Source organism: Nansenia antarctica (genome assembly GCF_963989245.1).
Source record: "Nansenia antarctica genome assembly, chromosome: 11".
Taxonomy (NCBI): Eukaryota; Metazoa; Chordata; class Actinopteri; order Argentiniformes; family Microstomatidae; genus Nansenia; species Nansenia antarctica.
Window position 1 is genome coordinate 28655666 of NC_137681.1, and position 144179 is coordinate 28799844.

A 144179-nucleotide genomic window follows, 5' to 3' on the forward strand; every position below is an offset into this window, starting at 1 on the left:
CATCCACACCCAGTGTTAATGACACTGAAGCTCTTCATCACCTTTCAGACATGATGGGTCAGCTAGGTGCTCAGATTGGCGAGTCCATTGTAACCAAGTTAATTTCAGCTGGTGTAGTTCACTCAAGTAGTATGAGCAGTGCACACCTCAACTGCACATCGCCTCCAGATCCTGTAACTGATCCTAATGTTGTTAGACAGGAGGTTCCGCGCGTTACTGTGAATGTAAAATCAGACAGGGAACCACCAATGTTCCGAGGTGATAGTTCTGATAAGTGTTCAGTCCAGGACTGGATTGACATGTCTAAAGCTTATCTGAGAAAGCAGAAATGTCCAATGCATGAACAGGCTGAGGAGATACTGGCAAGGCTGATGGGTAAGGCAAAGGATGTCGTGAGGGTTGGTTTGCGTAGCGATCAGACACTTGATGTGAAGCAGAACCCTGATCTCATCTATGATATCCTTCTCAAGTACTTCAGTGATGTGTCATCATGCCTCCCGTTGTCAGATTTCTATGCCACTCTACCCAGACCCAATGAGAACCCTGTAGACTACTGGTTGAGGATCAACAAAGCAGCTGATGTAGCTGGTGAGGGCCTTCGCAGACAAGGTAGGAGGATGGAGAACATAGGTGAAGAGGTAGCACGGATGTTTGTCAGGCATTGCCCGGACTCTGGACTATCCCGTATTCTGGAATGCAAGGCTATTGAGGAGTGGAGCTCACGAGACATACAGTTGAAGATTGATAATTACCAGAGAGAGCTGAGAGCCTCTGGCAGGACCGGTAGTTCTGTGCCATTGAAGAGCCATGCCACCGCCCTCCACACTGTGCAGTCTCATCCAGAGCCTTCGATTCAGTCTGTGTCTGAGCAGTGTTCCACCCAGTACCCCCCTGCTCCTGCCCATAGTCCAGTGTACCACACACAGTGTCTGCCTTCTACCCTCATTCCTTCCCAGGACCATGCTTTAGGCCAGCTTCCGTGCCCCTCCTCAGCGACTGCTGTGGCCCAGAACACTCAGCAATCTGAAGACAGGATTCTTGCTCGCATTATGGAGAGGCTGGAGCAGATGATGGGGAAAGTGCAGCAGCGTGACAGTGCTCCTCGTGGCGGAAGATACCAGGGTGGCGCCCGTGAGAAGGCCTGCCGAGTCTGTGATGACAGTAGACACACTACCATCTCACACTGCATGTCAGAGAGGCTGTGCTTTGTCTGTTTAGCCCCAGGTCACACAAAAGTTGAGTGTTCCACCAGGTCGTCCCGAGCACCTCAGCCTCAGGGAAACTAGGTGGCCTGTATTCAGAGGGAGAAAGTATAGGTCGCCAAGTAAACTCCCATTGTGAGGACGAATCTAGTGCTGAGACAGTGTATATAGCTCTCAAAAGCTCAAGTGATAACTCTGAAGATATTGTTTATCAGAATACGCATACAATTAGTGGTAGTGACAGCCTTTTCTACACACCTGTGACAGTTGGTAATACAGTGACTCTAAATGCTATGCTAGACAGTGGGTCTATGGCTTGTACAATGAGTAAGACGGCAGAGGGAAAGCTTAGAGAGGTTGGAGTTGCTACAGAGCATAACCAGTTCAGTTCAAATGTGGTGCTTGTTGGCTGTGGTGGTCGCCGTGTCAAGCCTGAGTCAGCTTTCAACGTGGAAATGGAGGTGTATGGCTGTAGGATTATGGTTCCCACTCTGGTAGTTGAAGGCCAGCATGATGAGTTGATACTAGGCACCAATGTTATTAAATATATCCTCCGGCAGTATAAGCAATGTGATGGCTACTGGAAGGCTGTGTCTACGCCCTGTCCTGCTGGCGATCCAGAATCTGAACAGTTTCTCTCGATGCTCGCTGGTCTGAACCGTTGGCGAGGTGACGTCATACCTGACAAGATAGGCACAGTCAGGTGCAACTCAGCCGTGTGTCTTGAGCCTGGTCGGGAGTACCTGATGTGGGGCAAGCTACCCAAGTCCACTATTGTGTCTCCTGGTAGCGCTGTGATGACAGAGCCCACATCGTGTCGCTCAGCTCCAAGAGGGGTTCTGGTGGCCAGAGTTGTTACTCCTTTGTGGGGAGACGGATGGGTTCCATTGAAGCTGATCAACTCGTCCGACAGGCCCGTCTTGGTAAGACGCAATGCTAAATTGGCCGACGTCTTCTCCTGCATTGCGCTCGAGGACATGGATGAGACCGGACCTGCTGAGGTCCCACTACTCAGTTGCTGTCAAGTAACCCCGTCCAGTGAAAATGCGGCCCGCACTGTTGATGAGGAACTGAAGTACATGGGATTGAGTGGGCTCGACATACACTCCTGTGACGTGTCTGAACAGTGTAGAAGCAAGATGGCTGACCTGGTTGTGCGCTACAAGGACATCTTCTCACGCCATCACCTGGATTGTGGAGAGGCAAAGGGCTTCATACATCGCATTCACCTCTCAGATCACAGGCCATTCCGGCTCCCATTCAGACGAGTGCCCCCCAGTCAGTATCAGAAGTTGCGCCAAGTACTGAGTGAGATGGAGGAGAAAGATATAATCAGGAAGTCAACCAGTGAATATGCATCTCCGTTGGTTCTTGTATGGAAAAAGAACGGAGATCTCCGTATCTGTACAGACTTTCGCTGGCTGAACAAGAGGACCCTGAAGGATGCTCACCCTCTCCCTCACCAGGCCGACTGCTTAGCTGCACTTGGAGGTAACTCCTTGTTTAGTACTATGGATCTAACCTCAGGGTTTTATAACATGCCACTACACGAGGATGACAGAAAGTACTCTGCCTTTACAACACCTATGGGCTTGTATGAGTATAATCGCCTCCCGCAGGGCCTCTGTAATAGTCCTGGGAGCTTCATGCGTATGATGACTAGCATTTTCGGAGACCAGAACTATCTGAGCTTACTGGTTTATCTGGATGATTTATTGGTGTACGCCCCTGATGAGAGGACAGCTCTGGAACGCTTGGAGATGGTGTTCAGTAGACTGCGTGGTCATAACCTGAAATTGGCCCCCAAGAAGTGTTTTTTTCTCCGGAAATCCATCAAATTCCTCGGCCACATAATTAATGACAACGGTGTGTTGACTGATCCCAGCAAAGTTGAGAGCATCGCAAAGATGACAAGTGCTGACCTGATGGAAGCGGACGGTGTAACCCCCTCACAGAAACGAATCAGATCTTTCTTGGGGATGATCAATTATTACCAGCACTTTGTGCCTAGCTTCTCCGCTATTGCAAAGCCTCTCTTCTCTCTGTTGACGGGCCAGAAGAGAAAAGGGAAGGTGAAACAGTCCAAACAAAGGTCACAAAGCAGGAAGTTGAAGGTTACTGACTGGACCCCCGAAACGGAGCAGGCTTTCCAGAAGCTGAAAACGGCGCTGGTTGAGACGGCTGTCCTGGCTCACCCTGATTTCAGCCGTCCCTTCATGCTGTCAACGGACGCGTCCCTTGATGGCATCGGTGCTGTCCTGTCGCAGATCCAAGAGGGTGAAGACCGAGCGAGGCCAATCGCATTCGCCAGCAAGTCCCTCTCTCAGTCTCAGAGAAACTACCCAGCCCATCGGTTGGAATTCCTAGCCTTGAAGTGGAGTGTCTGTGACAAGTTTAGCCATTGGTTGAAGGGGCATGATTTCACTGTTTGGACGGACAATAATCCATTGACTCATATCATGACGAAGCCCAAGCTGGACTGCTGCGAGCAACGATGGGTGGCTAAGTTAGCGAGCTATAACTTCGACATCAAGTACGTGCCAGGCCCACAGAATGTTGTCGCTGATGCCTTGAGTCGTGTGCCTTTCGTCAAGCAGAGAGTCAGTCACAGATTACTTGAAGAGCCCTACAAGAATCTCCTCTCCGAAGTCCAGGATGTGTCGAGTGCTTCTGTACAGGACGCCTTCCGGTCGTCCAATGATAGTGGTGACACTCCACGCCAGGCAGAGAGTTACGCTCAAAGTGTCCCATCACCTCTGCATGTCCACGCTCAGTCTATGGAGATGGATGAAGTGTCTGTTGTTCTACAGTCATATGACGATCTGTGGGAGGTCGGAGCAAGAACGCGTGCTGTAGCAGTCTTGCACCATTTGCCTCAGTTAGTCCCAGGTGGTCAGGACTCACTTCCTGCTTACAGTGAGAAGGAACTCCGGGATGAACAGCTCAGAGACAGAACTCTCTCTCGAGTCTTGTACTATGTGGAGAGACATCGGAGACCCTCCAGGAGAGAGAGAGATAAGGAATCAGTCACAGTCATGAGGTACCTGAAGCACTGGGAGAAACTTGTTGTGAGCAATGGGATACTCTACAGAGTCTCGAGGGATCAAGTCGTGAAGTCAAAACGCCGCCAGTATGTGGTTCCTGAGTCTAAGAAAGTTGAAGTTCTGAGAGGTGTTCATGACCATGCCGGCCATCAAGGTCAGTTCAGGAGTCTTGGCTTGGCCAGACAGAGGTTCTTCTGGCTCAACCTCGACAGAGACGTAAGAGACTACGTCCGTAACTGCCAGCGGTGTATTGTCAGTAAGACTGTTGAACCTGCTGCGAGGGCGCCTTTGCAGAGTATCACATCAACCAGGCCACTTCAGCTGGTTTGCATTGATTTCTGGTCAGCGGAGGACTCAAGGAACAAGTCAGTTGATGTGTTAGTTGTTACTGACCATTTTACAAGAATGGCCCAGGCATTCCCCTGCAAAGATCAGTCAGCCAAACAGGTGGCGAGAGTTCTATGGGACAAGTTCTTCTGCGTCTTTGGGTTCCCAGAACGTATCCACAGCGACCAGGGAGCTAGCTTCGAGAGTCAACTAGTGAGTGAGCTGCTCAAAGTCTCCGGTGTCAGAAAGTCGCACACAACCCCGTATCACCCGATGGGTAACGGTAGTGTGGAACGTTTCAATAGAACTCTCGGTAACATGATCCGAGCGCTTGAACCAGAGGCAAAAATCAACTGGCCGAGGCGTTTGCAAACTCTGACGTTCATGTACAATAGCACAGCGCATGAGTCAACTGGCTATGCACCTTTCTATCTGATGTTTGGGCGTACTCCTCGTCTCCCTGTCGATATACTCTTCCGGACAGTCCTGAATGATCCAGCTGTGGTCAGCTACGACAAGTATGTGATGTCTCTCACGAAGGATCTGAGAGAAGCTATGGTCATAGCCCAGGAACATGTCATAAAAGAACAGCACCGTCACACAGAGCTCTACAACAGACGAGTGAAAGGGCCCACCATTGACGTCGGAGACCGTGTGCTGTTGGCGAACAAGAGAGAGAGAGGAAAGAGAAAGGTGGCTGACCGTTGGGAGTCTACTGTATATACTGTGGTGGATAGGAACTCTGAGACTCACACATATAGGATACAAGACACTGTCACTGGACGAGAGAAGGTAGTCCACCGTAATCTATTGTTGTTGGTGAACTTTCTGCCGGTGTATGATACGAGTGTGATCTCTGACCCAGTTTCATCCCTGTCTGCTGTTCATACATCAAATGAGCCAAGTGACATGTCCGTGTCGGAAGTGGAACAGGATTCCTTGCCTGGGGAAGTGAGTAGAGGAACCGCGTTCGAGTCGGAGAGAGTGGATTCCTGTCCTGGGAGTGAGGGAGGGGAGGTTGAAGACATGGAGTATGGGGGAAGAGCTGTTCGGGAGAGGGATGTTCCCTTGACTGTTCCAGAGCCCAAGGATCCCAAGGGAAGAACCCTAGAGTGGGTCACCCAGTTACCATTCCCTGACCACTCACGGACAGAGGCTACTAACACTGTAGTGTCTTCAGTCTCGTTTGCCCCTCAGAGGGTCCCCGAGCAGATGGCTGAGGAGCAAATGGTAGATCAGTCCATTAACTCTGATTCTAGATTTGTGGTTAGCGCTGATGATTGTACTGATGTGTCTGGTAACACAAATCAGACAGATGATGCTAGTGACACACAGCGTACTGACACTCTAGCTTCTGTTACACAGTGTGAACATCCTAGTACAGTCACACAGGTCAAGTCCAAGTTTGGTCGCCTTATCAAACCAGTTGACAGATTGATTTATACTATGTCAGGACAAGACATTATCCAAGACACTAAGTCAAACATTCGAGCTGTTTGTAGGTCAGTGTTCCAGGCTTTCCACAGTTAGATAAGCCGAAGCTCAGTTCAGTGCATGTATACACTGTGCACACTGACATCCTATGACATATAGGTTTGTTCGGTATTCTGATTGTTTCATAAGAGGTTGTGGCCTCTTGAAGGCTAGTAATACACAGGGAAAAAAAAAATAGGGTCTTGTGGGGTGTAGAACGCATCCTACCGCCAGTAGTTGGTTGGAGAGGTAGTTTACCTCTCTTTCCACTTCATCCTTATAGGATACTTTTCAAGTTGGCTGTCCTGTCCTTTGGCGGCCCTATGTAATAGTGTAAAAAGTAAAAAGTAGTATTTAAATGTATAGTTGCTGCTCAAGGTTGGCGAAATTCAGGGGAGGTGGGTGTAACAGAGTTGGGAATGTATGTTTAGTTGTGGTGAATGTAGATGAGTTTCGCCGTGCTTGAGCAGCCCTGGTTGTTGTTGGAGCCCCCCATTGGAGTTTGGGTGTACTGCAGGTCTGCGCGTTCTTTTGTCCTTCTCTTGTTGCCGTACTTACGGTGGTACGAGAACATGGCCGCCATCTTCATGGATTCACAAGAGTTGCAGAACAGAGAAGAATTGTGTTTTATATGTCTTCTCTGCAGGTCAAATAAAAGAATTGATTGAAAGAAGTTTGGCTGTTTGACCATCGTTACAATAGCATGCTGTTCAATTTCCTTTTTGGAATCAGTACCATTATATTCTCCAAGTATGGAGGGAAGGGTAATTGGAAAATTGTTGATCTATGACTTACATAATTTGATTACAACAAGTGGTGACTCTTGAGAATGCAATAGAACACCGCGATGCAAATGCTGTTCTCAAGACATTCCACACTTTGTACATTAAATGACACACCAAGACTATACTTTCAGGGATCATTTCTATAGTTTTATGCTTGGGAAATGTGTTTCTAAAGTGTCTGGTCTCGCTATCCATGATGATTATGTAAGATATTATTTTCAGAGCATGAATCAGGTGAATAGAAATGACTGTTCATTTTTTTCCACCATTGATGATTGTCCATTGTTCCTCAAAGGAACATGGGTGGAAAGAATATGTTCTGAGTGGGTACTTCTGCCACAGAAATAAGTAATTTGTTAAAAAATAAAAATTAAAAGGAAGTTCAATTAATTAGGGGGAATTTGATCAAGACAGTTTTGAACAATTCTCATGATTTATGTTTAGCAGAACCGTCATAGCATGCTGTTCAATTTCCTTTTTGGAATCAGTACCATTATATTCTCCAAGTATGGAGGGAAGGGTAATTGGAAAATTGTTGATCTATGACTTACATAATTTGATTACAACAAGTGGTGACTCTTGAGAATGCAATAGAACACTGCGATGCAAATGCTGTTCTCAAGACGTTCCACACTTTGTACATTAAATGACACACCAAGACTATACTTTCAGGGATCATTTCTATAGTTTTATGCTTGGGAAATGTGTTTCTAAAGTGTCTGGTCTCGCTATCCATGATGATTATGTAAGATATTCTTTTCAGAGCATGAATCAGGTGAATAGAAATGACTGTTCATTTTTTTCCCACCATTGATGATTGTCCATTGTTCCTCAAAGGAACATGGGTGGAAAGAATATGTTCTGAGTGGGTACTTCTGCCACAGAAATAAGTAATTTGTAAAAAAAAAAAAAAAAAAAAAAAAGCAAGTTCAATTAATTAGGGGGAATTTGATCAAGACAGTTTTGAACAATTCTCATGATTTATGTTTAGCAGAACCGTCATAGCATGCTGTTCAATTTCCTTTTTGGAATCAGTACCATTATATTCTCCAAGTATGGAGGGAAGGGTAATTGGAAAATTGTTGATCTATGACTTACATAATTTGATTACAACAAGTGGTGACTCTTGAGAATGCAATAGAACACCGCTATGCAAATGCTGTTCTCAAGACGTTCCACACTTTGTACATTAAATGACACACCAAGACTATACTTTCAGGGATCATTTATATAGTTTTATGCTTGGGAAATGCTCGACTCTCCCAAGCACGCCAGAGGTGAGAGAGGGCCCAACACCCACCAGCCGACCCAGCTGAGCCAGTGGACCCCAACCAGACCAGGAGGGAGGACAACTATAACATCTAAGCTAGGAGCGAGAGGGACACAGGGGAGTGCTTTGAAGACCGTAGGTCTTTGGCCACCTGGTGTCCCCACTCGCTCTCAGGTGTCCCTCTTTTGTCCCCAGACGGGAACCCAGTTCCAGACCCAAGCCAGAGTCCAAAATCTGCCGTGAGGACCTGAGAGGAACAACACCCCTAACCTTACGGCAAGTACCCTATTCCCCCCCCCAAAAAATTATCTACAACCTCCCCCTAACCCTATTCCTCTCCCTCCTTCCTCCCTGATCCCCCACCCCCCCCACCCCACTCCAACGATGAACCCCGGAGCGATGCGGCGCTACAACGCCGTCAGGTTGACGCTCAACCCAACTGAGGAGGCTGCCATGGATGGAGCCCCCCAACAGAAGACTGCCAGACCAGTAACAACGATGACCCGCCTGGAATTCAGCAGGGCGGTTCTACAGAGAGGTATGGGCTTTGTGCCGTCTGATCTAAACTGCCTGGTGAAGCCCCCTGGGCCCAATGAATGTTTTGAAGTGAGCTTTAAAACCCCCCAACTGTTAGCGGAATTCTGGACCTTTCATAGGATTAATGAACACAAACCCCCACTTAACCGTTTTACAGCCCACCCACTAACGGATTTAGAATCAAAAGTAGTCACAATTCAGTTCCACAATGAGGTGATTCAGGAATATGATATTGAGGTGTGGCTACACCGTCATGCCACCCTTAAATCGGGGGCCCGGATGGTCCTGGATGAAGACGGAGTGTGGACGGGGGCCAAGAAATGGCTGGTGCAACTCCGTCCGGACCCGGAGGGGATAGGCGGAGTCCAACATATCCCCAGCACCATCAACCTGGGGAACAACAGGGGCTCCGTCTACTACTACGGTATGCCGAAGCTCTGCAGGAACTGCGGCCAATTGGGCCATCTGGCAGCGGCCTGCAAGGCCGTGGTATGTCAAATCTGCCAAGACCACCCGACGTCGGAGTGCACCACGACCAGACCTTGCAACCTGTGCGGGGGACAGGGGCATCTTTACCGTGACTGCCCAAGTTCCTATGCAAGTAGAGCCCGGGGCTATAAATCCAACCAACCACCACCCCAACCCCCCCCCCCCACCCCAACCCACACCCCAACCCCCACCCCAACCCACACCCCAACCCACACCCAACATGGAGGAAGAGAAGGGAGAGACGGAGGAGGACCGGCGCTCGAGCGATGGGGGGGACGATCAGAGCTCGAGCGACGGAGAAGGAGAAGGAGAGGAACCAACCGTCCCAGCACCCCCTACAGACAACCTCAACACCCCCCCCCCCTCCTAAACCCCATTACCACCTCCACCCCGTGCAAAAACACCATGAAGGGGGAGCCGGCCTCTATTGAGATAGCCACCAGCAGCACACTGCAGATCCACCTCCCCTCCCAATCAGACAGTGAAAATGACTGGAGCTTGGATCAACCAAAACGCAAAAGACCACAAAAAAAGGCAATCCGGAAAAAAACAGACAAAAAGACTACTCCAGAACCCAAACCCCAACGCCATACAGGTAAGCCGGCTCCCCCCCCCCAAACCCTCCTCCCCACCCTCTTCCTCTCTCCAGTCATCACATGCTCCTCACCCTGCACAGCCCACCAGCCACCCCCAGTCCATGCTCACCGGACCGTACGGGCCACCGAAAATCACCTCATCAACAACACAGATGAGGGGGCCACCAGGCAGTCAGTGGGGAGACAACCCCCACACCATGAGCAGCCAAGGGGAGGTGCCACACTATCTGGCCCCCAACGACCCATTGGAGGGCCTCATCCTCATTTGCAATAGCCTAGCAAAAATTGGAACAAACCAAATCCAAGAACCATGAAGATAACAATCTCATCTCTCAACACCAGAAGCCTCCGGCAACCAGACAAACGGGAGGTCGTCTACCAGTACATCACCCAACATCAGTCAGACATGTATATCCTCCAGGAGTGCGCCATCCCATTCAAGGAGATGGACGCCACCCTGGAGGAGGAATGGACACGGGGGGACTCTCTCTGGTCAGGCTCAAACATCGATAGAGCTGATGGGGTCGGCATTTTGGTGGCCAACCCTTTTCTGCAGACCAAAAAGGGGGAGGTTGTAGAGAGCGGGCGAATCCTGGTTCTGGACCTAGAGATCCAGGGTTCGCCGCTGAGGGTCATCAATGTGTACGGCCCAACCAACGTGGCCAAGAGAGTCTCCCTTTTCAAGAAACTTCGGTCTCTCCTCCTCATTCCCACACCAGTCCTAGTGGGGGGAGATTTCAACTGTGCCCTCCGGGATGAGGACCGCAGCAGGCCCAGGAGAGACCGATCCACTACAGAACTTCAGTCCATCATAGACGACTTCCAACTGGTAGACGCCGGTGGCACCTCCCCGCCGACACACACAAGATTGAGTTCCTCCGGGAATTCTTCCTCCAGGATAGACATGTTCTTGCTCTCGCCAGGTCTGAGGATGGGAACCCTGACCAGCCAGGCGGCCCACTTCTCGGACCACAGGATGTTGACAGTGTCCCTGGAATGGGACGGCCAAACAAGAGCGGGTAGGGGAACCTGGAGGATGAATACATCGATCCTTCAGGACCCAACAGTGGTGCATTCCTTCTCCAGGCGCTACCTGGAGTGGAGGACCCTAAAAGAACTGTTCGACTCCCCGATAGAGTGGTGGGAGATGGTTAAGGCCAGGACAAAGGGCTACTTCGGGTCAGTCGGAAGGAGGAAAGCGGCAGAACAGAGGGCCAGGTTTCAACACCACAACGCGGCCCTCCAACGCCTGAGTCTCCTACAGCTGGGTGGTCTGGATGTGGCCCGAGAACTGGCCGAGACCAAACAACACCTTGCCACCCTCTACCGGGAGCAACAACAAAAGAAACAGTTCAGGGAAAAACTCCAGGGCCTGGAGGAGGAGGAGAAATGCACACGCCACTTCTTCCGCAAGGCACGGTCAAAACACAAGCCTATCCTGTCCCTATACGACACCAATGGGGACACCGTGTCAGACAGAGGCAACATCCCGGGGGTGGCAAGAGAGTTCTACGAGAGTCTCTACAACATCAAGACAACCGACGAGACTCTCATGGCCACCTTCCTGGATGGTCTGGACCGGGTCCCCGAGGGTGGTGAGAGTGAGAACCCAGAGCTGACCACGGAGGAGCTCACCCGGGCCGTGCACTCCTTGAATACACACAAGGCCCCTGGACCGGATGGGATCCCAGCAGAGTTCTACAAGACTCTCTGGGATCTCCTCAAGGAGGACTTGGCGGAGGTCTTCAAAGCCGTCTACAGGGAAGGGAGGCTTGGAGAGTCAATGAGACAGAGTACGGTCACACTGATCCCCAAGAAAGGGGACCTCAAGGACCTCCGGAACTGGCGCCCCATCAATCTCCTCCCAGTGGACTATAAAATCATGACAAAAGCCCTCACCCAACGGTTTCAAACCCTCCTCCCCTCAGTTATAGCCCCTGACCAAACCTGCAGCGTCCCCGGTAGGTCCATCAACGACAACCTGCTCCTGGTGAGAGACCTCATTCTGCACTCCCAGGAGCGGAGGTCCCCTTTAGGCCTTCTCAGCCTGGATCAGGAGAAGGCCTTTGACAGGGTTAGCCATGGTTTCCTGCAGAGGGTGCTGAGAGGCATGAACTTCCCCCAGCACCTGCTCAACTGGACCGAACTCTGCTACAACAACATCACGAGCAGAGTTCGGATCAACAACCAGTTGACAGACCCCTTCCCCATCAAAGCTGGAGTACGGCAGGGATGCCCCTTGGCCCCTCTACTGTACGTCATCTACCTGGAGCCGTTCCTACGGAAGATCAGGAGCTCCCCCAACATCATGGGCTACCCTCTACCAGGGGCCCGGGGGGAGAGGCTCAAGGTGGTGGCGTACATGGACGACATTACCATCGTCAGCACAGATAGTCGCTCCATTTCCACAGCAACGAAAGTGGTGGAGGACTACTTTGCAGCCACTGGCGCCCTGATCAATAGGGGTAAGTGTGAGCTGTTTCTGTCGCAGCACTGGCAGGAGAACCTGGCAACCTCCTTCCCTGTAAAGACGGAAAACATTAAGCTGCTGGGGATCACCTACCAGAAAGATGGACTCAGGGACTCTCCAACCTCATCAACAACATCAACAACAAAGATAGGAAAGCCAGGTTCTTTGAAATATTCTATGCCACACCCATCCTCCGGACACTCAGGGTGACCGCATTAATAAATCACACTGTGCCCTACAGCTGGGACCCCCCTCCAGTCTACAAGATATGGAGGGACTTTGCCTTCAAGACAGGATTGTCCGCGGCTGGGCTGGCCTCATGGAAATACAAAGACATTATGACCTTCATAAGGTCGAAGGAAACCATTACTCACCCCAAGGCCAGCACAGCCGTGGACTCCAAACAGGTATGGAAGTACATTAATCATAAATGTACTAACAATAAACAAAAAGACATTGACTGGATGGCTGCTCATGGTTGTCTCCCCACTAGGGAATTCTTGCATAGGCGGCACATCGCAAAGACTGAGAAATGCCCCCACGGATGCACGGACACAGAACACATTAACCACCTGTTCTGTGAGTGCTCCGTGGCCAGGCGGGTCTGGGCCCTGTTTGTTCCCTCTGTCTCCCTAAACAGCCTGCTGACCCTGCCCCGCTTGACGGGCGAGAACATCCTGTATGGTCCTCCCGGGGGGTGCACAACCCCCCAACTACAACAACAGTGGAGGATCATCAGCGCCGTCAAGCAGGTACTCTGGGAGACGAGGAACATCAGGGTCTATCAGAAACAGAGCGTCGACCTGACAACCCTGAGGAGGAGAATCACCCTCTTCCTCAGGGACCATGCTATTGTTGACTTTAAAAATAACCCGGATCAAGCAAGAGCGGTGTGGGGGGTGGAGAGATGGAAGGACGTCATCCTCTAAACCGCCCCCCATGCCGCGCCGCATCGCCCAACCCCCCCCCCACCCCGGGCCTACCTCACTACACCACCAGTTCCTGCACTATCACCTTCACCACCGTTCCAGCACAAGCCCTGGTCAGCAGTATCACCATCACAAGGACCAGGAGAGGAGCAGCGCACAACACCAACAGGGAAGTTTACTGCACCTTCCACCACCTACACATGTACACAGCACTGACCCACTTCCTACCCTCACCAGAATATCACCACACACAACCCACAGCCGAACCAGCCGTCTCTGCCAGCACCACCAGCACCAGGATGACCAACACCACTGGGTCACAGGGAAGTACTGATCACCCGCCTGACACCAAAATGCACACTACACAAACCATGCACACCTCCCTTCTCTCACTCCTGTATCTTTTCAGGCACATGTCATATCCAGCTCTGACACCTACCCAGGCTTCCAGACCCAGGAGCAGAGACCGGCGGGAACCACCACGTCACCCCAGCACCAACCCCAGGTTCCAACTCAGCGACCCCAAACCCCCTGTTCCGGGCCCCCCCCCCCCAACTCCAGGCCCCCAGCTACAGGCCCAGTCCCCTACCCGCCAACCCCCTATCCCCAGCCCGGAACAAGCTGAGAAGAGCCAGGGAGCTTTTTCCCTGGATAAGCTGTGTACAGGTTTTTCGCCTCTGCTTGCCTGCCATGCGCCGAGCCCTCTGGGCCTCTCCTCGGGGGCCTCCGGTCGGCCTGCGTGCTCGATCTGCTCCGCCGCTGGGGCGCCTGGTCCGGCTAGCCTCGTGAAGGGCTACAGGAGTCTGAGCCTGGTGGGCTGGGCCGGATGCGCCGGTGGTGGGGCGGGTCGGGTGAGTCGGGTGTGTGGGGTCCCTCGGGGGAGGGAGGTGGGGGAGCCACGGCTTTGCACTGGTGGGCAAACTGGATAGTAGTCGCTCTACAATTAGAGGGCTGCAGGGAAATTTTTTCCCGGATGCACAGCGAACAGGTTTTTTACCCCTGCCTCCTACCGACACTGGAACCTGGACACTGAACACTGAACACTGAACATTACACTACACTGGACAATACACTGAACACTGAGCACTTTAGTTAGTTTAATGTTGGTTGTTGTTGAATGAAATGTCTTAAATGTCTGATTGTTTGATTAATTGATTGTATACACGGTGTTGCGTTTTTATAAAAACCAATAAAAAACACCTTTATGCTTGGGAAATGTGTTTCTAAAGTGTCTGGTCTCGCAATCCATGATGATTATGTAAGATATTCTTTTCAGAGCATGAATCAGGTGAATAGAAATGACTGTTCATTTTTTTTCCACCATTGATGATTGTCCATTGTTCCTCAAAGGAACATGGGTGGAAAGAATATGTTCTGAGTGGGTACTTCTGCCACAGAAATAAGTAATTTGTTAAAAAATAAAAAGCAAGTTCAATTAATTAGGGGGAATTTGATCAAGACAGTTTTGAACAATTCTCATGATTTATGTTTAGCAGAACCGTCATAGCATGCTGTTCAATTTCCTTTTTGGAATCAGTACCATTATATTCTCCAAGTATGGAGGGAAGGGTAATTGGAAAATTGTTGATCTATGACTTACATAATTTGATTACAACAAGTGGTGACTCTTGAGAATGCAATAGAACACCGTGATGCAAATGCTGTTCTCAAGACGTTCCACACTTTGTACATTAAATGACACACCAATACTATACTTTCAGGGATCATTTCTATAGTTTTATGCTTGGGAAATGTGTTTCTAACGTGTCTGGTCTCGCAATCCATGATGATTATGTAAGATATTCTTTTCAGAGCATGAATCAGGTGAATAGAAATGACTGTTCATTTTTTTTCCACCATTGATGATTGTCCATTGTTCCTCAAAGGAACATGGGTGGAAAGAATATGTTCTGAGTGGGTACTTCTGCCACAGAAATAAGTAATTTGTTAAAAAAATAAAAAATAAAAAGCAAGTTCAATGAATTAGGGGGAATTTGATCAAGACAGTTTTGAACAATTCTCATGATTTATGTTTAGCAGAACCGTCATAGCATGCTGTTCAATTTCCTTTTTGGAATCAGTACCATTATATTCTCCAAGTATGGAGGGAAGGGTAATTGGAAAATTGTTGATCTATGACTTACATAATTTGATTACAACAAGTGGTGACTCTTGAGAATGCAATAGAACACCGCGATGCTAATGCTGTTCTCAAGACGTTCCACACTTTGTACATTAAATGCCACACCAAGACTATACTTTCAGGGATCATTTCTATAGTTTTATGTTTGGGAAATGTGTTTCTAAAGTGTCTGGTCTCGCTATCCATGATGATTATGTAAGATATTCTTTTCAGAGCATGAATCAGGTGACTAGAAATGACTGTTCATTTTTTTTCCACCATTGATGATTGTCCATTGTTCCTTAAAGGAACATGGGTGGAAAGAATATGTTCTGAGTGGGTACTTCTGCCACAGAAATAAGTAATTTGTTAAAAAATAAAAAGCAAGTTCAATTAATTAGGGGGAATTTGATCAAGACAGTTTTGAACAATTCTCATGATTTATGTTTAGCAGAACCGTCATAGCATGCTGTTCAATTTCCTTTTTGGAATCAGTACCATTATATTCTCCAAGTATGGAGGGAAGGGTAATTGGAAAATTGTTGATCTATGACTTACATAATTTGATTACAACAAGTGGTGACTCTTGAGAATGCAATAGAACACCGCGATGCAAATGCTGTTCTCAAGACGTTCCACACTTTGTACATTAAATGGCACACCAAGACTATATTTTCAGGGATCATTTCTATAGTTTTATGCTTGGGAAATGTGTTTCTAAAGTGTCTGGTCTCGCAATCCATGATGATTATGTAAGATAATCTTTTCAGAGCATGAATCAGGTGAATAGAAATGACTGTTAATTTTTTTTACACCATTGATGATTGTCCATTGTTCCTCAAAGGAACATGGGTGGAAAGAATATGTTCTGAGTGGGTACTTCTGCCACAGAAATAAGTAATTTGTAAAAAAAAAAAAAAAAAAAAAAAAAAAAGCAAGTTCAATTAATTAGGGGAAATTTGATCAAGACAGTTTTGAACAATTCTCATGATTTATGTTTAGCAGAACCGTCATAGCATGCTGTTCAATTTCCTTTTTGGAATCAGTACCATTATATTCTCCAAGTATGGAGGGAAGGGTAATTGGAAAATTGTTGATCTATGACTTACATAATTTGATTACAACAAGTGGTGACTCTTGAGAATGCAATAGAACACCGCTATGCAAATGCTGTTCTCAAGACGTTCCACACTTTGTACATTAAATGACACACCAAGACTATACTTTCAGGGATCATTTCTATAGTTTTATGCTTGGGAAATGTGTTTCTAAAGTGTCTGGTCTCGCAATCCATGATGATTATGTAAGATATTCTTTTCAGAGCATGAATCAGGTGAATAGAAATGACTGTTAATTTTTTTTCCACCATTGATGATTGTCCATTGTTCCTCAAAGGAACATGGGTGGAAAGAATATGTTCTGAGTGGGTACTTCTGCCACAGAAATAAGTAATTTGTTAAAAAAAATAAAAAATAAAAAGCAAGTTCAATTAATTAGGGGGAATTTGATCAAGACAGTTTTGAACAATTCTCATGATTTATGTTTAGCAGAACCGTCATAGCATGCTGTTCAATTTCCTTTTTGGAATCAGTACCATTATATTCTCCAAGTATGGAGGGAAGGGTAATTGGAAAATTGTTGATCTATGACTTACATAATTTGATTACAACAAGTGGTGACTCTTGAGAATGCAATAGAACACCGCGATGCAAATGCTGTTCTCAAGACGTTCCACACTTTGTACATTAAATGGCACACCAAGACTATACTTTCAGAGATCATTTCTATAGTTTTATGCTTGGGAAATGTGTTTCTAAAGTGTTTGGTCTCGCAATCCATGATGATTATGTAAGATATTCTTTTCAGAGCATGAATCAGGTGAATAGAAATGACTGTTCATTTTTTTTCCACCATTGATGATTGTCCATTGTTCCTCAAAGGAACATGGGTGGAAAGAATATGTTCTGAGTGGGTACTTCTGCCACAGAAATAAGTAATTTGTTAAAAAATAAAAAGCAAGTTCAATTAATTAGGGGGAATTTGATCAAGACAGTTTTGAACAATTCTCATGATTTATGTTTAGCAGAACCGTCATAGCATGCTGTTCAATTTCCTTTTTGGAATCAGTACCATTATATTCTCCAAGTATGGAGGGAAGGGTAATTGGAAAATTGTTGATCTATGACTTACATAATTTGATTACAAGTGGTGACTCTTGAGAATGCAATAGAACACCGCTATGCAAATGCTGTTCTCAAGACGTTCCACACTTTGTACATTAAATGACACACCAAGACTATACTTTCAGGGATCATTTCTATAGTTTTATGCTTGGGAAATGTGTTTCTAAAGTGTCTGGTCTCGCAATCCATGATGATTATGTAAGATATTCTTTTCAGAGCATGAATCAGGTGAATAGAAATGACTGTTCATTTTTTTTCCAGCATTGATAATTGTCCATTGTTCCTCAAAGGAACATGGGTGGAAAGAATATGTTCTGAGTGGGTACTTCTGCCACAGAAATAAGTAATTTGTTAAAAAATAAAAAATAAAAAGCAAGTTCAATTAATTAGGGGGAATTTGATCAAGACAGTTTTGAACAATTCTCATGATTTATGTTTAGCAGAACCGTCATAGCATGCTGTTCAATTTCCTTTTTGGAATCAGTACCATTATATTCTCCAAGTATGGAGGGTAGGGTAATTGGAAAATTGTTGATCTATGACTTACATAATTTGATTACAACAAGTGGTGACTCTTGAGAATGCAATAGAACACCGCTATGCAAATGCTGTTCTCAAGACGTTCCACACTTTGTACATTAAATGACACACCAAGACTATACTTTCAGGGATCATTTCTATAGTTTTATGCTTGGGAAATGTGTTTCTAAAGTGTCTGGTCTCGCAATCCATGATGATTATGTAAGATATTCTTTTCAGAGCATGAATCAGGTGAATAGAAATGACTGTTCATTTTTTTTCCACCATTGATGATTGTCCATTGTTCCTCAAAGGAACATGGGTGGAAAGAATATGTTCTGAGTGGGTACTTCTGCCACAGAAATTAGTAATTTGTTAAAAAATAAAAAATAAAAAGCAAGTTAAATTAATTAGGGGAAATTTGATCAAGACAGTTTTGAACAATTCTCATGATTTATGTTTAGCAGAACCGTCATAGCATGCTGTTCAATTTCCTTTTTGGAATCAGTACCATTATATTCTCCAAGTATGGAGGGAAGGGTAATTGGAAAATTGTTGATCTATGACTTACATAATTTGATTACAACAAGTGGTGACTCTTGAGAATGCAATAGAACACCGCTATGCAAATGCTGTTCTCAAGACGTTCCACACTTTGTACATTAAATGACACACCAAGACTATACTTTCAGGGATCATTTCTATAGTTTTATGCTTGGGAAATGTGTTTCTAAAGTGTCTGGTCTCGCAATCCATGATGATTATGTAAGATATTCTTTTCAGAGCATGAATCAGGTGAATAGAAATGACTGTTCATTTTTTTTCCACCATTGATGATTGTCCATTGTTCCTCAAAGGAACATGGGTGGAAAGAATATGTTCTGAGTGGGTACTTCTGCCACAGAAATAAGTAATAAGTGGTGACTCTTGAGAATGCAATAGAACACCGCTATGCAAATGCTGTTCTCAAGACGTTCCACACTTTGTACATTAAATGACATACCAAGACTATACTTTCAGGGATCATTGCTATAGTTTTATGCTTGGGAAATTGCTTCTCGGCCTTTTGGCTAAGAGCAAACTCTGGTTTCTCTTCAAGAAACGCACAGGCCTTTCGCCCTTACTAGAGACTTCTATTAAAGCTAGTCTTCGGTGGGGTGTGGGTTTTTGTGTTTTTTTTGAGAAATCTAGGGTTTTTCCTTTTTCCTCACTAGGCTCTATGCCCCTCCTTTTTTTCTATTCTTGGTCGGGGAGCACGTCTTCTCAGTAGGTGGCTTGACCGCTGCTGGGAGGTGGCTCCCCCGACCCACCCCCCCTCTTTGAGCGGAACAGGCCGGGATCCGAGAGGAGCTGCCGGAGACCCGCAACTGCCCACCACTGGGGCGGTTCGGCCGCTGGGCAGCCCCCCTCCAAAGAGCGGAAAGGCCGGACCCCGAGAGGAGCTTCCAAAGACCGCGACTCTTCCAGTAGGTGACCAGTAGGTGGCCTGCCCGCCACTGGAGCCACTGGAGCACGAGTTCGGCCCCTGGGCAGCCCCCCTCCAAAGAGCGGACAGGCCGGACCCCGAGAGGAGCTTCCAAAGACCGCGACTCTTTCAGTAGGTGGCCTGCCCGCCACTGGAGCACGAGTTCGGCCCCTGGGCAGCCCCCCTCAAAAGAGCGGAAAGGCCGGACCCCGAGAGGAGCTTCCGAAGACCTCGACTCTCCCAAGCACGCCAGAGGTGAGAGAGGGCCCAACACCCACCAGCCGACCCAGCTGAGCCAGTGGACCCCAACCAGACCAGGAGGGAGGACAACTATAACATCTAAGCTAGGAGCGAGAGGGACACAGGGGAGTGCTTTGAAGACCGTAGGTCTTTGGCCACCTGGTGTCCCCACTCGCTCTCAGGTGTCCCTCTTTTGTCCCCAGACGGGAACCCAGTTCCAGACCCAAGCCAGAGTCCAAAATCTGCCGTGAGGACCTGAGAGGAACAACACCCCTAACCTAACGGCAAGTACCCTATTCCCCCCCCAAACATTTTTATCTACAACCTCCCCCTAACCCTATTCCTCTCCCTCCTTCCTCCCTGATCCCCCACCCCACTCCAACGATGAACCCCGGAGCGATGCGGCGCTACAACGCCGTCAGGTTGACGCTCAACCCAACTGAGGAGGCTGCCATGGATGGAGCCCCCCAACAGAAGACTGCCAGACCAGTAACAACGATGACCCGCCTGGAATTCAGCAGGGCGGTTCTACAGAGAGGTATGGGCTTTGTGCCGTCTGATCTAAACTGCCTGGTGAAGCCCCCTGGGCCGAAGGAATGTTTTGAAGTGAGCTTTAAAACCCCCCAACTGTTAGAGGAATTCTGGACCTTTCATAGGATTAATGAACACAAACCCCCACTTAACCGTTTTACAGCCCACCCACTATCGGATTTAGAATCAAAAGTGGTCACAATTCAATTCCACAATGAGGTGATTCAGGAATATGATATTGAGGTGTGGCTACACCGTCATGCCACCCTTAAATCGGGGGCCCGGATGGTCCTGGATGAAGACGGAGTGTGGACGGGGGCCAAGAAATGGCTGGTGCAACTCCGTCCGGACCCGGAGGGGATAGGCGGAGTCCAACATATCCCCAGCACCATCAACCTGGGGAACAACAGGGGCTCCGTCTACTACTACGGTATGCCGAAGCTCTGCAGGAACTGCGGCCAATTGGGCCATCTGGCAGCGGCCTGCAAGGCCGTGGTATGTAAAATCTGCCGCCAAGACCACCCGACGTCGGAGTGCACCACGACCAGACCTTGCAACCTGTGCGGGGGACAGGGGCATCTTTACCGTGACTGCCCAAGTTCCTATGCAAGTAGAGCCCGGGGCTATAAATCCAACCAACCCACACCCCCACCCCCACCCCAACCCACACCCCAACCCACACCCAACATGGAGGAAGAGAAGGGAGAGACGGAGGAGGACCGGCGCTCGAGCGATGGAGGGGACGATCAGAGCTCGAGCGACGGAGAAGGAGAAGGAGAGGAACCAACCGTCCCAGCACCCCCTACAGACAACCTCAACACCCACCCCCTCCTAAACCCCATTGCCACCTCCACCCCCTGCAAAAACACCATGAAGGGGGAGCCGGCCTCTATTGAGATAGCCACCAGCAGCACACCGCAGATCCACCTCCCCTCCCAATCAGACAGTGAAAATGACTGGAGCTTGGCTCAACCAAAACACAAAAGACCACAAAAAAAGGCAATCCGGAAAAAAACAGACAAAAAGACTACTCCAGAACCCAAACCCCAACGCCATACAGGTAAGCCGGCTCCCCCCCCCAAACCCTCCTCCCCACCCTCTTCCTCTCTCCAGTCATCACATGCTCCTCACCCTGCACAGCCCACCAGCCACCCCCAGTCCATGCTCACCGGACTGTACGGGCCACCGAAAATCACCTCATCAACAACACAGATGAGGGGGCCACCAGGCAGTCAGAGGGGAGACAACCCCCACACCATGAGCAGCCAAGGGGAGGTGCCACACTATCTGGCCCCCAACGACCCATTGGAGGGCCTCAACCTCATGTGCAATAGCTTAGTAAAAATTGGAACAAACCCAATCCAAGAACCATGAGGATAACAATCTCATCTCTCAACACCAGAAGCCTCCGGCAACCAGACAAACGGGAGGTCGTCTACCAGTACATCACCCAACATCAGTCAGACATGTATATCCTCCAGGAGTGCGCCATCCCATTCAAGGAGATGGACGCCACCCTGGAGGAGGAATGGACACGGGGGGACTCTCTCTGGTCAGGCTCAAACATCGATAGAGCTGATGGGGTCGGCATTTTGGTGGCCAACCCTTTTCTGCAGACCAAAAAGGGGGAGGTTGTAGAGAGCGGGCGAATCCTGGTTCTGGACCTAGAGATCCAGGGTTCGCCGCTGAGGGTCATCAATGTGTACGGCCCAACCAACGTGGCCAAGAGAGTCTCCCTCTTCAAGAAACTTCGGTCTCTCCTCCTCATCCCCACACCAGTCCTAGTGGGGGGAGATTTCAACTGTGCCCTCCGGGATGAGGACCGCAGCAGGCCCAGGAGAGACCGATCCACTACAGAACTTCAGTCCATCATAGACGACTTCCAACTGGTAGACGCCGGTGGCACCTCCCCGCCGACACACACAAGGGTGAGTTCCTCCGGGAATTCTTCCTCCAGGATAGACATGTTCTTGCTCTCGCCAGGTCTGAGGATGGGAACCCTGACCAGCCAGGCGGCCCACTTCTCGGACCACAGGATGTTGACAGTGTCCCTGGAATGGGATGGCCAAACAAGAGCGGGTAGGGGTACCTGGAGGATGAATACATCGATCCTTCAGGACCCAACAGTGGTGCATTCCTTCTCCAGGCGCTACCTGGAGTGGAGGACCCTAAAAGAACTGTTCGACTCCCCGATAGAGTGGTGGGAGATGGTTAAGGCCAGGACAAAGGGCTACTTCGGGTCAGTCGGAAGGAGGAAAGCGGCAGAACAGAGGGCCAGGTTTCAACACCACAACGCGGCCCTCCAACGCCTAAGTCTCCTACAGCTGGGTGGTCTGGATGTGGCCCGAGAACTGGCTGAGACCAAACAACACCTTGCCACCCTCTACCGGGAGCAACAACAAAAGAAACAGTTCAGGGAAAAACTCCAGGGCCTGGAGGAGGAGGAGAAATGCACACGCCACTTCTTCCGCAAGGCACGGTCAAAACACAAGCCTATCCTGTCCCTATACGACACCAATGGGGACACCGTGTCAGACAGAGGCAACATCCCGGGGGTGGCAAGAGATTTCTACGAGAGTCTCTACAACATCAAGACAACCGACGAGACTCTCATGGCCACCTTCCTGGATGGTCTGGACCGGGTCCCCGAGGGTGGTGAGAGTGAGAACCCAGAGCTGACCACGGAGGAGCTCACCCGGCCCGTGCACTCCTTGAATACACACAAGGCCCCTGGACCGGATGGGATCCCAGCAGAGTTCTACAAGACTCTCTGGGATCTCCTCAAGGAGGACTTGGCGGAGGTCTTCAAAGCCGTCTACAGGGAAGGGAGGCTTGGAGAGTCAATGAGACAGAGTACGGTCACACTGATCCCCAAGAAAGGGGACCTCAAGGACCTCCGGAACTGGCGCCCCATTAATCTCCTCCCAGTGGACTATAAAATCATGACAAAAGCCCTCACCCAACGGTTTCAAACCCTCCTCCCCTCAGTTATAGCCCCTGACCAAACCTGTAGCGTCCCCGGTAGGTCCATCAACGACAACCTGCTCCTGGTGAGAGACCTCATCCTGCACTCCCAGGAGCGGAGGTCCCCTTTAGGCCTTCTCAGCCTGGATCAGGAGAAGGCCTTTGACAGGGTTAGCCATGGTTTCCTGCAGAGGGTGCTGAGAGGCATGAACTTCCCCCAGCACCTGCTCAACTGGACCGAACTCTGCTACAACAACATCACGAGCAGAGTTCGGATCAACAACCAGTTGACAGACCCCTTCCCCATCAAAGCTGGAGTACGGCAGGGATGCCCCTTGGCCCCTCTACTGTACGTCATCTACCTGGAGCCGTTCCTACGGAAGATCAGGAGCTCCCCCAACATCATGGGCTACCCTCTACCAGGGGCCCGGGGGGAGAGGCTCAAGGTGGTGGCGTACATGGACGACATCACCATCGTCGGCACAGATAGTCGCTCCATTTCCACAGCAACGAAAGTGGTGGAGGACTACTGTGCAGCCACTGGCGCCCTGATCAATAGGGGTAAGTGTGAGCTGTTTCTGTCGCAGCACTGGCAGGAGAACCTGGCAACCTCCTTCCCTGTAAAGACGGAAAACATTAAGCTGCTGGGGATCACCTACCAGAAAGATGGAGGAGCCTCCGGCAGCTGGAAGGAGACCATCCGCCAGGTCCAAAAGAAGATCTGTGAGTGGAGTGCACGGCCTCTCACAATGACAGGCAAGATCCTGGTCCTGAAGGCTATTGTTCTTCCCATTCTCCTTTACCTGGGCAGGGTGTTTCCCCCAGACAGAGCAGTATCCAAAACCATCGAAAGGATCATGTTTACCTTTGTCTGGGGGAGCCAGATGGAAAAACTAAAACGCACCACCCTGTACAAAACAGTGGAGAATGGGGTCCCAGACATCCTAAACATCATTAGGGCACAGGGACTCTCCAACCTCATCAACAACATCAACAACAAAGATAGGAAAGCCAGGTTCTTTGAAATATACTATGCCACACCCATCCTCCGGACACTCAGGGTGACCGCATCAATAAATCACACTGTGCCCTACAGCTGGGACCCCCCTCCAGTCTACAAGATATGGAGGAACTTTGCCTTCAAGACAGGATTGTCCGCGGCTGGGCTGGCCTCATGGAAATACAAAGACATTATGACCTTCATAAGGTCGAAGGAAACCATTACTCACCCCAAGGCCAGCACAGCCGTGGACTCCAAACAGGTATGGAAAAACATTAATCATAAATGTACTAACAATAAACAAAAAGACATTGCCTGGATGGCTGCTCATGGTTGCCTCCCCACTAGGGAATTCTTGCATAGGCGGCACATCGCAAAGACTGAGAAATGCCCCCACGGATGCACGGACACAGAACACATTAACCACCTGTTCTGTGAGTGCTCCGTGGCCAGGCGGGTCTGGGCCCTGTTTGTTCCCTCTGTCTCCCTAAACAGCCTGCTGACCCTGCCCCGCTTGACGGGCGAGAACATCCTGTATGGTCCTCCCGGGGGGTGCACAACCCCCCAACTACAACAACAGTGGAGGATCATCAGCGCCGTCAAGCAGGTACTCTGGGAGACGAGGAACATCAGGGTCTATCAGAAACAGAGCGTCCACCTGACAAACCTGAGGAGGAGAATCACCCTCTTCCTCAGGGACCATGCTATTGTTGACTTTAAAAATAACCCGGATCAAGCAAGAGCGGTGTGGGGGGTGGAGAGATGGAAGGACGTCATCCTCTAAACCGCCCCCCATGCCGCGCCGCATCGCCCAACCCCCCCCCACCCCGGGCCTACCTCACTACACCACCAGTTCCTGCACTATCACCTTCACCACCGTTCCAGCACAAGCCCTGGTCAGCAGTATCACCATCACAAGGACCAGGAGAGGAGCAGCGCACAACACCAACAGGGAAGTTTACTGCACCTTCCACCACCTACACATGTACACAGCACTGACCCACTTCCTACCCTCACCAGAATATCACCACACACAACCCACAGCCGAACCAGCCGTCTCTGCCAGCACCACCAGCACCAGGATGACCAACACCACTGGGTCACAGGGAAGTACTGATCACCCGCCTGACACCAAAATGCACACTACACAAACCATGCACACCTCCCTTCTCTCACTCCTGTATCTTTTCAGGCACATGTCATATCCAGCTCTGACACCTACCCAGGCTTCCAGACCCAGGAGCAGAGACCGGCGGGAACCACCACGTCACCCCAGCACCAACCCCAGGTTCCAACTCAGCGACCCCAAACCCCCTGTTCCGGGCCCCCCCCCCCCAACTCCAGGCCCCCAGCTACAGGCCCAGTCCCCTACCCGCCAACCCCCAACCCCCAGCCCGGAACAAGCTGAGAAGAGCCAGGGAGCTTTTTCCCTGGATAAGCTGTGTACAGGTTTTTCGCCTCTGCTTGCCTGCCATGCGCCGAGCTCTCTGGGCCTCTCCTCGGGGGCTTCCGGTCGGCCTGCGTGCTCGATCTGCTCCGCCGCTGGGGCGCCTGGTCCGGCTAGCCTCGTGAAGGGCTACAGGAGTCTGAGCCTGGTGGGCTGGGCCGGATGCGCCGGTGGTGGGGCGGGTCGGGTGAGTCGGGTGTGTGGGGTCCCTCGGGGGAGGGAGGTGGGGGAGCCACGGCTTTGCACTGGTGGGCAAACTGGATAGTAGTCGCTCTACAACTAGAGGGCTGCAGGGGAATTTTTTTCCCGGATGCACAGCGAACAGGTTTTTTACCCCTGCCTCCTACCGACACTGGAACCTGGACACTGAACACTGAACACTGAACATTACACTACACTGGACAATACACTGAACACTGAGCACTTTAGTTAGTTTAATGTTGGTTGTTGTTGAATGAAATGTCTTAAATGTCTGATTGTTTGATTAATTGATTGTATACACGGTGTTGCGTTTTTATAAAAACCAATAAAAACACCTTTATACTTGGGAAATGTGTTTCTAAAGTGTCTGGTCTCGCTATCCATGATGATTATGTAAGATATTCTTTTCAGAGCATGAATCAGGTGAATAGAAATGACTGTTCTTTTTTTTTCCACCATTGATGATTGTCAATTGTTTCTTTGAGGAACATGGGTGGAAAGTATATGTTCTGAGTGGGTACTTCTAGTGATGGCGAGATGAAGCTTCATGAACTGTTGAAGCTTTCCATCCATTGCGTCACACATAGGCCGAAGCTTCGTGTTGCTTCATTTGCTCTACTGCGCCATCAAGTGGACAATAAATGTATAGCAGGCAGAGTGATAATGACACAGTGGCTTTGGTGTGTGAAGCTTTGAATTGAATAAATGTGCTTGTGTTACTAGGAACAACAATATGTTATTCATTTTATTTAAAAATAACAACTTCTCCACAGTGCTGGGCTTCAGGCGGTTTCTTTTTTGTGAGACGATTTCACCTGCTTTTGAAAAGATCCTTTCCCAGGGCACAGATGAAGCTGGGGTACATAGAAAAACAACGGCAAGTTTATACACATTTCCCGAATCGGTCACGTGGTACGGCCGGCAGGCGAAGCTTCGCTCTTACCATACGTCATCAACACATGCCTCGATACGCGCACCACAAAAATCCAAGTATATCCAGCTGCAGGCATCACGCGCATCACCCGGACGCTTGATGGACCATATTTGGTTGGAGCGCGTCATCATACCGCGCCTGCATATTTGCATATTGCGCCTGCATATTTGCATATTTGGTTCGGACTACGTCATCGCCTTACTACGGTGGCAAACATCTTAGTTACAGTCATACACAAGTTACAGTCATATAATGAATATGAATGAATGAATGAATCTTTATTTCGAACATTATTTAAAAATAAAAATAATAAATAACAAATAACTAATATGTAGAGTACAGTCCTATCAATTGTTCGAAAAGGAGTAGGAAGAAGCCTGTCCTACCCCTGTTTATACTTAACAATTATGCTTACATTATATAATCCAATTAATTAATACATATATTTCAGTATCATCCGTTCTAATACTTTTTCATTCTTAATATTGACACAAAATAAATAAATAAACATCATTTTTCCATTCTTAATACTGAAACAACACAAAATAAATAAATAACAAACATCAGTATCCACAATGTAATACAGAAGAAAAAGACACAGAAAACCACACCTTAGTTTCCAGAAGATTAACAACCTTCCCTTTCCTCATTTTGGTATTTAACAAAATAAGTTATTTGTGTGATCACGATATCCGACCTTATGTACAATCCTCATAGCTTTTTTCTGTAGTGTAATCAATGGGTTTAAAGTGCTTTTATATGCATTTCCCCATATCTCCACACAGTAACTCAAATAGGGTAAGACAAGACAACAATATAGAGAGTATACAACATCCTCTGTTCCAGAATATGTTTTGCCCTACACAATACTGCAATACTCCTTGATACTTTGGATCTAACATATCTTATATGAGATTTCCAACAGAATTTACTGGGCTTAAAGTGCAGACTCTCAGCTTTAGGTTAAGGGTATTCACATCCAAATTGAAGGAAGGGTTTATGAATTATAGCTCTTTTATATATAATAACCAAAAGTACATCCTTACATTTTACATCCTTAGGCTGTAAAAACAAAACAAAAATCCATTAGAGAGATAGTGGGAACATTAATAGTGACCAAATTAACTGTTTGGTACATTCTGAGAAAAAAAGAATGCACTGGTGAGCTCGGCACCACAAAAAGGTCTGGACGTCCATGGAAGACAAGAGTGGTGGATGATCACAGGATCCTTTACATGGTAAAGAAAAACCCCATCAAAACATCCAGCCAAGTGAAGAACAGTCTCCAGGAGGTAGGCATATCATTATCAATGTGTACCATAAAAGAAAGACTTCACACAAGCAAATACAGAGGGTTCACCACAAGGTGCAAGCCATTCATAAGCCTCAAGAATAGAAAGGCCAGATTAGACTTTGACAAAAAACATCTAAAAAAAAGCCAGCCCTGTTCTGGAACAGCATTCTTTGGACCGATGGAACTAAGATCAACCTGTACCAGAATGATGGGAAGAAAAAGCTCCAAAGTATGGAGAAGGCTTGGAACGGCTCATGATCCGACGCATACCACATCATCTGTGAAAAAACGTGGAGGCAGTGTGATGACATGGACATGCATGGCTTCCAATGGCACTGGGTCACTAGTGTTTATTGATGATGTGACAGAAGACAGAAGCAGACAGATGAATTCTGAAGTGTTTAGGGATATTCTGTCTGCTCAGATTCAGACAAATTCAGCAAAGTTGATTGGATGGTGCTTCACAATACAGATGGACAATGACCCAAAATATAGTGTGTAAGCAACCCAGGACTTTTTTAAGGCAAAGAAGTGGAATATTCTGCAATGGCCAGAGTCTATCACCTGATCTCAACCCAATCAAGCATGCTTAACAACAAAAAAGCAAAGGGTGGCTACTATATAAGACATATTTAGAGTTATTTCACACTTTATTGTTAAATACATCATTCCTATGTGTTCATTCATAGTTTTGATGCCTTCAGTGAGAATCTACAATGTACCAAATAGTCATGAAAATAAAGGAAACGCATTGAATGAGAAGGTGTGTCCAAACTTTTGGCCTGTACTGTATGATTGTTAATTTGTCCAATTACTTTTGAGACTGTGTATAAAAATGGTTGCAATTCCTAAATGTTTCATACAATATTTTTGTTCAACCCCTTGAATTAAAGCTGAAAGTATGCACTTCAATTACATCTTGATTGTTTCATTTCAAATCCTTTGTGGTGGCATACAGAGCCCAAATTATGGAAATTGTGTCACTGTCCAAATACTTCCAGACCTAACTGTATATAAATAAAAGAATGTCAATGACCCCAGGTGTGGGACTTTATTAGGTCAAACAGGTTTGAGGGGTCAGGCAAAGGACTTGGTGGAGTCAGGCAAGGGTCAGGCGATCATCGTTGTAATCCATGGAGCAGGGCAGGAACCGTGGTGCAAGGTGCTGGGCTGGAGGTGTCCATGGTGCTGAGTGCCCACTGATGAGCTAAATAAAACATTCTATTTCTGATGAGTCAACAGCACTAGGGCTCCTTCACAAAACCCTTACTGGAATCTTCATACACTCTGTGAATTAGTCTTTACTTTCTGATGAGTCAACAGCACTAACCCCATCCAGTGTGACATGTAGATAGCATATATTTAGAATATGTAAAATGCAAACACCAGAAATGCAAGAAAGTTTGAGGTATACCAAATGGAATTAATAACAAGTGTTACGACCCTTCTGTCTAGAGTAAAATAAGGGCCTAGGGTAGAGTGCACAATGTACAGGTGTGTTGCAACACAAATGCCCAAAAAAGTGTACAAGGGATCAAATCAATTCAAGTTTTATTTGTATAGCGCATTTCTTACAAGATGCGACTCAATGCGCTTCACGTAATGACAGATGTTCAGTGTCCAGTGTAGTGTAGTGTTCAGTGTTGTGTCCAACCCCCAGTGGTCAGACACGGACAGCTCCGTTGGTGGCCAGTCGTCCCTCTGCTCGGGACCACAGCTCGGCGCCTGCAAAAAGTCAGCACTCAAAAACAAGAAAAAAAGCAATAAAAATAGGGGAAATATTACTTAGAATAAGCAAAATTATCTGCCAACAGAACAGGAAAATTTCACTTGCCAAGATTGTCTTAAAACAAGTAAGAGATATCTTAAAACTGGTGCAGTCAGACAGAAAACAAGCTTATATTGCCTTGATGTAAGATATTTAAGATTTACTTTTTGCATTGTGGCGTGTATCAGGTGTTCTCTCGTTCCAACGTCGCAGGTCCCTCTGGTACTCGGCAGGTTTTCGTCTGGTGGTCGTCTAGTTGTCGCTCTCTGTCTTGTTGTCGCTCTCTGTCTCGTTGTCGCTCTCTGTCTCGTTGTACTCCCTCGTCGTAACCCTCGTTCCCAAACCACTCTCCCCTCCTACTGTTTGCTGGTGCCTTAAATAGAGAGCAAATGGGAACAGTGTCACTCCCAGTCCCCAATCACTGCTAACCAGCAGCGTGTGTATAATACATAATGACATAATTTGATTACAACAAGTGGTGACTCTTGAGAATGCAATAGAACACCGTGATGCGATGTATTTTGTGTCCACTTGAGGGCGCCACTGAACCAAGACACAGAAGTTCTGTCTTTCTGGATAGGAAGCGAGAAGAAGATGGGGGAGAGGACGCGACGAATTTAGTTTGACTTACTATCCGCTTGTTAAGTCGTGACGTATTTCCGGGGCCAACGTTGGCTGAGGCGCTGTCTTCGAAATGGCGAAATAATAATAATAATTAATTATATTTATATAGCGCTTTTCCGAGGCTCAAATACCCTGACAATATGGAGAAAACGGGAAAGTGCTGTGTCCCTTGTTGTATGAATAGATCCGAGTCTAAAAAACGATTAAACTGTCATTCTACCGCTGTAGTTCACAGTCACTGTAGTGCGGGGAATTTCTGATTTGGCCTCGGAAATGGCTAAACGTCACTTTTGACGTCAGACTTAACAAGCGGATAGCCTAGGTGCACAAGATGGCGTCGTTTGACTTCCGGCGTACGACTACTGGTGTAAGAACTTCCGGTCTGGTTTGTTGTTACAGAAAGAGATGGCTTTTTACACTCGCTGTTTACAGGATCTCCCAAAAATCACGGTCGATGACGTGGTAGCCCATTCTAGCAAAAAAGAAAAGGGATTCAAGATGTATATTTCGAGCTACCTCCACAACTATGAGGGTGAGTAACGGCATCATTAGTTAGAATACTAGCTAGCTAGCACTAACGTTAGCTTTTTAGCTGGCTGTGTTGCAACTACCTTGCTACTTTGTACTAGCCAGCTACATTCAAAACACAATATCAGTAACGTTACATTCTTGATTAACATTAACGTTATTATCTGTCTCTTTTTCAGTATCAAACAAAGATACAAGTACAGGAGAGGTCAGCGTCAGGGCGAGCTGCTATAGGTCCATGAGGAAGCATGAGAAACAGCACAATTTGAGAGTAGGGGGATGCACAGTTATCTAGCTTTTACAGCTAGCTCTAGTTCTCAATCATGTTCTGGGGAGTCAATATTGCCAGAGTTTGGATGTTAGGCAAAACACCAGTCAGTGATTTGAAATGAACGTTAGGTGCAGCATGTTTAGCTTGGCATCCCCAGAAAATGGTTAGAGAATGTCTGTTCTATTTCAGATGTTCAGATGCACATCATTTAACACATAATTTGTAATTATTTTATTGTCTTACATGGGGAACCTTGTTGCCCCTTTTCATCAAAACTGTACAAAAATAAACAAAAACGTCCACCCCCCGTTCTTTTGTGGGGGGTTAAGGCGTAAAACAAAATACCTTCCATTAATTTGTCATGTCATTTCATTACATACTCTTTGATTTCTCCTCAATCCTTTGACCATGATTGCAAAACAAAAAACTAAGAAAACCCCTGTTGCCCCCCATTCTTTTGGGGGGGTCAGGGTGCAAAACCAAAACATATCATTTCCAAACTCAAAATAGTCCCAGCCCCCCTTTCCACCGCTCCCGGGCCGCATGGTGACCCCACTTCCTCTCCTCCCTCTTCATCCTCCCCCTCAAATCTCCTTCCACCCTCCTCACTATCCCTTCCACCCCTGTTGCTGTCCCTGCCCCCACCACCTCCTGCCTCGACCTCCATATCTCCCTCTTAAACAAACTCACTATGAGCCAGAGTAGGAATCTCTCCCTATTCCCACCCCCCACTCTCCCTACCCCCCTCTCTACTCTGGCCAATGACAAAATAAAAACCCCTCTAACCTTCTCTAAAAGCCCTCCCGCCCAGGCCCACACCACTCCAGCAAAGGCGCAGTCCCAAAAAACATGACGCACACTCTCCTCCCCGCTACAGCCCAGCCGAGGGCATAAGGGGGATCGCGCCAGGCCATGCCGGTGCATGGTGGACCGCACCGGCAGACCCTTGTGGAGGCTCAACCAGTTCAGGTCCTTGAGCCTATTGTCCAGGCCCCACAGCTGCACTGCATCCCAGACCGCCGCCGGGATGCCCACCACAGGGGGCGTGCAGGCACCCTGCCTCACTACAGCGTACATACGCTTGTGGTCCAAACCTACACGGGCAACTTCAACCTCGGGGTGCGCACGCAGCCACTTCGCCGCATGGCGGAAGTGCCACGGCAGCTGTTCCGCCCGAGGACCCGCATTGGACCACTCCATAATGTGTCGTCCCTGGTAGGCAAAGAAAAGCCGCAGGAAGAACCCGGAAGGATGGATTACTGGGTGAGCGAGCTCCGTCAGCAGAGAGGAGACAAACAGCGAGTCTAGCTTGAGGGGTAGGTGGGGGACATCCCTACCTCCCTCCCTGGTGGCCGAGAGCATGCGGGCCCTGGCAACGTACTTGTACCTACCCCCCCACATGAACTGAAACACAAGCCGCATGAGGGGCCTCCTCATGCTCGCGGGCAGCGGGTAGACATATGCCAGGTACAAGAGAGAAGGCAATATGTCTACTTTCAAAACCAAGACCTTGCCCACAAAGGACAAAGACCTGGCCTTCCACCGCACCAACCTCCCTTGTACCTCCGCGATTCTCGCGTTCCAGTTCAGCGTCGCAGAGCCGGGGGACTCAAAGCTGACCCCGAGCACCCTCAGGGGCCCGGTGCAGAGAGATACTCCCCCAGGCGCATCCGTCCTACCCTTCCACCGGCCAAAATACTTGACCGATGACTTACCCAGGTTAAGGACCGCTCCCGACGCGTGGGTAAAATCGTCGAAGATTTTGAGACATCTGAGCAGGCATGAGTCTCTGCACAGTAGCAGAGTGGTGTCGTCTGCATATTGGGTCAGTTTGACCCTCAGCCCACCGCTGCCGGGCACCAGCAAGCCCTCCACCTCTGCGTCAGCCCTAATGGCAGCCGCCAGAGGCTCAATGTACAGCACATACAGGAGCGCCGAGAGAGGACAGCCTTGCCTGACCCCCGAAAGGAGGCCAAACACCTCCCCCAGGTGGCCGTTCACCCTCATCCGGCACCCCGCCCCCCTGTAGAGTGTGCTGAGCCACCCCCTATATCTAGGCCCAAAACTCATCTGCTCCATCACTTTAAATAAAAAGCCCCTATGCACCCGATCAAAAGCCTTGGCCTGATCGAGTGCAGCCACCATTAAAGGCAGGTCCCTATCCTCAGCCCAGGCGATGGAGTCCCTGACCAGCTGAAGGTTCCACCTAATCGAGCGGCCCTCAACCCCACACGTCTGGTCCTCATGGACGACTTAGGGAAGGGCTGCGCGCAGACGGTCAGCCATGACCTTGGCCAACAGCTTATAGTCCACACACAGCATTGTCAACGGCCTCCAGTTGTTAAGGTCGGCGGCGTCCCCCTTCTTATACAGGAGGGAGAGCACGCCTTCGGCCATTGACTTGCCCAAGACCCCAGTCTCGAGAACGGCCGTCAAAACCTCGACGACCACCGGGTCGAGTATACCCCATAACTGTAGTTAAAACTCGGCCGGCAGGCCGTCCATCCCAGGCACCTTCCCCTTCCCCATCCATTTGAGGGCCCGCTCGACCTCCACTAGTGTGATCGGGGCTTCCATCGCCTGCATGATGTCCTCCGGCACTCCCCGGGACAGGTGCGCTAAAAAAAACTCCCCCCAAGCCTCATCTACCTCTCTCTCCCTAAAGAAGTCCCTATAAAACTCGGTGGCCGCCTGCACCATCTGACCCTGCTCCCTGACCACCGACCCCCCAGTGTCTCTCACCCCGTGATGGGTCTGGCGCGCGCGCCGTGCCCTCACAGAGGCAAAGAACGCCGCTGAGCAGGTCTCGTCCTGCTCAAGGAAGTCCTGGCGCGCGCGCTCTAAATGAGCTCTAGCCCTACGCTCATAGGCCTCTCTGAGGCGGCTCTTGAGTTCAGCGGAGCCTCGTATTCGAGCTCGAGCAACCGCTGCAGCCGCTCCACTTCCCTCCTACCTTCTCTTTCCCTCCTCTTACAATAATCCCTGCTATACTTAGCCATCCTCACCTTCGCCTCCTCCCACCACTCAACCACCCCCACGAACATGGGCCTGAGGCCCTTAAGCCCATGAATGAAAGTGGTGAGTGCCTCGACAAAAACCCGCTCACCAAGGATCTCCCTGTCGAGCTTCCAATACCCCCTTCCGACGACACAAGCTGGTGCACCTACCCGTAGGAGCACCCCGTCGTGATCTGAGAAAAACACAGGCAACTGCTGCCCGGCCAAAGGGCCCAAGGACCTAGGTATGAACATATAGTCAAGCCTCCTTGCGACTAGGGGTGTAACGGATCACGGATAATCCGTGATCCGTATGGGTCGCCCTCCATGGTTCGGAACGCATGTGTACCGCGGATCAATAGCAAAATGTAGCAAAATGTAATAATATTACTTTGTAGGAGTGACGGCAATAACAGGACGATGTAGTCGTTTTGCCGGTAGAAAAACAATCATGTGCGCTTTATTCTCACTCTCTGCACATGCGTACTGACATATCACCCGCTAAGCAGCCTGGGTGATTGAGTAAACACACAAAAAAAGTACTCTGTTACGTACTCACTCCACGTGAAGCTGGGAATCCACAGCAACAAGTATCATGGCGAGTGCTAGCAACGTTGGCGAACTGGAAAGGCCTCCCTCGTCATGTAAATCACACGTATGGGAGCACTTTGGCTTCCCTGTCACTTATAATAATGATGGAAGGAGGGAGGTCGATAAGAAAGTTACCGTGTGTAGGCATTGTGCCACGCGGAAATCTTATGAGGCAGGCAATACGTCAAGCATGGCCAAACATTTAACCCGACATCACCCTGGTGTGTTGATGACGGGGGGCAAGAAAAAAGTAGCTCAACAACAACTTCTCCAAACGTCATTTAAACAACCGATTCCTGCAGACTCAGACCGGGCTAAAGCCATTACGAATTCAATTGGGAAGTTTATCGCGGCAGACATGAGGCCATACTCCGTTGTGGAGAACAGAGGGTTTCAAAATATGATCAATGTCCTTGAGCCACGTTACAGAATCCCCTCGCGCCCCAGGTTGTGCCCGACCTCTATGAAAAGAACAGGATCCTAATTGTCGGCGAATTAGCAAATGCATCCTCTGTTGCCCTCACCACAGACGGGTGGACCTCCCGTGCAACGCAAAGCTACGTGACCGTGACGGCTCACCACATCACAGCAGAGTGGGAGATGCGCAGTCCCGTGCTGCAGACGCGCGCACTCTATGAGAGTCACACAGGTACCAATCTGGCGCAGATCCTGACAGGAGCAGTAGCAGAGTGGAAGCTAGAGAGACCCAATATAAATATCCCAGTTACCACAGATAATGCCAAGAACCAAGCAAATGCAGTGATAGAAGCTGGACTGGGGACACTGTTCGGTTCTGGATTGGGTTAAATGCTATATTCTGTTCAGCCTGGTTGTAAAGCAAGCCATGCTAACCCATCGCTAGTTCAAACAGACCATAGTAGACTTTAAACAACAAAGAGACACGGAATTCATCATGATTATTATTTTCTTGCAAGGAGAATGAATGCGAAGTCTCCCCTAGAGACTTCGGATTCAGACTCCTATTTTCTCCCTCGAGCAGGTCATTTTATTACCAAACAGAAAGACACACATACAGGAAGACACACATGGATAGGAGGAGGCACTTTTCATGAGGAAGTTCAGCGTAAGCACGAACAGCTTCATGGGAAAGTTATCATTTAGCAGTTTCTTTGCAGGGCGACTCAGACAACACAATGTCAGGAACACACATGTTCAGGAGGAGGGGGTTTCATGGACATTTACGACAGGGCCCCTCTGACAACACAATGTCAGGAAGGGGAGGCATAGCTGGGGCTGAAGATAAGGTTTTGTAGAATGATGAGCTTGTAAGTTTGTGCTTAAGAAGCACACAGTTGAATTCTCAGAATAGAACAGAAATGCACAGAGTTCATGTACTCTTCAAAATGTACTCTTCAACATTATGAAAACTTAATTCAAACCTATCATTCCCTGCTGTTTTTCATAATTTATCACGATACAAACATTCGTCTCCCCATTCAGGTAAAGCTATCTTTCTTTCACATTTTCTAGTTTAACTGTCATTCAACATCGCCGTACAGCTCACAGACATGAATCTCAACTTGGATTAGAGTTTCTCAAATTGGGTTAGGTACTTAGGTTCCATCATAATTTCTCGAATCAACATTTGTTTGTACAAGTATTTCTGAAATCAGTTTGTTAGTCATAGCTCTGAAGCAGGGGAAGACACAACAAACAATCATTACAACAAAGAAAATCAGCATGTGATGTTAAGCATCACACATGTTCCTCCTGCCACTGCAGTCAATAGGTCAAGAGTCATTCAGTTCTGGAGTGTCATCAGTCTGATCTGATCGATTTCGCGGTTCTGGGCTTCGTTTATCGTAAGGGATGCATTTACAAATGTCTCTGATTGATAGTTCAGGGTTTCTTGTCATCTGGGACATTACTGCCCCAGACTGGGTCGTGCCTGGACGGGCGTCTCGTTTGGGTCGTCGGGAGGATTTGGTCCCCTCATTCTAAGAGGTAGTGGATCTGGAGAATTCTTCACAGGTTTGAGACGTACCATTCACTAACTGAATAGCCCCCTTTGAACCCGGACTTCCACCACTACCCGTCGTTCGAGGGAAACAATGTCACTTTCTTTCAATGGCTTTGGTGTTTCCACGTATCTCGTTCTGCGATCTTGACAGCAGTTGAGATGCTCAGCAGCACCCCAAATGGCCCAACCCACCGCGGGCTGCGCCAGTGTCCTCCTTCCATCTCGTCGATGAGGATCTGGTCACCAGGTTGTATTCTGAATCCTGTAGGAAACAGATGGGTCTGGCAGATCATTTGTGACTGCTCCTGGTGTTTCTGGACACCTCTCGGAAATGAGAAAGACGTCAAATTCGTCTTTAAAGTTTTTTTTTTTTTTTTTCAAATTTTCGTTTTTTTAGCTAACATTCAACTCGAAGATGTGAAGTACCCACTCGTTATTTTTCCGAACAGTTTTACGTTCATTAAATAAGTGTAATCTATAACACAATGACTTCGTTTCTTGTTGTTTGATGGGGATTCATTATCTTTGATGGGGATTTTCTGTGCTTAGTGATTTCCGGTGTAGCAACTTTCAAATACTCATGTCGTCTTCAATTTGTTTCCGATTTCAATGTATGATGCATCATTTGAAAGCTTACAATCTGTAGTTTAAGCACATGTAAAAAACTGAAAAATGATTTCGCCTACAGGTAGCCCTTTTCATTGGGCTGTGTCACATTTGTTCTGGCTATTTCCTATTTCCTAAATAGCCATCCACGTGGCCAGTGTGTTTTCCGTTTCTGCCAAATCTGCTGTCTTTACATATAACGATGAATTGAGTATCAAGGACCCCAATTGAAATATGTACTTTCATGTCACTTGCTTCTGCAAATCTTCTAATAAAGTTTTCAATCAATCAATCAATACTTCCCTAATGTCGTCTACTATGGGTAGTCTAACCCCTTCTCCCATTTACTATTTCAAATTCATTAATTTCATTAATTTCATTAATTTCATTTATTTCATTCATTTCATTCATTCATTCATTCATTCATTCCCATAGGTGTCAGTGTTATTCTCATGTGTGTTTCCTTTAGAGAAACACACTCTTCAATGTCCAGGTGTTTGGACCACTTGTTTGATCAATTCGTTCACGAAATGTGCGCCATTATCACTATATATATATATATTATTTTATTTTTTAATTGTGTGTAATTATATACGTGAAAATGTGCATTAATCCCTGTCAATCACCCTGCTGTTTGATACATGTCATCAAAAAAAGGACCATGTATCAAATGAGCTGCTGCTTGTAGAGGCTTTGTGGTAATGAATTTACTATATAATATAATCTACTAAATTCTCTTGCCCTCTGTCTCTAACCCCCACCCTTCTCCCTTCCTGTTCTCTCTCTCTCTCTCTCTCTCTCTCTCATTCACAGCCTCTCTGTCTCAGCTCCTCTGCATGACTTCTTCCTGTGTGCCATAACTCACTCTCAAATCTGTCTCCCTCTCTCTCTCTCTCTCTGCCCCTCTCGCTCTCCCTCTGTCTCCTAGTCTCCTCTCCTAGTCTCCTCTCCTTGTCTCCTAGTCTCCTCTACTAGTCTCCTAGTCTCCTCTACTAGTCTCCTAGTCTCCTCGTCTCCTCTACTAGTCTCCTAGTCTCGTCTCCTCTCCTCGTCTCCTCTCCTCGTCTCCTCTACTCCTCTACTAGTCTCCTAGTCTCCTCGTCTCCTCTACTCCTCTACTAGTCTCCTAGTCTCCTCGTCTCCTCTACTCCTCTACTAGTCTCCTAGTCTCCTCTCCTCGTCTTCTCTACTCGTCTTTTAGTCTCCTCTCCTCGTCTTCTCTACTCGTCTCCTAGTCTCCTCTCCTCGTCTCCTCTACTCGTCTCCTAGTATCCTCTCCTCGTCTTCTCTACTCGTCTCCTAGTCTCCTCTCCTCGTCTCCTCTACTCGTCTCCTCTCCTCTGTTCTGCTCTCTGTCTGTTGTTCCATGCTCCCTGTTTCCTGTTCTGTGTCACACTCTCTCAAATAGCCCCCACCCGTGCGCTTCTCTTCTGCCTCAAACGCACTGTCTCTGTCTCCTAGTCTCCTCTCCTAATTCTACATTTTTTTTTTAAATTCACTTTCAGTCATAGTTTCAGTTCCATTCTTAGTCTGCTGTTTACCTAACACGAAAGGATATACATTTATCTTTCAAAATGGATTATTTTCGTATGTCAAACTCTCAGTCTAATTTCCATTAGTCTACTGTTTACATAGCATAAAAAGATATACATCTGTCTTTCAAAATGGATTCTTTTTGCATGTCAAACAATTCCTATTTTGTACAATTTAGGATAGATAGACTATTCATTTCGATTGCAATCTTTCTTTTTCTATTATATTTACCGGTGTCTTTTGTTGCCTGTCTGGTCTGGATTCCGTCAGCCGTCTTTTTGGAGAAGAAGAGGAGGAATTGACATCTAACGTCACCGGCCTGGAGCGAATTGGCGTCCCAGGACTTCGTGTCGTTCCCCCTGGTCTTCTCCCAGACGACGTAGGAATCCGGCTCCGAAGGACCACGTGTTCGGTTCTGGATTGGGTTAAATGCTATATTCTGTTCAGCCTGGTTGTAAAGCAAGCCATGCTAACCCATCGCTAGTTCAAACAGACCATAGTAGACTTTAAACAACAAAGAGACACGGAATTCATCATGATTATTATTTTCTTGCAAGGAGAATGAATGCGAAGTCTCCCCTAGAGACTTCGGATTCAGACTCCTATTTTCTCCCTCGAGCAGGTCATTTTATTACCAAACAGAAAGACACACATACAGGAAGACACACATGGATAGGAGGAGGCACTTTTCATGAGGAAGTGCAGCGTAAGCACGAACAGCTTCATGGGAAAGTTATCATTTAGCAGTTTCTTTGCAGGGCGACTCAGACAACACAATGTCAGGAACACACATGTTCAGGAGGAGGGGGTTTCATGGACATTTACGACAGGGCCCCTCTGACAACACAATGTCAGGAAGGGGAGGCATAGCTGGGGCTGAAGATAAGGTTTTGTAGAATGATGAGCTTGTAAGTTTGTGCTTAAGAAGCACACAGTTGAATTCTCAGAATAGAACAGAAATGCACAGAGTTCATGTACTCTTCAAAATGTACTCTTCAACATTATGAAAACATAATTCAAACCTATCAGACACAGATAGGGTGCTTTGCACATTCCATTAATTTAGCATCCCAAAGGGGAATCTCTGTCAACCGGATGGACCGCCTCCTTGGGAGGATCAGGAAGGTTGTTTCCTATTTCCACAGGAGCACAACAGCCGCTCATTTGCTTAAGACCAAGCAAGAAATGCTACAGCTACCAACCCACAAGCTCATACAGGATGTCACAACAAGATGGAACTCCACCTATGACATGATGGAGCGCTATCTGGAGCAGCAGGCAGCTGTATACTCTGCACTGACAGACAAGACCCTGAAAAGAAATGTCAAAGACATTGTCACCTTGTCTGATGGTGACGTGAAAGTGGCAGAAGAGGTCCTCCAAGTGCTCAAACCCCTAAAGATGATAACAACTCTGATGAGCACTGAAACAGCACCATCTGTGTCCATGATCCTACCTCTGAAAACAAGGATTCTACAATCCATGGCCCCAGATGAGCAAGACAGCAACATCACTGGAGATGTCAAGGCTGCCATTAGAGGGGACCTGAGCCCCAGATACACTGACCCCCCTCTACAGGACTACCTTCATCGATCTACTGCACTGGACCCAAGGTTCAAGTCGCTGTCTCACCTAGACCCTACCCTACGTCAGAGGACATACAGCGATCTCATCACTGAGATTGTGGGCACTGAAGAAAAGGTAAATATATATATATTATATAAAACATATTTTTTAACCTAATATTTAATTACTTAAATAATAAATACTGCAATTATTTTAGTCTATGCCATTTTGGATTTAGATAATAATGTATGTTATTGCTACAATTATAGTTCTATGAAATATGAAAATAAATGATTAGTTAGATTAATAGATCGATTCCTTTTTTCTGCAGGGTCAAGACACAGAGCTGCCAGGAGAAGACGCAGAGCCAGAGGCATCTCCTCCACAAAAGAAGTCAGCCATGCAGGAGCTTTTTGGGGAGCCCTTTGTGAGCAGCATGGACATAGTCCAGACGTTTGCCAACACCATTGAGGAGGAGGTGTCATCCTACAAGGTAGCAAGCAGCATTCCACTGGATGGTGATCCACTGGCATGGTGGAAAAGGAATGAGGATAAATACCCTCACGTTGCCATGATGGCAAGACGCTACCTGGCTGTGCCGGCTACTTCAGTTCCTAGCGAGAGGGTGTTCTCCACAGCAGGAGACATAGTGACTGCAAATAGGTCTGCCCTCTCCCCAGACAATGTGGACATCCTCATATTTTTGAAAATGAATATGAAGTTATAAGCTTGAGGCTGCTTTGCTTTATTTACTTTTTTTTCTTACCATGTTTAAAGGATTTCACTTTATTATTTAGGTTAAGTTAGGTTTCACTTGGCAACCAGATTGCAGCAGTGATGTTATATATACAGTATGTTGTTATATATATATATATATTATATACTGTATGTTGTATAGATGTCAGTGATTGCCAGCAGGCTGGGTGGAGAGCGAGGTGTTTCCCAGTAGAGGTTGGTTGCAGAGGATTTGCAGCCCGTTCCTTGGCCAGAGCCTTCAGCAGTTTGGGCATCGATGGAGAGAGAAAGAGGAGAGCCATCCGCAGTACCACCAATGCGGCAGAGAGAGCCTCTAGATGGCTGTGGCTCAAAAGAGGAGAGCCATGGAGTCATGGTAGCTAGTTAGCCATCTGGACACAAGCTGGGGTCTGATCAGCCCCGGCTGGGTCACCTGGAGGAGGGTGTATGATGTTGAAAGACCCGAAACGCCCGATGATTCCAGGAACATCACTGAAGATGTGTCCAGAGGCATCAGTAGATGTATGTACACAGCGAACCCCCTGAGTCATCAGTGACAGCCAGGAAAGACTGGATGACAACCATGAAGAGTGTGGTGACTACTGGAGAGTCAGTGACAGCTCGGAGAGACGGCGACCGGGGGCAGAACGGGCTGGCAACCCAATCTGTGTCCTCTGAGAGGAGGACCCTAACAAAGCTACGATGAACTTAATGGAAAAATACCCCCAGGGGTGCCCGAGAGGGGGGGAGGATGAGCACCCCAGTCGGACGGACACAATGGTAACAGACTTAGGCAATGGACAAACGACTATGAGCAAGCAGTGTACATGCGGTAAAATCTGCAAGAACATCCATGGCTTAAAGATCCACAGAGCGAGGATGAAATGCCCGTTAGGAGTAGAAGCAACACAACGCACAGGTGTTCAACCTGGTGAGACGCAGGAGGTGCCAGGCCCGGAGTCACCCCATAGTGCCCAGAACCTCCAAGTGTTGCAGTCTAACCCCTCGAGCATCAAGTCCGACCGGAGGCGGATCAAATGGCCAGCAGCTAGCATGACTTCACTGTGGAAGCAGTTCGATGACGATGTCGACCAAATTCTGGAGGTAACGGTGAAGGGCGAGGCTGACAGGAAGCTACAGGCGATGACAACAATCATTGTCAGCATTGCAGCTGAACGGTTCGGCGTGGAGGAGAAGAAAAGCTCCGGAACATCTTACGTAAAGAACCAAAGAGCTGCAAAGATCCATAACATCAGGCAGGAGATGAAAGCGCTGAAGTCCCAGTACAAGGTGGCAGGAGAGGAGGAACGCACTGGCCTGGCCCAGCTAATGTGCATCCTACGGAAAAACATCAGGATTCTCCGCCGGGCTGAGTGGCATCGGAGGCGGCGGCGTGAGAGGGCACGTAAACGTGCTGCATTCATAGCCAACCCCTTCAAGTTCATGAAGGATTTGCTCGGGCAGAAGCGCAGTGGCAAACTGGCCTCCTCGCAGGAAGAGATAGACCATCATCTGAAGCAGACGTACAGCGATCCCGCAAGAGAGCAGGAGTTGGGAGAGTGCAACATCCTCATAGACCCCCCTGAACCGGAAGAGCAATTCGACATGTCGGAGCTGCAGCTGAAGGAAGTCAGGGAGGTTGTCCGCAAAGCAAGGGCAAGCTCTGCTTCAGGACCGAGTGGCACTGCATACAAAGTGTACAAGAACTGTCCCAAACTCCTGCTGCGTCTGTGGAAAATCCTGCGAGTCTTCTGGAGAAGGGGGAGGATACCTGAACAATGGAGAGTGGCTGAAGGGGTTTGGATCCCGAAGGAGGAAAACTCCACTCAGCTAGACCAGTTCCGCATCATCTCCCTGCTGTGTGTTGAGGCAAAGGTTTTCTTCAGCACTGTTTCCAGACGGCTGTGTACCTACCTGGCAAAGAACACCTACATCGATACATCCGTCCAGAAGGGCGGTGTGTCAGGAATGCCAGGTTGTCTTAAGCATACCGGCGTGGTGACACAGCTCATTCGGGAGGCCCGAGAGAACAAAGGCAACCTGTCAGTGTTGTGGCTTGACCTGGCAAATGCATTCGGCTCCATTCCACACAAGCTGGTTCAGTTCACCTTGACGAAGCATCATGTCCCCAGCAGGTGCAGAGACCTCATCGCTGATTACTACAGCAATTTCAGGATGAGGGTCTCTTCAGGAGCAATAACATCCAGTTGGCACAAGGTGGAGATCGGTATCATCACAGGGTGCACTATCTCTGTGACACTGTTCTCCCTAGCCATGAACATGCTCACCAAGTCTGCTGAGCCAGAGTGCAGAGGGCCCCGAACGAATTCCGGACAACGGCAACCACCCATCAGGGCATTCATGGATGACCTCACAGTCACGACAGAATCAGTCCCAGGCTGCCGGTGGATTCTGAAGGGGCTCGAAAAGCTAGTGGGGTGGGCCCGGATGCGTTTCAAACCCGCCAAATCAAGATCTATGGTGCTGAGGAACGGGAAAGTGGAGGACAAGTTCTGGTTTACCATCACAGGCACAGCCATCCCAACTATCACAGAGAAGCCAGTCAAGAGCTTGGGCAAGGTTTTTGACTTCTCTCTGAGGGACACAATATCCATCAAGTCGACCTGCACTGAGTTGGATGGCTGGCTGAAATCCGTGGACAAGTCAGGCCTACCCGGGAAGTTTAAAGCCTGGGTTTACCAACATGGCATTCTTCCCAGGATCCTGTGGCCCCTCCTTGTCTATGCGGTCCCTATCTCAACAGTGGAGACCTTAGAGAGGAGGGTCAGCAACCACCTCCGGAGATGGCTTGGATTACCAAGGAGTTTGAGCAGCACCGCACTCTATGGGAACACCAACAAACTGCAACTGCCCTTCAAATCCTTGGAGGAGGAATTCAAGGTGACAAGAGCCAGAGAAGTGGTTCAGTACAGGGACTCAAGTGATCCGAAGGTGGCTAATGCAGGGATCCAAGTGAGGACTGGCAGGAAGTGGAGGGCAGAGGAAGCTGTTCAAGAGGCAGAGGCGAGGCTGCGTCACAGGAGCTTGGTGGGAGTGGTCACACGAGGTCGAGCTGGGCTTGGATCCTTTCCAACTCCCCAAATGAACACCAGGGGGAAGAAAAAGCGCCGCCTTGTTCAGGAGGAGGTGAGAGCAGCAGTGGAGGAGACAAGAACCTGCAAGGCAGTGGGAATGAAGCAACAGGGAGCTTGGACGAGATGGGAGAATGCGATTGAGAGGAAGGTGACCTGGGCTGAGCTTTGGAAAGCCGAGCCTCACCGCATCAAATTCCTCATCCAGGCAGTCTATGATGTGCTTCCAAGCCCGTCAAATCTGCACACATGGGGCATAGCAGAGACACCAGCATGCCAACTGTGTTCCAAGCGAGGAACCCTGGAACACATCCTCAGCTGCTGTACAAGGGCCCTTGGAGATGGACGGTACAGGTGGAGGCATGACCAAGTCCTGAAGACCATTGCTGAAGCCATCAGTGCAGGACTTGTGTGGGCAAAGCAGTTCCGACCCTCCAAGAAAACCATCGCCTTTGTCAGAGCTGGGGAGCAGCCAACCCCTGTCAGGAAAACATCTGCAGGCATCTTGACCTCTGCAAGAGACTGGCAGCTGTTGGTTGACCTTGAACATCAGCTGAAGTTCCCCAGCCACATTGCAGTCACCACCCTGCGACCAGACATTGTTCTCTTTTCTGAGTCCACCAGGCAAGCAGTGCTGCTGGAACTGACAGTCCCGTGGGAAGACCGCTTGGAAGAAGCCTTTGAGAGGAAGCTCTCCAAGTACGCGGGACTGGTCAGTGATTGCCAGCAGGCTGGGTGGAGAGCGAGGTGTTTCCCAGTAGAGGTTGGTTGCAGAGGATTTGCAGCCCGTTCCTTGGCCAGAGCCTTCAGCAGTTTGGGAATCGATGGAGAGAGAAAGAGGAGAGCCATCCGCAGTACCACCAATGCGGCAGAGAGAGCCTCTAGATGGCTGTGGCTCAAAAGAGGAGAGCCATGGAGTCATGGTAGCTAGTAGCCATCTGGACACAAGCTGGGGTCTGATCAGCCCCGGCTGGGTCACCTGGAGGAGGGTGTATGATGTTGAAAGACCCGAAACGCCCGATGATTCCAGGAACATCACTGAAGATGTGTCCAGAGGCATCAGTAGATGTATGTACACAGTTATATATATGTTGTTATATATATATGTTATATATATGATATATATACTGTATATGATATATATATCAGTTTTGACATCTTGAATGTTGTTTTTTTGTTTCACACATTAAAAGTGGTGTTTTTACAGAATTCAAGGAAAATGTTGTTTTTATTTAAAAAATATATGTTTTGTGTTGATCCGAAAAATTATCCGATCCGTGACTCAAAAACCGTGACACGGTCCGATCCGTGAGTTAGGTGATCTGTTACACCCCTACTCGCGACCCCCCGAGAGTTACGCCAGGTGGGAACCGCCAATGGTGGAGTTGTGTGTAGCCCAACATCCACAAGCCCGCAGCAAGCCATCAATAAACCCATGGCCCTAGCGCTCCCCTCCCCCCCACTGCCTAATTCCATATTAAAATCACCCCCCACCACCAAGTGCCTATTCGTTGCACACAGGGGCACAAGGCAGTCCACCATCTCCCTCCTGCCTTGTGCCTCCTGTGGCCCATACACCCCTATAGCTCTAAATCTACACTCCCCCACCGTGATATCTAACCCTAAAACCCTTCCCTGCATCCCCACAAACGAGCCCTCCACCCTCACCCCTCTATTGCCTAACAAAATCCCTACCCCAGTAGAATGAACCCCCCCCACACTCCAATAGGAATCCCCCCTGCCCCACTCCCTGTTAAACAAAATAACATCCCCCTCATCCCTCAGGTGCACCTCCTGTAAAAAACAAACCGTGAAATCCACTGACCTTAAATAAGTAAGTAAGTAAGTAAGTAAAACTTTATTTATATAGCACCTTTCATACAAGAAATGCAGCTCAAAGTGCTTTACAACAGGAATAAGAACATAAAGTGAATATAAAAACATATATAAAAAAATATACATGCATAGAATGAATATAAAAGCAGGGGGAAACACTAAAAAGAGAGACTGTGATTGTTTCCCATCTTCACACCAACTTAAATCATTTGCCTATGAAAATATTTACTACCACTTGCTTAATGGCAAGACTGGGCTTTATTTTATTTCCACACCAATTTAAGTATTTCGCCTATGAAAATATTTACTACCACTTGCCTAATGGAAAGACTGGGCTTTATTTTATTTCCACACCAACGTAAATCCTTTGCCTATGAAAATATTTACTACCACTTGCCTAATGGCAAGACTGGGCTTTATTTGATTTCCACACCAATTTAAGTCTTTCGCCTATGAAAATATTTACTACCACTTGCCTAATGGCAAGACAGGGCTTTATTTTATTTCCACACCAGTTTAAATCCTTTGCTTTCAACTAGTCAGTCTGTGTACGTGAATATAAGAGCAGGGGAAAACAGTAAAAAGAAAACGTAGGCTAAAGAAAATACAATAAACATTTATTTAAAAAAGGGCATTTAAAGTGCAGTAGCTGGCAAATGAGCAGTAGGCAGGTGCAGATGAGCTAGTTTAAGGCTATATTGAAGAAGTGCGTTTTTAGCTTTCTTTTAAAAATATTTAGTGAGCTGGCTTCCCTGATCTCTAAAGGTAATGTGTTCCAAAGCTTTGGGGCATAGTTAGCAAAGGCTGCGCTCCCGATCTTCTTCTGACTATTGCTGGGAACCTCTAATAAACCTGCGATAGATGATCTTAGTGTTCTTGAGGGCACATAATTGGCAAAGGAATTAGCAATGTACTTTGGGCCTCGCCCATTAAGGGCTTTGTATATAAGGAGGAGGACCTTAACCCTCTATGGCACATTGTTGCCTCTAGGCAACATACCCATTATTGGCCTTTTACATTCACACAATGCATCCCCAGTTATGATGCAATACTTAGAAAAAGAGGCAGGGTCATAAGGAACCAATAGCAGTGTTTGAATTTGTCACATGTCTCTCTGGAGGCCATGCAGCATCCCTTTCTTCCAGACCTTCCCACAAGAATTAGCTTAGACATTTATCTCCACAAACATCGTCTGAAAACATATTTTCCTGGCCTTCTTCAATCTGGAAAAAAATATATTCATAATAATAGCTGAGTAAAGCTTACCTTCTAATAGTTTAATTTACTTTATTTGCTAATTAAGTAATGGAAACTTGTTAAAATGCAAATGTTGCCTTGAGGCAACACCGTACCATTATGGTAAGTTGCAAATGTTGCCTTGAGGCAACACCGTACCATTATGGATTCACCATGACACCATGACACTGGTCAGGCGCACCTGTCAGGGGGCAGGCGTGCCTCTCTTGGGGCACCTCTCGGGGGCCTCTCGGGGGCACTCTCCATGCCATTACTTACCATTACTTACATGTAGTGTTGTTCCGATACCGATACTAGTATCGGCATGGCCACCGATACTTACAAAAATGCTGGTATCGGTATCGGCGAGTACTAACAAATAATAACTCCCGATACCACGTTGCGTTTTTCTCAGCTTGTCTGTAACCTGACACCGCCTTCCTAACACAGACATGCGCAGACATGCCCAGGCATGCTCCTCCCAGAGCAGCTGCTCTCAACCAATGGCGTGGCAGCTTTCGTTTTCACTTTTCACTATCGCGGAAAAACAAACACGCATGCTGTAGAGGTGTAGTGAGGAAAACATGTCGGCGGTTTGGAGATATTTCAAGGTGGATAGTCCGGTGTGTACAACGGCTAAATGCACAATTTGCGGTCTCAATGTGTCGAGGGGTGGCACTAAAGCTGCCAGTTTCAATACTAGCAACTTAATTAAGCATTTAAAGCTAAAACATATTAAAGAGCACGAAGAGTTTCTGTCATCTACTGCTGCGACAGCGAGCAAGAGAACGGATGGACCAAAACAACAAATGCTGAGTAGCGCATTCCATAAAAAGGACCAGTGGGACGCGACGAGTGAAATGGCAAGAAAGATGACTGAGAAAATGTCTGAAATGATTGTGCTCTGTGACCTGCTCCTCTCCTTTGTTGACAATGTGGGATTCCGCCTTTTTATGGCTCACGCGGTACTCACGCGGTAAATGTGTAAATGCGGTACTCACGCGGTAAATGTTTACTTGCTGTTGCACTACTACTACGACTGTTTTATATCTTAAAGTTATTTTGTTTGTAAATGTTCACTTGCTGTTGCACTACTACTACGACTGTTTTATATCTTAAATGGATATTGCACTGATTGGCATCTGTGAGAGCCACATTTCAGGTTTTATAAGGGGTTGATTTTCTTGTCACCATACCAGGTAGACAATAAAAAAAAGTTCTATAGCATTCACTCTCTGTTGGTATTTTTTCCTGTTTTAAAAAGGTTTTGAGCAGTGCCAGACTAAGTGTTAGCAATAATTTTACATCGAGGTGAGTATGCGGCTCAAAAAACTTTTTTTTTTTTTTTTTTTTTCAAACGCCGTGGTATCGGATCGGTACTCGGTATCGGCAAGTACTGCACGGTCAGGTATCGGTATCGGTATCGGGATCAAAAAATGGTATCGGAACAACACTACTTACATGTATGTACTTTAGCCACTTTACTCTATTATACTGAGCCAATTACCACTATTGCACTATTGTCTATTGTATTCCACCCCTGTACATTGTACCGCACATTTAAAATCTTTTATCTAGTATTTTTGTATAGATAGTTATGTCTAATCTTGTCGTATTATATTGTTATTTATTGTTTTTGTTTACTATGCACCGTGCATGAGAGGGAAATGCAATTTCAGCCCTCTGTATGTCTGTACATATATTAGATTAACAATAAAGCTGATTTTGACTTTGACTTTGACTGACCATTATGGCACAGTGTTGCCTCAAGGCAACGCACCCCAAAAAGTACCCCCCAAAAAATATTTATTGAAAATGTCTTTAGATTATGTTTATTTGGTACACAAAAAACACTCCAAACATTTTTTTCCCAACTGGATTCATAATGCGTGCCATAGAGGGTTAAAATCAACCCTACATGTTACTGGCAGCCAGTGCAGAGTAGCTAGGACCGGAGTAATGTGCTCTCTCCTCTTGGTTCTAGTTAGAAGTCGAGCTGCAGAGTTTTGAATGAGCTGAAGTCTTGCAGTAGTTTTTTTAGGAAGGCCAGTAAAAAGTGCGTTACAGTAATCGAGCCGGCTTGAGACAAAGGCATGAATCAGTTTTTCAGCATCTTTTTGGTTTATAAGTGGTCTTACTTTAGCAATGTTTCTAAGGTGAAAGAATGATGTTTTCGTCACCTTGTTAATATGGGATAACTAAAAACAGCAGCCCTCTTAACCCTATCCCTCAATCCCCTAACATTTATAGTGAGAAAACATCCATCCATGACAAGTGCTTAATGCGCCAGCCAGGGTTTCCATTAGAAAAAATTGCCGCCGGACAACGTGTCCGGGAAGATTTCGATTTACCGGACAAACGTCAGATATTCCGGTCATCATATTAAAATATTATAAAAATATAAAAAATATAAATTAAAAAAAAAAAAAAAAATGATGCAGGATGAACTTAGACAAGTGAAGAAAACTTGTAAAGTGTATGAAATGAACTTGAAATGTAATGTACAACCCTGCAATAAAGTTTTTTATTTTTATTTTTTATATATAATATAGCTGTTTGTCGCGGTGATTACTGTTGTGTAGCGGCCTATATATGCCATTTAATGTCTATTTCTCATCCGATACGATTAGATGCGAGCTATATAATATATAATAATATAACATGATTTGCATGCGCGCTATGCATATATGTCCAGCGCTGAACGCGCGCCACACTGGGAACTGAACAGACTGCATCGATCAATGAACGGACTCCACATTACGTTAACTGAAGTTTGTTAAATTGTTTGCGATTAATGTGAGTTTTCTATTTTCTCTTTCCAGTTTTACCCTTTTTTAATCAATAAAACAACGTCATTTCTATAACCAGGTCTCGCTGGTTGGGAAGGCATTTAGTTTAGCTGCCTGTCAAATCATACTTAATCGGACTCGGGAGTATGACAATGAGGAGAACATAACTGTTTATTGATAAACAATTGACAGGCAGGTTGGGATACGATGACATTTTAATTAGGTTTTTTCTCTCTCTCTCACTCGCTGTCTCTCACACACACACACACACACACACACGCACACACACACACACACACACGCACACACACGCACACACACGCACTCACCCGTGATGGTCAGCACGGTGCTGGTGAAAAACAGGGAGGAGATGAAATCCCAGTTGGGTTCGCTGGAGTTCCCCAGCACGGACACGCCGTAGTTACTGGTTACCTACCTCCAGCGCCCGGGCCAGCAGCTCCTCCAGCCGGGCGTCGGACATGCACGCGTTGTCCCGGAGGAACTCCCGGCGGAGGGCCTGCAATTGTTCGCGCAACCGGTGCGACGGCGTCAGCCGCCTCCATCTCTTCAGAGCCTGAGACTTTGATTGATTGATTCAAAACTTTATTAGAAGATTTGCAGAAGTATGTACATGACAGTACATATTACATACAAGGTCAACTAACAGGATAAAAACCCAAGAAAGCCACTGGCTTATTTCAATTGGGGTCCTTGATTCTCAATTCATCGTTACATGTAAGACAGACAAAGAAAAAAAAACTAGTACTATCTACAAGATAATACAGACAAATAACTATTACTATTTACAAGATAAAAATACATCCATCATGGGAAGAACAATACAACAAAACATCAGGTATGTACAGCGGGTAGGACAGGTGGGGACATACACCACAGGTGGGGGCGGGGGACAAAACACAAAGTATGTACAGTGGGTAGTTCGGGTCTTTTAATCTGATTTTTGATTTAGAGGGTCCAGTTACGGATTGCAGCCTCCTGTAAATGTTTTTTGAGAGTGGTTTTGAAGGTGGGCAGTGTTTTGCACTCCTTTAAGATTATAGGAAGGGCGTTCCACATTTGCAGTAGTTTGCAAACGAGTTTAACCCCTTGTTTGTGGTGCAACGCGGTTGAACGTGGTTCGTGGAGCTTCCTCTGGTGTTGTATGTGTGGACGTTGTTCACTTTTTGGAAGTATGTTGACAGGTACTTGGGTGTCTTTGTGGTGTAGCGTATCTTGAAGACCAGGCCCAGTGCAAGCTGCTGCACTCTGTCAACTACTCGTAGCCAATCAAGGCTCAAAAAATGAGCAGCGGTTAGATGTGTCCTAGGGTTGAGGGCTAGCAGAAGCCTAACCAGTTTATTTTGGGCTGTCTGGAGTCTTGTTTTATGGGCCTTTGTGGTTCTATAGTACCATGATGTTACGGCATAGTCGAAGTGACATTGAATGAGAGCTCCTGATAGGGTCCTCAGTGTGTTTTTACTGACAAGTGAGGATATCCTGTACAAGAATCTAGTTCTATGGTTCACTTTTTTGATTACTTTTGCTGCCATTTTATCTCCGGAAAGATTTGCCTCTAAGATGGAGCCCAGGTATGTAATATCCTCTTTTCTTGTGATATTAATGTTACCCACTTTTATTTTAAAATGTTCAGCCTTTCTGAGTTTAGATGGGGATCCGTATAGGATGGTTTCAGTTTTACCTAGGTGTATTGATAGTTTATTGTCAGCTAGCCAGATGCAGATTCTACTCAGTTCAGTGCTTAGCGCTTTTTCCACCTGCAATATGTCCCTGTCAGAGACCAGCAGAGCCGAGTCATCCGCGAACAGGAACAAATTGCAATCACATGCTGATGACATGTCATTCACATATATAAGAACAGTAAAGGTCCCAATATGCTTCCTTGTGGAACGCCGCAGGTCACTGGGAGGGGGGGGGACAGTGTTCCGTTCACACTAACCACCTGTTCCCTCCCCTCTAAGTAGGATTGCATCCAGCTCACCGATGTTCTATCGAACCCAATTGCTTTCAGTTTATCTAACAATATGTGGTGATCTACTGTGTCGAAGGCCTTCTGGAGGTCCAGCATGACCATGCCGCAGTATTTGCCCGAGTCCACCTCATGGTTGATGTGGTCGTTCAAATAGACTCATTGTTGCTTGGTTTCATGAAGTAATTGCTAAGCTTACTTTGTTTTGCCATGTTTACATTAATTTAATCGCTCGCTATGGTGCACTTTGAGCTGCAACGTTTGCGTATTATATCGTTTGCGCAGTGGCCCGCTGCGCAGGGTTGCCAGATGGGCCGGGTTACCGCCGAATGGGCTACTGGGTTTAGCGGTAATAGACTGGTTAGGCTGTATTAATGTCAATCCCATCTGGCAACCCTGCCGCCGCTGTTTCGCATAGGCAGCCGCTAGCCTACACATTAGGAGTCATCATCATGCCGGCGTCAAATCATATAATAATAAAAGAAATACATAGCCTATATATTCGTCTTTTTTAAAATAGAAGGAATCAGAATGTGAACTTTAGCGAATTGTATTCAAATTGTGCTTAGAGGGAATTATTTTCACCGGACAACCGACGAGTTTTACATTTGTCGGACTTCAACAGATTTTACCGGACAAAGACCGGTAATTACCGGTTAACGGAAACCCTGGCGCCAGCACATCCTGTCCTCCAGGCTCTCCCTCCTGCGCCACCAGGAACCCCCTCAGCTCCTCGGACAGCGCCTCCAGGGTCCCCTCCCCCTCCTCCAGCCGAGGGATGACGGTGACCTTTACACTGCCCTCTGCCGCAGGGCCCAGGCCCGCCGCCTCCTTCTCCGCTTCTTCCGGGTCTGCCACCCCCGAAGCTGCTTCCGTCCTGGGCTCCCGGTGGGCGCCGTCCCCTGGTGCTCCCCCAGCCCGTCCCGGGGCCCCTCTATCTCCCGGCTCGCCCCCCCTTGTGGCGTCGGCATATGACCTTTGCCGGTCCGGGCAGTCCCTGTAGAGGTGGTCCGTCCCACCACATTGGTGGCATTGTCTGGGCTGAGTGCAGTCTCTCGTCGCGTGTCCTGTTGACTGGCAGATCCTGCACTTCAGCCCGCCACAGTTTGCCTGCCCGTGACCGGCCTGCCGACACCGCCTGCAAAAGGGGGCTTGCCGGGCATAGAAGAGGGTCCCCCTATCCGCCCCCAGCGTCCTTATGGAGGAGCACCTGGAACTGGCGCCGTCCCGTCCAGAAGCCCAGGGAGTCATCCATTGCAATCATCCATTGCTTCTGCCGTCCTCTTAAGCTCCTCCTCCAACCTCTCTAGCTCCTTTATTGTCGCTCTCATCTGCTCATGCCTTTCTTCCATCTTCTCCTTTACCCACTCCAGGTCGGAGAACCATGTTTCTTCCTGTATTCTGATCACCTCCACCTGGCACCTCAAGCGTTCACACTCCTCCTTTTGCAGCTTTATCTCTCCCTCCAGCCTCTCCCTCTCCCTCTCCCTCTCCTCCTCCTCTCTCCTCTGATCCCTCGCTCCACTCCACCCCTCCTCCTCCTCCTTCCCCCTGATCATCCGTAACTCCGAGATGTCATTCACCTCTTTAACCATTTGGCTGAGTTCCCCCATGGTGACGGGGACTCCTTCCGGGTCCTAACACACACATTTGAATACTTTATTTGGTTCCACAAATTATATTACACAAACAGGGAATCAAATATTTCGGGGCTAAGCAGCACTGAACACTCAAGGGTACACATAACACCTCCTTCTCCACACGGCCAAGCTGCCAATAATAGCTGAGACAGAGCAAAATTTGGCAACCTGTTTGGCCTTTCTTTTAGTCATTGCAGCAATTCTCAGACCCCTCATGGTGCATTTATATACATGGCCCAGACTTCCAAATACAAGTATGCTGAATTTACACTTGTACCCAAAGCTGGTTATCGTACTAAGTAGTGGTTGGTATTTGATATACTTGTGCTGGAAAGTCTGGTCCATGTACAGGTCAAAGGGGCAGCCTACTTCTACAATCAGCACCTCCTTGTGGCTGGTGTCAACAAAGACAACATCAGGTGTATTTGGGATGTTGGCAAAAACGTCATTGGTAAAACCAAACCACTCTGGTAACACTCTGGCAAGCTTGTACATAGCTGCGCTAGATGGTAAGATGTTTTGTACTGTATCAGACACAATGTCCACAATACGGTCATGACGAGCTATGTACAGGTGTTTGTATGCATTACATCCATTTGTTATGTGTGCAATGGACTCTAGGTGTTGTGAATCCTGATGGTTTAAACAGAATGGACTGAGTGTGGGGATACCAGGTGGACAGATTGTACTTGGTCGGTAATACCTGCAGTCTTGCTTTGATGGTGAATTTCAAAACATCCTCACCAACAGCGGCGTTCCTAAACACTGAGTCTGAGACTGAGTGGTCAGCGAACTCCAAACAAGCTAGCTTTCCCTGTAGTCTGAGTCCACACCAGTGCTGCCTGATCTCAGACTGCTTCAGGCTGAGCAGAACCCTCCTTGCAGAGTCTCTGTGCAGTCCGACAGTCTCTTCCTGCGGTGTTGTGATGTCGGCCTTCACAATCACACAGGGGTCTGTGATCACCTCATCAGAGACAGGGACTTCAGTCTGTGTGTTAAGTTCTGTCCATCTTAGCTGAACTCCAGACTGGTTGCAGAGGTCATTGAGATCCGGCCAGTCAGACCAGACCCCGAAGCCCTTGGCCTGGGAATCCAGTTTCCCAGAGTCTTTCCTCCTGAAGCCGAGGAAGTCGTTCTGGTGTGCGCTGGCCAGGGGGATCTTCCTTCTGTGTAGATCCAGTAGGAGAGAGGCCCTGGCCATTTCTCTAACGGTGGCATCGTCATTGTTAAGCATGTGGAGCAGGTGGGCTAGCCTGGTGGCTATGTAGGTCCACTCGACATTGGGGACTCCCAGCCCTCCCTCTCCACATGGGAGAAAGATCATGCCCCGTGTGGAGTGTGTGTTGAGGCCCACCCACTTTCTGACCAGCTGGACAGTTCTGTTCGTCATCTCTCTCAGTGCCTTGAGCGGGATGTGCACATTGGCGAAGAGGTGTTGGATTTTAGCCAGAGCCACCTCTCTCACAGCCTGGAGCTTCATGAGGATGGGGAGGGGGAGGGGGGACAAGTCAATCAGGTGGAGACGATGGAGAAACTCTGTAGTGAGCTCCTCGACCTGCTCGCCCCACTCGCCAGCGATGTTAAACCTGTGGCCAAGGTATGGGTAGGTCTCATTGCGGGAATACACCCTGATGGGTTGGCCCATTACAAGAAAGGTAGGGGGCTTGTCGTTCTTGGCCTTATACCAGCGGTTGCCTCCACTGCGGCGCTCATGGAGTACGGCACACTTGGCCTGCCTCACCTCTGTCGTCCTCTTAAGCTACTCCTCCAACCTCTCTACCTCCTTTATCGTCGCTCTCATCTGCTCATGCCTTTCTTCCATCTTCTCCTTTACCCACTCCAGGTCGGAGAGAACCATGTTTCTTCCTGTATTCTGATCACCTCCACCTGGCACCTCAAGCGTTCACACTCCTCCTTTTGCAGCTTTATCTCTCCCTCCAGCCTCTCCCTCTCCCTCTCCCTCTTCTTCTCCTCCTCCTCTCTCCTCTGATCCCTCGCTCCACTCCACCCCTCCTCCTCCTCCTTCCCCCCGATCATCCGTAACTCCGAGATGTCATTCACCTCTTTAACCATTTGGCTGAGTTCCCCCATGGTGACGGGGACTCCTTCCGGGTCCTAACACACACATTTGAATACTTTATTATTGCTTCTGTCGTCCTCTTAAGCTCCTCCTCCAACCTCTCTACCTCCTTTATCGTCGCTCTCATCTGCTCATGCCTTTCTTCCATCTGGCTGAGTTCCATTAAATGTAAGGTTAGTAAATCAACCATCACAATATCACACTTTAAAATGTGATTGTTTGGAAGGCTTGTCTTCTAAATATTCAGATTACCAAAAAAATCAAAGGATAGTTTTATTTCCTAGTTTGTGTGTTAGTAGGCCCAACAAAGACAAATATGTAGGTACATAACTGTAAAAGTGCATTTTGCATAATAGGTCCCCTTTAAAATGTGAGTGGGGCAGGGCCCACATGCTGGCTCACTGAAATGGCTGGAACAGACATACACCCACTAAATAAACCGTCTGGACCATAGTTCATTTGATCAGTTACACCTGTATTTGGACTGTAAAATGGCTGTTGATATGGGTAGAGGCTAGATCCGATCAACACAACGGACACCTAACCCTAACCATTCGATACCTGTGCCTAAACTTAACCGTCCAAACTAAGCCTAACCTCAAGATGCTCCGGTATCCCCAAGTCATCCTGCTTTCCACAAATATGACACCACTTAATTTTCATGGCTGCCTCTTTTCCCTCTCTCGCTCGTCTTTTCCCTCTCTCACTTCTCCTTCAGTAGTCTACCTTAATTGATACAAAATGTAAAATGTTAGACATGTTAGAAGGGTGGGGAACAATGAGCCTGTTACACTTAGAATGTGTTTTTGAGATTAGATTGCAAGTGGACAGCAAGAAACATTGCTGTTTAAACTTGTATTATGCGTCTCCAAAAAAGTGTTCCACTGACCACCTCTGTCCACTTGTGTCCAGATTTCATTGACAGTTCAGCCAAGTTCCTCAGCAAGCATCCAGCGTAGCTTCCTTGGTAGCGAGCTTACAGATAGATAATAATATATATATATTATATATAGATAGAAAGGATAACGTACACATGACTGCTCGCATCGGTTAACATTCCGGAAAGAGGAAGATTTATTTGGCGCTCTTACATTTATAGACATGAACGTAGCGTGAGTATGCAAATGAGATCAACACTCAGCAACGTGAACGTTAGTTGACTCAGAAGAATCCGGCGTGACATGTTTCTTTATGACTTATGGCTACTGAAATTCATATTAGAATAAAACGTGCATAAAATGAACACACTCCCCTGAAGTTGCGTCAACACACACTGTAGCTGACCTAGTAATTGAATTACTTTTCCTCAGATTGCCAGAACCTGCTAACGCAGCTGAACGTGGAGATGTTTGCCAGTAGCTGAAGATCGGCTTGAATATAATCTAAGAGAGTTCAAGTTTAAACAACTCCTAAAGTTCTGAAATGTATTTTTGTGACATTACTGCTCCTTTGATACTGTATTTCCCCTGTGTGGTTGCTTATGCAGTAATATGGTTTGTGGGTATACCCAGATTGACAGCTGGCCCACCCAGTCAGATTCATAAAAATACATATTTTTTAATAATAAAATATTTTTAAAGTTTAATTTTCACTAACTAACTGTAATGTGAATAGTTTTGTCTTGCGACCGTCATTGCCACCGGCTTGTGAAGAACTGGTAGGACTACACCGTCGGATCTGTCAGCCATGGAGGAACCAGCCACTCAACCAAAGCTGGTAACATTCCCTACTACCACTGTAATAGATGGGAAATCGCGCTCCTTCAGTAGAAATTGGTACGAGAAGTTCAAGTGGATGGAATATAGTAAAGAAAGAGACGCTATTTTTTGTAAAGTGTGTCGACATTTCCCAGAGGCGCACACGGAGTTCACTTTTATAAGAGATGGATACAAAAATTGGAAACGTCTCCGGCAGGCCTGTGACAAACACGAGTCTAGCAAGCCGCATGCTGTTGCCCTCACCAAGTTGGATGGGCAAAGCCATGGACCCCAAAGCCGTGGGACAGTGTTAAATCAAATGCACGGTGATGCCGTTTCATTCATACAGCGAAACCGGCAACACGTTAAAGTTGTGTTAGACATTGCTATGTTGTGTGCCAAGTTGGAAATTCCACTTAGAGGTCACAGAGAAACGGAAGAGGCGCTCAATAAAGGTAATTTCTTGGAGCTATTCAAGTTCATGTCAAAATATGATCCAGAAATTTAAAATAGACTGAAGGAACTGCCTCGAAATGCCACGCTCCTAAGCCATCACATTCAGGATGAGCTGCTTGAGGCTGCAGCCTCACTGCTAATTCGAAAGATAAAGTCTGAACTGCATGAGCAATCCACATATTATGCCATACTTGCGGATGAGTATAAAGATCTATCCAAGCGCGAGCTAGTTGCTGTCTGTATTCGATTCATTCATGGAGGGGTAATTAAAGAACGAGCAGTAGGCTTTGTGGAAACTGCGGAATTGTCTGCTCAAGGAATATCACATAGGATCCTAGTGTGTATTCGTTCATTTATTTGTTCATACATTCATTTATGTACCTATATATTTATTGTTAATTCTGTCAGACTTGGTCCTCCATAGTTGATGGTTATTGGTTAATTCATTGAATTGCGTGCGCTTGAATGCCTTGCGTGTGTGTATTATAATAACTTGTTTGGCTGTCCGTTGCATTGGGTAGACAAGTACTTTATTTATTTTCCGTTCGTTTCATGGTCTGCATAGTGATCTCCTCCAGTCCCTGCGAATATTTTGCGTGTGTGCATGCGTGTTGGTCGTACCCAAATGTTTCGAGCACCCACGGGCAGAAACATAAATCGGCGCCTATGATCGCGAGCCCGGTTGTGTTCCATCCATCTGGCTGCTCATACATAGGTCTAAAACGTGCGGTGATGAGTTTCACTCAGGCCCACCCAGATTTTTCCAGGCCTACCCATCAGCCACTTTCTGTATCCGCCACTGGTATACAATGTGATAAATTGAATGTTAACAAGCTTTATCATAATAAAACATGCAGACTGCAGAATGAGTGTTTCTGGTTTATTTTATGAAGCTGGTTCACATGGAATGGAATGGAATGAATGGAATGGAATGGAATGGACTTTATTTGTCATTGCTACAGTACAGGTACCAAACAACGAAATTTAGGAGGGGTGGCTCCCCTGGTGTTAGGAAAGGGGAAAAAAACAGATTTAGAAAAAGAATAAAATCACAAGAAGGTAAGGAGCTGGTTTACATAAATAAAGGCTATGTACACAATCCACTGTACTATACTGCACAGATAGTCAACTAGGGTTGTCATATTGCACAAAAGTATTTTTTCACGTTATTTAAAGTGTCACAGTTTGCAGGCTTGAAATGTACATGTTTGTGCCTCAGCACTAGCTGCCATACAATCCGTCCGGACTGTCCTGGGCCCAGAACTTAGGCCTTTGCTGTGTTCAGGGCCTTGACGGCCCTGTGGTAGAAGCAGTTCTTCAGTCTGTTTGTCTTAGCGGCCGGGGTCCTGTACCTCCTTTTCGAGGGCAGCCTGATAAAGTGTACGTGCCCAGGGTGGGTCGGGTCCCTGGAGATCTTGGAGGCCTTCCTGAGACAGCGTGTGTTGTACAGCTCTTCCAGAGAGGGGAGGGGGGCGCCGGTGATCTTCTGTGCTGTTCTCACGACTCTCTGTAGCGCGTTTCTCTCCGCTGTTGTGCAGCTGTAGAACCAGTTGCAGATGCCGTAGGTGAGGATGCTCTCCACTGCGCCGCGGTAGAAGGCCACCAGTATCTCCTGCTTGTTGTGTTCTTTCCTGAGGCATCTCAGGGTGTATAGCCGCTGTTGTGCCCTCTTGATGGTGCCTTTTGTGTTGTCCTTCCAGGCCAGGTCATCCCGCATGTGATGTCCCAGGAATCGGAGGGTTGAGACTCTCTCCACGCTCTCTCCGTCGATGAGCAGGGGCTGGATCTCGGACTTTTTCCTCCTGAAGTCTACGATGAATTCCTGGGTCTTTGACTTGTTTAGCAGCAGGTTGTTAACCTTGCACAGCTTGCTCAGTTGCTCTACCTCATCCCTGTACGCCGCCTCGCCCCCCCCCGAGAAACATCCCACCACGGTGGTGTCGTCTGCAAACTTTACGATGTAGTTGCTGGGGTGGACGGGGGTGAAGTCGTGGGTGTAGAGGTTGTAGAGGATGGGGCTTAGCACGCAGCCCTGGGGGGACCCAGTGCTGAGGCTGAGGGCTGTGGAGGTGTGGGGGCCCACCCGCACCCTCTGGGGGCGGTCGGTCAGGAAGTCCTTGATCCACGCACATATAGAGTGTGATAGACCCAGGTCTAGTAGTTTGGTCACTAGCCTGTCTGGAAGGATGGTGTTGAAGGCGGAGCTGAAGTCCACGAAGAGCAGTCTCGCGTAGCTGTTTCCCCTCTCCAGGTGGGATAGAGTGGCGTGGAGAGTCGTCGCTATGGCGTCCTCTGTGGACCTGTGGGCTCTGTAGGCGAACTGGTATGGATCCAGGTTGGGCGGGAGGCGTGTGAGTATGTGGGGCCGGACTAGTTTCTCGAAGCACTTCATGATGATTGGTGTGAGTGCCACCGGGCGGTAGTCGTTTAGGCAGCTCACCTTTTCTTCGGGAATGGGATGATAGTTGAGGTTTTCAGGCAGGGTGGGACGGTGGCCTGGGACAGGGACTGGTTAAAGATGTTGGTGAAAACTCAATCAAATCAAAAACATTAAAATTCACGGATCTGGTCCACCTTCTAACAGCACAAATAATGTATAAAGCAAATAACAACCTACTCCCTAGGAATATTCAAAAGTTGTTTTTTGATAGAGATGGGAGTTATAATTTGAGGGGGGAGTTAAATTTAAAACATATTTATGTACGTACAACGTTAAAACGTTTTTGTATTTCTATATGTGGAGTGAAGCTGTGGAACGGATTGAGTGTGGAGCTAAAGCGGTGTCCAAGCATGACCCAGTTCAAAAAGCGGTATAAAAAAATGGTTTTCACCAGGTACGAGGAGGAAGAAGGGCTTTGATAGTTGTTGTTTTCACAGATTATTTGTTTATTTACATGATCTGTTTTCTATTGTTGGTCAATATGTAAATATGTAAATAAATGTGATTTAATTTAAAATATATATATTATATTTATATTGAAGTCAACTGCTGTTTAATAATTATTAATCTCTGTTTATTGGAGAAGGGGTAGGATTAAATAAGCTTATGCTTCTTCCTACTCCTTTTCGGACATGTGAAGTAAATAGTGTTTTTTGTTTTGTTTTTTGTTTTGTTTAGTTTTTTCTTGTTTTAGTTTTGTTTTGTTTTTTTTCTTGTTTTTGTTTTGTCTTTTGTTGTTATAACTATTTCTCTCTGCTTTTGTTGTTATAACTATTTCTCTCTGCACATGTTCGAAATAAATGCTTTCATTCATTCATTCATTCATTCATTCATTCATTCAAAACCCCGGCCAGCTGGTCGGCGCAGTCTCTCAGCACCCGTCCCAGGACGCCATCCGGCCCCGAGGCTTTCCTGGGGTCCACCGCCTTCAGTACGCGTCTCACTTCATGCTCTGTGAGGGTGAGGCTGCTGAGAGCTGGAGAGAGTGGTGTTTGTGTTGAGGTTACCTCCGTTCGCCCCTCGTCGAACCGGGCGTAGAAGGTGTTCAGCTTTCCCGCCAGCAGGGGGTCGTCCTCTGGCTCTGAAGTTTGTCATCTGCTGATATGGAGATGCAATATCTATGTTTTCCCACCAGGGGGAGTTATGGGTAAAAGGGATAGTATTTCTAGGACTACAGATATGTAGGCAGGATCTGTTTCCGTATCCGGTATTCAGAGATAGCTTTACAGGTGCGCAGTGTAAGACGCACATACATGTATGTATGACTCCATGCTCCCGTTCTATATAAAGTACAAACCGAAAGGACATCAAGCGTCATGTGGCTTTATTACGTTTAAAGGTTACCACATATTTTTGGCGACGAGGATAAACTGGATTTTCGACGAGTCGTCCCGGTTTTGTTTTTGTTAGTGTGAGCTAGGCTAACGGTAGCTAGCTGGACAGCTAACGGATGAGCAACGCCGGCAGTGGTACTGCAGAGGATTCGCTCGTGGACGGGGAAGCATCGGAGGAAGAGCTGAGTGAGGAAGAGGAGCCTCGCGTTCAGATGGCTTCGTTCGGGACCATCAGTGAGTTTGTGGAGGCAAACGAAGACTGGACAGAGTATGAGGAAAGGCTGGGACACTTTTTCTCTGCAAATGGAATTAATGAGGAGGCTAGGAAGCGCTCCATTCTCCTGAGTGTGTGTGGGGCAAAGACTTATAGTAAGGAATTTAGCCACACCACAGAAACCGGTGGAAATTCCATACGTGGACCTAGTCAAGCTCGTGGGGAACCACCACAATCCACGACCTTCTGTGATAGTTCAACGTTTTAAATTTCACAGTCTGTTCAGGAAGACAGGTCAGTCTGTAGCCAATTTTGTAGCCGAGCTACGGCAGCTGTCGGAGCATTGTGAATTTGGGGCAGTGTTGGATGACATGCTCCGTGACAGGTTAGTTTGCGGCATTAGTAATGACCCCATACAGCGCCGCCTGCTGGGGGAAGCCCCACCACTGACTTTCAAAAAGGCCCTGGAGATTTCCCAAGGTATGGAGATGGCTGCTAACAATGCTAAAGACATACAGAGAGGGAGTGGGTTGTCGCAGACAGCGACAGTGCACCAAGTCAGGAGGGATCATACCCATAAAGAGACTGGTAAAAATGAGAGTTTCGAAAAAAGGGTGGAATGTTTTCGGTGTGGAGGATCACATTATGCAAATGACTGCAGATTTAAAGAGACTGTTTGCCATAATTGTAATAAAAAGGGACACCTAGCAAAGAAGTGCAGGAGTTCAAAAGACCATAAAATGAGCAAGGGCAAGCCTTGGCAGGGGAAACCTAGACAGGCTCAGGCAGACACACACCACCTGGAAGAAGCAGACGAAGAGGCAGCATGTTCGGAGTGGAGACAGATGAGGAGCCACCTGAACCCTATTATGCCACTGTCACTGTCAGGGGACAGGACGTAAAGTTTGAGATTGACTCAGGGGCTACTGCATCGGTCATCAGTGAGGAGACCTACAGGAAGACATGGGGGTCTAACCTACCGCCCATCAGCCCATCAAAGCTGAGACTCAGGACATATACAGGTCAGCCCATACCGCTTATAGGAGTGCTATATGTGGACATTTCAGCAGAGAACCAGAAGGCAAAAGCCAGGCTGGTGATAGCTAAGGGCAGGGGACCAAGTCTTTTGGGCCGTGATTGGCTAAGGAAAATTAAACTCAACTGGCATGACGTTAAGTATGTGCACACGACAGACACGACAGCGGATATCCTGCATCGATACAGTGATGTTTTCAGGGACGAGCTGGGCACACTGAAGGGGGTAACCGTGAAACTCCATGTTGACCCTGAGGCCGCCCCACGGTTTTTCAAGCCAAGGTCGGTGCCCTATGCCATGAAGGTCAAAGTGGAGGAGGAGCTGGAACGTTTACAGAAGCAAGGCATCATTGAACCCGTCCAGTTTTCAAGGTGGGCGGCTCCCATTGTCCCAGTCCTGAAAGAAGACAAAACAGCAAGGATATGTGGAGACTACAAGGTGACGGTAAATCAGGTCGCTAGGCTGGAGGAGTATCCACTACCAAGGGTGGATGACCTGTTTGCAACCTTGTCAGGGGGTAAGCTTTTCACAAAGCTAGACATGAGCCATGCTTACCAGCAACTGCAGCTGGACGAAGAGTCAAAAGAATATGTCACAATTAACACTCACAAGGGCTTATTCAAATATAATCGCCTTGTGTTTGGGGTGGCATCCAGCCCCGCCATTTTCCAAAGAACAATGGACACATTGTTACAGAGTATTCCACACGTAGCGGTATATCTCGATGATATCCTCATCACGGGGGCCACGGAGGCGGAGCATCTGGCTAACCTAGAGCAGGTGCTGAAACGACTCTCAAACGCAGGACTGCGTTTGAAACGTGCCAAGTGTGTGTTCCTGGCACCGAGCGTGACCTACCTGGGACACAGGATCACAGCACAGGGGCTCAGCCCTTTGGAAGACAAGGTGAGAGCCATAAAAGAGGCCCCAAGCCCAAAGAGTGTCCATGAACTGAGATCGTTTTTGGGCATGGTGAATTATTATGGCAAGTTTCTGCCGGATCTTTCAAAGGTGTTGGCCCCGCTGTACAAGCTACTGCATATTGACACTAAGTGGGAGTGGAGTGGAGAGCAGCAGAGAGCTTTTAAGGAAGTGAAAGAGCTTCTCCAGTCCGCAAAGCTGCTCGTTCACTATGACCCAGACAAAGAAATCATCGTCTTGTGTGATGCCTCGCCTTATGGAGTCGGAGCAGTGCTCTCACACATAAGAAAAAGGGTATTCACAGTTAGATAAAGAAGGTCTAGCTGTTGTTTTTGCTGTGAAACGTTTCCATCAATACCTGTATGGACGGGCATTCACTATTACGACGGACCATAAACCTCTGATGAGTCTGTTCAGTGAGACAAAATGCATCCCACCGCTGGCCTCAGCCAGGATACAGCGTTGGGCTCTCACACTGTCAGCCTACCAGTACACTATAGTGTTCAAAGCTGTTGTGTCCTGTTTATACCGCCAGTGGGCGCTAGTATGCTAGTGATGTATGCAGTTACGGAAGTGATGTATGCACTTACGGATGTTAAGAAGAGAAGTTGAATAAACGTGCGAAGTGAAAAGCAGCTGCGTGTCTCCCGGTCTCATTCTTTCCTAACTACTTTCTTACTACAGAATACCACATTTTTGGCGACGAGGATGGCTATTTCCGTACCCTTACCTACACCGTTCATGCCTGTGCCAGGCGAACCTGCTATTTCTTTTCCTACTTGGTTGAGAATGTTTGAAAATTACATGCTCGTAATTGATGCTACCGGAGAAAAATGGCCGGAGGAAAGAAAGCGCGCGGTTCTTCTCCATGCACTTGGGACCGAAGGACAAAGACTGTTCTACACTCTAAAGCAGCGGTCGGGAACCTATGGCTCGCGAGCCATATATGGCTCTTCCGGTGACGGCATATGGCTCCCAGACAATTGGGTTGAAAATTTAAAAAAAAAAAAAAAAGTTGAAAAAAAAAAGTTCAGTTTGGAACTGATTTTAAAATACTTGTGATATTGCGTAATAATACTGTGTCATTTTAAAGTAAACAGAAATTAGTTTTGAAGTTAAATTTCACGGGACTCTTCACGGGACCCATGACCCGTGACCCGTGGGTCGGGTCGGGAACCAATGTCTCGCGAGAGTGTCAGAGGTCGTTGTAAAGGTGAATAAATAAAAAACAATTTGATCAGATAGTGAACTAGCTTATACGCTTCAACCCTTGTAACGAGAAAGATGGCAAAAAGAAAAAAAGACGATGATTACCGTGCATTCCAGGCTGCGTGGACAGAGGAATTTGCATTTGTGGAGATCGCAGGATCTGCGATATGTCTAATATGCAATGATAAAATTGCATCGATGAAACGGTCAAATATAAAGCGGCACTTCGATACGCATCATGCTTCATTTGCATCGAAATATCCAGCGGGGGACAGCAGGAAAAAGGCATGCGAGGAGCTACAACGGAGAGTGCAGACGAGTCAACAGCAACTGCGTGGGTGGACCAAGCAAGGTGACGGGAATTCCGCTAGCTTTGCGGGTGCTTTGGCAATAGTCAGGAATGGAAAACCATTCACAGATGGCGAGTATGCCAAAACATTCATGCTTGATGTGGCCAATGAACTGTTTGATGACTTCCCAAATAAAGACAAGATAATCAAACGAATAAAAGACATGCCTCTGTCAGCAAGAACTGTTCACGATCGTAGCATCATGATGGCAAATCAAGTTGAGGAAACACAAATTAAGGACATAAACGCCGGGACATACTTTTCTCTCGCGTTAGATGAGTCAACAGATGTTAGCCATCTATCTCAGTTCAGTATATTTGCCAGGTATGCTGCAGGTGACACACTGCGTGAGGAAAGCTTGGCTGTTTTGCCAATGAAAGGGACAACCAGAGGAGAGGATTTATTCACGTCTTTCATGGAGTTTGCTAAAGAAAAAAAAACTGCCGATGGATAAACTTATTTCTGTCTGTACTGATGGTGCACCCTGTATGTTGGGGAAGAACAAAGGATTTGTAGCGCTTCTCCGTGAACATGAAAAGAGAGCCATCCTAAGTTTTCATTGCATCCTGCACCAGGAGGCGCTTTGCTCTCAGACGTGTGGCCAGGAGCTAGGTGAGGTGATGTCGCTGGTCATTCGAGTGGTCAACTTCATTGTTGCCCGAGCTTTAAATGATCGCCAGTTTAAAGCTCTGTTAGAAGAAGTTGGGAATCATTATCCCAGTCTGCTTTTACACAGCAACGTGCGTTGGTTGTCAAGGGGAAAGGTGCTCAGCCGTTTTGCAGCTTGCCTGAGTGAAATCCGGACTTTTCTTCAAATGAAAGGCGTCAAGCATCCTGAGCTAGACAACACTGACTGGCTCCTGCAGTTTCACTATCTCGTGGACATAACAGGCCATCTGAACCAGCTCAATGTGAAAATGCAAGGTATTGGAAATACAATCTCATCCCTTCAACAAGCAGTGTTTGCATTTGAAAGCAAGCTGGAAGTCTTTCTCAGGGACATTGAAACAGGTCGTCTTCTGCACTTTGTAACACTGCAACAATTTAGAGATGCATGCTTAGCAAGTGACTCCACTCAACATCTGGATCTCCAGCAGCTAGCTGGCTTTACGTCCAATCTCCTGCAGTCATTCAAAGCACGTTTTGGAGAATTTCGTGCGCGCACTGGTCTTTTCAAGTTCATCACTCATCCACATGAGTGTGCACTGGACAAAATCGACCTGACATGCATCCCTGGGGTCTCTATGGGAGACTTTGAGCTGGAAGTTGCTGACCTGAAGGCATCAGACATGTGGATGAGTAAGTTCAAGACACTTAATGGAGAGTTGGAAAGTCTTGCGCGACAGCGAGCAGAGCTGGCGAGGGAACACAAGTGGACAGAAATGAAAAAACTTCAACCTGAAGACCAGCTGATTCTGAAAACTTGGAACGAGCTTCCTGTGACATACCACACAATGCAGCGTGTTAGTATTGCCGTATTGACCATGTTTGGCTCTACATATGTATGTGAGCAGTCATTCTCGCATATGAGGAACATTAAGACCAACCTACGCTCACGTTTAACTGATGGAAGCCTCAACGCCTGCATGAAGCTCAACCTCACCACGTATGAACCAGACTACAAGGACATCAGCAAAACCATGCAGCACCAGAAATCGCATTAAAAGTAAGACATATTTAATTTATTATATGTTAAAAATACTATATGGCTCTCAATGAAATACATTTAGAAATATTTGGCTTTTATGGCTCTCACAGTCAAAAAGGTTCCCGACCCCTGCTCTAAAGGATACGGGTGTTACCTACACTTCTGCCGTGGATGGACTGAAAAAGTAATTTGTTCCTAAGGTGAAGGTGATTGCTGAACGTCACAAATTTCGACAGAGAGCTCAGGGTCCTGACGAGACGGTTAATCAGTTCCTTGCTTCATTACGCGAGCTAGCTGCAGCTTGTGAATTTGGTGCCATGGAGGAACAAATGATTCGTGATCAACTGATTGAGCGTGTTGCTAATACACGCATACGAGACAGACTTTTGCTTGAATCGGACTTGTCTCTGGACAAAGCTACTTCAATGGCCTTACAAATCGAGGCTGGACTACGGAACTCCAACGTTCTCTCTGGAGCTACAGCTTCGGTGAGAGCCATCGAGAAACAGCCGACGAGGAGGAGGTTCGACAAGGGCAAGAAGAAAGCTCCGACGACGACTGCACCTGCCACGGTCTACAGCCAGCCAGCTACAACTGGGAATCAGCGCGCCTGCTTCCGATGCGGATCCACAGGACACTTAGCTAACAAGCCTACATGCCCGGCGGTTAAGGTGACTTGCAATACATGCGGAAAAGTTGGACATTTTTCCAAGGTGTGTAGATCGGCTCAAAAAGAGGTGCGTGAGGTAGTGGTGAATGACGTTACTGTGCTTTACATGCAGGGGGCCGTCGTGAATGATAAAATTATGTGTACTGTACGAGTTGATGCAAATTATCATTCCCATGATGTTGAGCTGATAGTGGATACAGGCTCATCTGTTTCTATTATTCCAGAGAGTACTTACCAGACACTTTTCCATACATGTGTCCTTGCTGAGCCTACAGTGAATCTGCTTACTTACTCCAGAGAGAAAATTCCTGTTAAAGGTTGCATGCATGCTACAGTTGTTCATAATGGACATTCAGTTACAGGTTCATTGATAGTGGTTGAATCAGGAAATGCATTGCTGGGACTAGATTTATTTGTAGCATTGCAGATGTGCATTGAGGGTAACAAAATTATTACTGTTAGCTCTGCTAGCTCTCCTACTGTGCTCCGAGCACCTACTGTACAGAGTACCACTCCACAGACCGAACCAGAGGTTCTAGTACAGGAGTTAGGGTGTGCAAAAGGTTTTATGCACAAAATACAGGTTAAACCAGATGCTGTGCCAGTACAGCAGAAACTGAGGAGGCTTCCGTTCTCAGTGAGGCAGGCTGTGACCGATGAGCTCGCAGATCTACAGGAAAAAGGCGTTATAGAACGTATAGACGCATCTCCATGGGTTTCCCCTATAGTTGTGACCCAGAGAAAGGGGGGAGGAAAGCCTCGCCTGTGTGTTGACCTCAGAGAACCTAATAAGGCAATCATCAGTGACTGTCATCCCTTACCGCACATGGATGAACTGTTCGCTGAGCTCCGTGGAGCCACAGTCTTTTCTACTATAGACTTAGCCTCTGCTTATCACCAGTTGCCATTGCATCCAGATAGCCGTGATTTAACTGCGTTTATCACGCATGAGGGTCTCTTTCGTTTCTGCCGAGTGCCATTTGGCCTCGCTTCTGCTCCTTCAGCTTTTCAGAAAATGATGTCGACTGTACTGACAGGCCTGCCAGGCGTACAGGCCTACCTGGATGATGTGATTTGCTACGGCATCACACAGCAGGATCACGATGTCAGCCTACGGAGAGTGCTACATGCTCTAAATGAAGTGGGACTTAAACTGAACATGCACAAGTGTAAGTTCAACCAGAAAGCTCTGCGCTTCCTGGGCCACACTGTGTCCAAAGATGGTCTTCATCCTGACCAAGACGGGGTCAGTGCTGTGGCGAACGCGCCTGCCCCGCACGACACATCCTCCCTGCGGTCCTTCCTAGGACTTGCATCGTGGTATAGTAAATTCATACCTGACTTCTCTACTGTGGTGGAACCGCTACGTGCTACACTCAGGGAATCTACTGACACTAAGTTTGAATGGACAGCGGATGCAGAGTCCAGTTTTACTGAGGTTAAGAGACTGATTACTGAGAGTCCTACCTTAGCATTATATGATCCTGAGTTACCTACTTATGTCACTACCGATGCTTCTAACTATGGATTGGGGGCTGTAATGAGCCAGATTCACCCAGACAATACAGAGAGAACCATAGCTTTTGCGTCCAGGACACTTTCTCCTGCAGAGAGAAAGTACTCTACCGTCGAGCGTGAGGCGCTGGCATGCGTTTGGGCGGTGGAAAGGTGGAGAACCTACCTGTGGGGACATCGTTTTGTCCTACGCACAGACCACCAAGCGTTGACAACCCTACTCACTTCCAGGGGTACGGGTCGCGCAGGTCTGAGAATAGCGAGATGGTCTGCACGTCTACTATGCTTTACTTATGATGTCACTTACCATCCAGGGAAACGTAATGTGACTGCTGACTGCTTGTCCAGACTCCCTCTGCCTTCGACAGGAGAGGTGGAGGAGGAGCCAGACATGGTGGCTACTGTGTTCACAGGTTCCTCACATGCCATATCTGTGACCGAGTTCACTGCTGCCTGTGAGGCCTGTCCTGAACTGATTCAACTGAGACAGCAGATACAGAAAGGTTGGCCAAAATGCAGTAAGAATGTGACAAAGGAACTTGCTCCATATTTTAGAGTGAGAGATGAACTGGCTGTGGATGAACTACTTGTCATGAGAGGCCCCGACCGTGTGGTGGTTCCTACTACACTACGGTCTAAAGTTGTAAATTTAGCTCATGAAGCGCATCAGGGAATAGTGCGTACTAAACAGAGACTACGAGAGCTATATTGGTGGCCGCAAATGGACAGATGTGTCCAGACATTAGTAGGCTCATGTGTACCCTGTCAATACAATGACAAAACAGCCAAAACTGCGCCTGCACCACTTACCCCAGTGGAACGGCCAGGTGGACCATGGGAGAAGGTGGCCATTGACATTGTTGGTCCCTTTGACTGTGCGACATGGGACTGCCGTTATGCTATTACACTCACAGACTATTACAGTAAGTGGCCAGAGGTGGCGTTTGTCTCTACTGTAACTACAGAGGCGGTTATTAGCTTCTTGACTACAGTGTTTAGTCGTGAAGGTAACCCTTCCTTCCTGGTCTCTGACAACGGATGTCAGTTTACCTCCCATGCTTTTGCAAGCTTTCTGGGAGAGAGAGAGATAAAGCACCTGCGTTCCAGTGTTTATTATCCAAGAGCCAACGGGGCTATTGAGAGATTTAATCGAGTTCTCAAAGAGTGTATTCAGACGGCTGAGAGAATGCACAAGCCATGGAAACATGCAGTAACAGAGTTCTTACTGAACTATCGCGCTACGCCGCATGCTACTACAGGAGCTACTCCCTTTGAGTTGCTGAGGAACAGAAAGATGCGTACAAAACTAAATGTCCTCCCTGTCTCACAACAAATTAAGTCACATGAGAAAGTGCAGGAGACAGTGAGACGCAAGCAACAGGAGAGTAAGGAGTACACAGACAGAATGAGGGGAGCGAAAGTGCCCATGTTCCAAGTGAATGACACCGTACGTGTCCGCAGACCGGAGCATGTAAAAAAGGGATCATCAAGATTCACAGAACCGCTGACAGTAGTTAGTAAAGCAGGACAGAATACATACCTGCTCAGTGATGGTCGAAAATGGAATGCATCCAAGCTTACACGCTTCCCCAAGGATGCTCTGTCTGGCACCAGTGGTGAAAAGGAGATTGAGCTAGAGGAGTTCATGGTGCCCGAGACAGAGAATGTGTTTAATGAACCAGGTCCAAGAAGGAACCTTAGAGTCAGAAACCTACCTAGGTGGCTGGTAGACTTTGTGCCGTAGAGAACGTACTAAAAGGGTAGGATAGAACACGGTTCTAACTTAGTACAAAAAGGTCCTACAATGCAATGACAAAAGTGAATGTTCATTTCATGTTTCACTGTCATAAACTGTTTATTGTTGTTATTCATTCTGCTGATTCATTCATTTTCATTTCCTTCGTTTTCATTTTATTTCAATTGTACTGACACCAGTCTACAGAATATTGCATTCTTTGAGTACTGTAATTCCTTTAAGAAAGGGGGAAATGTTGTGTCCTGTTTATACCGCCAGTGGGCGCTAGTATGCTAGTGATGTATGCAGTTACGGAAGTGATGTATGCACTTACGGATGTTAAGAAGAGAAGTTGAATAAACGTGCGAAGTGAAAAGCAGCTGCGTGTCTCCCGGTCTCATTCTTTCCTAACTACTTTCTTACTACAGAATACCACAAAAGCGGGTAAGGATAACGCAAATGCCGACGCGCTGAGTCGACTGCCGTTACCAGAGACACCCTCTGCTACATATGTGCCTCCAGCAGTGGCGGACTGGCCACCGGGCAAGCCTGGCAAATGCCAGGAGGGCCGCGAGACTCTGGGCCGCTCAGAATGTATTATATAAAATATATATATATATATATTTGTAATTTTGTCTTGTGAGAGAAAATTATTATATGTAATAAGCTACATTTAAGAATCAAACATCATCTTGGGTTGAATGTCTGCAGCAGACTGTAGAAGATGATTTCCTGTTGTCACACAATAGAACCAGTTTCTCTACTTTAAGCTTGACATTGGCTAAGACAACAAGACACATTTAAATGATTACAAAGACCTGATTGCCCTCTTTTCTCCCTGAGTGGACGAGGCCATCTGGAGCAGTTTTGGGTTTTTGTGTTGCCCAGACCCGGTGCTCTGGGACCAGACTGAACCAGTTGTGGCTATTGTGTTCCGTTTTCACCTTTGTCTCCCTGGGAGAAAGTGGGGGCCGATTCCCCCCTAGCCTTCATCAAAATCATCTTCATCCATGTACAGACTCACGCCCCTTGCTCGTGATTGGTCTGGACCTCACCCGAGGGCGGACCCCTTACCTGTGGAAATCTGATTGTATAAATACTGACATATAATGAATGATCGTCACTTTTGGGAGGAACCTTTGAAACGTTCAGATGCGTCTGACGGACCTGTAAACTTCCTCCTTCTGCAGAAGAATATTAAATATCTTTTCTTATACATCTTGAAACGAAACAGGCTGCCATTATTGAATTTTGCTCTAACAGTCTCTGGTGATTTTCATTGAAAATAACTTATTTCAGCAGACCGCGGCCCAAAACATGTTATATCGGCCGGGCCATCCACGCAGTTCTGCATCGCGGATGCCCAGGTCCCTAAACCAATAGGAGCAGAGCTCCCCTATGGGGCGGAGCTCCACGATCTCGAAGGATAGTTATGGAGATATACTCCAGTTCTATGAGTGGAGCGGAGCCCCATAGGGCTGCTGGCCCACTTCGACTTGTTCAAACCCGGCTGGATTGTATGTTTGGGAGAATGAGGGAACGGAGGACGCCCATTTTATAGCACCCCAGGGTGGGCGCGGACATCGAACAATTCAGTCAATTGCTACTTTAGGTAGCGGGGTAAACCAATAGGAGCAGAGCTTTAGGTAGCGGGGTAAACCAATAGGAGCAGAGCTCCCCTATGGGGCGGAGCTCCACTCATAGAATTGGAGTATACCTCCATAACTATCGTAGTCAGCTCTGTATCGCCAGTGGACACGCACCTCATGTCATCATTCCGTTTATAACAGCAGTTAACGTTACACTGCTTTCATTTTCAGAATGGGGGAATTTGATGAGAGCGATGCAGTTAATGTGCAACAACTGGATGCAGGGAGCAAGTGTAGTTGGAAGTAGGAATGCACCGAAATTCACATGTATTGGGCCGAAAACAGCACAAAAAAGTACATTCGGTGTGAAAAGGCTATTGAAAGAGATATTGACTGATGACTGCCTACTGATAATACATATAATTACAGCAAACATGTCGGTAGTTTGGCATCTGTCCTCTGACTTTTTATGTTAACAATCCGCGTTGCGTGTTGCGTTTGGAAATAGGGCTGTTGTGTCGCAAATGCCAGGGCTGTTTTTTGATCCCAGTCCGCCCCTGGCCTCCAGAGACTGTGTTTTCATTGGAGAGGCTAGCAGAGACACCTATAAAAGCGACACAAATCAAACAGTGGACAGAGAGGGACCCGGTCCTGTCTCGAGTCAAGACCTTCCTTTTGCAAGGTTGGCCCAGTGTCGGGGAGGGAGAGGAACTGAGGCCTTATGCTAAACGCAAGACAGAACTGAGCCTGCAGGACGGCTGCATCTTCTGGGGGTCGAGGGTCATCGTACCTTCCCCAGGCCGGTCACAATTTGTGGAGGAGATACATGAGACTCATCCAGGAGTGTCCCGGATGAAAAGACTTGCGAGATCTTACGTCTGGTGGCCAAGAATGGACGATGATCTGGAGAGCAAGGTGAAATCATGCACACAGTGTCAGACAAATCAGAACAATCCACCGCCAGCCCCGTTGCACCCATGGGAGTGGCCAGACCGCCCCTGGTCTAGGCTGCATGTGGACTTCGCAGGACCCTTTATGGGACAGATGTTTCTGATAATGGTAGACGCACACTCAAAATGGATAGAAGCCCATATCATGAGCAATATCACAGCCCCCACAACCATAGACCAACTCAGACAAGTGTTTGCAGTCCATGGGTTGCCCGACACCCTGGTCTCTGATAATGGCCCGACGTTCACTAGTGAGCTATTCAGTGAATTCATGCAACAGAATGGCATTAATCACATTAGGACGGCGCCGTTCCACCCAGCCTCAAATGGTTTGGCTGAGCGGGCTGTTCAGACAGTGAAAGAGGGGTTAAAGAGGATGACAGGAGACTCTCTAAGCACTAAACTTTCACGTTTCCTGTTTACCTATCGCCTCACGCCTCAAACGACAACGGCGCGCACGCCAGCAGAGATGCTGATGGGGCGTAGGCCTAAGGCAAGATTGGACTTGCTGCGCCCAGACATGAAGGCGAAAGTGCAGAGGAAGCAGGAGAAGCAGAAGGAGCAACATGATCAGCATGCAAAAGAGAGACAGTTAGAACCTGAGGACAATGTCTATGTGAGAAACGTCAGTACTATCAACAAGCAACCGTGGCTGCCTGGCGTTATTCTGAAACAGAGTGGCCCAGTCTCCTATGTTGTTAAACTGACTGATGGACGTGTTTTCCGTAGACACCAGGACCATGTACGTCTGCGTCACGACACAGTTTCAGAGACAGATCGCACTACGGTGGATACCCATGTGAGACAGACTATTGGAGACGTATGTTCACCAGTGACTGTACCAGAGAGAGACTCACTAGGAGAGGTGTCTGTGTCCCCAAGAGAAGTGGGACTTCCCCACACTGACACTCAGACCCCTCTCAGGCTCTCAACCCCAGAGCCACCCAAACCTCAGTCACCTGTGGTGGGTCCGAGGTCACCAGGAGTATTGCGCAGGTCACAGCGTGATCGCAAACCTCCCGACAGAATGAATGTTTAATGGGACAGTTATGAAAGTATAACTGTTTAAAAATGTTATGTTTTTCAAGTGCCTTATTTGGTAAGCTGTTGCTAAGACATTTTCTGGTATACTGTATATATATTATTAGAGAAAAGTACAAGGGTAAGACCCTACTGTTATTTTTGTATTGCATTGACATTTGGGAATGTTGAAATTTAAAGGGGGAGAGGTGTTATAATGTGAGCATTATACCTAGGATTTATATGGAGATGCAATATCTATGTTTTCCCACCAGGGGGAGTTATGGGTAAAAGGGATAGTATTTCTAGGACTACAGATATGTAGGCAGGATGTGTTTCCGTATCCGGTATTCAGAGATAGCTTTACAGGTGCGCAGTGTAAGACGCACAGACACAAGTATATCCAGCTGCAGGCATCAAATCCATCACCCGGAAATGTGATGTACCATTTGGTTGGAGCACGTCATCGTAAGCGCGTCGGTAAGTAACCGCGAGAAATGGCGAGATTTTGAAGGATCTTAAATGGCCGCGAATTTTTAAGGATTACAGGCACTACCAGTCTCCGTTCGCTACAATACGAAGCAAGACGAAGACGAAGAAGAAGACGAAGAAGAAGAAGAATTACAAGTACAATGGCAAATGCAGCTCAGGTGAGAATTTCAAAATATTATTAATGAACATGTTATAGTTTTCATATATGTATTTATTATTTAGGTTGTTGCATGTGTTACGCATTTGGCTGTAGTTTTGTTCATCTGGCTTGGCTAATTGGGTAATTCTATGTGGTTTAGCGTTATCAGATATGAGATTAGATTCAACTTTATTGTCATTGCTGAGTACAAGTACCAACAACAAAATGCAGTTATGCATATAACCAGAAGTGCAAATAGTGACAAAACAAAGATAAACATGTACAGCCGGCAGGGCTAAAAAACGCCGCGTTGTCTTCAACCACTTAATGTAATTTAAAAGTTCACATAATAGATACATTCTCAGATGTCTACCGATTACTTATCCCCCTATTTTTATTTATATCCCCATCTATTTATGTCTAATTCTTATTATCTGGGGGGGGAGGGAGTGTCTCGAACAAAGGAGTTTTCTCAGGTCTCTCAGGGGTCTCTCAGGTCGGGGAAGGTCAGTGTCTCGAACAAAGGGTCTCAGGTGGGGGGAAGGGAATGGCTTTCACATGGTCATTTTTAAACATGGTCATTATTACAAGTAACACTAAGTTAAAGATGAACTATATGCTATTTTCGAACTTTGGTAGTGTATTCAAAAAGTTGTATGTAGGTTGCACATATAATATTTTGAGCTCAGGTCACATATTTTCAAGCAAGATGAATTAAAGGAATGAAATATTCAATTTAAAGGAAATGAAAGTTATTTGGAGTCACATTCGATACATTCACCTAATCATATTTTATTCTTCCATAGACCAACATGATGTTTCCAGATGGACAATATCCTGCGCTTAAGAGATTGGACTCGGACACATTCCAGTGTCCATGTTGTCACAAGGCAGGGAAGTACCCTGCTCTTCTATCTCATTTGCAGTTCCACCATAGTTCTGCTGTGAAATATGGAGGTAAGTCCACCTATATATTATCATGATAATGGTGAGTTATGGTAATGCCACCAAGTGATATGGCACACTTGATTGTTCCTTAAAACCATCAAAAATGTGTAAATGTATGCAACAATGACTGACCACCACTTAGACCTGACCAACATTCTGTTTGTGCATTTGCAAATAAAAAGGTGTGCAATAAAAGGTATTAAGGAACATTCATGTGTGCAGACCTCTCATATCACTTTCCTATGGAGTTATCAGCCATGTACATTTCATTGGATGTGTGTGACTACCTTCTCACTGAGTTATAAGCTGTCATATGGTAATCTTGTCTTTGTGTCTTTTCTCATTACAGTATGCCTGGTATTTCGCCATGGAGGCTACCTTTGACTTCAGCATTGTAAGTATTAAGAAAACAAGAACCCATTATATCAATATGCTATAAGACTTTGAATGCAAATTGAGTAACTGCTCTTTCTTTAGGATGACATGTCTCTCCTGAGAAGGTGGTGGTGTATTGTCCTGGTGGAAAACCTTGGGCTGGAAGGGTATGCTGCAGTGCTACAAAAAGAATAATTGTATTTGTACATTTATTATCAAGAGGACTTTGGGGTAACACCTGGCCCTACAATTCAACCTTCCGGTGAAGATAATGTGTGTTAATTTCAGATTTGGAAGGAAGTTTGCTCACTTTAGTGAGGAAGGCAGAGCGACCCTTCACGACAGTGTCCCACCTGTATTCAGGACCTATTCAAGTGTTAAAAGGAGTCATGCAAGCAACACCATGGTCAGTGCATCTCTCACTAAGTATCTATGACCGTGTGCCTGTTTCTGAATGGGCTACTGCTCCTAAAACACATACTCCATGCAACTTTATGGCACATGCAATATGTTTAGTGGTACTGTGTCATTCTGAATCCAGCCTGGATCTCTTTTTGAAGTAGTTAACCCTTTCATGTAAAACATACTGGCAATAATGGTGGACTCTGTACAGATGCCACTGGACACTGACGAGGACCACACGTACTTCAAGAGGCCTTACAGCTTTCCTCCTAAATAATTGGTTAGTGTGAATGAAGTTTATTGCATACAAACATACTATCCACCATTCACAGCTGTACACATAGTCATGCTTATGTGTGTATCCATTTAGGAAAGTGATGTTACTTTTTGATTGATTGAAAACTTTATTAGAAGATTTGCAGAAGTAGGTACATGAAAGTACATATTACATACAAGGTCAACTAACAGGATAAAAACCCAAGAAAGCCACTGGCTTATTTCAATTGGGGTCCTTGATTCTCAATTCATCGTTCACATCGTTACCATGGACAAAGATGTCAGAAGCCTGGAAAATGAAAGCACACTTTCTATCAGGACACTTGAGGTAAGTAAGGAAGTGCAAATGATCAAGGAAAGAAAGTGACTCATTCAGTACTTAACTGCACCTTTTCATTGTAACATGGTTAAGCACTGTATTATTATTTTAGGAAAGGGCTCAACAAGCCCAACACCAACGAAGAGTGACCAATGACTTGTTAGTGGATTTCATCACTCAGGACAAAGGCTTACTGCAACATCTTGAAGTGAGTTTGCAACTGAAATGTGCAAGTGACACATTTAAGCATAATATAAATAATGAAAGTGAAATGTTTTATATTTGTGTAGTGATTGTACATTTACATAGAGCATCCTCCCAACAAACGATATATTTGCAGGCAATCATGGCAGGACAAGTCAAGTCTCTTTGGGCAAAAAAGAAGGCCACAGGCGTCATCTTCTTTGACGATGATGACCAAATGGACAGACTAGTTAACTTCCTCTCAGGAGTGTTAAAAAAAACACAGACAACATTGGCTGATCCGGTGGCATTCGTCATTGATGTGCTTCTGCCAGAGGTGACAATTCACTGACACTTTTTATTTATTTATAGACTACATATTTCATATTATAACATATGTCACACTTTAACTCATGGTCAATATCCAGTAGGATCTTATAATGCCATTTGCTCATATCAGGTCTTGCTTAGTTGTCACCTGCAACATGGCACAACCTTCTTAGATGTCTACATTTTACTATAACTGGTTAACGTGTGGCTTTAATCACTTCATGACACAGGCAACAGTCCACACCATTGCAGCTGTAAACTGTGTTTCCAATGAGAAAGCCATGGAAATGTATACATGTGGACCACAGTATGACTTGAGGTAAGCTGGAAACATGAGGAGAGTGCTAATACAATTTCCATGACAGTTTGCAACCACTGATGAATGTGAGTTTCTTAAATTAATTATTAATCACTTCTTTATAACATTTTGTCTCAACAGTGAGAAGCAGCTGTCTCACCATTATATGGTCGAAAATGTGAGCGAAGAACAGAAAAGGAAGCTGAAAGACCATAGAGACAATGTTGAAAGAGCACTTGTGCTAAAGTGCAATCAGCAATGATGTCTTGATTGAAGCGCATTGAGTCGCATCTTGTGAGATGCGCTATACAAATAAAGCTTGAATTGATTTGATCCCTTGTACACTTTTTTTGGGCATTTGTGTTGCAACACACCTGTACATTCTGCACTCTACCCTGTTAGGCCCTTATTTTACTCTAGACAGAAGGGTTGTAACACTTGTTATTAATTCCATTTGGTATACCTCATAAACTTTCTTGCATTTCTGGTGTTTGCATTTTACATATTCTAAATATATGCTATCTACATGTCGCACTGGATGGGGTTATTGCTGTTGACTCATCAGAAAGTAAAGACTAATTCACAGAGTGTATGAAGATTCCAGTAAGGGTTTTGTGAAGGAGCCCTAGTGCTGTTGACTCATCGGAAATAGAATGTTTTATTTAGCTCATCAGTGTGCACTCAGCACCATGGACACCTCCAGCCCAGCACCTTGCACCACGGTTCCTGCCCTGCTCCATGGATTACAACGATGATCGCCTGACCCTTGCCTGACTCCACCAAGTCCTTTGCCTGACTCCTCAAACCTGTTTGACCTAATAAAGTCCCACACCTGGGGTCATTGACATTCTTTTATTTATATACAGTTAGGTCTGGAAGTATTTGGACACTGACACAATTTCCATAATTTTGTCTCTGTATGCCACCACAACGGATTTGAAATGAAACAATCAAGATGTAATTGAAGTGCATACTTTCAGCTTTAATTCAAGGGGTTGAACAAAAATATTGTATGAAACATTTAGGAATTGCAACCATTTTAATACACAGTCTCAAAAGTAATTGGACAAATTAACAATCATACAGTACAGGCCAAAAGTTTGGACACACCTTCTCATTCAATGCGTTTCCTTTATTTTCATGACTATTTGGTACATTGTAGATTCTCACTGAAGGCATCAAAACTATGAATGAACACATAGGAATTATGTATTTAACAATAAAGTGTGAAATAACTCTGAAAAATATGTCTTATATTTTAGATTCCTCAAAGTAGCCACCCTTTGCTTTTTTGTTGTTAATAAAATATATAATAATAATACTTAATATAATATGTGTTAATAATAATATGTTATTATATATATATATTTAATATTATTATTATATATTTTATTAAAAACAACAAAAATATATTTTATTAACAACAAAAAAGCAAAGGGTGGCTACTTTGAGGAATCTAAAATATAAGACATATTTAGAGTTATTTCACACTTTTTTGTTAAGTACATCATTCCACATGTGTTCATTCATAGTTTTGATGCCTTCAGTGAGAATCTACAATGTAAATAGTCATGAAAATAAAGGAAACACATTGAATGAGAAGGTGTGTCCAAACTTTTGGCCTGTACTGTAAGTAAAATGTTCATTTTTAATACTAAGTCGAGAATCCTTTGCAGGCAATGACTGCCTGAAGTCTGGAACACATGGACATCACCAAATGCTGGGTTTCCTCCTTTGTGATGCTTTGTCAGGCCTTTACTGCAGCAGTCTTCAGTTGTTGTTTGTTCGTGGGTCTTTCTGCCTTTAGTTTTGTCTTCAGCAAGTGAAATGCATGCTTGATTGGGTTGAGATCAGGTGATTGACTCTGGCCATTGCAGAATATTCCACTTCTTTGCCTTAAAAAAGTCCTGGGTTGCTTACACACTATATTTTGGGTCATTGTCCATCTGTATTGTGAAGCGCCACCATCCAATCAACTTTGCTGAATTTGTCTGAATCTGAGCAGACAGAATATCCCTAAACACTTCAGAATTCATCTGTCTGCTTCTGTCTTCACATCATCAATAAACACTAGTGACCCAGTGCCATTGGAAGCCATGCATGTCCATGTCATCACACTCACCAGTGCATTCTTTTTTTCTCAGAATGTACCAAACAGTTAATTTGGCCAGTATTAATGTTCCCACTATCTCTCTGATGGATTTTTGTTTTGTTTTTACAGCCTAAGGATGGCCTGTTTCAGTTGCATTGAGAGCTCTGTTGACTGCATGTTGTGCGTATACAGCAACAGCCTCCAAATGCAAATGCCACACTTGGAATCAACTCAGACCTTTTACCTGCTTAATTGATAAAGAAATAATGAAGGAATAAATAGCCCACACTGGCCCATGAAACAGCTTTTGAGTCAATTGTCTAATTACTTTTGGTTATTATATATAAGAGCTATAATTCATAAACCCTTCCTTCAATTTGGATGTGAATACCCTTAACCTAAAGCTGAGAGTCTGCACTTTAAGCCCAGTAAATTCTGTTGGAAATCTCATATAAGATACGTTAGATCCAAAGTATCAAGGAGTATTGCAGTATTGTGCAGGGCAAAACATATTCTGGAACAGAGGACTATTTTGGTATCTTGTGATGGACAGGTGGTATCATGTGATGGACAGGTGGTATCTTGTGATGGACAGGTGGTATCTTGTGATGGAGGGTGGTATCTTGTGATGGACAGGTGGTATCTTGTGATGGACAGGTGGTATCTTGTGATGGAGGGTGGTATCTTGTGATGGACAGGTGGTATCTTGTGATGGAGGGTGGTATCTTGTGATGGACAGGTGGTATCATGTGATGGACAGGTGGTATCTTGTGATGGACAGGTGGTATCTTGTGATGGACAGGTGGTATCTTGTGATGGACAGGTGGTATCTTGTGATGGAGGGTGGTATCTTGTGACGGATGGTGGTATCTTGTGATGGAGGGTGGTATCTTGTGATGGAGGGTGGTATCTTGTGATGGAGGGTGGTATCTTGTGTCCTACTAGAGAGCCTCTCTATGTGTTACCTATGTCCAGTGTACTAGAACCACTCTAACAGGAGTGTTTGTCCGTGAATAACACCGGCTATGCCCGGGGTAGAAACACAAGACTATAGCTGGATAAGGTCTACAGGTCTACACGGTCATTTTAAGCCGTCGATCAGCCCTCTACGACCACGGGAAGTCATGTTAAAAGTGAAGTTACTTCTGTTAAACTAAGCTAAGCTAAACATCGCTAATCGCTAACTCCCTCCTGGGCCTTAAAGTGTCTTCGCAGAGTGACACAACCTAAATGTGAAAAAAACCGCCAGATCAGATAGATATAAGGGTTATTTTGATAAACCGGATACATTTTGTGAATATATATGGTTACTTTCTCGCCTGAAAACATATTAAAACTTCATAAAATGACATATTAACACTTGTAGAGCCAAATTGCAGCTTTTCGCTAATGGCGGCCAAAACGGAGGACTCAAAAACACTAGACTGACGTCACAGTCGCCAGCTGGTCGTGACGCGTGCCAGCTGGTCGTGACGCGTGAGGCCGCTGATGGCCCTGCAGCTTTTGGCAGCAGCAGGTTTTGGCATGACAGTTCCTCTCTAAAAATGCAATGTATTGCTATAGCGCCCCCTTCTGGAGTTTTGGCATCGTGAGTGTGAGGGTGTGGCCTGGGATCCTCTACGTGCCTGCAAAAGTTACCAATATCTGTGAGCCATGGCCATTTTTCATGAAAACGGAACAGGGCTGAATAATAAAACTAACTGTTACAATAGGCATTTTATTATAATAACAAACCTAATAAACCTGACTGACTTGGTAAACCTGATTGACTGCTTATACCCACTGTTGCTCATTCCTGCACCTGAGATTCAACTACAACAATAGTATGTATGTCATAGCATCATTTAGCAATGTCCATGTGCATGAACACATGTCTCTCTCTTAACAATTGTTTTCTACATGCCTCTACAGTGCCCCCCTCTTCAAAGTCAAGGGGAAGAAAAGTGACGGTAGAGCACAGGCCAGCTGCCAACATGGCCTGGGAAGTTTTTGCTGTGCCTACCAAGCAGCAGACTCCCTCGACGAAGGGGGCTTAGCGCTGGTGTCATGGGCCCAGAGTGAATTCTGTGAGCGCTGGTTCCACTCGTCATGCATTGGGTGGCCAGGTGGGGAGGAGGAACAGTTTTGCTGTATGCACTGTGTAGATTGATAGTTTTATTTATTTATGTTATTATTATTATTATTGTTATATTTAGTAATTGGGTCATTTTGTATATTAATTTAAAAACAGATAAATACATTAACAATTTAATTATTAGCCAAGCTTTCGTAAAAAATAATAATATACATTTTAAGTATTTATTCTGTTGTGTGTTTATTCTACTTGTGTTAGACTACAAAATACAATTTTCATGTTTTTAACAAAGACACCTTAATCCATGGCTCAGAGTTAAATAGCCACTACTATATTTGGCCACTGCTAACAAAATAAACAATGGGAGTGATAGGGGCTTAATTTGTTGTCAAATTACCTCAAATGTTGCCACGATCCAACCATGTCAGAGTTGAGAGGCCACATGTTGCACTTCAACTCATTTATTTGTTTTCCTCCATCACTCCCATTATTTGTTTGTTTTTACAAAATTAATACTGGCTTAATTTAGCTCAAATTAGTAATGGCTATTTAATCTAAACTATGGATTAAAGTTTATTCTGGCCCATGGACTACTTTCAAGGTAAGGAGCCATCTGACTAGATTGAAAAATCCTGAACCAACACTAAAGATGTTGTAAGGCATAGAACAAAACAATTTTCGGTGAAAGAAATCTTCCTAAAATCTGATGTCAAGGATAAGCACTGGCGTTTACCTGCCTATTTTATGTTTTGTTTGTTAATTAGAATATGCAGGTTTGCAACTATTAAATGTCAGCATATGTTGTCAAATCATCAGTGTGGCAGAGAATGCAGCAACATGAAACTAGATGCTTTACCTTTAAAACATCACTAAATCCCAAGTCAACCAAAAGGACAAAAGAGCTTTTGTTACATTACATTTACATTTTTGGCATTTAGCAGACGCCTTATTCCAAAGCGACTTACAATCAATACATTTGAATACTAAGCATGTGAATCAGCAATCCATCATTCGTTGCAGGAAGTCATCTAGCTCGGGCCCGGGGCCACTGATAGAAGGAAAACCTTCTCCCTATCGCCTACTACTAAAACTTTTTTTTTCTTTCTTTTTTTTTTGTTCATGGGTATGACCATTTCCTGCCTCTGTGAACAAAATGCTTTTTTATGGGCCTTTTTTAATCCCCCCAAGGCAAACATGGTAAACATCTAGATGGCATCAAAGTCCTGAATGGTTAACTTTTTCAATGGTTGCTGTTTTCAAACATTTTATCCATGAACGATTTAAACTTGTGCCAATCCAATGCTTTGAGGTTAAGGGGGAGGGAGTGAACACTTTAGACAGAAGTCAGGGAATCTTAACCTTTCTAGTCTGGTTCTGTTTATTACATAGAAATGCAAACAGTGCTCATAAGATGGTTGATTTCCAAACCTGTGGTCGGTCTTCCATCTGAAATGTTCTTTAAGAAATCATTGGTATGTGATAAATGTAGAATTTATCTGCCAGTACCATGTACTACCAAGAGGTGGAGAAAACGATTACCTTCACATTGCTACTTTGGTTCCATCATACAATAAAATGTGACCTCAACAAACAAAAGGGAAGGATAAGCACAATCACAGTTGAATCCCTTCATTCTCTCTGCTCTTTACTTTAAGGTTCCTTTTTCGTACTTTCGACTTTGCTATCCATCCTGTTTGGTCCATTCAAATCTGTAGCATCGACTCGACTGATGTTGATGACTGAACCACAGGATGAATTTAAACACTTACATGCTCGTTCGAAGATGATTATTATTGTTTACCTTTATATTATGGAATCTGTTGTCTTACTGTATTCTAACAACAGTGCAGTTGAGTACTAAATAACAAACGTTATTACATCAAACATTTTGATAATTTTATGATATACTGCATCTCCTATATAATCCATTCTGATGAGAAAAAAACAGAAAATATAATGCAATTAAATACAAAAACCAATAGACTTAATTTACTTTGCAGTTAGTTAGAGGTCTGTAAAGATGATGTAAAAATGTTTCTTCTCTGCATTTTTATTCTTTGCTTGCTCCACAAACTTCATTTTTGCAACATTCATGCTTGCACCATACCAATGCCATGTGTGTCATTCTTCATCCTTTATGTCACTGCTTGTACAAACTTCCTAACAAATGACTCACTGGCTGGCTGTTTTCCCCCCCCTGCAGGCTGTTAACACGTGTCTGCCTGTTTTTTCCCGCCCCTCCGTCCTGCTCAAAGGATCACACCACTGTAGTTGAAGCTCCCTCCCCCAACCGACTCTTTGTGAAGAAAGAGGAGGAGCATACAAGTCACACTTCTCACTGCTTTGCTTGTGTGAACTATTCTGCCACTCCAAACATGCTACTACCAGTTGTAGCACTGAGGAATAGAACAACACCAGTTAAAATGTGTGAGAAGACTGTTCTCAGTTCAGACACACAGTTGTTGTGAACTATTAGAGGAACTGAAGCCTTAGTGTGACTGATAGTAGAGGAACTAAAGCCACACAGTTGTTGTGAACTATTAGAGAGCAATCATTGAAGACTGATTTTTTTGCAGTGTCATAAACATTGTCATCAGTTCAATGTGGAAAAACATCAATTGTTCAATTGTTTTTTAAACAAATGGGTTTTGTGTTGCCATTCTGTTTCAAAATGTGAGGAGTTCTAGAATGTTAAACTCATGGGTTTTGTGTTGTCGCACAGACCCCATTTCAACAAATTAATAAAAATGGAATTCTACAATGACTAAGACCCTGAAATGACCTATTAAATTGCACACAGAAAACAGACAACTTGTTACATGTACGTATGTACAATACGATAAAAACAGAATTTCAGACATCTTAGTTCAACACTTCACAAACATTAAAATGGAAGACATCTATTGGTCATTGGTGGAACTACAAAGGACAAGCGGACATTTTAATTGAGAGGAATTTTCATCCTGTAGAGGGCCAGTGAGACAACAAAATGGCTGACCTGAAAAGAGCTGTGGGCTGTGGGGATGCAAGTGTGTGTGTGTGTGTGTGTGTGTGTGTGTGTGTGTGTGTGTGTGTGTGTGTGTGTGTGTGTGTGTGTGTGCAGTCTGTAGATCCGGTAAACTTTACATTGAGGTGTCCTTGTTGCGGTTTATATAGTATTTGTTTAGTTACAACCCGATTATAACTGGGACTTACCATTCTCCACACTTATACTCAGGACAGTTTCTCTACTGTTGATGCCCTACCAGTTCCACGAATGGAAGCGTGACAATAACCGCGCCTCTGAACATTTTGTAGTCACTATGTTTTGTTTTATACACGTTTTTAAAAAAATATATAAATTACGCAAAGATTGTGGGAAAGATGAGGTAGTGTGTGTTCTAATAGACCAAAGAAGAGCTTAAAGCTGTGTAACAGACAGAGTGCAGACTCTAACACCATTTTGCTTTACACCTCTTGTCACATGGTGTTTGCTAGCATGCTGAAGCTTTAAGCAACCTTGTGCTTCCCAGGGAAAAGCAACTAAATAACCTGCTAATAGACTAAAATCATGGCTCCATTGATGTAAAAAAAGGGTTAGGGTTTTAAGTGTTTTCCTTGTACATGTTATATTTACTACATGACATTGGTCTCTTCTGACAATTTGTTGTGAACTACCCTGTAGCTTCTTAAAGTGGTACAACCCTGCATCGTTGTAATTTTCCACTGAGCACACTGAGTCTGTAGCTGAGTGAGTTTAGTGAGGGGGGAGGGGTGTTCCAATGTCTATTGTGTAGGCTACAGGTTTACTGTGAACTCTAGCATATTGTTGTTGTTTTTTTGTTATTACAGTGTGTGTGTATAAGTCACCGAAGTGATTTCAGTCAGATTATTTTCTATTCTTTTAAATGTCTATTGAGTAGCCTATAGAAAGATTACATTTGACATTTAGATTTCTTTAGGCCTTTAGTTGCGCATAAAGTATGCCATTCTGTTTCAAAATGTGAGGAGTTCTAGAATGTTAAACAAATGGGTTTTGTGTTGTCGCACAGACCCCATTTCAACAAATTAATAAAAATGGAATTCTACAATGACTAAGACCCTGAAATTACCTACTAAATTGCACACAGAAAACAGACAACTTGTTACATGTACGTATGTACAATACGATAAAAACACAATTTCAGACATCTTAGTTCAACACTTCACAAACATTAAAATGGAAGACATCTATTGGTCATTGGTGGAACTACAAACTACAAAGGACAAGCGGACATTTTAATTGAGAGGAATTTTCATCCTGTAGAGGGCCAGTGAGACAACAAAATGGCTGACCTGAAAAGAGCTGTGGGCTGTGGGGATGCAAGTGTGTGTGTGTGTGTGTGTGTGTGTGTGTGTGTGTGTGTGTGTGTGTGTGTGTGTGTGTGTGTGTGTGTGTGTGTGTGTGTGTGTGTGTGTGTGTGTGTGTGTGTGTGTGCAGTCTGTAGATCCGGTAAACTTTACATTGAGGTGTCCTTGTTGCGGTTTATATAGTATTTGTTTAGTTACAACCCAATTATAACTGGGACTTACCATTCTCCACACTTATACTCAGGTCAGTTTCTCTACTGTAAAAGAAGAAGAAGAAATAAAGTATATTCTTCTTTCTTCTAGCATTGTGACTGCCAATGGCCCCTGGTCTTAGCATAGATTTGTTTTTCTTATGATGTATAGATGATTAACTTATTTTAGACAAATGTACTTGTTGTAAGTCGCTTTGGATAAAGGCGTCTGCTAAATGTCCTCTGTACAGAAACCATCTAATCTATTTCGTCTCTGTACCAACGTGACGACCACACACGTTGAATATTACCACCTGTAACTGATCTGAAAATGACACCTTGTACTGTATACCCTACTGTTCCATAGGATACTGCAAGTGTTACAGAAGCAATCTGGCCTCTGGCTGTACTCCACAATACATCAGTCTCTACTGATCACGTAGGTCCCACATATCATTTTAAGAGAGCATTTCGACATTTAATAGGATGTCGTAAAAAGGTGTTTGGACTGCAGAATTTTAACTAGTCGTGAGGAATGTATATGGTTACTATGATTGAGAAGACAATATCTGTCATAAATTATGTTATATGCTCTTGTGCATAAAATCTATACAATTAACACTTGCAACAGCAGCTATTGACATTCTACAGAGGCATTACCAATACTATTTCATTTCTTCCTTCTTGATGAGCTTTGATGAGAGATTTTAGGCTATAGACCTTGTAACTAACTCAGGTTAAAATAACAGTAAATTGACATTATTAGACAAAAAAGGCTAAATTACATTATGCATAGTAGTTCAACTGCTATAAAAAAAATTCTCAGAGGAATAAGTGGAGATTTTTTTTTACAGTTAACCTTAACATTTACAAATACAGAGTATGCCATCTGTAATTTGTAGTGTCCTTGTTCAGACTCCTCCTACTCCTGTATTCCACCCTTCCCCCACTCGTCCCACATCAGAACACCCCTCCCCCTCTCATTGTGTCTGTTAGTCCTTCGCATTCTGTTGAACAATTCTTCCCGATCTCCGTAGTTACGTCGTACAACCTACGATGTGTCTGATCTGGTCATGAATGCCAAACAGTTTCTAATACATACCGTTATGAACATAACGAATATGGTCCACAGCTTCGGTTTCAACTGACCTCATGCACAAAGATCTATCATAGTTCCGGAAACCTACCTTACTAAATCAATACGCATTGTAGATTCTTAATAAACTGAAAGTGTACTGTGTTACGGTACAATACGATACGTTGTTTTGTCGAGAGCGACAGCTGGTAGGAGGCGTCACCGCTCCCTCTCGTCCAGCCCAACCCCCACCGCTCTCCTGCTGCGAGCACCAAAAGAGGAGGAGCTGGGAACCGGAGGACGACTGTTGTTCAGATGGGAGAGGAACAGTCTGCATGTGATTGACACCGGTTTTGTTTTGGTGTTGTCTCGCGTCCATGTGCGTATCCTGACTGTGTCACCCGTTTTACCGTTTTTTGTTTAACCGGTATTTATGTTCACTGTGCTGGTGTTCGAGCGCGACCGCTCTGCACGTCATCTGTCGTAAATAGAGCGGGAAGCACGTTCAGCTGGAGCGGATATTGAAATATCCGCGCGACTCGTTGCAGATACAACGCTTCGGTAAGTTAGCTGTTCTCTTCCCGTTTGCTATTAGGGTATAGTAACATAAATCCGTAGTTGTTTGAGTGTTGGTTGTAATTGCTCTTTGGCTGATTATGTTACTATACCCTAATAAATAGACGTTTCTGTATTTATATATACATGTTTCTCTATTTATTGTTTGTTTTGTAACATGGCTGTTCAGGCCAAGCAGGGAGGGGGCGGGGCGTAACGCTAGCTAGCTAGCAGATTTGAGTGAAGTTAATGACAGTTTAGGCAGTTGATTGAATTGCTTTTAATGACTTATTAATATATGTTATATTACTGATTTTATCTGGCAATATGTCAGGCCAACCATAATCATATTGATCGCACCACACTTTCTTGCATAACCGTTAATCAGATACTCAGAATATATACTTCAAATTGTATATAGTAAACAACATGTAATGTGACTTTGACATAATTACTGTGACTCACAGTGCAAACGATAAAATTATTGCTATCTGGCAAAAAACGGTTGTTTCCCGCCAGCTAACATCAGGCACCTAGGAAGAGGGGTTGCGGCCTCCTGTCAGCATGTCTTATTTTTATTATTATTATTTTATTTTTTATATAAATGTGTTTAATGTGTGACTGCTGTTGGATTCTACACTTTTCACTTACAATAACCACTATGTTATTCTCCCGTCAAGTCTCACCAGACTTGCTTGTCCAGCAAGTGCGGGGCAACTTTTTCGCTCTGCACATTAAGGGTGGGACATCTTCTGTCATTGTCAGAATCGGGACAAATAGCCCGAATGTGAGGTGTTCACCTTACTCTGTCTCGAATTACATTGCTCTTTCACTGATTGCGATCACTGGTGGTGTGCCGCAATGCGTTTTAACACAAATACAGGATTTTTCCTACATGTGCGGAATCTTGGAACGCAATGCAGACTTCTGCAGTTGCGGAGTTGCAATATTGCACACCACATCCTATTGCACAGTCTATGTGCGGCGTGAGAGCTCATTCACATGACATACAACAAGAACAGACATGCTAGTCTGTCAACTTCTTGTTCTTGGTCTGGAATATAGACATTTATTTTGGGACTTACCCATGTTAATATAGACACTCACTCACCTAACACTTTATTAGGTACACCTTCTCCTGATCTACCACACCCCAAAGTTGTGGGGAATTGTATCTTTTTTTTTTTTTTTACAGGCATACTTTGGGCCTGTTAATACAAATCAATCATCGCTTGAATGCCACAGCCTATTTTGGGTATTGTTGCTGACAATGTGCATCCCTTCATGGCCACAATGTACCCATCTTCTAATGGCTGCTTCCAGCATCATAATGCACCATGTCACAAAGCAAAAGACTGGTTCATCAAACTGGTTTCATGAACATGATAATGAGTGTTCTTCAGTGGCCTTCTCAGTCACCGGATCTGAACCTAATAGAACACCTTTGGGATGTGGTAAAATCGGGAGATTCACAGCTTGAAAGTGCACCTGAAAATCTGCAGGAATTGCGTTATGAAATCATGTCAAAATGGACCAGAATCTCAAAGGAATGTTTCCAACCTCTTGTGGAATCAATGCCACAAATAATTGAGGCTATTTTGAGGGCAAAGGGAAGCCCTACCCAGTATTAGTATAATGTTCCTAATAAAGTGTCTGGAGAGTGTAGATTTGCAGGATTTGGAAAATATCCTCAAGTAAAAGTATTAATTATCACGTTTATCACGTTTTCTGAATACTTTACTATTTTCCTGGGTCCTATTATCCCCTTTTTACTGCAAAAAATGGGTTTTACCTGGTTGCCTGTGAATCACAATCAAACCCATTCACCACCCAGATCAACTTTCAAGTAGGCGCAATGAGGATCCTTTCCTTTATGGGTATTCTCCATATATCAGATTTTGTAGGTTTATGTAGAGAACTTTAGGGAGTGCCCTAATCTGATTGCATGGTGGTCTCTGACATTTCAATAACTGGAGATAATAGCTCCAAGTCTGCAAGAGCAATGGTGGACACACTAGCTGCCGGGGCCAAGCAGAGCAGACCTGGTGGCCATTTTGAGTTGCTGCAATAACCTGTGGCACCACCAGAAAATGTGGCGGTGGAGAGACCATGTGTGGGGGAGGGGAGAGTGAATATGTAGCTGCTGCCTTACCAGCCTGAACACAGTTTTCTGAACATAATTATGCAGGAAGGATTTAGATCTAAGCCTAGGTCTATTTTTCTTGATTCTCCACAAGGAGTATTCCAAAAATCCATGTTGATGCCCTACCAGTTCCACGAATGGAAGCGTGACAATAACCGCGCCTCAGAACATTTTGTAGTCACTATGTTTTGTTTTATACACCTTTGTTTTTAAAAAATAAAAGATTGTGGGAAAGATGAGGTAGTGTGTGTTCTAATAGACCCAAGAAGAGCTTAAAGCTGTGTAACAGACAGAGTGCAGACTCTAACACCATTTTGCGTTACACCTCTTGTCACATGGTGTTTGCTAGCATGCTGAAGCTTTAAGCAACCTTGTGCTTCCCAGGGAAAAGCAACTAAATAACCTGCTAATAGACTAAAATCATGGCTCCATTGATGTAAAAAAAGGGTTAGGGTTTTAAGTGTTTTCCTTGTACATGTTATATTTACTACATGACATTGGTCTCTTCTGACAATTTGTTGTGAACTACCCTGTAGCTTCTTAAAGTGGTACAACCCTGCATCGTTGTAATTTTCCACTGAGCACACTGAGTCTGTAGCTGAGTGAGTTTAGTGAGGGGGGAGGGGTGTTCCAATGTCTATTGTGTAGGCTACAGGTTTACTGTGAACTCTAGCATATATTTTTTTTTTTGGTTATTACAGTGTGTGTGTGTGTGTGTGTGTGTGTGTGTGTGTGTGTGTGTGTGTGTGTGTGTGTGTGTGTGTCTGTGTGTATAAGTCACCCAAGTGATTTCAGTCAGATTCTTTTCTATTCTTTTAAATGTCTATTGAGTAGCCTATAGAAAGATTACATTTGACATTTAGATTTCTTTAGGCCTTTAGTTGCGCATAAAGTATGCCATTCTGTTAAAAAATGTGAGGAGTTCTAGAATAGATTTCTTTTCTCTGGTGACCAAGACACGTTTTGGTTCTAGTCCAAGAGTATTCACACCCAGTGTGGGTTTCTTAAACCAATTTAACCTCACCCACTCAGGAACATGGTACAGTCCAGCAGACAGTTTCCCCTCCCCCACTGTTTTTCTGGCTCTCAAATGCATGTGGTTTTGTGTTCACATGGTACAGCAGCAATTCAGTATGCTTGCTTTTTTTCTCTCTCTCCAGCTCAGAACAAATCTAACTCGGAACAAGAATCATTTAGTCATTCCTTTAGTTACCGGCTATACTGATATAATGTAGGCCTATCGCAAACATACAGTGTTTAATTAGAATTGTTACATTTGAAATCAAATGTAGTGGTTGTATCATGTATTTTATTCTAGAAACGTGATCACAAATTAACAAGGCCTCTTTAAGATTTATAATAATAATAATAATAATAATAATAATATGCCTTATTTATGCATCAGAAACATAGCGAAGAACTGCAGTGTTATTTGCGCACCTTGTTTTGGCTAGACCTAATCACGTTTGTGGTCAGTGAGAGATGTTAGGCTAGTTAACGCAACCTACACACACAACCGTAATAGTATTCTGGATCCCCTGGTGCAATCTAGATAGTGATGTCATAGTTCTCCAGTTAAGTAAAGGTGGATAAGCTAGAACACCGGATAAGGAAAGGGAAGGGCAGAATGATTCTGAATATATTACCTCAACTGGTTTCAGCCGGTTCTAGCCAGTTCCTATTTCACAACCTCTCTGGATTGGCTAACAACATGCTGGAGAGAGGAGGAGCGCAATCTTACTCGAATCCACTTTATATTAATCAACAGTTCTGTCAACATATTAATAAATAATGTATTATTATTTTCTACCACATTAACATCACAAGATTGATACCAAATATTTAAATAATAGATAATAATAAACAATGGCTTAACTTGTGCAGTCTTTCAGATCACACTATAATAAATGTTGGCAGGAAACCCCCCAGGGTGCAGCAAGAGTGTTGCTAGGCTCTGATCACTTGAATCTGAGCACCAGCAGAGTAGCAGCCTACATGTAGCTAGCTACTGCAGCACTTTATCCCCTCTATGCTTGTCTCTATGATGATCTTGTTTAACTAGGCAGGTTATCAGGACATTTCTCAAATCGTGTTGCTACCACGGAGTTAGGAGTTAAAACAGGAGGGTGATATAGGCATCTAGTCACTAGTAATTTGGTTTTGAGCAGTGTCTCTCAAACCCAGGTTTTGTGGTCTGGTGCCGGGCCCTGAGCTGACACCAATGTAGTCCTCAAAGGAGGACATAGCTTGCTAGTCCGTTCCCCAAAAAGACATAGCTTCCAAAGATACACCGGGCTAGGGCATTAGCCTATTAAGTCATGATCCACTTCCATTCACAGTCTGCCCCAATCAAGATAAACGACTGTAACTGCATGGTATTTGGATTTGAGGATTAAGGGACAGCCCTTATTATAAAGCAATTACTAATGTACTGTGTAATTAACAACATGTTAATACAATGTTGTTACCTACAGACTTGTCGTTACAGACTTCCTACACAGGTACTGGGGCATCTTGATTTCCCTGTCAGCAGCTTCCATTAAAGCTGACCTTGCACGACCAGACCTTATGTGAAAAGGCTATTATTGAATGTAGCAAGTGCCAGTAGCAGTGCCTGTAGCTATGCAGACGTCAAAATGACATCCACTGGGCTGAGGCCCCTGTATGGTTAAAATAAACTGAGTTCTGTCAAAAACATATTGACCATATTGTTTTTTCTACACAAGTGAATTTTAAACAGACAGATACTTGAAGTTAATTCAGCTGCCATACAGGTAGCCACATGTTTCTGGTTGTAAAAGGTCATCTTTTGTCTGAGGATTTCTGCTAATATTTAAGTGATACTGCAAAAGTAGGCGGAGTTTAAACTCCAAGTCGCTCTACTAGTAATTCAGTCAACAGCTGCCATGTGAAGCCCTGCAGTGCACAGCAGCACTGGTGGCCATTTTGAGTTTCTGCAGGCAGCCCAGATGCTATCTGTGAAAGATAAGGAAGAGGGGGATGGGCAGACTACAGAGTGAGCTGTTTACTGAATAGGCTAGTTCTACTGAAAAAAAATACGTAGTCTGAACGATTCCTAAATAATATATATTTTTGGTTTATCTGCCAAGACCATACATTTGGAAGAGACTTAAACAAATATTTCAGTTTATGATGACTAAGGTTACATAATTTTATTGCTTTCACAGTCAGTGATTTCTTTTCACATGTATGTTAGGCTGAAGAAGGCCATTGTTGCTTGTGTATTTTGTCTGTTAATTTTGTGCTCAGCTGCACCGAGACTATTGGACTTGGACTGTATGTTCCCCTGGAATGCCATGTTTCCTAAAAAAATTATAATAATTATATATAATTATTATATTTATATATATATTTATTATATTATAATTATATATAATTATAATTTATATAATTTATATAATAATATATAATTATATATATATCTCCAATATATATATATATAAATAAATACATATATGTGCTCCCCCTCTAGTTGGAGAACCCTCTTCTAGTTGGAGAACCCCCCTCTGCCAGAATGGTACAGCCCATTCTTGGCTGTAATTTTCCATGCTGTGGGAGACTCTGCTCGGGTGGGGGAGGGGTGGTGCTAAGTGTGTCAGGCAGGCTGTGCACCTTAGTATTGACTGTGCGCGCAGCTAGCTGTGGTTGCTTGGCAAAGAGCATGCTGTGCTGTCTGTTGATGCTATACAAGTAGCCTGTTTTTTTTCCATTTCCTGTAGCTTTTAGCCCACATGTTCACCATGGCATATATCCTAAAAAAACAGTGTCCTTTTGTCTTCCTCCTTCTACATTTACATTTACATCTTTGGCATTTAGCAGACGCCTTATTCCAAAGCGACTTATAATCGCTACATTTGACTAAGCAAGTGAATCATCAATTCACCCTCTGCTGTACGGGTGTTTCATTGTGTGGTATCATATGTCAGAGCAGTCTATGCTGTGTCAGTATCACTTCATCAGGCTGTGCCTGTCACATGTGTACAGATCCTTAAAAACACACCACGCTACTGAAACTAATGGAACAGTCCTATAGCCCAGCCTCCCTCCCCCTCCCACCTTTTCCCTCTCTGCCCTGCCATGGCTAGTTCCCTCGATCACAGCAAAACAAATCAAGCGTACAACCTCTGTCCAACAGAAGGCCTACTTCTCCAGGCAGGTTAATTTGGATTTCTTTCTTTTTAAATGATATTTGACATTTGATATTGGTATCACTTCTTTCTGGCTAACATATTTGCCAACATTTCAGCTTTTAACTTACAGTTCTATTTTGTTTAGCTAAAGACCGCTAAAGCTAATTCCGCGTAATTCATCGTAGGCTATTGTTTTGTTTTTTAATTAATAAAGTGCTTTGTATGTGTTCTGTTACGTGTTTGTTTAATAGTAGGACAATTGATATTTGTATTTTATAATCTTTTGAATTTGAGCTGTTTAGAGGTTAGCACTAGGCCTATTAGCCTATTTGTGTTAACCTTGTTAGAAGTGACAGGATCCCAAGAACAAGAACATGGAACAGGTTATTGTCATAAAAGTCTCAGCTGTTGAACTCTTCTAGGCCTAGCCAAAATGTTTTCTCTCATTGCTTTCATGACTAATGTGGAAACTTGACAGAACAAACATCCTCTGATCAACATGGGGAAAAAGCGACTCATCAAGGTTCCTCCCACTTGTTAATTAGTCAATTAATTTGCTAATTGGAGAAAAAACTAAACACCTGGGGGTTGAAAGGTAGACTACTTCGGATCAAAGCTGATTAACCAATTCATAACTAAATTATTTGGAGCCAGTTAGGAGGAAAGGGAATACTTCTGGAAGATTCCTGGGAACCAGCTACCTCAGCTAAAGCAACTGTGAATAACAAATTCAACATTTGCGAGTCTTATTCAACAGTGCAGAGTGAGGAGAAATATGCTTTTTCAGTGTCTTGTGATGGATCTAAAAGCTGTTGGAAATGATATTGAGCTGAAACAAGTTCTTGAAATGTAGGCTAGGCCTTTCCCTACGCTTACAGGGCATGTAGACCTCACAACAGAACATGGGAGGACTGCTTTCGCTCAAGGGGGCCTTGACTGGGGAAAGCAGTGGCTTTTTGGTTTGAGCATATTCTCTCTCTTTCTGTGTAACAAGAAACACCAGAATAAGTAGTATTCAGACAGCTCCATGCACATGAATTAATTGTTTCTAATAGACCTTTATTGAGTCCTGCATATTTCTAGCTTGGACTCCTGTTGTCTAATTAGCATCAAGAATAATGTGATTAATGGCCTACAACCTGCATGGTGTGTAGGTGTAGATGTTTTGAGGTGTTTTTGTGACTCTCGATAAATATCCTCTTGCTGTGCTTTTGCTCAAGAATTGTAAATGGTAAAAGTATTGACCATTTTCATTGATTTGGAGGCATGTTCTTATGCCTGACCATGCTGCCAGACGTTGTTGCTCTCTGTCAACTGTAAAGTCAGTGACATTTCCGAGGTGGAGGGGAATGATCGAGCTGGATAGAAACAACTTCAAAGTGACAATGCCGTTGACGGGAAATTAGTAGTCAGTACTGCTGCGATAGGATGGACGGTTTTGGAGTGATCCATAGCAGATCATTTGGCTTTCTTTAGACTTGTGACTGAGAAAATCTTTAGTACCCTTTCTGTGGATATTGGATCCAATGGACTATATGGGTTTCACACATAAAACATTCAGACAATCTAATACACAATGCGAATACTTGATGAGCTTGATTATTACTTGATTATTTATTTATTTAATCCATGGTAGTCAACAGAGAGAGAGTTCATCAAGTCCAACCATTTTGTTTTATGAGCGATCTTGTCTGCAATGCAGTTTCAATACATGTGGTGATTCGCTCTGTGACTGCTAAGAGGAACACATGGCGACGACAAGAAAATACATCTTAAGAATGATCTCCCTGTCAGCAGCTTTGTATTAAAACAGATAAGACTACATGGAAAGGTTGTGATGATGTCAACAAAAAGCAATGTGGTGGTGGATCTCAACAAGTGAATGTCATAACTTCCACACTAAGGCTCCTGGTCAGATAGAAGGACAAAAATGAACTAGAATTGGTATGCATGGAGTAGGCATAATATGACTTGGGCTTTCCTCACATTGTTTCACAATGTGAAAAATCCATACAGCAGTTGTACCTTTCCCCTGTAATAATGAATAGACAATGAACTCCTGGTGTTAACTGAATTCTCAAGTGGTTCAAAGGTCAAAGTATGAGGATGGATCTGGAAGGTGAAAATGAGGAGATGCGGAGACATAGCTAGTAATGCAGGAAAGTGCGTGTACGCGCTCACATTGTTAATGTTCATGAAGATTCAATACAGTGGTAAATAACTGTTTCTCAATCAAAGGTCAAAACAGTCAAAGATTCTGGTTATATTGTTAGCAGGAACAATCAATAAAAGAGACATGGGAAAGAGGCAGATTATAAATAATAATAATATTTTGGTTAAATCCCTATTAGGTCTACATGTAGGCTAGATCAATGCAAATATTAAGTTGACACTGAAAAGTGGGCGGAGTTTCAACTGTAATGTCCTCCTGCAAATGTGGATACTGATTTAACAGCTGGCAAGCACTAAGCCCTTCTGCGCACAGCGCTGGCGGACATTTTGAGTTTCTGCAGGCTGCCCAGCAGCAGTGTATGGAAGTGAAGAGAGAGGGGGATGGGCAGAGTACGCAGAGTGAGCTAGTAGCTGGGCAACATTATTTATACAGTGGTGAAATTGAACTCATTTATACTCAACATAATAAATAAATAAATAATCTAATTTTGGCCTCAGCTTGTACTATTAGAGCAGTGAGAGAAACAGAAATGAATGAATACTAAAATAATGTGTGATGATTAACGTTATATCAACATAGTTTTGCCATCAGTGACTAGTTTTCACAGGCTGTATGTTATAGGTCTATTAATTAATCATATTAAATGATTGATTTTTATCAACGTTTTTATGTTTTTATCACCTAAAAAACGGAATTATCTTTTATCTGGTACCTCTGTATTTCTCCTATTCTTTGTATGCTCAGTCACAATTGATGTGCAATTATAGTGTTCAGGCACAAGAAACATGATTGCCACTCTAAAACAGGTATTATTTTACAGCTTGAAAAAACATGTAGCCTTCACTGTGGGCGTTGTATAGCTTGTTCTATCAGAAGGCTGTTTTCTAATGTTCTAGTTGATGTTCTGTCTCTCCCTAAGACATAGACTTTGTACTTTAAAGAAGCAATAGTGTAAATAGATTTGTGGTGGTTACTAGTATGCAAATGGTTCCACCTCTCTAGCTCCCCATCTAGTTGGAGAACCCCCCTCTGCCAGAATGGTTTAGCCCATGCTAGGTTGTAATTTTCCATGCTGTGGGAGACAGCTAGGGTGGGGGAGGGGTGGAGCTAGGGTGGGGGAGGGGTGGTGCTAGGGTGGGGGAGGGGTGGTGCTAAAGTGTGTCAGGCAGCACAGTATTGACTCAAAGTAGCTAGCTTGGGTATGTTGGCAAAAGACACACTGCGCTGCCTGTTGATGTTGTTCAGAAGTTGCAAAAATAAGTGGCCTATTTTGCATAGGATGTTGCCTTCAGACGGTCACAATGAGAAAAACCTTTTAAAGGAGGAAATCCTTTTGCTTTCATGTTTTTGTTAGTAGGTTGTTGTCATTGTGCGAATGTTACTCTCTATGCTGTGCCAGTGTCCCTCTGCTGACTGTTTTTAGTCATGAGAGTCATTGTCACCGTGTGCCCACAGAACACGCCACGCTGCTGAAACAGATGGAACAGTCCTAGCTCAGCCCCCTCCCCCCTCCTGCTTTGTTTCTCCCTCTATCCTGCCTTTCCTAATTCCCTCGATCCCAGCAAAAACCACGCGTACGACCTAGACTGTCCACCGGAAGAAGGCCTCTTTCTCCTGACGTTTCCTGTCAAAGGTTAACTTAGATTTCTCTCTTTACAAATATATTTGACATGTCCATCTGTATTGCTTCATTGAGATTAACCTTTCAGCTTTTAACTACCAGTTAGTTTCAAAATAAATAAAAAAAACATTCGCTGAAGAGCGCTAAGCTAATCACGCAACGCTGAGGTCATTGTAAGTTTAAAAAAAAATCATTATATAGGAAGAGCTGTCTGTGTTAATCGCTCTTTGTTTCATATTAGGAAAACATGCATTGTATATGAATTTTAATCATAGGAGCATTTTAGGATTCGCATGCTCATCTGTTAATTAACACTGAGATGGTCTCTGCTGTGAGAATGCTATAAAGTATTGTAACAAAAAGAACATTTGAATTGTGAAAAACAAGCTGTGTTGGTGACAGGAAGCGGATGGACAGTAACAAAGAAGCAACAGCAGTCGTCTGAGGTAGCCTATACCAAGTCTGTTCTTCTGCTGGGAGACCCTTGTCCCGTGGGGAACGGTAGACACAAAACCTGCCTCTGACCAATATGAGGAAAAACATGAATCAAAGGTCATGTTGGTCTGAATCAAAGTTCATTGCCTGGCTGCCCTTGTCACTAATTGAAAAAATAAACTCACACCTGTGGTTTGAAGGCAGAACATTTTGGATTGAGTCCAATTAACCCACAGCTAACGACCTCACATCCTTGTGGAAGCAGGACGGAGTAAAGGAACTGAACAAGTTCTTGGAAGATTCCTGGAAAGCCAACTATCATGAAAGGAAAGTGATGACACACACGCACGCGCACACACTGATCTATGCGCCCATGTTTTTTTTCATTCACCTAGTCAGACCAGCTGACATTCAACATTACATTTTCTTTTATTCGTTTTTTTTTACTAAACATCAAAACTTGTTTGTGTCTTGAGCGGATTCTGAATGTTTCTGAAAGAAATCGAAAAAATCAGATGAAACAAAGTCTGAAGGCCTAAAGGAGCAGAGCAAAGGGCCTCACAGCAGAACACAGGAACGCTGTACTTGTCTGGAAGGAAAAAACAGGACGAAAACATGGACTGGGAAAATATGTGGCTCCATCTCTACAACTTTTCGGTTTTGTGGTTACCTCCTCCCACTTCTGTACTGAATTCTCAAGTGGTTCAAAGGTCAAAGTATGAGGATGGATCTGGAAGGTGAAAATGAGGAGACATAGCTAGTAATGCAGGAAAGTGCGTGTACGAGCTCACATTGTTAATGTTCATGAAGATTCAATACAGTGGTAAATAACTGTTTCTCAATCAAAGGTCAAAACAGTCAAAGATTCTGCTTATATTGTTAGCAGGAACAATCAATAAAAGAGACATGGGAAAGAGGCAGATTATAAATAATAATAATCTTTTGGTTAAATCCCTATTAGGTCTACATGTAGGCTAGATCAATGCAAATATTAAGTTGACACTGAAAAGTGGGCGGAGTTTCAACTGTAATGTCCTCCTGCAAATGTGGATACTGATTTAACAGCTGGCAAGCACTAAGCCCTTCTGCGCACAGCGCTGGCGGACATTTTGAGTTTCTGCAGGCTGCCCAGCAGCAGTGTATGGAAGTGAAGAGAGAGGGGGATGGGCAGAGTACGCAGAGTGAGCTAGTAGCTGGGCAACATTATTTATACAGTGGTGAAATTGAACTCATTTATACTCAACATAATAAATAAATAAATAATCTAATTTTGGCCTCAGCTTGTACTATTAGAGCAGTGAGAGAAACAGAAATGAATGAATACTAAAATAATGTGTGATGATTAACGTTATATCAACATAGTTTTGCCATCAGTGACTAGTTTTCACAGGCTGTATGTTATAGGTCTATTAATTAATCATATTAAATGATTGATTTTTATCAACGTTTTTATGTTTTTATCACCTAAAAAACGGAATTATCTTTTATCTGGTACCTCTGTATTTCTCCTATTCTTTGTATGCTCAGTCACAGTTGATGTGCAATTATAGTGTTCAGGCACAAGAAACATGATTGCTACTCTAAAACAGGTATTATTTTACAGCTTGAAAAAACATGTAGCCTTCACTGTGGGCGTTGTATAGCTTGTTCTATCAGAAGGCTGTTTTCTAATGTTCTAGTTGATGTTCTGTCTCTCCCTAAGACATAGACTTTGTACTTTAAAGAAGCAATAGGGTAAATAGATTTGTGGTGGTTACTAGTATGCAAATGGTTCCACCTCTCTAGCTCCCCATCTAGTTGGGGAACCCCCCTCTGCCAGAATGGTTTAGCCCATGCTAGGTTGTAATTTTCCATGCTGTGGGAGACAGCTAGGGTGGGGGCGGGGTGGAGCTAGGGTGGGGGAGGGGTGGTGCTAGGGTGGGGGAGGGGTGGTGCTAAAGTGTGTCAGGCAGCACAGTATTGACTCAAAGTAGCTAGCTTGGGTATGTTGGCAAAAGACACACTGCGCTGCCTGTTGCTGTTGTTCAGAAGTTGCAAAAATAAGTGGCCTATTTTGCATAGGATGTTGCCTTCAGACGGTCACAATGAGAAAAACCTTTTAAAGGAGGAAATCCTTTTGCTTTCATGTTTTTGTTAGTAGGTTGTTGTCATTGTGCGAATGTTACTCTCTATGCTGTGCCAGTGTCCCTCTGCTGACTGTTTTTAGTCATGAGAGTCATTGTCACCGTGTGCCCACAGAACACGCCACGCTGCTGAAACAGATGGAACAGTCCTAGCTCAGCCCCCTCCCCCCTCCTGCTTTGTTTCTCCCTCTATCCTGCCTTTCCTAATTCCCTCGATCCCAGCAAAACCACGCGTACGACCTAGACTGTCCACCGGAAGAAGGCCTCTTTCTCCTGACGTTTCCTGTCAAAGGTTAACTTAGATTTCTCTCTTTATAAATATATTTGACATGTCCATCTGTATTGCTTCATTGAGATTAACCTTTCAGCTTTTAACTACCAGTTAGTTAAAAAAAAAAAAAAAAACATTCGCTGAAGAGCGCTAAGCTAATCACGCAACGCTGAGGTCATTGTAAGTTTTAAATCATTATATAGGAAGAGCTGTCTGTGTTAATCGCTCTTTGTTTCATATTAGGAAAACATGCATTTTATATGAATTTTAATCATAGGAGCATTTTAGGATTCGCATGCTCATCTGTTAATTAACACTGAGATGGTCTCTGCTGTGAGAATGCTATAAAGTATTGTAACAAAAAGAACATTTGAATTGTGAAAAACAAGCTGTGTTGGTGACAGGAAGCGGATGGACAGTAACAAAGAAGCAACAGCAGTCATCTGAGGTAGCCTATACCAAGTCTGTTCTTCTGCTGGGAGACCCTTGTCCCGTGGGGAACGGTAGACACAAAACCTGCCTCTGACCAATATGAGGAAAAACATGAATCAAAGGTCATGTTGGTCTCGACTCTGAATCAAAGTTCATTGCCTGGCTGCCCTTGTCACTAATTGAAAAAATAAACTCACACCTGTGGTTTGAAGGCAGAACATTTTGGATTGAGTCCAATTAACCCACAGCTAACGACCTCACATACTTGTGGAAGCAGGACGGAGTAAAGGAACTAAACAAGTTCTTGGAAGATTCCTGGAAAGCCAACTATCATGAAAGGAAAGTGATGACACACACGCACGCGCACACACTGATCTATGCGCCCATGTTTTTTTTCATTCACCTAGTCAGACCAGCTGACATTCAACATTACATTTTCTTTTATTAGTTTTTTTTACTAAACATCAAAACTTGTTTGTGTGTCTTGAGCGGATTCTGAATGTTTCTGAAAGAAATCGAAAAAATCAGATGAAACAAAGTCTGAAGGCCTAAAGGAGCAGAGCAAAGGGCCTCACAGCAGAACACAGGAACGCTGTACTTGTCTGGAAGGAAAAAACAGGACGAAAACATGGACTGGGAAAATGTGTGGCTCCATCTCTACAACTTTTCGGTTTTGTGGTTACCTCCTCTCACTTCTGTATGAAACGGACATAATGAAATGCTCTATAGGCCTGATCATGCCAGTCTTGTTCAAGAGAGGAGAGGATCTTTACAGTGGCCTGAATAGACCTATGCCATGCTTGCATATATTCCTTTTGGAGTAGGCCTAAGCATCATGAAGACGGACCTGCACCTGTCTGCTGAGTAGAAATAGATAGCCTAGATAGGTACTTTATTGATCCCCGAGGGGGAATTCAGGTGTTACAGCAGCTCAGACCACAAAACAACAACAACAACAACAACAACAACAAAATGAAGTGACAATTGAGTTATACTAGTACTAGGTAAAAAATACAAAATAAAAGATAGACCAATAGAAGGACAATTATATACAGGTAAAATTGAACATCCACCAGCCTGACTCTGATCATCCAGATCGAGCCAGCCGGAGGAGGAGTTGTACAGTGTTATTGCGGCAGGCAGAAAATATCTCCTATAGCGCTCCTTAGTGCAACACAGTTGTAGTAGTCTGTTTCTAAAGGAGCTTTTCTGCTTTGCCACTGTGTCATGTAGGGGATGGGAGGAATTGCCCATGATGGCCAGGAGTTTGGTCCTCATCCTCCAGCTTTCCTCATAAGCGTGTTCAGCCTCTTGGTGTCACCTTCCTTGATAGGCTAGTTGAGACGATTGCATTTTTTGCCACTAATGCAATCATCCCTGTCGCCACGCACTGATGAATTCAGGAATGGGCTGATTGCTGGGTAAATATTTCAAACTCACTTGAGTCACAGATGTGCCCATGACATTTCAGTTCTGTAATTTGCTGTGCTGTTTGTATGGCTGTTTTGGAGTGGTTTAAGCACTGGATGATCACACAAGACAAATGCTACCAGAAGAACAGAGGTGTGGACCAGATGGCTAGTGAAGATGATCATTCTTTCATCATCTAGTTCAGAAATCAGACGTCTACGTCTAGGCTTACACAGACCAGCAGTACCATGGCAGTAAATGCTATATAGCACATGGGACTAGCTTGTGATCAGCTATGACCCGGATTATGGGAGTGAGAGGGGGAGGAAATATACCCACGAAAAAGCACTTTCAGACCATTTTACAAATGGAAAAGTCCGGAAATGTACGTAATATAAAAACAACAAAAACAAACGGAACTATCTATCTGCATACAAATATATATATGAAACGTGTGTGTCATCTTTGCAGTCAACACAAATACAGAGCAATTTATTTATTAAAATGGTGGGGGTGCAACTTGATATGCTACAGCCTATCCAGAATGTGTTAGCAGCTTCTGGGGCCACAGCCTCCCTGCGCACAGCAGAGCTGACGGCCATTTGGAGCTTCTGCAGTGAATTCCCGACGCAGTTAATGGCAGGGTGGGGGAGGGGAAGACTACGCGCAGTGAGTAATAACATTGGAATGTGAACTGAGCCATTGAACACCACAGGCTGTGATAATACAGCACCGGTTCATATGAAGAAAACCAATATCAGAGATTATATAATGAGATCATATATAAGGTTTATACAATATGGAACACAGTGAAAATGTGAGGCGATAATATCATAAGACATATTTTTCATCATCTAGTCGAAAGGACATTTTTACAGTACCAGGACATTCCAGAGGTTACAAAAGAATATAGGTATCAGCTCGAATCCTGTTCACAAGCTTTTCTGCATGTCAGTGTGGGTAGCTATGCAGTTACAGCAAAGTGTCTATTGCTTAGCACGCAGTGTGAAGGGTGCCTTTACTAAGTGCAGTTTGTGTAGCGGATGTTGTACAATCCGGGGTCACTGTCATGTGATACCAGACAGCATGCCGATGTGCAAACATGCCTACAGGAAGTCAATGGGGTGGGGCAACAATGTGACCTATTTATATAGATGTGCTGTCAGTCCACTGCAGCCTGTCTATAGGGATGCTCCGATCTGGATTTTTGGGGCCGATACCGATCACCGATTTTTTTCCTCAAGATCAACCGATACCGATACCGTTTTTTAAAAAAATACATAACTGTAGGCCTACAGACTGGATAGCCTACATATGTTTTGCTTTTTGGACAAAAGTTTTGATCCATTAGGCACCAAGCAAACGCAGACCCATTTTTATGGCATAGTAAAAGTCTGGCCTATCACCCAGTTAGGGCCTGAAGCCCAAGTCAGTCGATATGGCTGTATAAAAGACATCATAAACGTGGCCTTCATGGTTTACATACTGTTACGTCCTCCTATGTTTTCTGTTCAGTTATCTGTCTTCCCCAGGGTAAAAAAAAAATTTATACGGTTTTTGCGATCGGCCATTTTTGCCGATCACCGATCGAGTCATTTGGAGTGAAATCGGCCGATTTAAATCGGTGGCCGATAAATCGGAGCATCCCTACGGCTGTCTAGGCAGCAATGCAGCAATAATGCAGTTGTAACTGGAACTGATTTTACAGGACAAACCTAAAGCAGCTTGACTGCTTCAGTCTGCAATATGACATCAAAGGGTTCAGTCCTCACTATCTACTAATTATGATTTTTGGAAATGAAAACAAATCTGTCCACCATATATATCATGGCTATTTCGTTTTCAGCACTTTGTTTAATGGACCTGTTTACTGGTATTAACATAGTTTTTCCTAGGATATTGTTGTAACAATACGTAGCCTATATTCTGGTACTAGCCTATATTCTGGTAATCTATTCTGGCCCCTGCTCCTAGCATAGATTTGTTTTTCTTATGATGACTGATGGATAAATTATTCACTTACTTAGACAAATGTATTTGTTGTAAGTCGCTTTGGATAAAGGCACCTTTTGGCTAAATGCCAAAAATGTAAATGTAAATACTTCAAAGAACTCAACACACTTGGTAACTACCTGGTGCCAGTAGTGCTTTTTATTATGTTGAATCCCAAAGACACCCAAAGAAGTAGTCCAAAGCAGAGGTTATTTCTGTATAATTACCACCCTATGTCATTTTCATTACCCAGTCATCTCTGTAGCTGTAAGTGCAACGAAAATTACTCCGCAAACATTACTGATCTCTGTAAGTGATGATGTCACGTCTGTATGACTGGTGAAACATCCCCTCGACAATTTAAAATAACTGTGACTAGCACCAGAATGATAGATAGATGGATAGAGATAGATAGTTATTAGATATAGATAAGATTATTAGATTAGGGATCAATTCGTTTATTGATCCCTGAGGGGAAATTCAGTCGTTACAGCTAAGACCACAAAAACAACAACTAAATAAATAAATAACGTGACAATTGAAGAATAAGCTAAAAATAAAATGGATCCAAAAATACATATGAAAGCTAGACCACTAGACATTTTGGACCTTATATACAGTAAGCAAGGGAGGTTTAACATGTTCCAGCCTGACTACTGGCCACCCAGGTGGTGGTCCTGTGTGGTGTTCTCACCTTTGACCTCATAGCTTTGCTATTCGCCAAGTTAATTTTGACTTATTTGACTGGTGACTAGGTTAAAATATCAATGCAGATGGTTAAAACATTTCTGTTATCCAGTCTGTAGTTAGTCAGTGGCTTTAGCTGTCATGACAAGAATTAACTTTCAAAGCTTGATCATGGTGTAGTTTGGGCTTATACCCGCTCTGATCCTCTGTGTGAGAGGGGAGGCTGGCGGAGGTTGGGGTCGGATGACGGGCTCATTGTAATGCATGGAATGGAATGTGGAATGCGTGTTTTAAAATCATTCCTCATTCCATTCCATTCCATGCATTACAATGAGCCTGTCCTCCTGTTTGTACCGCCACCAGCCTCCCCTGGGGTAGTCCTGTGTGTGTGTGTGTGTGTGTGTGTGTGTGTGTGTGTGTGTGTGTGTGTGTGTGTGTGTGTGTGTGTGCGCGCCTGTCTGTGTGTGCCTGTCTCCGTGCGTGAGTATAGCCTATATATTTGGTCCCTAAGCCCTGGGACACATCATTATTATGCTCACATCTTGCCATAATTGTTACTCAGGTGTTTGTCATGTTGTGAGCAGTAAGCGACGTAATCACACCCATTACCTGTGTTTTTGTTATAACTAAATTATAATAATATTAAAATAATAATTATAATAATACAATAATAATAAGACGTAAATAATAATAGAAATAATTAAATTAACCTCTGAGTAAAACATGTTGGCAACTTGGTTACTCATTGTCCAGTATATCTCCTTTTCAGTGTGTATTGAATATCAAATTACCTGTGCTTGTCCTGTCTAATGCTGCATACCATTCAAGCATGAAATACGCTTCGAGTCAATCCAGTGAATACATATAAAATGTTCCTCTTATGTTTTTCTCTAGGTTGTTGGAGCTTTTTGGTGCCAAATCCATGATCGAAAACAACACTACCTCTAGGTGAGATATAAAATAAAGTGTTATATATCATAATAAACATCTATATAAATGTATTTATTTGTATTATTATATATTTAAACATTTAATATGGTTACAGATGAGGCTATTACATGGTTCTAGGCCTGGTATACTTATTGCCACAACTGAGTTCAGTGTGGATGAAACAGTGAGGCCTAAGAGAAATCTACTTCTACAATAGTGTACACTCCTATTGGAACCTAGCCCTGAAACCCAAATACGTTCAGCAATTGGAACTGTGTACGGTAAATCCAGCACCCATTGCATAACCGTCACTGTTGCCAGCAGAGCCTGAAACTAGCAGCCCTGATTTGCTGGGGAAGTGGCCAATGAGAGTGAAGGGGGAGTGGAAGAATGCAGAGTAATGCTGCTGTCCTCTGGAATAATGTTAGTTCCACGCTGCAGAACAGGGTTGAACTACACTTGACATCCCAAAGCTTGTCAGCCAATTGAAGTGAAGGACAGTGATGAGGGTACAGTGGGTACTGCTGTCATGTTAGGAAGAGTGTCATTTTTAACCGTATGGCATTATTAGTTAAGAGAAGTTGTGAGCGAAGAAATGCTGGAATTATCGCCAGGATTTGAGATTGTGTAGTTAAGACTCGTCTGAGGTCACATTTGCTGTGTAAACTGACTTGTTGAAAAGGATAGCTAAGAATGCAGAGCTCACAGTGGAAAAAGAACCTTCCAGAAAAGAACAAAGGAGAGGAAACAACCCACAGGGTTCTACAGTGACCCCTAGTGTTGGCTCTGAAACACTGCAGCGCCTGCCTCATCTGTACTGCGGTGCGTAGAGGGCAGGTGGGTGTTAACAGGTGGGTGGATAATGCTGGTAACCCTCCCATGGATCCTGTCTGTCACTGTGGTGTTTCTGACCTGCTAGACTAACAGCCTCATCCCTGCTTGTCTCTTCTCAGGTGAAAATGGAAGTTGCCGTGGCGGAGAAGAAGAAGAAAATCTTCAGAGCGAGGAAGACCATGAAAATAAGCGACCGCCAGCAACTGGAGTCTCTCCACAGCACCTTGTCGTCCCCCGTCCCTACTCAGTTAAATCCCTCGCCCCCCCCTTCTCAGACCCCTCTAGTCAACGGCACGCATACAGCAGATGGACAGAAGGGGGCAGACAAGATTAAAAATGACACGGACTTGAAGAGCTCTCGCTCCACATCTCCTCTCTCCCAGGCCTCTCGCTCCCCACCCCTGATGTTGACCCTATCGTTGTCTCCCTCCCCACCCTCCCAAAGTTCGAATGCCAAAGAAGGCACCCCTCCCTCACCCCCGTCGCCATTCCATTCCCTAAACAGCGAACTGAAAAAGATGGAAGAAGAGGGGAGGAAAGAGTGTCCTGTGTCCCCTTCAAATGAGACTGGGAAAGGACAGAACAAAGAGGTGACCACAAAGATGGAGGACAAGAAGAAAGAAGAGAAAGAAGCCACTGGCGCGAAAAAAGAGGTTTGTATGAGAGAGAGAGAAATAATATTAGTATTACAAGACAGCAAAGATAGGTCAAAACAGGTCAAAGAGGACATTTGGGTCATGGTTTGATACTGCTGAAGATGGATTAGGGGGTCCAAGCATTGCTGGAACTTTGTTTGTTTTTTAGCTAGCATTAGGTGGTTTGGCGGCTCGCTAACTGTAGCCAAGTTTACTTATCTGGTTGTTCTCTTCTCCAGGAGACGAGCGCTACAACAGAGGACAAAGCCGTGGATTCTGCTAAGGACTCTCAGTCCTCTCAGTCCGCTGTTCCACCTGGCACGTCTGCCAAAGAGTCCGGGAAGGACAAGGGGACGAAGGGGACGAAGCAGGATGACATTGTGGCCATGGAAACGGACAAGGACAGTACAGAGAACAAGGCCCCTGAGGAGAAGTCCTGCTCACCAAAGGTTACCGTCACAGCCGCCCCTAAGGCTACCAAGGCAGCCCCCAATCCCTCCCCAACCTCTGCCCCCGAGGCTGATCAGGACATGGAGGAGGAGGAGGAAGAGGACAAGGGAGAGAAGGATGATAAACAAAAAGCGATGGAAGGATTAACTGTAAAGGTGGAGAAGAAAATGAAGGAAAAGTTGGAAGTCGACTCCTCCAGTGTGAAAAAGGAGATAAAAGTGAAAGCGCAGGTTCACGCAGAGTTTAATTCTACCACATCTCATCCCTCATCCACCTCTTCTTCAGCCACAGGTATGAAGCAGAATCAGAATCACAAATTCTAACAGCAGGACCTATCCTAGCTAAACTGGCCAGTGGTCCATTTTTGGACATTAGTTTTCGGGGGTGGGGGGGGGGGCAATATGGGAATACACAACATAAACATTAAAAAAAATCATAATGCACAAGTATGCTGCAAAGGAAATGTATTCCTGTGGTGGCCGCTAACTAAACAAATTGCATCACACTCTCTTTACAGTTGTGAAGGAGGAGAAGGGCACTGTGTCTGGACTGAAGCGTCCTACACCTGAGGGCAACGTGAAGGTGGAGAGAGAGGGGAAGAGGCAGAGGGTGGACGGCGTGGAGTTAGAAGCACAGCTGGAGCTGAAAATCACTGCGAATGCGGGCAGTCGCCTTAAACTTGAAAAGGTTTGTTTGACTGTCTGACCATTGGAAGACGAGTTGTTTGTTCTCATGGGTTGATGTTTCTTCCCTGTGGGGAAATTCCAGATAGTTTACTTTGTGTCAGATTTGAAAGAGTCTCTGTTATATTTTTAGCTCAGGCCACACACATTGAAGAAGGCTTCGGCCTAAACCTTTGGGTGTGCACTTCTGCATGATAGAGGGGGAAAACATAAGATAGTAATTTGGAAAAAATAAGATGGTTCTGAAGTTTGCCTTATTTGAGTGCGAACCTCCTCCTGGTTCCTGATGCCTTTTGACTGAATAGAAAAAAAATATTTAATACATTTAATTAAAAAATAATAAGAACAAATAAGTAATTCTTCCTTCTCCCTAGCATTATGACTGCCAGTGGCCCCTGGTCCTAGCATATATTTATTTTTATTATGATGACTGATGGATAGATGATTCAATTAGACAAATGTATTTGTTGTAAGTCGCTTAGGATAAAGGCGTCTGCTAAATGCCAAAAATGTAAATGTCTGAACCTTTCATTGTCTCTCTTCCTCAGGTCGTACAGCAGTTGGTGGAGGAGCGGTTGCGGGTGCTGCAACTGACTGTCTTCGACCAGAATTTACAGGAGCTGAAGGAACGCGTGGAGAAGATTGACAGTGCCACCAAACACCAGAGCACCTGTAACACATTACAGGTAAGCTCCTGAAAAATTAAAACAATTAAACGAGAATGGCAATAGACGTGTATCTTACGAAGAAAATTAAAATAAAAGAGAGGCATCAATAACATGTTATCCTTACAACTAGAAAGTCTCACATTTTATCATTGTCTCTCTGACTCTTTTTCAGGCCAAGATTGCAAGACTAGCAAAAAAATTTGGAGAGGCCAACCAGGCCTCAGAAAAAAAAGAAAAACAGGAGGTAATAAATGTCATAATTTTCATTATTTCAAAAGTAATTACTAGGTAAATTCTTTGCAACCAGGAAAATGCTTCAATTGGGGGAATAGTACAAAAAGTTTTGTACTTTTGGTAGTGGCGGGATCATTAAAAATATATCTACTGTATATATGTATATATAATATGTGTCACAGAAATAGTTTGAGGTCATCTAGCTAGTCGATACATATTGAGCTGTCCAATTAAAGGAGTGTTAACGATGTTCATTTAATTTGTAATTTTAGCAGGTGCTCACATCCCCTGTTGCCAAGGCTGCACCTGTGACAACCACCACTCCCACACAACGGTAAGGACTAACTCCTGCTGCTGCTGCCTCCTTATTTAGAAGGCTTTTAATTACTTGGAAGCAATTCCATAGGATCATTAGGATATTATGACCAAGAGTATTCGAAACAGATTTAGCAGCGAATATATTCTATAAATGTAAGACGCATGTTGTTAAGTTGAAATATTACAGTAAATTATATAGTACTGTATTAGTTCACTCAACACATCATATATTAGTCTCAGTATTCACAGTTTTCAGACATTTAAATCTCCCCATGGCAGACCTTCACCTAATCTTTCAGTTTTCTTTACTTTACTTTACTCATGTGAGATTGCATATTTTCATTGTTTTGGGGTTTTTTGCAGCGTAAAATGTATTTCCTTTCCTTTGTCATTCAAATCATGCTGCAGTGTGTTTTTATCATTGTATGTGGATTTATCATTGTGCCTTTGTATGAACGTGACAATACGGGCCTGAAGCCAATACCACACACGGAACCACACACACAACGCGTGATTGAACATGTGTGGTTCTGTCCTGGAACGTTATCCGTTAACACTTAAGGCTGGAGATTTAAGTCTTGTGAAGATTGAAATAAGGGCCTAAAACCATACTTTCGGGAAAACAGATCATAATTATCTTTTATCAGGACCGCCTTGACTTGACCATTTGAGTGCCTTTCTCTCACATTTTCCCCAAAATTTCCCACCTTGACTATTTTGTTTGGATTAAATGAGTCACAACTTGCCGATCTTTTTCTTTTTCTTTTTTTTTCGCCTGCAAAACACCACGTGGTTCAAGGTCCAGAGTCTTGTGACGTTATACAATGTGAAGCTTGATCAACCTCATGCTGTACACAGTAATACAGTTATGCAGAAACCCGATCCAACTGCACCTCTCCTCCCCCAACAGCGTGCTTCGAAGGCAGCCGCTGGAGATGCAGTCTGGGGTACAGAGAGAGAGGCGGGCGCCCTCTGTTGGTAGGACACCGCTACTGTCAATAGAGAAGGAAGAGGAAACAGAGGAGGAGGAAGAGGAGGAGGATGATGAAAAGCCGCCAATCACCCAGAGACGACAACCAATCAAGAAAGAGCCGCTGGAACAAGACAATAGAGGAAGTACACGAGCAGACATCACCCTCCGTCCCCTCAGCAAGGAGAGGGAGAGACAGCTGTATTACGACTGCAGAACCGGCACAGGGAAGGCTAGAATCGAACGCTACGCAGTGTACCTGTTCCGGAACATAGTCCCTTACGAGCACTACTCGGACTGGGTCAACAATGTGAATTACGTAGGCCTTAGTGGCAAGGAGGCCTTGCCCATCAACGTGCGAGAGACTATGAAGGCGCATTTACAACATCGGTTCAACAATATGTGCAGTGAAGACTGGAGAAAGATTCGGGACTCTATCAATGAACTGCTTAGAGTGAAAAGAAGCAGACTTTTCTTTATGTCGAAATAGTATTTTACGTGTTATTATACGTTTATTTTGCAAACTTCTGTGTGTTCTATTGAAATTTGGTTACTAAATTATTTCTGGATGGAGAGTCTTCATGGGTGCAGTTGCAATCGTTGTTATGAATGTAAAGATGTGTTATGTTCTTTAACCATGAAAAGTATGTTGCCTCATAATATTCATTAAAAAACTTAACTATGAATTAAAAAAAATAATTCTTGAATTTACATAATTTCGAGATTAAGACATTTTTCTGGATTTTATTTTATTGATACAAAAATAAGTTTGAGGTTTTTTTTTGGGGGGGGGGGTTGTTTTTGCTTGTATGACACCACAGCGCCTGCCCAAAATGTTAAGTGCACACAGCAAAACTCCCAGAAAATCCTACATATGGAGTGGACCGTCTCATGTTCATCACAAAAGCCCCACAAAGAATTTTTAAAATGGCCAAAATGTATGGGTCAAAGCACGGACCCATGCTCTGTCCTCCCTTGTCTATATAACTTCTTAAAAACAACTCAAAGCATTCTACATCTCTCTAAACAGGCTAGTGAGGACCACTATGGAGGTAAAGCAAACGCCCACAGCCCTGGGTCCTACCAACACTACAGGTGAGGATCCTTTCTCTGACTTACTCCCATGAATATCTCCCTTGCCCGTGTGTGATAAGGATGTTATACTGAATTAGGGGCTCGAACCCACAACCATGAGATATATTTTTAAAAAAAAGATTAAATACATTACCTGTAACATTACCTGGCCTGCAGACCGTGTCTACTGAACTCACCTGTTCTTATCCTTTCTATTGTGTCAGTCTCTCCAGCTCAGTCCAAGCAGTTGCCCACCGCCACCACTGCCATGGTGTCGCAGACCCCCTTCCTCCACCTGATCCCCACCACCTCCAACACGTCCTCCTCGCTCGCCACCGTCTCCTCCCAGGGCCAGACAGGCACCCTGCTGCTGAAAACCATGTCGGGCGGCAACATGGTGGGCCAGGGCCAGCCCCTCCTCATCCAGCTGCCCCTGTCCGGCGTCAACGGCCAGCCCGGGACCCTGGTCAACATCCCTGTCTCTTCTTTCGGCTCGGTCAACTCCCTCAACAAGGCCATGACCACCACCCCCGGCACCACCTACATCCTCAAGGCGGCCCCCTCCACCGCCATCATGTCCACCACGGTCTCCGGCCTTCAGGCCTCCAACACCCGCCTTTCCCCGGCCCAGGTGACCCTGGCCCGGGCGGTGTACCAGGGGGGCGCGGGGGGTATTAGTACGCCCAGTGCGGGGGTGTCAGTGACTACAGCGAGGGCGCCGGCGATGTGCGCCCCCGTGGCGGGGGTGGTGTCGTCCTCGTCGTCCTCGTTGTCTTCGGCTTCAGGACCGGCAGCTACAGGCTCGGCCGCTCCAGGGACTCCCTCTGGGACCGCCATGACGTCCAAGACAGGTGGGTTTGTCCTTAACAGGTTTACTGTGACAGTTTTAAAATATATATATATATAGTTTTTGGTTATTTGTAATATATAATCATATATAATATATGCCATTTATCTGACACTTGTATCGAAAGCCACTTACACTGCAATGACTACATACATTTGGCAGTACCGTATTTTCCGGACTATACGTCGCTCCGGAGTATAAGTCGCAGGAGCCAAAAATGTGTAATGTAGAGGAAAAAAACATATACAAGTCGCACTGGACTATTTAGAAATTTATTTCACAAAATCCAAGACCAAGAAGACATTTAGGGTGAATCCCAATTCACCACTCTGGCTCCGTTTTCAACCCTAATCTCCGTTTTGCGCGTTCACGTGTAGCCGTAATGGCGTCCCAATTCATTACTCATTTAGGGTTAGGGTTAGGATTAGGGTTAGGGTTGGCTCCAAACGGAGAAAATCTTGACCCTCGTTCGATTCGGAGCCATGAGACTCCCTTCCGGCATGCATTGCGAAACATCTACAAAAATGTTATTTTCGCTCTCGTAATACGGAAGCGAGCCTGAAATGTCATTTACTTTTTCTGGAATTACTTGTAATTAAAGACTTGAAAAAATATGATAACCATCGTATTATCTTAGTTTAATGTCATTACAATGCATTATAGACCTTTTATTTATATCAAGCATAACCCCAAAATCGCTTTTATGTCGGTGCTGTGTCTAACGTGACAGTAACGCAACGCTGCATGACAGTCGAGCATTTCAGAGATGTACAATCATAAATCAATTATTACCTGTGGCGTTTGACAGCGGATGATGGTACACATATGTGACACAGCCCAATGAAAAGGGCTACCTGTAGGCGAAATCATTTTTCTGTTTTTTACATGTGCTTAAACTACAGATTGTAAGCTTTCAAATGATGCATCATACATTGAAATCGGAAACAAATTGAAGACGACATGAGTATTTGAAAGTTGCTACACCGGAAATCACTAAGCACAGAAAATCCCCATCAAAGATAATGAATCCCCATCAAACAACAAGAAACGAAGTCATATGTAAAGTTATCTGTCAAACGTTCGTCTGACTTGTACATGATGCGCATTTTGACCTATTTCCATGTAGCAGCACCCGCAATCTTATCCGAGCAGTTGTTATTAGGTAATATTATTAATGGGTTGTATCATTCATTTAAATGCATTATAGACCTTTTCTTAATAACAAGCACAACAACAACAAAACGTTATTATGCCGATGTGCTGTGTGTCTAACGTTACAAGCTGATTTGTGCATGACAGCCGCGCATTGACATATTTCCATGTCTGATGTCTAATGTCTAATGTCTGATGTACTAATGTCATTTCAATGCATTATAGACCTTTTCTTTATAACAAGCATAACAAAAGAAATCGCTGTTATGCCGAGGTGCTTAACATAGAAAGTTCCACAGCGATTGGGACAGCGGGCAGGACACCGGAGCGCGTTTGTCACAGGCTGCCCCGGCGTCAGCCTTCCCAATAGAAATAAATTGGTGCGCGATTCACATTTCAGAGATGTACAATCATGTTTATTTAGAAATAAATTATTACCTGTGGTGTTTGACAGCATGATAGGCGTTCCTGTCACATCGGATTTCGTAACGTCATAAAATTAAATCTGTAAGTCATGCATTTTTCCATGTTTCCTTTGATGGCATATGACGCCGTAAATGTAACTAAAGTTCAGCCTCGAAGTTGTTGCATTTTTAGCTTTTCGTTCCTCCGCCTTACAGAGGAGAGGCGCGTGCCGCGGCCGAGGAGAGTGCACTCTTTCCGGATAGACATTTATGCATGCTCTCGGGGTTCGAAACATAACTTCCCAGGGTGCCAGCGGGTTGGTTGATGGCTCAAAATGACCGAATACCGATGGTGAAGTTAGCAAAGTAGTATTATGTTTGTACCACCTTCATAGCCGGTGTTATTCACGGACAAACACGGTGCCCGGAGGCACCATTTGCGGGTTAATAGCTGTGGTTTACCGTGGGTTAGGATAACACTTCAAACGTGTCCGGATAGGGGAGAGGACAGGGAATCTGAAACCATTTGAATGGTGTCGATACGACACAAATCCCGGGTAGAACTTCTCTCCCCCATGATAATGAAGCATTATTCTTTTTTATTTGATGACTTGTTTGATCGATTGATAGCGTTCAAGTTCATTCAAGTTGTGAATGAATCGCGACCGTCAATGCTTTTCTACGATACTACGTGTAATGTCACTTGGACATAGAATAATAAGACACTTGAGTCTGGGTTCAACAAAGGTATAACCAGTTTACCTCGGTTCTCTCGACACCTGTCAGTCACCTAGTGGTATATCACAAACTCTCTCTAAGGCGCATGCGCTGTCCTGACTATGAATTAACCCATTCATTACACTACGGATGACGTATTAGGGTTGTCCCATGAAGGGTTGTCCCATTTCCCCCGGGGAACCACTACGGCTCTGGCTCCAAAACGAGTGACTCCAAAACGAGTGACTCCAAAACGAGCCGAAGTGGTAAAAAAGAGAATCTGGATTGGGCCTTAGGCAAGTTATTCAACTACACAATAGCACACAGAACAACAGGCTGAATAGGTGTCCGGTATGTTAACGTAACACATTAACAGGTATTCAGCTACACAATAGCATAAAGAACATACCTGGGAGGCTGAATAGGCTAAATTAACATAACAAGCCAGTGAGTCCAACAAGCAAGTTACAAGTAAGCAAGTTCACCAAGCTCCAGTTCATTTCTTCAGTGGTACCGGAGTGGCATATAGCCCAGAGCGCCCTCTCGCGGCTGTAGACGGTAATGTTTACTCCTTGGTTCATGTCAGTCAGTATGAAATTATATATATTTTGATATATAAGTCGCACCTGACTAAGTCGCAGGACCAGCCAAACTATGAAAAAAAGTGTGACTTACAGTGGGTTCGGAAAGTATTCAGACCCCCTTACATTTTTCACTCTGTCATATTGCAGCCATTTGCTAAAATCAATTAATTTCATTTTTTTCCTCGTTCATGCACACACAGCACCCAATATTGTCAGAAATACACAGACTTGTAGAAATGTTTGCAGATTTATTACAAAATAAACACTGAAATATCACATGGCCATAAGTATTCAGACCCTTTGCTGTGACACTTGTATATTTAACTCAGGTGCTGTCCAATTCTTCTGATCATCCTTGAGATGGGCCTACACCTTCATTGGAGTCCAGCTGTGCTTAATTATATTGATTGGACTTGATTAGGAAAAGCACACACCTGTCAATATAAGACCTTACAGCTCACAGTGTAAAGTCAGAGCAAATGAGAATCATGATGTCGAAGGAACTGACTGAAGAGCTGAGAGACAGAATTGTGGCAAGGCACAGATCTGGCCAAGGCTACAACAAAAAATTCTGTTACACTTAAGGTTCCTAAGAGCACAGTGGCCTCCATAATCCTTAAATGGAAGAAGTTTGGGATGACCAGGACTCTTCCTCGAACTGGCCGTCCGGCCAAACTGAGCATCCGGGGGAGAAATGCCATGATGAGAGAGGTAAAGAAGAACCCAAAGATCACTCTGGCTGAGCTCCAGAGATGCAGCGGGGAGATGGGACAAAGTTCTAGAAAGACAACCATCACTGCAGCCCTCCACCAGTCGGGGCTTTATGGCAGAGTGGCCCGACGGAAGCCTCTCCTCAGTGCAAAACACATGAAAGCCCGCATCGAGTTTGCCAAAAAACACCTGAAGGACTCCCAGACTCTGAGAAATAAAATTCTCTGGTCTGATGAGACCAAAATCGAACTTTTTGGTCTTAATTCTAAGCGGTATGTGTGGAGAACACCTGGCACTGCTCATCACCTGCCTAATACCATCCCTACAGTGAATCATGGTGGTGGCAGCATCAGGCTGTGGGGGTGTTTTTCAGCTGCAGGGACAGGATGACTGGTTGCAATTGAAGGAAAGATTAATGCAGCCAAGTACATTGATATCCTGGACAAAAAACATTTCCAGAGTGTACACAACCTCAGAATGGGCCGAAGGTTCACCTTCCAACAAGACAATGATCCCAAGCACACAGCTAAAATAACGAAGGAGTGGTTTCAGAACAACTCTGTGAATGTTCTTGAATGGCCGAGCCAGAGTCCTGACTTAAATCCAATTGAGCATCTCTGGAGAGACCTGAAGATGGCTATCCACCAACGTTCACCATCCAACCTGACAGAACTGGAGAGGATATGCAAAGAGGAATGGCAAAAGATCCCCAAATCCAGGTGTGAAAAACTTGTTGGATCATTCCCAAGAAGACTCATGGCTGTATTGGCTCAAAAAGGTGCTTCTACTAAATACTGAGCAAAGGGTCTGAATACTTATGGCCATGTGATATTTCAGTGTTTATTTTGTAATAAATCTGCAAAAATGTCTACAAGTCTGTGTTTTTCGGACAATATTGGGTGCTGTGTGTGCATGAACGAGGAAAGAAATTAAATTAATTGATTTTAGAAAATGGCTGCAATATGTCAAAGTGTGAAAAACTTAAAGGGGTCTGAATACTTTCCGAACCCACTGTATAGTCCGGAAAATATGGTATATATGGTCCCAGCGGGAATCGAACCCACAACCTAAGCGTTGTTAGCACTTAAGTTCTACCTGTTATATTATTTATTATTTATTATTATTCGTTTTTTACAATGTTTTTTTTAATTGAACACACGTGATTCCTTTTACATAAACGGTTAGGGTTAGGTCGTAACAGACAATTAATTTGGTTTGTATATATTGCTCTTCAAATGGTGTCCTTCCATTAGGACTTGCTCCCACACCAGTCTTTTCTTGGTGTAAGCAGTAGTATTTTTTTGGGAAGTAGTGTTTCCATCACCCAGCGTGATTCTGAGGACTTGGGGTGAGCAGGGAGGAGCAAACTGTGTCCCTGGTCCGAAGTTCCAAAAAAGATCCCCATGACCCCAAGTCAGGGATGGTCCACTAAGACCGTGGCTCAGAACGTTTTGGGGCCTGTCCTGCGAGATAGAAACATAACTCTGGGACTTAAGTTTCCATGGTGGAAATCTGCCTGTGTTGAAATTGAAATGGAAGTGACTTTACCTTTCAATTCACTCAGAGAGCAACGCCATGCATTTTTGGCATTTAGCAGACGCCGCCTTATTCCAAACATTCTGTGCAATGTCTCTCAATGTCATCTTTCTCATTTTCAGATAATCAAGCTACAGGGTCTATCCCAACCAAAACTACTGGCCAGGGGCCTCGTCTCAAAAATTCCTTCATAGATCTCACTGAGGATGATGACGACGTGCAAGGTGAGGAAGACCGAACACCATCCCTTCACTTTCTTCACCTCTATTCCATTGATCGTTTCATTCCTACTCCCCTCCTCATTGTTAATTCAGTTAAAAACACATAATTTCTCCCAGAAGAACGATTATTTTCTCCTCTCTTTGCAATTCTCTCGTCTAGTTTTCCTCACACTTTCCTCCTCTCTTTATAACCTCTTTTTATCGTCCTTTAATAATTCCCTCTTTCCTCTTTTCCTTAGTGACTGGTGTAAGTAAGGCCAAAGTGACAACAGCGTCCTCTTCGGTTACCCAACGTACCCCTGGGCCTCCCCCACTGATCAGCACTCCTACTGGTGAGGCCCACAATGCTGTGTGTGTGTGTGTGTGTGTGTGTGTGTGTGTGTGTGTGTGTGTGTGTGTATATAATGAATGACTTTGTCATATCCTCATGACATTTCTTCAACCCTCATCATCCGAGTAGAGAATAGGATAATATCAAAGATTATTATTAGTATTTATCTTGAGAAACTGTGTGTAATTTGAGATTTTTTTTATTTTTGCCAAAGGTACTACAGCAAGAGCATCTCCTCAAAGTTCCGTGAGCAGTCCTCAACTCACGGTCCACCATCGCCCCCCTCTGGTGAGATTCTAGATATCTACTACAAAAGTGCACATTTATTTATTGAAATTCCACTTCAATATGGAGTAAATGTGTATAGGCCTGTGTCACACACATGTTAATCAAAATAAAATACATATGAAACTTTTCTCTAAAATATCTTGTCTATTGTACTCTTAAGTAAGTAGTAAGTAAGTAAGTAACATTTATTTATATAGCACAACATTTACAACGACAAGAGCCGCCCAAAGTGCTTAACAGATACAATATAAAGAGAAAAACAAGGTAAAAGGGATGCAGATTAAAGAAAAAAACTGACAAAATAGAAAAATACACTAAAAGCAAGGTGCAGTACAAATAAAAGTGCAAAGAGTGCAGTGTCGGGAAGGCAGGCTCACCTCAGGTCAAAGGCCAGGGAGAAAAGATGTGTTTTTACTAGTTTTTTAAAAGCCTCTTAAAACTACATGCTGGACCTTTCATTTGATTGTTAATATATATCTGATCACTAATTCATATCTCCTCCCGTAGGACTCCCCATCGAAAGCACGCCTGGGAAACACTACCAACACTACTAGAGCCCCCTCCACTGCCCTGCCCCCCTTACCCACCGCCCCCCCGAACCCCACACGCCTGCCCCTGGAGGCCACCCAGACCTCGCCCCCCCAGCAGCCTCAGCTGAAGCTGGCCCGGGTGCAGAGCCAGAACGGCATTGTGTTGTCCTGGTGCGTGGCGGAGACGGACCGCAGCTGTGCTGCCGTGGAGAGCTACCACCTGTTCGCCTTCCACCAGGAGGCCAGCGGCCCGTCCTCGGCCCAGCAGCACTGGAAGAAGATCGGGGAGGTGAAGGCCCTCCCGCTGCCCATGGCTTGCACGTTGACTCAGTTCGTCTCTGGATCCACGTATTACTTTGCCGTTCGGGCGCGTGACGTCTACGGTCGCTTCGGACACTTCTGTGAGCCTCAGTGCACTGATGTCATCAGCCCCGCCTCAAGCTAAGGAAGGGGAAAAGGGTCATTTCACAGGACAGGAAAGTTGAAAGGACTGTTCATTTCTTTCCGTATGGTTTTAGGAGGCTTGAGTGTTGACAAATACATGTATGAACACACACACGCACACATTCGGAAACACCTAAATGTATACTGATGGACTCAAGACGACTCCGATTGGGTAATAGGATTTGGCAACGGTTACTGCTGTGCCTACATACGTATTGTATATTTTTTGTGACTTATGAAGCTATTGTACATAAGTGGATTACCGCCCCCCCCCTCCCCTCCGATATTTATGTTGATTTCTGGTTTGGATGTTATTTAGCCTGTTGTTCACTGTTCTGCTTCACTTTGTCTCAGTCCTAACATTCCTCCTCATTGAAACCAATCGTGATCAAAAACACTAATCTGCAAGCAACTGAATCAACTTTCAACCAATCAGAACACTGAACCAAACCATCGAACCAGCCCCATTTTTTGTCGAGTACGCTGATTGGTCCAGCTCTATTTCAGGTTGTCGAGTGCCCGTCTTTCGGCTAAATGCCAGATTGAAACAGATGATCAGGCTTGTTTCATCAGACTAGATGTTATTTGCTTTTCTTTTTTTCTTTTCTTTTTTTTTGTAAAGTTTTGTCTGGTAACCAGACTTTATAGGAATGGCAAGTTCAATAAAAGGTTTTATTGAAGTCACGTCTTTGTGTAATGATTGCCTGCTTGCTGCTGCTTGAGTCCCTAATTGCTTTTATTACTATGAGATTGTCATGGAGACAGTGGTGTAGTCTATTTTTTTCTAGTGGGTATACTGTGATTTTGCCCTCCCAGTCAGAGTGACACCTGTCCCGTAGCGACACCCCATAAGCACCACCACAGCCACACTCACTTATGCATACAGTATGCATCTACACCGGTGTTTGCTGCCTTGGGGGGGGGGGTGGCATGGACTGTACTTGTACATCAAGCTGCCTCACGCTACAGAAACAGGAGATAGGCTCCTGCCCCCTAAGGGCCGTTAGGCTACTTATGTGGTCTTGACTACATGTCCACTTTCTCACCTGGTTCTTGCTCTCTCTCTCTGGTGTGCCGACACCATCCTGCTCTCTCTCCTTCTCTCCCTCTCTATCCTCCTCTCTCCCTCTTTTGCTGTCAACCAAAAGGCAAATATAACAACCAGAGTATTTATAATTTAATAAGAGGTATACATTGAATTCATATCAAATCATAACATCATTCTAATTGAATATTGGGTTGCTTGTAAGAAAATCGTATGTCCAACTACAAAAAACAGACATTTCCAATGAGTGAGGGTTTGTTCCAATGCTCCAATCCACTGTCCATGTACTGTAAATATACCATTATGGTATTACCATAAAGCCCAATTCTAGCAGAATAAGAAAGATTGTATATCTACTTTAAGTAAAATAATAAAGTGCCTCCAGTTAGCTCTTTAGCTGTCATGTGTGCAGCAGACTAGCTCATCTAATCACCTCTGAGCATGCTCGTTCTTTGACACTATTATTCACACCATGAAACTATAATCAGACACTTTCTAGTCACAATAATAACGACTAATTTGAACCAACTTTCTCTGTCAGAACACAGTAATTATATTTGCTAACGTTTCAACTTGCTTACTTTCTTCTACAGAGCTTTCACCCTGCAAAAACTCTCTCGCGTCGCACGCGCACACAAAACAAAAACAAAAGCATTCTCCAGCGGCACGAAGCTGTGTGTGGAGGTCTGGCCCGCCCGCGAATTTGCGAAACCTAGGATGGTAAGGGGAGGCAGGGCAATACCGCTACCTGATTGGTTGGTGAAGCACTTCCTCATTGCCCCCTCATTGGCTGCCCTGCCTCCCCCTACCATCCTAGGTTTCGCAAATTCGCGGCCCGCCCACCCCAAGGCTCTGTAGGGGAAATACTGAGACTAGCATTCTGAACGACTGGTTATGCGATAACAAACATGTCAGAAAGTTCGAAGTAAGTGCTTCGTAACACAGACGGGGTGAATTTTATGAATAAAAGTGTGAAAGTTCTGTCACAAAACGCCGTTACGTATCCTCGCGCATTTTTTAGTGGGTATACGCAAATCCTTGTCCTTTCCTAGTGGGTATACGCAAATCCTTGTCCTTTCCTAGTGGGTATACGGCGTAGTCCTGCGTATCACGTAGACTACACCACTGCATGGAGACCATTAAAGATGACACAAAAGAAATACTAGAAAGTATACTTCTAGAATTACTCTACTAATTGGTTGGTTGCTATGTTCCAATATTCACACTAGTGACATACCAATACATAAGCAATGTATTGGAAATTCTGTTTTAAGTGTGGACATTGAAACAGCATGAGACTGGACAATTAAAGTTTCTGTTCTCTCTGACAGAGGTTTCAACCATTCACAATGGAGTAAAATAAGTGATGCCACACCACACATTGTGTGTTTCTGTTTTCTTCTACTAGTCGTTCGCCCTCTCACCGAACGACTATAGTCCCATTGACAATCTCTGTAATTGCATTGAGCAAATAAACGCCTGGATGACACAAAACTTCCTCCAACTAAACAAGGACAAAACAGAGATAATTGTATTCGGTGCACCTGACAAAAGATCGAAAGTCAGTGCAAAACTTGATTCTCTCTCTCTTCACAGTAAAAAATAGGTCAGAAATCTTGGTGTAATTCTAGACTCCGATCTAAACTTCAACAGCCACATAAACTCAATAACTAAATCAGCCTACTATCACCTGAAAAACATAACAAGAATGAGAGGTTTCATGTCCAAGCAAGACCTTGAAAAACTCATCCATGCATTTGTTTCGAGTAGACTTGATTATTGTAATGGTCTACTAACAGGCCTATCTAAAGGAGCTGTTCGTAAATTGCAGCTCATCCAAAACGCCGCTGCTAGGGTCCTAACAAAAACAAAGAAATTTGAACACATTACACCAATCCTGAGATCCCTGCACTGGCTACCAGTCTCTCAGAGAATTGAATTCAAAATCCTCCTAATCACAAAATGGTCTTGGACCAAAATACATATCAGATCTCCTCCCACCCTATATTCCCGCAAGGTCCCTAAGGTCAGCTGAGACAAATCAGCTAATAATTCCAAGAGTAAAAACAAAACACGGTGCAGCAGCTTTCAGTCACGCTGCTGCATGCTCCTGGAACAAACTCCCTGAAGAAATCAAACCCAAACCCAAGGCCCAAACCCTTAAAATATTTAAATATAAGCTAAAAACCTTAATGTTTTGTACCAGTTATGATTAAACACAAACACTTCTATCAATGTCTTTTTTCCATTAACTATTGTCTTTTTAAATGTTTTATCTATTTACTTCTTATATTTGCTTTTATTCATTGTAATTTTTATTTTCTTATGCTCCTCTTGCTGTATTTTTAAATAATGAATGAATGAATGAATGAATGGTCTTTATTGTCATTGCTATAGTACAGGTACCAAACAACGAAATTTAGGAGGGGTGGCTCCCCTGGTGCTAGGAAAGAAAAAAAAACAAAAAAACAACAAGAAGGGAAAGGAGCTGGTTTACATAAATAAAGGCTATGTACACTATCCACTATACTATACTGTACAGATAAGACGACTAGGGTTGTCATATTGCACATTGTGTTATTGTACATTCATTTAAAGTGTCGCCGTTTGCAGGCTTGAAATGTACACATTTGTGCCTCAGCACTACACCTGATTTTTTCAATCCAGCAGCTGCCATCAATCCGTCCAGACTGTCCAGGGCCCAGAACCTAAGTCTTTGCTGTGTTCAGGGCCTGGATGGCCCTGGGGTAGAAGCTGAGCTTCAGTCTGTTTGTCCTTGCGGCCATGGTCCTGTACCGCCTTTTCGAGGGCAGCCGGGCAAAGTGTTCGTACCCAGGGTGGGTTGGGTCTCTGGAGATCTTGGAGGCCTTCCTGAGGCAGCGTGTGTTGTACAGCTCTTCCAGAGAGGGGAGGGGGGCGCCGGTGATCTTCTGGGCTGTTCTCACGACTCTCTGTAGCGCATTTCTCTCTGCGGTTGTGCAGCTGGAGAACCAGTTGCAGATGCAGTAGGTGAGGATGCTCTCCACTGCGCCGCGGTAGAAGGCCACCAGTATCTCCTGCTTGTTGTGTTCCTTCCTGAGGACTTTCAGGAAGTAGAGCCGCTGTTGTGCCTTCTTGATGGTGGCTGCTGTGTTGTTCTTCCAGGACAGGTCATCCTGTATGTGCACCCCCAGGAATCGGAGGGTTGAGACTCTCTCCACGCTCTCTCCGTCGATGAGCAGGGCTGGACCTCAGATTTTTTCCTCCTGAAGTCCACGATGATTTCCTGGGTCTTTGACTGGTTCAGCAGCAGGTTGTTAACCTTGCACAGCTTGCTCAGCTGCTCTACCTCATCCCTGTACGCCGCCTCGTCCCCCCCCCGAGATGCAGCCCACCACGGTGGTGTCGTCTGCAAACTTTACGATGGAGTTGCTGGGGTGGACGGGGGTGAAGTCGTAGGTGTAGAGGTTGTAGAGGATGGGGCTTAGCACGCAGCCCTGGGGGGACCCAGTGCTGAGTCTGAGGGCTGTGGAAGTGTGGGAGCCCACCCGCACCCTCTGGGGGCGGTCGGACAGGAAGTCCTTGATCCATGCACATATAGAGTGTGATAGTCCCAGGTCTAGTAGTTTGGTCACTAGCCTGTCTGGAAGGATGGTGTTGAAGGCAGAGCTGAAGTCCACAAAGAGCAGTCTCGCGTAGCTGTTTCCCCTCTCCAGGTGGGATAGAGTGGCGTGGAGAGTCGTCACGATGGCGTCCTCTGTGGACCTGTGGGCTCTGTAGGCGAACTGGTATGGATCCAGGTTGGGCGCGAGGTGTGTGAGTATGTGGGCCCGGACTAGTTTCTCGAAGCACTTCATGATGATTGGTGTGAGTGCCACCGGGCGGTAGTCGTTTAGGCAGCTCACCGTGCTTTTCTTCGGGACTGGGATGATAGTTGAGGTTTTCAGGCAGGGTGGGATGGTGGCCTGGGACAGGGACTGGTTGAAGATGTTGGTGAAAACCCCGGCCAGCTGGTCGGCGCAGTCCCTCAGCACCCGTCCCAGGACGCCATCCGGCCCAGAGGCTTTCCTGGGGTCCACCGCCTTCAGCACGCGTCTCACTTCATGCTCTGTGAGGGTGAGGCTGCTGAGAGCTGGAGAGAGTGGTGTTTGTGTTGTGGTTACCTCCGTTCGCCCCTCGTCGAACCGGGCGTAGAAGTATGAAATAATGCATGTAAAGCACTTTGAATTGCCCCTGTTGTATGAAATGTGCTATACAAATAAACTTGCCTTGCCTTGCCTTGCCTTGCCTTACTATAATAATAATAATAATAATAATAATAATAATATTAATAATAATAATAATAATAATAATAATAATAGGCCCACTGCTGCATTAGCAGAGCGCTGATCTGCACCTGGAAGTGCATTAGAAGTTTCCCAGCCTGGACTGGGATAAGAGATCCGGAGCTGTACCGAAGCTGTCAATTTATGTTATTATCATAAGTACACAGCTTTGCAAACCCACAAGAGTGGCACTTCTGAAGGCTCACACTTATGGAGGACCAAGTCTGTCAAAATTAACAATAAATATATAGACACATAAATGAATGTATGAACAAATAAATGAATGAATACACACAGTATAACTAAATACATTTCTATATTTATTTATTCTTTTCCACATTCATTCTTTCTTTTCCACATTCATTCTTTCTTTTCCACATTGTTTTCCACATTCATTCTTTCTTTTCCACATTCATTCTTTCTTTTCCACATTCATTCTTTCATACTTTCCCCGATTATCAGATCTGTATGCAAATATGGGGGCGTGTTTCGCATTTTCATTGGTTGATGCCCCACGCATTTTCATTGGTTGATGCCCCACGCATTTTCATTGGTTGATACCGCGCGTGACGTGGTAAAAGCGACAAAGTCAAGATCGTCCTTGGGCCAAACCATTTTTCATTACCATCTGGGTGGGCAAATTCTAGATGTGATTTTTTTTTATTCCTTTACATCCCTAGATTATGTTTTGATATGATATACCTTTTGGTTTGGCAGCTTATTAGTGGTTATCACCTCTTAAAGGTATGGACTGCTTTTCTTCAAAAAAAGAGTTTTGCCAGAAAAAGTCCTGCCATATCTTGCTCCCCGTCGTATGATTCGCTCGTAGGTCGGGCTGTGGTTGTGATAGAGACGTGAGACCAGAGGGTTTTTTACGCACCTGAGTCTCCTGAACAGTAGATATCGACCCCTAGTCGATCAGACCTTCTTAGGCTGAGCAATGGTCACGTTTCCGCACCTACCCCTCTGTAATATTGTTTCTTTTTTCTTGTATTGTTTCTTTTTTGTAATGTATTTGCCTTACCTTGATTCCTAGATAAATGGTTCAAAAGGAAAACATTAAGTTAACAAATGTAAAACTGCACTGTTTGAATTGTAAATTATTTGTAGAAGACTAAACAGGTGTAGCATTTTTGCCCACCTCGTGCCTTAACTAGTGCGGGTCTCTGAAATAGAGGAATACATCTAGTTTGACATTAAATTACCAACCTTATTCTAAACTAAAATATTGTCAGGGTGCAGTAATTGGGGCAGATCTCATTACAACTTAGAGGCGCTACAAACAAGGAATCTTCTGTAAATTTAACGTCAATTAAGTTACATTAATATTACTACAATATAAAACCCTGTCTCAAGCCTGGGTACACAGCAGGCTACAGAGTGCTACAGATTAAAAACAAAAAAACAGCCTAAAACATAATCAGTTAAAAACATTTAACTTTAACAAAAAAACAACAAAATAAATCACAAGAATGAACACAGTTCAACAGTCAAAGGCCCTTTTGAATAAGGGAGCCAATGTAGTGAGTGTAGAATGGGGGCTATGTGGGGGTTATGTGCTCGTATTTGCGGACTCTCATCAGGATCCTGGCAGCGCTGTTCTGGATGCATTGCAGCTTCTGTATGCTTTTGCCAGGAATCCTGATGAAGAGCGCATTGCAGTAGTCCAGTCTTGAGGAGATAAAGGCATGGACAAGTTTCTCTGCATCTGAGGGTTAGAGTGGGACGGAGTTTGGAAATATTTCTGAGATGATAGGAGGACAGGTGTTTTATATGGTCACTGAAGGTCAGGTGAGGGTCAAACCTAGGGAAAGCAACTTCCTTCTCTAGCACCTTGGACAGGAAGGCAAGGTTGGAGACTAGGTCAAACCCATGGATGGGTACATTTATTGTTTTCAGAATGTTTATGTTTAAATATACAAATTATACATTATCTACTTAAAATGTTCTCAGACTTTTCCAGAATAGAAATCTAATCAGTAAAAACGAATCTAAAACTAATGAATGAATGAATGAATGGTCTTTATTGTCATTGCTATAGTACAGGTACCAAATAACGAAATTTGGGAGGGGTGGCTCCCCTGTTATATATGTTACGGTACATGTGAGAAGACGGTACATGTGGGAAAACTAGGGTTAGGGTTAGGTGCTACGTCGACTTGGTACATGCTGGCATGTCTAACCCTAACCCTAATCCTATCCCTAACCCTAACCGTAGCACCTTAGCACCTAACCCTAACCCTAGTTTTCCCACATGTACCGTATTCCCACATGTACCGTAACATATATATATATAAATGATGTTGATAATAAAAATAAAAATAAAGTAAAAACATTACAACACAACATTACACTAGTTAAGACACACACACATCATCATCATCATCATCATCAATACAATTAATGATCACAGAACTGATGTTCTTTCAGTAATTTTTTGGTTCTAGATTTAAAAATGAATGTACTACTCTCTCTGATACTAGAAGTGTCATGTGAAGCACCCTGCCCCTACCAGAGCAGAGCAGTATACAGTGCTGCCTCAATATTCTCTGGCATGTTTTTTAACTGAAGTCTATGCACAGCTCCTTTTTGGTTTAACATGTGTTTCCTATTTATTTTGTTGTCATGCAGCACTGCCACACCATGCTCCTCCATCACAGCCTGCAGCCTCTCTCCCTCCGCCCCCAACGCAGCCTGCAGCCTCTCTCCCTCCGCCCCCAACACAGCCTGCAGCTGAGCCTTCCATCCCCAGCTACGATCACAATGTCGGCCGCTGGAACTGCTGTCCCCATCAGAGCATCTGGATGAAGATGGGGCTGAATGGCCATGGGCTGAGTGGCCAGGGTCCTGATCAGTGTGGCACCTTAGAAGGGAAAGAGACTGTACACACACACACACACACACACACACACACACACACACACACACACACACACAGTAGAGTTATTATTGACAATTAAATGATTAATTAATGTTGTAACACTGTTGGAAATTGTTTTAAATATGCACATTTTGTTTTAGTTCGATACAACCAAGGTTTAATCAGTTTTGTTTATTTTTTATGTACATGGTTTAGCAGTTGTGCGTGTGTGCTTTTTAATAAATCAAGTGTGGAGTTCAATACATCCACGTGTCTGTGTATGTTTTAAAACAGTATAATGGTTACATTAACATCAACAATGGAGCTTAGGGTTAGAGAACCCCGACCTCCCACATAACCGACGGCCGCGCTAACCATTAGACCAAGAGAGTTAACTCCCTTGGTGGAGCCGTTAACGGGGCCTCATACAGGATCGTTACAATATCTATCACTGAGCCTGCCCATGGCCTGAGCTAGATTACTCTTCCTGCACAGACTGGTGGATTGATCATTCACTTGCTTAGTCAAATGTATGATTGTAAGTTGTTGTTTTTTTTAAGTACATTATTTCGCGCGAGGGGGGATGACGGGAAATTGAGTGCTATTCCTTTCCTGGTTTAAAATAAACCGGTAATTCAAAGATATTGAACTCTCGGGTTTACTTAAGCACTGAAATACATGTAAGGCATCACAGGGACACAAACACAATATGCCATGTCAACAGTGTTGACAACATCTAACATGGTCAAATGTCAAATGGTCAAAACCCTTGAACGCGCGGGCATCTAAACAACTGACTGACTATCTCCGGAAGATGGATCACTTAGACCCCCACCAATCCGGCTTCAAGGCTGGGCATTCCACTGAGACTGCGCTCCTTGCTGTCACGGAAGCCCTCCACTTTGCCCAAGCTTCCTCCCTCTCCTCTGTTCTCATTCTCCTTGACATGTCTGCTGCCTTCGACACAGTCAATCACCAGATCCTTCTCTCCATCCTCTCAGACCTGGGCATCTCTGGCACCGCACACTCCTGGTTTTCTTCCTACCTGGCGGGCCACTCCTACCAGGTGACCTGGAGAGAATCGCTATCTTCTCCACGAACCCTCTCCACTGGAGTTCCCCAGGGTTCCGTCCTAGGGCCCCTACTCTTCTCCCTCTACACCAAGTCTCTTGGCTCGGTAATCTCTTCTCCTATCACAGCTACGCAGACGACACTCAACTCTTCCTGTCCTTCCCCCCGTCTGATGTACACGTGGCAACCCGTATCTCAGCATGTCTCGCTGACATTTCAACTTGGATGGCTGACCACCATCTCAAGCTCAATCTTAACAAGACCGAGCTCCTCTTCATCCCCGGGAAAGCCTGCCCTCTCCAAGACTTCTCCATCACAGTGGAGAACTCTACTGTAACCCCCTCCCTGACAGCCAAGAACCTTGGAGTGATCCTGGATAACCGACTATCCTGTGCGGAGAACATTGCAGCAACGGCTCGCTCCTGCAGATTCCTCCGCTACAACATCAGAAGGATACGACCATTCCTTTCCAGAGAGGCAGCGCAACTCTTGACCCAGGCACTGGTCATCTCCCGCCTGGATTACTGCAATGTACTCCTGGCTGGGCTCCCCGCTTCAGCCATTAGACCTCTGCAGCTCATCCAGAATGCTGCTGCCCGGCTGGTATTCAACCTCCCCAAATACTCGCATGTCACCCCTCTCCTTCGCACCCTGCACTGGCTCCCGATAGCAGCTCGCATCAGATTCAAGACCCTGGTGCTTGCATACCAGGCAGCTAAAGGGACAGCCCCTGCCTACCTGAAGGAAATGGTAACCCCCCAAACCCCTGCCCGCTCACTCCGTTCCTCCACCTCGGCTGGCCGACTGGCCCCACCTCCTCTACACAGCAGTCGGGCTGCCCGATCACGTCTCTTCACAACACTGGCTCCCTGCTGGTGGAATGAGCTCCCCACGGCTGTCAGAACGGCAGAGTCACTACCCATCTTCCGTCGTAGACTGAAGACCCATCTCTTCAGGTTACATCTTAACTGCTCCTACGTCTCCTAAAGACACCCGCTTTCCCCTCTACTGTGTCCCTAATAACTTCTATTGCCCCCCTTGTACTGTTTCTCAGTTTCTCCAGTAATATTTAAAAAAAAAGTTTTAGTAGAAGGCGATAATAGGGAGAAGGTTTTTCCTTCTATCAGTGGCCCCGGGCCCGAGCTAGAGTACTCTTCCTGCAACGAATAGTGGACTGCTGATTCACATGCTTAGTATTCAAATGTATTGATTGTAAGTCGCTTTGGAATAAGGCGTCTGCTAAATGCCAAAAATGTAAATGTAAATGTAAATGTAACCTACAAGGGCTGGAGTTCAACAATTTAACTTTCAACGCATGCGCATTTCCATCAGTGCGTTCTATCGACACTACCAAAACTGGTCGCCAGGTGGCAATCGCGGGTCGTTTTCGGCTCCAACACACATATTTCCTGCAGTTAACAAGTACATGATGTTCTACTGTTTCTTTGACCTGAATGTTCACATAGTCCAGGTGGATGCTTCCCTGTAACGTGGAGAGTCCCGTTGAAGTTACCTATGTGTCCTATTCTTACCCTTACCACCTCCCCTTTTTCCTATTTCCTCCCCTGTCTCTCTCTACCCCTCTATTTTGTATTGCATGTAGTTGTCTTCCTCTTGTCTGTCTGTTGCTGTACAGCAAATACTTCGACTTGCACTTTACTTCCCCATTCTGTTCCATGCATTACAATGTAGCCCTTCCTCCGATTTCTACATTACCTGACTCGTACATGCTGTGATGGACATTGTCTATATACCCCCCTGTGAATAGGCCATATAGTCTATAAGTATATAAGTTAGATACATTCTCAGATTCCTACCAATCACTTATACTCCAATTTATGTCTCATTCTTGTTTTTTATAATCTTAGGACTCGTTTCGTTGTACCTGTTACAATGACAATAAAGATCATTCATTCATATTACATCTTCTTTCACAGAGCTGTCACTCTGATGAACAACCCCCCCCCCCCCCCCCCCCCCCTCAGGTACGCTGACTCCTCCTGTCACCTTGGACAACCAATTGCTATACCCTTTACACTACTGCTGTTTGGACATACTACCTGTGCACATACCTCTTTTTTGTTATAGGCTCTAGTTTATATACATCTGTATACACCATACTGTACATAGTTACCTTAACTGTACATATCTTGTATATACCACTTATCACTGTCATGTTTTATATCTCTATTTGCACTTCTGGTTAGATGCTAAACTGCATTTCTTTGTCTACTTGTACTCTGCAATGACAATAAAGTTGAATCTAATCTAAATCTAATATAATCACCTGTGATAGGCATTGCAAAAAAAATAAAAAATAACATCAAGGCTCCTGAAAACCATGCCAAAAATAAAGCCTTTGACACCAAAGAAAATCTTCCTTCTTCTAGCACGACGACTGCCCCAGGTCTGAGCATACATGTCTTCTTCCTGCTGTGACTAGTGGGTACTGCTGTGACTAGTGGGTACTGCTGTGACTAGTGGGTACTGCTGTGACTAGTGGGTACTGCTGTGACTAGTGGGTACTGCTGTGACTAGTGGGTCCTGCTGTGACTAGTGGGTACTGCTGTGACTAGTGGGTACTGCTGTGACTAGTGGGTACTGCTGTGACTAGTGGGTACTGCTGTGACTAGTGGGTACTGCTGTGACTAGTGGGTACTGCTGTGACTAGTGGGTCCTGCTGTGACTAGTGGGTCCTGCTGTGACTAGTGGGTACTGCTGTGACTAGTGGGTACTGCTGTGACTAGTGGGTACTGCTGTGACTAGTGGGTCCTGCTGTGACTAGTGGGTACTGCTGTGACTAGTGGGTCCTGCTGTGACTAGTGGGTACTGCTGTGACTAGTGGGTCCTGCTGTGACTAGTGGGTCCTGCTGTGACTAGTGGGTCCTGCTGTGACTAGTGGGTACTGCTGTGACTAGTGGGTACTGCTGTGACTAGTGGGTACTGCTGTGACTAGTGGGTACTGCTGTGACTAGTGGGTACTGCTGTGACTAGTGGGTCCTGCTGTGACTAGTGGGTCCTGCTGTGACTAGTGGGTACTGCTGTGACTAGTGGGTACTGCTGTGACTAGTGGGTACTGCTGTGACTAGTGGGTCCTGCTGTGACTAGTGGGTACTGCTGTGACTAGTGGGTCCTGCTGTGACTAGTGGGTACTGCTGTGACTAGTGGGTCCTGCTGTGACTAGTGGGTCCTGCTGTGACTAGTGGGTCCTGCTGTGACTAGTGGGTACTGCTGTGACTAGTGGGTACTGCTGTGACTAGTGGGTACTGCTGTGACTAGTGGGTACTGCTGTGACTAGTGGGTCCTGCTGTGACTAGTGGGTCCTGCTGTGACTAGTGGGTCCTGCTGTGACTAGTGACAGCCCTGGGATAGATGATTTACTTACTCAGTCAAATGTATTTGTTGCAAGTGGCTCTGGATAAAGGCGTCTGCTGCTAAATGCCAAACATTTAAATTCTCTTTAGCCTACTATTTTATTCGAATAATAATAATCATAATAATAATTTATTTAGCGCTTTTCCGAGGCTCAAAGACGCTGACAATATGGGGAAAACATAAAACACAGAAACAACAAGCAACAGATAACATGAGCACATAGAACAGAGTTAACGAACAGGGAACACAGTAACGCAGCAATGTCCAGGGAGGGGGGTGGAGGGGTTAGGGGTAGGGGAGGTTGTATACATGTCCAGGGGGGGAGGGGGGTGGCAGGGGTAGGGGTGATGGTTAGGGGTAGGGGAGGTTGTATGCATGGGAAAACAGGTAGGTTTTGAGGTGGGACTCAAAAGTGGAGAGTGAAGTACATTCTGTACTATGTACCGTACTGCTAAACTGTGTCCTGTCTATTTGTCTTATTTGTCTCCCACAACTTGTCACTTGTCCAACTGTCTCACTCATGTCTAGTAACTATTGCCACTTTATTTATCTTGACTATCCTGCCGGCTTATTGGTCTTTGTGCTGCAATGTCAAGCAACCGAATACTAAGAATGTTACTCTCTTACACTTAAGTGTGACTTAAGAATAAAAGGTTAAACTAAATGGCTGCTGTCTATTGAGCATCACGTGTTACAATTACAGTTGGCCTAAGTAAAGAACCCACCCTGTCCATGTTTGGCAAGCCTGGCAAAAAAGTTGACAAACTCACCATTTGGGCTACAAACCTTTGGTCTATAAACATGAGAATAATACAACAAGTAGGCACAGCTGTCCGCTGCTAAGTTAAATACAATTCCGTTAGGAATGCAGGCCTACCCCACCGACTGTGTGTCACCCAAAGTACAACTCTACCTGCCTATTTCTCTACATACATCTTGCACAAATGGAACCACAGTATTCACTGTTACCGTGTTGTCAAAGCGAAAGGGTTACATAGAAAACACATACAAGCATCGACTCCCTCTCAAAAAACCTACAGAGGTCAAGTTCATGCAGCAGAATGTCGTCGCCCTCCATTACAGTTGCCGTTTAAACAAAATAAAAATAAATTAGTTTCAAACTATTGTAGGGAACAACAACATACCTTGTTTGTCGTTTCTGGGTGGAAACACATCAAATGGCGTACCTGTACTGTACTGTGCAGTACCACCTCCCCTCCAACCCCCCATACAACATGTTCATTAGGTGTCCGAGGCCTCTGGGAATGATCTAGTCTTTATTTCCGTGGGGTCAGGGAGGTGAGATGTCTGGGCCTATTGCAGACCGATTAGACGATTACAACGTTATTGTCTTTGCAGAGTATAATACCAGACAACGAAATGCAGCCAGTTTAACATATAACCAGAAGTGCAAATAGTGATATAAGAACAATAAAAACAGTACTTCACCAGAAGTGATATTGATAGGTACAGTATTGCCAGTACAGTAGTTATGTACAGTTATGAGCTATGTACAGGTAATCATAATTGCTTTGTACTTGATTAATTGAATCAGGTGTGCTGGTGGTGGAACAGATCAGATATGTGGAGCGGCTGGGGGTCCCAGAGGAGAGGTTTGAGAACCACTGCTCTAAACATAATCTGGAATGACGTTTTGTTCTGATGTGCACATCGTTATTTTTCAGAGAATGTTGTATTTTCCCCCACTCACATCTACGCAGGCGCAGCAGGCGCATGATGGGAGTTATGGAAATGTGTGAGTTGTAGTTATTTGGGAAACGCAGTCACGGTGTTATTTTGGCCATGCAGACTACAAATAGCCTATAGGGCAGAATGTCATATGCTAAATCTATGGAATAGGATAATCAGATTAGATTATAAGACGTTGCAGTAGCAAATTTCATTTGTCAATGAGTGAAAAAAACAGAAAAAAGTGGGGAAATCTATGTACAAAGAAATAGATACATTAGGAATTCATTATGAATGTGCACATAAAAGCAAGGACTATCATGAAGGTGTACCTAGGTCAGGCCTACTGAATGAAGGTGTACCTATAGGCCAGGCCTATTGAATGGCAACTAACAATGTCTTTACCACTGATCATATGGTCTTTACAAGGCTATTTGGGCTATAATGTCCCATATTTGGATTGGCCTATTATATATATTAATAATAATAATAATAATATTAGGCCTATTAATAATAAGTAAAAAAGTAAAAAATGTACTACAAGGCATATATCAGTAGACTAAAACATGGTTGATTTCTCTATTTGTAGAAGATGAAAATATGGAAATCATATGCATAATTCGCTTAGCAAGAAATGGATCATGCGAGTTCATCGAGTGCATCCATGCATGCATGCAGTGTGGTGGCTCTGCTTGTTATGATTGGGTGGAGGAGTTTCAGAAACAGGACCACGGACAGAAACGGGACCACGGACAGAAACAGGACCACGGACAGAGCGCCAAGCGGCGCCCGACCACCGCCTTTCCACCAGCCAGTACAGCAGCCCTCCGCCGCAGCGCATCTCTCCAACAGGACCAACAGCACATCTTCACACCACCATTCATTCCACAGTTGCCTCCCGTCGCCTGCACACCGGAGAGACAGGAGATCTATGTCGACGCGTGCGGATGCTTTACCTATTTGATAAACACCTTTTTATTTCACTGGATTATAACCGGGTTGTGTTTGGCCGTATTCTCGGAAATGATTGTTGCTGATGAGATTTCACCTTGACGCGCATCACCATCTCAGAGGATAGATGCACCATCTCAGAGGATAGATGCACCATCTCAGAGGATAGATGTACCATCTCAGAGGATAGATGCACCATCTCAGAGGATAGATGTACCATCTCAGAGGATAGATGTACCATCTCAGAGGATAGATGTACCATCTCAGAGGATAGATGTACCATCTCAGAGGACAGATGCACCATCTCAGAGGACAGATGCACCATCTCAGAGGACAGATGCACCATCTCAGAGGATAGATGCACCATCTCAGAGGATAGATGCACCATCTCAGAGGATAGATGCACCATCTCAGAGGATAGATGCACCATCTCAGAGGATAGATGCACCATCTCAGAGGGAATCAGGCTACAGCAAGCCGTCTGCGCTGCAATTCTTTTTGCATCAGCAACTGAAGGAAAAACATATTCTTTTTGTAAGTATGCTTCAGTCTGTTTCACATTGTCGTGATTTAGGCCTATGGTCAGTCGGGTTTATTTAGACTATGACGAAGATTATGAATTGTGAATAATCACAGGGGGAAATATAATCTGAGCTGCGGCTATGGGTAGACTTTTTTGTTGTTGTTTACATAAACATGTGGACATTTGCTGATAGTGCATGCACGCCATAACCATATAATGTTAGTCGATGAATCTATATATTTGTATATATTGTATATACGTGTATATGTATTTACTTGTTTAAATCTTATAGTCATTCTTATATTATTTAGTTATTTTGTTAAAGCACTTTGAGCTGCAACGTTAGCAGGAAACGTGCTATACAAATAAAGGTTATTATTATTAAGGGGAGTCATGTTTGGAGAGGGAATGCCATAAATACATAAACAGATCGTCTTTATTCCGACGCGGCCGCTCGGTTTCAGAACCCTGGACAGTAACCGAGACAACCAGAACTATTTATTTTTCAAATGACAGCGAAAACACAACATGTGATTTATTTAAGAAACTCTTTGGGATATTTGCTACATCAACAACCACTTGAAAATAAGTGAGTATGGTCTAATTTATGTTGGATGAATCTGAGCCTACATTTCTCTCGTTCTCATAGCCTAGAAAAACATAGTCTAATATATTCGTTTAATTGGGAGGCAGACCTAATATACTAAAGATGATCGTGGTGAAAGACTCTTCGGTGACAGTCGTCGTTTTAGTAAATATGCCCAGTAAAGGCATGTCATATTATATAATGTTTATATAAATAAACCTTATAAGCGACTTTCACTGCTTCTTCTGTAGGTGTTTACGTACTGGGCTTCCATTTTAAGCACAGAGAGGATCTGTGATCTGTGACTGGCTTCGAGGCGTCATTCGTTATGCTTCAATCGAATTAAATGATTTTTCATGTATAAATCATGATGTGCAATATTCACAAAAGCGTCGAGCGAAACATTAATCTGGGCAGTGCCGTGCAGGTCACTGTGACCTGAGATCTGCAATAATCAACAATGAATGATGCGCAGATGTGTTTTCTTACAGTCAGTGTTGCAATGGTTATTAGTGGGAAATAACGTTGCGCTCCCTGCCTATATCTGTTTGAAGGAAAAGAGTTTAGATGAACATCTCACAAGGAGGGATAGCAGGGATGTGGCGTCTATTACATGTCTATCAGCCCATATACAGTATAATACTGTAAGCTACCAGGTCTGCTCATGTTTTCCCTTTGGCTTCACATGCTGTTATTAAGCATTCGGGTATTCGTGTCACAATGGCCAGGTGACTTGGATTCCCACAAGTGCATTCATTCACTGACATAGCCTACATTTCCAATGTGTTTTTCATTTACCAAGCTAAATCAATAGCTACTCCCAATTAGACAATTAATGCGCATCACTGGTCGATATACTCTATTGTGAATAGCTACGTTTGTGAAAGAGTACTGCTGACAGCAATTGTAATTCCTATAAATTGTCAGTGCCAACAAAGATATATTTAACATCGAATCAATTTCATGAATGAATGAATAGTTTAATGACCACACGACCTAGGTCGGTGGAATTTGTTGTCGGTACAGCTCAAAAGCAGTGTCAAAAAACATACACACATTGTACATGACTATTACATGGACAAAACATACATAACCACAAGACAAGACAGAACATATTTACAATTTACCATTTATACAGTGCAGTGAGTCAGGTGTCATATTACACACATGCATCAATACACAAATAAGACAGCACAATAGCTGAAATACAATGGAAAAAAGATACCAGACATTCAGTTTATCTCATTGAATGTTTTTGTTGTTTTCCCACAGGCACTCCTGACCCCTTTGAAGAGGAGAGCTCAATAACCAGATAGACTCCCCCTAAGGCAACCAACCCCCTGACTCATCAAACATCCACTGCTTCCTACCACCACTAGCCCTTAACCCCTGACCCCCCGGCCTTCGATGCCTGAGAGGAATCAGAGGCTATAGCCGAGGGTCTCCAAGCTTGTAAACATAGAGGCTCTGAGCCCCCCGTAGGGGAGGATATCTCTCTCTCTGCTTGCTTCTCACCCCCCCCCACCACCAACCCCCCGCTGCCGTCTAACGCGCTCCCCCCCGGACGTCTGACTTGACTGACTAACGCCGTCGCCATGGGAACCGTACTGTCTCTCTCGCCGAGCTACCGGAAGGCGGCCCTGTTCGAGGACGGCCCCGCCACGGTGGGCCACTACACGGCCGTGCAGAACAGCAAGAACGCCAAGGACAAGAACCTGAAGCGCCACTCGCTCATCAACGTGCTGCCGTGGAAGCGGATCGTGGCGGTGTCGGCCAAGAAGAAGAGCTCCAAGAAGGTGCAGCCCAACGGCCCCGCCTATCAGAACAACATCACCCACCTCAACAACGAGAACCTGAAGAAGTCGCAGTCCTGCGCCAACCTCTCCACCTTCGCCCAGCAGCAGCAGGACCACCACCAGGGCGCCGCCACCCCAGCCCTCGGCAAGACCACCGCCACCAACAACGCCAACGTCTCGGGGTCCGTCAAGAAAGTCCCGCTCGCCAACTCTAACGCGGCCGCCGTGGGGGCTCCCACCACCCAAGGCACGCCCAAGCGCGTCATCGTCCAGGCGTCCACCAGCGAGCTGCTGCGTTGCCTCGGGGAGTTCCTGTGCCGCCGCTGCTACCGCCTGAAGCACCTCTCCCCGACCGACCCGGTGCTGTGGCTGCGCAGCGTGGACCGCTCCCTGCTGCTGCAGGGCTGGCAGGACCAGGGCTTCGTCACGCCCGCCAACGTGGTGTTCGTGTACATGCTGTGCCGCGACGTGGTCTCCTCGGAGGTGGCCACGGAGCACGAGCTGCAGGCGTCGCTGCTCACCTGCCTGTACCTGAGCTACTCGTACATGGGCAACGAGATCTCCTACCCGCTGAAGCCCTTCCTGGTGGAGACGTCCAAGGAGACCTTCTGGGACCGCTGCCTGTCCATCATCAACCTGATGAGCGGCAAGATGCTGCAGATCAACTCGGACCCGCACTACTTCACCCAGGTGTTCGCCGACCTGAAGAACGAGAGCCAGAAGGAGGAGGAGAGGAGCCGCCTGCTCATCGGGCTGGACCGGTGAGGGGGCCTCACGGGGGGGGGGAGGAGGGGGGGAGGGGAGCGGGGCAGGGGCCTACTCCAGTCTGGCATTTCATAAGGGGGAACTAGGGGGACTAGGAGTGAGATTGGGAGAGATTGGGAGTGAGGGAGGAGGAGGAAGAGGGGAGGTTTTGATGGGAAAAGATAGTTTTGGGGGTTTTTAGGGTTATTTGGGCTTAGGCCTAGATATCATATTTTCAGAAGTTTGGGATTATAAGCATGTTAGGAGAGCTGACAGTAAAACAGTTGACCAAAAAGGGGGACAGAAACAGAACAGAGAATATCCAATTCTATCATTGGGGGAAATCCCAGAACTCCTATTTCAAGTTTTAGAAACAAATATTTTTGAAGGAAAGAAGATTTGAGTATTGACTTCACCTAACGTTTTTTTGGACAAGAATATAATAGAAAACAAAAATGCCAGACTCGGGTACAACCGTTGCTTTACACATAGACATATGAAGACAATAAAGACTATGAAAAAAAAGAAGATGATAAAACAACAACAATAGAAAAAGAACACAAATCTACAGCTATGAATGTGGAGAGGACTTAGTTCTTGAGACGAGCAGACACCCAGCTGAGGCCAGCTGAGTACAGTAGTGTGATGTCACTGCCTTTCTTCCTGAGAGGCTAGCCTAGCCTAGCCATCGCGTGACTGGGCAAAACTGCTCCCATCATGTGGGAACAAACAAACATCAATCCAACCCTGGAACTCTAGACTGTGAATACCCACTGTGTCCCCCCCCCCCGCCCTAATTAAGAACAGTCCACCAATGCTGGATTAACGTTGCTTTGGGGTTCATGTTTGTGACTTTGGGAGATGGGGGGGTTGTGGTTGGAGAGGAAGGTTGGTGATATCAGGAAGTAGACAACAGGCCAGCATTGCATTGTGGGATTGTTTGCCAGAAGATAACAGGAAGGAGGAGATGAAAACAAACACATTTAAAATGGATGTTTTAACTCTGAAGGCTCTCACCTTGCAAGGTTTATTTATTGATTTTCTTAAAAAATTGTTTTTGTTAACTTAGAAATGTAACCTAATGCACGTGTGCCATGCAATTTGTAATGGAGTTTTGGAGGGCAGGAACTATACTTTACTTCTTTCCATATGATTTGTAAACTAAATGCATATGCATTAGAGAATGCTGTGTACAAAGTGAAACTAGTTTATTTAGCTATGCTTGCTAAAATAGGCTATTTGTTTACCAATGAATTATTTTGTACTTAACGTCTCAAAGGTTGTCTAAAACACCTTGGTATGAAGGTTTGTTCTGTGCTATGAGACATTCAGCATTTAGAAATGTTTAAAACCAGTGCCATATCTTTGATGAAAATCCTGTAGGTCTAAAAACAAATGAAAGATGTCCAACAACTGTTGAATGATGGGATGGATTTTCATCTAATAATGACTCTTAATTGAAACTTAATTTATTGCCATTTATTTATTCATTCTCTTGGCACATCCCTTGTAATTAGAAAGATTGTACATGAATGATGAAGTAATCTGTTTCTAAAGACAGGATATGAGGGGGGGCAGTTTTGCTGTAGTCACTGGTGAATTTATCTTTGGTGGAAATGAAGATTGATTATGCTTGACGCATATTGACGTTGCAGGGATTAAGCTAAACGTATTAAAAATGCAGCCCTAAAATAAAAATAAAATCTGATCATCACCAAAGTAACAACATCAGAGTCTTAGAGTAGGATAGAGTAGAGTAGTGAGCACCATAGACCTAAGAACAGGCACAGAGCAGCCCTAAACCCCCCAACACACACACACACACACACACACACACACACACACACACACACACACACACACACACACACACACACACACACACACACACACACACACACACACACACACACACACACACACACACACACACACACACACACACACACACACACACACACACACACACACACACACACACACACACACACACACACACACACACACACACACACACACACACACACACACACACACACACACACACACACACACACACACACACACACACACACACACACACACACACACACACACACACACACACCTGCATGACTAGAGCCAATCCAAACTAGAGTACTACACAATCACATATCAAGATGAGAAACCATTAGCCAATGGCAGCAGGGTATTTCACTCAAATCCAATCAGCGTCACAGCAGGAAATGTTTGCTTAGGCGTAGCTTCTTACTATAGACTAATCTCTCAATGCCAAGAAAATAAAATAGGAGACAACCATGTTTTCAGCTGTAGGGTGTGTACATGTGATTAGATGAGGCTGCGGGCTCGATGCTGGTCCACCTCCACAGGGATAATCAGGTTTTCACTGGAACCACGAGAGTAAATGAGAGACACACGCAGAGGACATGGCAACACCATGGCAACACCATGGCAACCAGTGTGAAGGCATATGGATCAGCCAAGATGGAACACGGTTTTGATTTGCATTAGAAACTGTCCTGCTGTAACACTGCCCGTCTCCAGATCACCTCAGCATATGGAGAGGCTAGGCTTCTCTGTCAATCACAGCAAATCGTGAGCTCAGAATGATAAGGTTCTATCTCCGTTTAGGGTAGTTCAGAGATATTGAGCGTCAAAGTTTTTACATTACATTATGTTTTGTGAGATGGAACCGTTGTATTTTATGAATTACTAACTAAAAAATGTCAACATTTTAAATATATAATAAACACCTAATGGAACAGATTATTAAAAAAAACTCAATTTTGACCAAAAATGGAGATAGAACCTTATCATTTAAATGTCACGAAATACATCCGTTTATATTTAGTGAAAGCGTAGTGAGAATCTACTACCAGCTTTCTAAAACTAGTGGTCACAAGCAGCTGGACCTTGGGAGAAAACAAAAGAAATGAAAACAACAAGACAAAACCAAACCTTAAAAAAGAACAAAGATAAATATTTGCCCGCTTTCTTCTCATCTCGACAGTGATAAACTGTGCATGCTTTCTTTCAGTAATTGTGTTCATCACATTTTTCTTTCCAGAAATGCAAAATGGTTTCACAGACAATTATGACTTTATTTTTTATTTTATTTTTTTACTCGTTCCCATGCCGACAAAATGGCTGTTCTCTCATGTGACGATGAAAGTTGTTGTTGTTGTTGTTGTTGTTGGAGACTGTTGCTACGACCACCTCTCTCCTCTGCTGTATCAGTTTGAGTCAAAGAGAAAATGTATGATGGATTCAAAATGGTTCAAATGTGTTGTTGTGTTGTGGAAGAGGACCATGGCATTAACGTACGCCTTGCTATGGGAACATGAAATGCAGCGGGAGGAACATTCAATCTGTGTGTTGTGTAGCGCAATAGGGGGACATGCACTTTGGACGGGCTCCTGCTCTGACTGGGGACATCGCAGGACATTGGAGTCAGAGGTCAAACAGAGGTCAAACAGAGAGTCTTGACCCTCTGCTGTCCACTACTACTTGCCCCAAACTCACTCAAATGTGCCATTTTGTTCACTTGCATCACTGAGTAGTTGTTTGAAAAAATACTTTTGAAAAGCTGACAAAAAAAAAAAAACAAGAAAAAAAAAACAAGACAAAAGTGATAGTTTAACATTTCTGTCACATTTTTTTTATTTTTTATTTTAATCTTGTTGCGTACTTTGTGGAACAAAAGAGAAACAGTTTTAAAGAACTTCAAAACTGGGAGGCATTCAAATGATTTCATGTGTACGATTGTGAAAGTGTGTGTGTGTGTGTGTGTGTGTGTGTGTGTGTGTGTGTGTGTGTGTGTGTGTGTGTGTGTGTGTGTGTGTGTGTGTGTGACAGACTTTATTTGTACAGAAGAATGCGTGAATTTCATTTTCTTATTAGAACGGTGGAACACCAGACTGATCTCATACGCTGGGTTTTGGGGTCGGGTTCTGATCGGGTTGTGGTAGGAAGGGTGTATTAAAAGCTGTTTCCATGTGTTCTTTTGGAAAAAGACTACAATGCTGTTGCTGTAATTGAACCCTTTTCAGTTTGTTTCCGCTTATTTTAATTTATTTTTGTACTGTGATGGAAAATAAAATGCACTGATCGTTCATGATGCACACAGCTGTGGTCGTGTCTTCATCAACATTCCAAAGGGCTCTCCCAAGTACCGTAGCTATATACTATACGGTACTTGGGACACTGTATATTTGGGAAAAGCAGACCCAAATCTGTCAGATAATAATGTGGTTTGCGAAGGCTTTACCGACGCCACCTACGTTACCTACGGCAACAGCTGCTAACAGGCGGATTAGCGCAACCCCCCCGCCCCCCCCCCCCCCCCCCCCATCACACAGATCACATCAGCTGCGGGGGACGAGAGGAAAAACATCACACCCTACATCCTATAACCTAGATACTCTGTACTTAACCCCTGATACACCAGACATCCAGACAGACCAACAGACCTCTCCTAGCCCAGGGATAAGGGG

General features: G+C 44.9%; 2 protein-coding genes across 2 annotated transcripts; both read left to right on the forward strand.

The window, feature by feature from the left end:
• Positions 1–62848: 62848 nt before the first annotated feature.
• Positions 62849–121285, forward strand: LOC308168076 (uncharacterized protein; the record flags this gene model as incomplete). Its single annotated transcript, XM_080542551.1, has 14 exons — positions 62849–64273; positions 108065–108598; positions 108820–109321; positions 109548–109717; positions 110262–110399; positions 110554–110625; positions 110888–110949; positions 111844–112367; positions 112939–112998; positions 113202–113828; positions 119051–119152; positions 119389–119481; positions 119695–119768; positions 120276–121285. 14 exons carry the CDS (start codon positions 62849–62851, stop codon positions 120741–120743), a joined length of 4851 nt encoding a protein of 1616 aa, XP_080398677.1. The 3' UTR covers positions 120744–121285.
• Positions 121286–138741: 17456 nt separating this feature from the next.
• Positions 138742–139707, forward strand: cdk5r1b (cyclin dependent kinase 5, regulatory subunit 1b (p35); the record flags this gene model as incomplete). The annotated part of the gene is made up of 1 exon (XM_080541592.1): positions 138742–139707. The coding sequence occupies one exon, from the start codon at positions 138742–138744 to the stop codon at positions 139705–139707; it is 966 nt and encodes a 321-aa protein (XP_080397718.1).
• Between the last annotated feature and the right edge of the window lie 4472 nt (positions 139708–144179).